Source organism: Ranitomeya imitator, chromosome 6 (genome assembly GCF_032444005.1).
Source record: "Ranitomeya imitator isolate aRanImi1 chromosome 6, aRanImi1.pri, whole genome shotgun sequence".
NCBI lineage: Eukaryota > Metazoa > Chordata > Amphibia > Anura > Dendrobatidae > Ranitomeya > Ranitomeya imitator.
In genome coordinates this window covers 476,288,549-476,432,727 of record NC_091287.1, presented here as the reverse complement: position 1 = coordinate 476,432,727, position 144,179 = coordinate 476,288,549, and the positions used below count along the sequence as shown (strand labels likewise).

The window sequence follows — 144,179 nt, the reverse complement described above, 5'->3', positions numbered from 1 at the left end:
TGTCTGTCCTGTGTTAGTTCGAGGAGCCACAAAGATACCGAGAAAGGGATTTACAGTTTCCAGGAGCACCTCCAGGACCCTGAAACAAGGAGAAGACCACGTTTCACGGAGCTGGAAGAAAGCCGTGCGCACCGCCATACTAGACTGTAGGGGGCCCCCGGGACTGGATCTGAGTCCCCAACATCACTGTGAGTTTGTTCCTGTTTTGTGCACATGTCAGGGCATAGTGTAGGCTTCAATAGTCAGAACACGGCAGCGTAAAGGCCAGGGAGGTTATACGTAGAGTAGCATCATTTTTTTTTTATTGTTTGCATTTACTTGTGTGACATATATTGAGTCTGTAACAGTTGGAGCACCGTGCTATTTTACGGACAAGCTAAAGAATATAACTCTTGTAAATTATCTTTTGCCATTGCGTACCCCTGTTTGCATCTTCCTCATCCACTTCATTCCTTGCCTTCCAATAAATCAACCCTTTGTTGGTTGCACCTCATCTTGTGTACAGTAGTCTTCCTGCACCGTGGTGGTCCCCTGGCCATCGCTTCAAGTGGCGCTGCGAGTAGGGTACTGTCACCAAGATGGAGGCAGCAGACATCAACGGCAGGAATGCTAATGTTAATGGAGATTCTGTGGGGATTGGTGGAACCCCTGCAAGGCCACTCCCTATGGGCACAATATTTAGTGTGCTACCAAAGTTTGACGGCAATGATATGCCACTTTCCGACTGGGTGTCCCGGCTGCAAAGCACCCTGAAGATTTATAATATCAGCCCAGACCTTGAAGCGGACATTGCTTTAACTGTCCTAGAGGGAGAAGCCCCTGGAAACGTCTGCCTACAACCAGAACTCACCCGCAGTACCCTGAAGGAGCTAGTGAAGTTCCTGGAAGAGATCTATGGTGAGACTGCTAGCGGCGGACACCTTCGCGCCAAATTTTTCTCTAGGCTGCAGCGGGAAGAAGAAGGAATTTCTCAGTATGCAACAGCACTGCAATTGTTAGCGGAGGTGCAGAGAAAGGAGGTGGATAGATTTGGCGGCATTGGTACTAAAGACCGGATACTCCGGGAGCAATTCATTCTGAGACTGCACAGCACATCCTTGAGGCGAGCACTGTCATAACGGGTCGGGGCAGATCCGGCTCTTATGTTTCGTCAAATCCTGGGGGAAACAGTGGCCCAAAGTAAAGAAGAGAGCTACGCGTCTGGGGTGATGCGTGTCCAGGGAGCCAATACCAGAGGGGACCCAAAGCATCAGGAGGTGCTGGTCCCGGTGGTGCAAGACTTGCAGCGGTCCCTTGTCAACGTGCAAGAGAAACTGACCCAGATGGAGCGAAGAGTGGGGGAACTACAACAGTCTGACCCACCGTACTCATGCAACCATTCTTCGGCCCGACCGATATGGGATCAGTGGGAGCAGGCCCCCTCCCATCAGGCATCGGAGGCACGAGGACATGCTCGAGGTGCCCCCTGGCGAGGTGGATGCATCCAATGCTGGGAATGTGAAGGACGGGGGCACCTTGCCAGAGACTGTCAGAACTGTACTCCAGGCCAGAGGAAGCCACCATTAAACTACCAACCCCCGCAGCACTGCGGCACTCTGTGGGGGAGGCGAGGAGAGTTGCCGTTCCATATCATAACGAACACTTGATTGCTTGGTGTCCCATCCTACGTGCTGAATTCGAGGGAGTTCTAGTGGATCTGGCATGTGATGGGACTAGTTGGGACATGGGTATGTCTCTGGGGTGTGTTACCCCTTTCTTGGGGTCACACTGGGTCTGATGGTGTTGTCTGGTACCCCATCCTGCAAGTTCCCAGATGCTCCTCATTACCCTTGATGTGGCCCCTTTTCTTATGTACCCACCCCTATACCCACAGTTTATGCGGGTTTCATACTTATTTTTCCGCAGGTGCTATTACATAGCATTTCTATATGTTTTTATAGTGTCCGCTTATATATGTCTGGTGCCGATCTTCAGGTTTGATTATCCATGGCGCTATCACATTTTGCCATTACCTGTTTGTGTCATAATAGACATTTAACCGGTTTGGCATCGCATTGGGGGGTATCGCATGCGGTTTATTTAGTGGCTAAGTGCTCTGGCAAGGATTGTCAGTTACGGTAAGGGGCGGGTGACTGTGGTCTTTGCCGAGTGTTTATGCCGGCATGAAGACACCGCCCCTGTGTGACGTGCCGGGAGTAGCTCCGCCCTGAGAAAACCTGATTGGTTGTTTTATCCTATAAGAACTTTACGATGCCTAACCTTAGACACGCCCCCAGGAGGAAGCATTCGCGAACGCGCGTCGGGGTAGCACAGGTATAGCGTGCCACGCGGCAGGACATTGGGGAACACCACTCTATCCAGGTAATATGTACCTATTAGGTTTACTAAGTCTCCCCTTAGATTTAACCCCTTCCTGACCTGTGACACAGCGTATGCGTCATGAAAGTCGGTGCCAATCCGACCTGTGACGCATATGCTGTGTCACAGAATGATCGCGTCCCTGCAGATCGGGTGAAAGGGCTACAATTTCACCCGATCTGCAGGGACAGGGGGAGTGGTACTTTAGCCCAGGGTGGGTGGCTTCCCCCCCCCCTGGCTACGATCGCTCTGATTGGCTGTTGAAAGTGAAACTGCCAATCAGAGCGATTTGTAATATTTCACCTATTAAAACTGGTGAAATATTACAATCCAGCCATGGCCAATGCTGCAATATCATCGGCCATGGCTGGAAACACTGGTCTGCCCCCCCACCCCACCGATCCCCCCCCAGTCCTCCGATCAGTCCGGTACACAGCTCTGCTCCCCTCCGTCCTCCTGTCCGCTCCCCCCGTGCTCTTGTCCACTCACCCCCGTGCTCCAATCCCACCCCTGTGCTCCAATCCACCCCCCCTGCACTCCGATACTCCGATCCACCCCCCCTGCACTCCGATCCACCCCCCGGTGCTCCGATCCACCCCCCCGTGCTCCAATCCACCCCCCCGTGCTCCGATCCACCCCGTGCTCCGATCCACCCCCCACGCTCCGATCCACCCCCCCCCCGCGCTCCGATCCACCCCCCATGCTCCACCCCACCCCATCATACTTACCGAGCCTCCCGGGGTCCGTCCGTCTTCTCCATGGGCGTCGCCATCTTCCAAAATGGCGGGCGCATGCGCAGTGCGCCCGCCGAATCTGCCAGCCGGCAGATTCGTTTCAAGTGCATTTTGATCACTGCGATAAAAACTATCACAGTGATCAAAATAACAAAATACTAAATGACCCCCCCCCCTTTGTCACCCCCATAGGTAGGGACAATAATAAAATAAAGAATTTTTTTTTCTTCCACTAAGGTTGGGGTAAGAACTAGGGTTAGGGTTAGGGTTAGGGTTTCGGTATGTGCACAGGTATTCTGGTCCTCTGCGGATTTTTCCGCAGCGGATTTGATAAATCCGCAGTGCTAAACCGCTGCGGATTTATCGCGGATTTACCGCGGTTTTTCTGCGCATTTCGCTGCGGTTTTACAACTGCAGTTTACTATTGGAGCAGTTGTAACACCGCTGCGGAATCCGCAGAAAGAAGTGACATGCTGCGGAATGTAAACCCCTGCGTTTCCGTGCAGTTTTTCCACAGCATGTGTACAGCAATTTTTGTTTCCCATAGGTTTACATTGAACTGTAAACTCATGGGAAACTGCTGCGGATCCGCAGCGTTTTCCGCAGTGTGTGCACATACTTTTAGAATTAGGCTATGTGCACACGGTGCGGATTTGGCTGCGGATCTGCAGCAGATTTGGCTGCGGATCCACAGCGGATTGGATAATAAACAAGAAAAGGAAAGCCACTATAATGTATGCACACCACCAAAAGTTATAATAAGTCAAACAAGCTTTATTGGTAACATATAAAAACAATTAAAACCATACATACAAAACTCCCTCCATATACGTGTGCCCAACACTGCCCAATACACAATACTTCCATATAGTAGTGGAAAACATGCTTCAAATATGGCAGATAGTCAGATAGTATACACATATAAATAATTACTGGCAAAAATCCGCCCTGTCCTGATCAGCAAAAGATATATCTGTCGATAGCAAAACCCTGTCAGGCTGCAGCTTACCCACAGCAAATAGTCCTTCTGGTATATTATGAGTAGGGCACAAGCAAATACGGCCAAATAATTACCCCAAATAGGAAGAAGGAGCACGGCTGTCACCCGTCCTGAGCATAAGAGGGGAACATGCTGCGGCAGCTAGAAGGTGATCCAGACAGAAGGCTCACAAAATAAAGCGAAAATATAGCAAGAACTGGGCAGCCAGCAAGTGAAGGGCAACGGAGGGAGAGCCCTACGCGTATCGCTGTTCAAGACAGCTTCGTCAGGGGATTCGCAGCAGTGTTCCATCAGGTTTACAGTACCAAGTAAACATATGGAAAACCAAATCCGCTGTGCCCATGGTGCGGAAAATACCGCGCGGAAATGCTGCGTTGTATTTTCCGCAGCATGTCAATTCTTTGTGCGGATTCTGCAGCGTTTTACACCTGTTCCTCAATAGGAATCCGCAGGTGAAATCCGCACAAAAAACACTGGAAATCCGCGGTAAATGCGCAGGTAAAACGCAGTGCCTTTTACCCACGGATTTTTCAAAAATGGTGCTGAAAAATCTCACACTAATCCGCAACGTGGGCACATAGCCTTAGGGTTAGGGTTGGAATTAGGGTTGTGGTTAGGGTTGTGATTAGGGTTATGGCTACAGTTGGGATTAGGGTTAGGGGTGTGTTGGGGTTAGTGTTGGAGGTAGAATTGAGCGGTTTCCACTGTTTAGGCACATCAGGGGTCTTCAAATGCAACATGGCGCCACCATTGATTCCAGCCAATCTTGTATTCAAAAAGTCAAATGGTGCTCCCTCACTTCCGAGCCCCGGCGTGTGCCCAAACAGTGGTTTACCCCCACATATGGGGTACCAGCATACTCAGGACAAACTGCACAACAATTAATGGGGTCCAATTTCTCCTGTTACCTTTGGGAAAATAAAAAATTCTGGGCTAAAAAATTATTTTTGAGGAAAGAAAACTTATTTTTTATTTTCACGGCTCTGCATTGTAAACGTCTGTGAAGCACTTGGGGGTTCAAAGTGCTCACCACACATCTAGATAAGTTCCTTTCAGGGTCTAGTTTCTAAAATGGGGTCACTTGTGGGGGGTTTCTACTGTTTAGCCACATCAGGGTCTCTGCAAACGCAACGTGTCGCCCACAGAGCATTCCATCAAAGTCTGCATTTCAAAACATCACTACTTCACTTCCGAGCCCCGACATGTGCCCAAACAGTGGTTTACCTCCACATATGGGGTATCACCGTACTCAGGAGAAACTGGACAACTATTGGGGTCAAATTTCTCCTGTTACCCTTGGGAAAATTAAAAAAATTCTGGGCTAAAAAATTATTTTTGAGGAAAGAAAACGTATTTATTATTTTCACAGCTCTGCGTTATAAACATCTGTGAAGCACTTTGGGGTTCAAAGTGCTCATCACACATCTATATAAGTTCCCTTGGGGGTCTAGTTTCCAAAATGGGGTCAATTGTGAGGAGTTTCTACTGTTTAGCGACATCAGGGGCTCTACAAACGAAACGTGACGCCCGCAGAGCATTTCATCAAAGTCTGCATTTCAAAACATCACTACTTTCCTTCCAAACCCCGACGTGTGCCCAAACAGTGGTTTACCCCCACATATGGGGTATCAGCGTACTCAGGAGAAACTGGAAAACAACTTTTGGGGTCAAATTTCTCCTGTTACCCTTGGGAAAATAAAAAATTGCGGGCTAAAAAATCATTTTTGAGAAAAGAAAATTTTTTTTTATTTTCATGGCTCTGCGTTATAAACTTCTGTGAAGCACTTGGGGGTTCAAAGTGCTCACCACACATCTAGATTAGTTCCTTTGGGGGTCTAGTTTCCAAAATGGGGTCATTTGTGGGGGATCTGCAATGTTTAGGCACACAGGGGCTCTCCAAACGCGGCATGGTGTCCGCTAATGATTGGAGCTAATTTTCCATTCAAAAAGTCAAATGGCGCTCCTTCCCTTCCAAGCCCTGCCGTGCGCCCAAACAGTGGTTTACCCCCACATATGAGGTATCAGCGTACTCAGAACAAATTGGACAACAACTTTCGTTGTTCAGTTTCTCCTTTTACCATTGGGAAAATAAAAACATTGTTACTAAAATATTATTTTTGTGACTAAAAAGTTAAAGGTTCATTTTTTCCTTCCATGTTGCTTCTGCTGCTGTGAAGCACCTGAAGGGTTAATAAACTTCTTGAATGTGGTTTTGTGCACCTTGAGGGGTGCAGTTTTTAGAATGGTGTCACATTTGGGTATTTTCAGCCATATAGACCCCTCAAACTGACTTCAAATGTGAGGTGGTCCCTAAAAAAAATGGTTTTGTAAATTTCGTTGTAAAAATGAGAAATCGCTGGTCAAATTTTAACCCTCATAACTTCCTAGCAAAAAAAAATTTTGTTTCCAAAACTGTGCTGTTGTAAAGTAGACATGTGGGAAATGTTATTTATTAACTATATTGTGTCACATAACTCTCTGGTTTAACAGAATAAAAATTCAAAATGTGAAAATTGCGAAATTTTCAAAATTTTCGCCAAATTTACGTTTTTATCACCAATAAACGCAGAATTTATTGACCTAAATTTACCACTAACATAAAGCCCAATATGTCACGAAAAAACAATCTTAGAACCGCTAGGATCCGTTGAAGCGTTCCCGAGTTATTACCTCATAAAGGGACACTGGTCAGAATTGCAAAAAAAGGCCAGGTTATTAAGGTCAAAATAGGCTGGGTCATGAAGGGGTTAAGTATGCGGTATCCATGGGGTGAATGAATATGCAATATCGCAGGATTTATACTGTCTAATGGGCATTAGGTTCTGGTTCCGTATTGTGTTTATTGGCGGTGGAATCAGCCTTGTGTTCAGGTGATCTCATCAATGTGCAGTTGCATTTTTTGTAATATTGTCTTTAATGAGTAATCTACACTGTCACTTTGAATTTCTTAAATGCTTACTGCTAATACGAGGCATATGAGAGGTGGATCATTATGCACAGCCCAGCGGTTTTCTAATCAGCAATAGATTGTGGTCCCATTTGATGCGGTTTGATGGTATAATGAATTTTTGATCAGGTGAACTTATTTATAATAATTTTTATGCAGTTCTACATAGCTTACCAATGAGTAATGTGCACTGTCACTTTAAAACATTAGGATGCTCTTACTCTAGAAGATGTTCCTATGATCAATGGGTCCTATGAATATTCATGGATTTTGCTGCATAATAGGGAATAGAGCTGAGTAACCTTACTTGGATACCTACATGTTCTTTCGCTTACCTTATTTGCATAATTTGCTCTGATTTTGAGGCACTAATTTTAATTGTGTGTATTTTTATGTGTCAATAAAGTTGTATTTGTTAATCAAGCAAAAAAACACTTCTTGACTAAGTGCAGTTTAATAACTAGCCGTGCAGTCAGTATGTTTAAGTTCTAGTGGATTGCCTGATAGATACCGGGTCACAAGTGACGACAATGCCAGAAACGTATTTCAGGAAGCATTTCCAGACCCAGGCCAAGCCAGAAAAAGAGACATTGATCCGATTGTTTGCTGCCAACCAACAACCAATCCCGGTCACAGTGGTTGTGTGGATGAATATTCGAATCTGTGGGCAAGAAGTGGGGAGAAAAGGGATCCTGCTAGTCCCTGGGCCTATCAAAGAAGATGTGCCTGTAGTACTGGGAATGAATATCCTACGTGAACTCGATCAGATTATGTTTACCAAGCGGGGACCTGGATACTGGAAGAAGGCTATTACACATAAGCCTATTCAAGAAGCCCTACAATGAATGATCCGCGTCTGGGGGACACAGAAGAGTGTGCCATCTTATCAGACGGTAGGGGTCATCAGAGCTCCTGGTAAAGAACCTGTAATTCTGCCTCCTGAGCGAGGAACTACAGTATACCATCCAGTGGTGACTCATCGCAACCTTGACGGGTTGGAAGTGATTGTTCAGCCTGTGGTAGGCGGAGGAGTGGACCAAGAAGTCATGATAGCTCGTACGATAGCTGTGGTCCAGCGAGGACACGTCCCCATAAGAGCTTTGAATGTGGGCCCTGGGGAGGTCACCTTGCCACGAGGGACAGATCTGGCCCTGGTTTACCTACATAAGGGTGAAGTGGTGAGTCAGAAGGAGATGTCTTTATATCCGAAAGAAGGTGCGGGGTGGACCCTAACAGTTGCTGCGGGGGCCGAAGAGAGGCCATCCCCGGAGTGGAGTGGACTTGTCATCCTTGATCAAATGGAAGTGGATATGAAGGCTTCATAGCAATAGAAACTATGCTGTGGGAAAATTAGGCCGCATTCGCCCGTCACGCCGAGGATTTCGGCTGTACTGAAGCCATCACGCATGAGATAGCCACCGGGGAAGCTCGTCCAATTCGAGAATGATACCGGCAGATCGCGCCCAAGATGAATCAAGAAGTGAAAACATTACTGAGGCAGATGCTGGATTCAGGAGTGGTGCAGAGTAGTCAGAGCCCTTGGGCAGCCCCGGTGGTGCTCGTCAAGAAAAAGGATGGGACCATCCGGTTCTGTGTAGATTACAGGAAACTCAGTGCCTGCACTGTTCGAGACTCGTATCCATTGCCCCGCATTGAGGAATCCTTGACAGCGATGGGGAAAGCTAAGTACTTCTCTACCCTGGACCTAGCAAGCGGATACTGGCAAGTAGCCGTGGCAGAGAAAGACAAAGAGAAAACCACCTTCATCCTCCCTATGGGGCTGTTCGAGTTTAACCGGATGCCCTTCAGGCTCTCCAATGCTCCGGGCACGTTTCAACGGCTGATGGAAAAGTGTTTCGGAGATTTAAATTTCAAGACTACCCTGATCTATCTGGATGACATCATTGTGTTTTCGGCCTCATTCAAAGAACATCTCGCCCAGCTTGGACAGGTACTCGGAAGACTGCGGGCTCATAACCTGAAGGTGAAGCCAAAGAAGTGCCACCTCTTCAAGAGAGAGATCGAGTACCTGGGCCACATAGTGTCACAAGATGGAGTTCTACCCTCGCCAGAAAAAGTGGCTGCTATCCAGAAGTGGCCAGTCCCTCGAACAGTGAGAGAACTCCAGACCTTTCTGGGGCTCGCAGGGTACTGCCCCCGGTTTGTTAAAGACTTCGCAAAGGTGACGGGTCCTCTCAATGAGCTACTGAGGGGAACCGCTGGAGTGCCGAAGACCCAGTACATCCCTTGGGCCCAGAGAAAAGACGAGGCCTTCCAGGCTATGAAGAATGCCCTTACCTCAGCCCCGATTTTGGCCTACGCAGATTTTGATCAACCGTTCCTGTTGTACACAGATGGTAGCCTTCATGGACTCAGTGCAGTACTTTCTCAGATACAGGATGGACATGAGAGAGCCATCAGGTATGTCAGCAGGTCCCTGCGAGACAGCGAAATTAGCCCTCACATTTACAGCTCCTTCCGGTTAGAGCTCCTGGCCCTGGTGTGGGCCATGACAGAGAAGTTTGCGGGCTTCCTGACAGGTACCAAGATTCCAGTTCAAACAGACAATAATCCCCTGGCCCACCTTGAGAATGCTAAATTGGGGGCCTTAGAACAACGGTGGGTGGCTCGCCTAGCGAAATTTGACTTTACCATCCGTTATCGCTCTGCTACCGAAAACGCAAATGCTGATGGGCTGTCAAGAGTGACTGTGGAGACTCCAGCGGGGGATCTAGATGAGCAATTCGAAGAGGAGGAAACCCCAGACTTTCGTAAGTTTAAGCCCCCAGTGGTTGCGGCCCAGTCAAGAACGGAAGCCTGCGCATTACCCTGGTCCCTGGGGAGAACCAGTGAGGAATGGGGAGATGTTCAGGATGAAGACGAAGGGCTGAGACAAATAAAATGGTGGGTAACTCAGAAGCGGAAACATGGCAAACAAGAGAGAGATGATCTGGACTCTGAAATGAAGAGTGTGTTACACCAGTGGGATAGACTGGAAGTTCGAGAGTAACAAGCAGATATACACATACGGCCACTGGAACACAACATAGTCAATACAGTGTTGAATTATATATATATATATCCATGAAGGTACATTCCATGGCCAAAATATCGGACTCATAAAGGACCCACAACGATCATGGCTAAAAAGTGACAGGCAATGCCGCATACTTGTAGGCGGCAGGGCTGGCTCCAGGTTTTTGTGGGCCCCGGGCGAAAGAGTCTCAGTGGGCCCCCCCTTTAACACATACCACGATTCATGATCGCATATAAACGCAGCCATGTAGTATATAACACAGCCCACATAGTATATAGCACAGCCACGTAGCATATAACACAGCCATGTAGTATATAACAGCTCACGTAGAATATAACACAGCCACGTAGTATGTAGCACAGCCCACGTATCATATAACAGCCCATATAGTATATAGCACAGCCACATAGTATATAACACGGCCCACGTAGTTTATAGAACAGCCATGTAGTATACAGCACAGCCCACATAGTAGTATACAGCACTACCCACACAGTAGTATATAGCACAGCCCACACAGTAGTATATAGCACAGCCCACACAGTAGTATATAGCACAGCCCACACAATAGTATATAGCACAGCCCACACAGTAGTATATAGCACAGCCTACACAGTAGTATACAGCACTGCCCACATAGTAGTATACAGCACTGCCCAAATAGTAGTGTATAGCACAGCCACACAGTAGTATACAGCACTGCCCACATAGTAGTATACAGCACTGCCCACGTAGTATATAGCAGCCCAAGTAGTATATAGCAGCCCAGCCCACGTAGTATATAGCAGCCCATGTAGTATATAGCAGCCAACGTAGTATATAGCAGCCCACGTAGCATATAGCAGCCCATGTAGTATATAGCACAGCCCACGTAGTATATAGCAGGCCACGTAGTATATAACAGCCCAGCCCACGTAGTATATAGCAGCCCATGTAGTATATAGCAGCCAACGTAGTATATAGCAGCCCACGTAGTATATAGCACAGCCCACGTAGTATATAGCACAGCCCACGTAGTATATAGCAGCCCACGTAGTATATAGCAGCCCAGCCCACGTAGTATATAGCAGCGCAGCCCATGTAGTATATAGCAGCCTACGTAGTATATAGCAGCCCACGTAGTATATCGCAGCCCAGCCCACGTAGTATATAGCAGCCCAGCCCACGTAGTATATAGCAGCCCAGCCCACGTAGTATATAGCAGCCCAGCCCACGTAGTATATAGCAGCCCAGCCCACGTAGTATATAGCAGCCCAGCCCACATAGTATGTAGCAGCCCAGCCCACGTAGTATATAGCAGCCCAGCCCATGTAGTATATAGCAGCCCACGTAGTATATAACACAGCCCAGCCAGTATATAAGAGTCCATACCTTGTCCTCCCAGCCAGGCTCTGCATCCCCCCGCAATCCTTTGTTCCAGCCAGGTAGCAGGTGCTGCACACTTCCTGCTTGGGGACGCTCGGCTCATTCTCTGGGCACTGGACGGTCGGAAGTCACTCTGCTCTGCTCTGCGTATCCATGGCGATGAATTGTGGGCGGCCCTCCAGCAGCTGCAAAAGTCCCAGAGCTCCGTGCTGCCTCCTCTCTTCAATCGTGCACCTCGGACCGCAGATGCCTTCCTCAGGGGCCGCATGCGGGCAGCCTGCCACTAATGCCAGCCTTGAATGGGCCCCCCTGTCTCGCCAGGGCCCCGGCAATTGCCCGGGTACGCCTGGTGCTGACGCCGGCCCTAGTAGGCGGTGATAGACAACATGATGTCCACAGCTGCTCAGAAATATAGGTTATGGATCCCCAGATAGTTCTACCAACAGTTCATATATCAATATCATAGTAGAAGTAACATACCTAGTAATATGCAGCAGGGACTCACACAATCTCCCGCCCTCCCCTGCGAGAGTAAGTGCTATATCGTAAGAGACAACAGCCAAAAAATATGGAAGTAAGGTGGCAGGTGGTCATCCCAGGAAGAATGACTCTAGAAGTAGCTAAAGAAGCCCACGATTTTGGAGCTCACTTTGGCCCCACAAAGACCTACCAATGGTTACAGCAGTATGTGTATTACCCCCGGTTGGAGTCTGTGGTGGAAGAGGTTTGCCAGCAATGTCGAGTATGTGACCTCATTAAGAGTACCGAACAGAGGGCACCCATCCAGACCATACAAACTAAGGAACCGCTAGAAGTATTGATGATCGACTATCTGCTCATGGGACACTCAGCCCGGGAGCTACAGTACTGTTTGGTGATGACTGATCATTTCTCTAAGTTCGGCGTAGTCCCCCCGACTAGCGATCAGACTGTGGAATCGGCAGCGTGAGCCATCTGTCAAGACTTCATCTGGGTGTATGGGTGCCCAAAGCGCATCCACTCCGACCAAGGCGCATGTTTCCAAGGCAAGGTGTATCGTATGTATGGCATCGAGCAGTCCTGGACCACCCCTTACCACCCTCAAGGTAACAGAGGATGTGAATGCTTCAACCGAACCTTACTTCAAATGCTGAGAACGTTGGAGGTGGATAAGAAAGCGTGTTGGCCAGACTACCTGCCAGAGTTGGTCTGGACCTACAACAATCGGGTCCACTCCACCACGGGTTATACCCCCTATCTACTGCTGTTTGGAAGAGCTGGACATGGAAGAGAATGAACATTTTTGAAGAAGCAAAGTGGATCCTTGTCTATATACAAAGAAACTGACTGACAGATGAATCTATGTGCTGATATATGTGGATGATATTTTATAGGCTCTGATATTTTAGTTTGTTTTGAAAAAGAAAGGGATGAAGCGGAGATAGTGAAAATTTTGGATCAACACTTTAAGATAAAAGATCTGGGAAATGTGAAACAGTACCGAGAAATACAGACAGAAAGAGAAGAAGACAGGAGTTTCTTTCTTAATCAAAATCACATGATTCAAGACATAATCAAAACATTTGGATTGAAAGATGCAAAACCAGTAAAGTCTCCAATGGAAACCAACTATCTGAAGGAAATAAATAGTGAACAGAATCTGTTACCGAATAATGAACAATACAGAAAGGCAATGGGAAAGTTATATATCTTGCGGCTGTTACAAGGCCAGACATTGCAGCAGCAGTGGGAATTTTGAGCAGGAAGGTGTCAAAGCCAAACAAAATGGACTGGAATGCAGTGAAGAGAGTCATCAGTTATTTGAAAGGGAATAGCAGTATTAAACTGAAACTACCTGCAAGTGAGAAATGCATTTTAACTGTATACATTGATGCAGTCTGGGCTGGAGATCCAATTGACAGGAAATCTACCAGTGGCTATCTTTTCTTGCTCTCAGGTGGACCAATTAGTTGGACTAGTAAGAAACAATCTATAGTAACACTGTCGTCGAGAGAAGCAGAGTAAGTCGCCGCAGCACATGCCAGTCAAGAAATTCTAGGGTTAAGACAACTGCTAACAGACTTAGGACAACAACAATTGGGACCAACAAAGATGTATGAGGACAATCAAGGATGTCTAGTTCTTGCTCAGATGGAAATAGTTAATCCAAGAACTAAACACATTGATATAAAGTTTCACTTCTTGAGAGATCACCAGGAAAAAGGAATCCTAAATTTAGAGTACCGCCCAACTGAAGATATATTAAAGCAGATATTTTCACAAAGGCATTGTCATGATCCATTTTTGGATTTGTGGCAGCTCTGGTTCCACTCAGTTTAAAACTTTTTTCCTTTTGGACCATCGGGGGTTAATGTTAGTTTTCCCTGCTGGTAATCTGGTGTTACTGCAGTGCTGCTGGGTCAGCTGATGCAGGTGGTGACCACTCCCACCACCCTTTAAAAGGTCAGTGGATGCATCAGCTAACTAATGGTGATACAATTCCTTTCTGGAGACCAGCCTAACAGGAGCAGTGCTCTGGTGTCAGCCACATCTGGCATTTGGAGTCCAGTTGCTGTTGTTTTCTGTGGTGTGGAGCTTAGCAGCGGTGTACACAAGCTAAGTGTGGTATCTTTGTTACCTTGTCCCTTTGGTGTTTGTCACTTCTCCCTGTGTGTATTATCTGCAGAGGTGAGGCTAGTACTCCTTGCCGGCCAGTGCACTAGTCAGGGCAGTAATAGGTGACTACTAGGGACAAGGTTTCCTGACGGCAGCGAGGGGAAAGACCCGCATAGGGCATTAGGAGAGTGCAGGGAAAGGCTCAGGTTTGAGCTCAGGTTGTGACCGTTCCCCATTACCTACAGGTAGGGCCTTCCTCTCACCTATACCATCCCTGTTGTATGTGTATTGTGCCGTTAGCTGACCGACCATTCGTTGGGTTGAGTCACACTGTGACAGGCATTGAATGCTGAAATACATCAGAGACTAATGAAGAAATTAGGCTTAACTGAATAAGTCCTTACTGTTGAGAAAGGGTGTTGGTAGATATGCAACAGATACAGACATATTTGTGTGAAGGAGGAGTTTACACTTTTATGACAGTAGATGATGGCGATGTTGTTAGTGTTATATGCTTAGTTGAATGTAATGCATATACTTCTTGTACTTTGGTTTCATTTTCCCTCTGGTAAAAGGTCCTTTTAGACTTCCTGTTATGCTGCATTAAGAAGCTGATGCATGTACCTCATGTTTTGTGAAGATAAAGTTGAATAATCCCATATAATCTACTCTCACAAGTTTGTTCTGCGACCAAACTATGCAACAGATATATGGACCTGAAAGTCAAAAGTTCACAACATTGTTACTCTTTTGCTTTTCAGTGTACTTCACCAGAACCACTCTCGTTTCAGGAGAAACTGCTTTTCTGCTCAGTAAAGAAATACATCGCTAGAACCATCAACATTACAGAAATACAACATCCTAACTATTATCAGTACAGGAGACTATCACCAGACACACCATCAGTACATGTGCAATACCCCAGAGTTGGGTATTACTATAACTCTGTGTACTGTTATTATTGAAGTTTAGTATTATTTCATGTAGGGATTTGTCTTATTATCACTATAGGTCAGCACTTTTTGCAGCAGCCCAGGGAAAAAACAATTAGGCTCCTCACTGAGGTAGTTGCTAGGCAAATGGCTTTGTGTGTGGAGTGTTGTGAATTCTGTGGCAGAGCTCCCTCCTGTGGTCACAAGTGGTACTTCGGCTGGTTCTCTCTGTGAGCTTCCGTTGGTGGAGGAAAGTGGTACTGCGGCTTCTGAGTTTCCTTCCTCAGGTGATGTGGTGAAGTCGTTAGGTTCTGCTCTATTTAACTCCACCTAGTGCTTTGATCCTGGCCTCCAGTCAATGTTCTAGTATTGGACCTGTTTCCTCCTGGATCGTTCCTGTGGCCTGCTGCTCTGCATAGCTAAGTTCCTCTTTGCTATTTGTTTGCTGTTTTTTTCTGTCCAGCTTGTCAGTTTGTTTTTTACTTCTTGCTGGAAGCTCTGGGACACAGAGGGTGTACCTCCGTGCCGTTAGTTCGGTACGGAGGGTCTTTTTGCCCCCTTTGCGTGGTTTTTGTAGGGTTTTGTGTTGACCGCAAAGTTACCTTTCCTATCTTCGCTCTGTTCAGAAAGTTGGGCCTCACTTTGCTAAATCTATTTCATCTCTACGTTTGTCTTTTCATCTTAACTCACAGTCATTATATGTGGGGGCTGCCTTTTCCTTTGGGGTATTTCTCTGAGGCAAGGTAGGCTTATTTTCTATCTTCAGGCTAGCTAGTTTCTCAGGCCGTGCCGAGTTGCATAGGGAGCGTTAGGCGCAATCCACGGCTGCCTTTAGTGTGGTTGGAGAGGATTAGGGATTGCGGTCAACAGAGTTCCCACGTCTCAGAGCTCGTTCTTGTTTTTTTTGTTATTGCCAGGTCACTGTATGTGCGCTGACCTCTATGTCCATTGTGGTACTGAATTACCTTTCATAACAGTACTGGAGGCCAAAAGTACTAATGATTCCCAATAGAGGGACAAAAGAAGTTCTGAGACCATTTTTTTTTCTTTGCACTGTGTTTTGCCTTTTTTTTCCCCTAGACATTTGGGTGGTTCAGGACACAGGTGTAGCAATGGACATTAAAGGTCTGTCTTCATGTGTGGATCAGCTCACGGCAAGAGTACAAAGTATTCAAGACTTTGTGGTTCAGAATTCTATGTTAGAACCGAGAATTCCTATTCCTGATTTGTTTTTTGGAGATAGAACTAAATTTCTGAGTTTCAAAAATAATTGTAAACTATTTCTGGCTTTGAAACCTCGCTCCTCTGGTGACCCAGTTCAACAAGTTAGGATCGTTATTTCTTTTTTGCGTGGCGACCCTCAGGACTGGGCATTTTCTCTTGCGTCAGGAGATCCTGCATTAAGTAATATCGATGCATTTTTCCTGGCGCTCGGATTACTGTACGATGAGCCTAATTCTGTGGATCAGGCAGAGAAGAATTTGCTGGCTCTGTGTCAGGGTCAGGATGAAATAGAGGTATATTGTCAGAAATTTAGAAAGTGGTCCGTACTCACTCAGTGGAATGAAGGTGCGCTCGCAGCTATTTTCAGAAAAGGTCTCTCTGAAGCCCTTAAGGATGTCATGGTGGGATTTCCTATTCCTGCTGGTTTGAATGAGTCTATGTCTTTGGCCATTCAGATCGGTCGACGCTTGCGCGAGCGTAAATCTGTGCACCATTTGGCGGTATTACATGAGCTTAAACCTGAGCCTATGCAGTGCGATAGGACTTTGACCAGAGTTGAACGGCAAGAACACAGACGTCTGAATGGGCTGTGTTTCTACTGTGGTGATTCCACTCATGCTATCTCTGATTGTCCTAAGCGCACTAAGCGGTTCGCTAGGTCTGCCACCATTGGTACGGTACAGTCAAAATTTCTTCTGTCTGTTACCTTGATCTGCTCTTTGTCATCGTATTCTGTCATGGCATTTGTGGACTCAGGCGCTGCTCTGAATTTGATGGACTTGGAGTATGCTAGGCATTGTGGGTTTTTCTTGGAGCCCTTGCAGTGTCCTATTCCATTGAGAGGAATTGATGATACGCCTTTGGCCAAGAATAAGCCTCAGTACTGGACCCAGCTGACCATGTGCATGGCTCCTGCACATCAGGAGGTTATTCGCTTTCTGGTGTTGCATAATCTGCATGATGTGGTCGTGTTGGGGTTGCCATGGCTACAAGTCCATAATCCAGTATTAGATTGGAAATCCATGTCTGTGTCCAGCTGGGGTTGTCAGGGGGTACATGGTGATGTCCCATTTCTGTCTATTTCATCATCCACCCCTTCTGAGGTTCCAGAGTTCTTGTCTGATTACCGGGATGTATTTGATGAGCCCAAGTCCAGTGCCCTACCTCCGCATAGGGATTGTGATTGTGCTATCGATTTGATTCCTGGTAGTAAATTCCCAAAAGGTCGACTGTTTAATTTATCTGTGCCTGAGCACGCCGCTATGCGGAGATATGTGAAGGAGTCTTTGGAGAAGGGGCATATTCGCCCGTCATCGTCGCCATTAGGAGCAGGGTTCTTTTTTGTAGCCAAGAAGGATGGTTCACTGAGACATTGTATAGATTACCGCCTTCTAAATAAGATCACGGTTAAATTTCAGTACCCCTTGCCATTGTTATCTGATTTGTTTGCTCGGATTAAGGGGGCTAGTTGGTTCACCAAGATAGATCTTCGTGGTGCGTATAATCTTGTGCGTATTAAGCGAGGCGATGAGTGGAAAACTGCATTTAATACGCCCGAGGGCCATTTTGAGTATCTAGTAATGCCATTCGGACTTGCCAATGCTCCATCAGTGTTTCAGTCCTTTATGCATGACATCTTCCGAGAGTACCTGGATAAATTCCTGATTGTGTACTTAGATGACATTTTGATCTTCTCGGATGATTGGGAGTCTCATGTGAAGCAGGTCAGAACGGTGTTTCAGGTCCTGCGTGCTAATTCTTTGTTTGTGAAGGGATCAAAGTGTCTCTTTCGTGTTCAGAAGGTTTCATTTTTGGGGTTCATCTTTTCCCCTTCTACTATCGAGATGGATCCTGTTAAGGTCCAAGCCATCCATAATTGGACTCAGCCGACATCTCTGAAAAGTCTGCAAAAGTTCCTGGGCTTTGCTAATTTTTATCGTCGCTTCATCTGCAATTTTTCTAGTATTGCTAAACCATTGACCGATTTGACCAAGAAAGGTGCTGATTTGGTCAATTGGTCTTCTGCTGCGGTGGAAGCTTTTCAAGAGTTGAAGCGTCGTTTTTCTTCTGCCCCTGTGTTGTGTCAACCAGATGTTTCGCTTCCGTTCCAGGTCGAGGTTGATGCTTCTGAGATTGGAGCAGGGGCTGTTTTGTCGCAGAGAAGTTCTGATTGCTCGGTGATGAAACCATGCGCCTTCTTTTCCAGGAAGTTTTCGCCTGCTGAGCGAAATTATGATGTGGGCAATCGAGAGTTGCTGGCCATGAAGTGGGCATTCGAGGAGTGGCGTCATTGGCTTGAAGTAGCTAAGCATCGCGTGGTGGTCTTGACTGATCATAAGAACTTGACTTATCTCGAGTCCGCCAAGCGGATGAATCCTAGACAAGCTCGTTGGTCGTTGGTTTTTGCCCATTTTGACTTTGTGATTTCATACCTTCCAGGCTCTAAAAATGTGAAGGCGGATGCTCTGTCTAGGAGTTTTGTGCCCGACTCTCCGGGTGTATCTGAGCCGGCGGGTATCCTCAAAGAGGGAGTAATTGTGTCTGCCATCTCCCCTGATTTGCGGCGGGTGCTGCAAAAATTTCAGGCTAATAAACCTGATCGTTGCCCAGCGGAGAAACTGTTTGTCCCTGATAGGTGGACGAATAAAGTTAAAGTTAAAGTTAAAGTTATGCCTCCAAATTGCTGGAGCAACACGTCCATCTTGAACTGTCCTCCCATTTCTCCTCCTGCTCCCTCTTTGATCGGTTACAATCAGGCTTCCGTTCCCATCACTCAACTGAAACTGCCCTAACTAAAGTCACCAATGACCTACTAACTGCCAGGAGCAAGCGACACTACTCTGTCCTCCTTCTCCTGGACTTGTCTTCTGCCTTTGACACTGTAGATCACTCCCTTTTGCTACAAATCCTCTCATCCCTTGGCATCACAGACTTGGCCCTTTCCTGGATCTCGTCATATCTGACAGACCGAACATTCAGTGTCTCCCTCCCCCACACCACCTCCTCACTTCGCCCCTTGTCAGTCGGTGTTCCTCAAGGCTCTGTTCTAGGACCCCTACTCTTCTCCATCTACACTTTCGGCCTGGGACAGCTCATAGAATCCCACGGTATGCAGTACCATCTCTACGCTGACGACACGCAGATCTACCTCTCCGGACCTGACCTCTCCTCCTTGCTTACCAAAATCCCGCACTGTCTGTCTGCCATTTCAGCCTTCTTTTCTGCTCGCTTTCTACAACTGAACATGGACAAAACAGAATTCATCATCTTTCCCCCGTCTCACTCTACCCCTCCACCAGACCTATCCATCAATGTCAATGGCTGCTCACTATCCCCAGTCCCACACGCCCGGTGCCTCGGGGTGATCCTCGACTCTGCCCTCTCTTTCAAGCCACATATCCAAGCCCTTGCCTCCTCCTGTCGTCTCAAACTCAAAAATATTTCCCGGATCCGTGCTTTCCTTGACCGCAACACTGCAAAAACGCTAGTGCATGCCCTTATCATCTCCCGCCTCGACTACTGCAACCTCCTACTCTCTGGACTCCCCTCTAGCACTCTGGCACCACTCCAATCCATCCTACACTCTGCTGCCCGACTAATCCACCTGTCCCCCCGCTATTCCCCAGCCTCTCCCCTGTGTCAAGCCCTTCACTGGCTTCCTATCGCCCAGAGACTCCAGTTCAAAACCCTCACACTGACATACAAAGCCATCCACAACCTGTCTCCTCCATACATCTGTGACATGGTCTCCCGGTACCTACCTACACGCGACCTCCGATCCTCCCAAGACCTCCTTCTCTACTCCCCTCTCATCTCTTCTTCCCATAACCGCATCCAAGACTTCTCCCGTGCTTCCCCCATACTCTGGAACTCTCTACCCCAACACATCAGACTTGCGCCTACCATAGAAACATTCAAAAAGAACCTGAAGACTCATCTCTTCCGACAAGCCTACAGCCTGCAGTGATCCTCAACCTACTGAACAGCCGTACAGCCAGCCCTTCCCTCTCCTAGTGTATCCTCACCCACCCCCTGCAGACTGTGAGCCCTCGCGGGCAGGGTCCTCCCTCCTTATGTACTCGTGTGCCTTGTTATCTGCTCATGTTTAATGTATTTGTCTATATTTGCCCCGTATTCACATGTAAAGCGCCATGGAATAAATGGCGCTATAAAAATGTATAATAATAATAAAATAATAATAATCTCTGAGGTTCATTGTTCGGTGTTGGCTGGTCATCCTGGAATCTTTGGTACCAGAGAGTTAGTGGCTAGATCCTTTTGGTGGCCATCTCTGTCGCAGGATGTGCGGACTTTTGTGCAGTCCTGTGGGATTTGTGCTCGGGCTAAGCCCTGCTGTTCTCGTGCCAGTGGGTTGCTTTTGCCCTTGCCGGTCCCGAAGAGGCCTTGGACACATATCTCTATGGATTTTATTTCAGATCTTCCCGTCTCTCAAAAGATGTCAGTCATTTGGGTGGTCTGTGATCGCTTCTCTAAGATGGTCCATTTGGTACCCTTGTCTAAATTACCTTCCTCCTCTGATTTGGTGCCATTGTTTTTCCAGCATGTGGTTCGTTTACATGGCATTCCAGAGAATATCGTTTCTGACAGAGGTTCCCAGTTTGTTTCGAGGTTTTGGCGAGCCTTTTGTGGTAGGATGGGCATTGACTTGTCTTTTTCCTCGGCTTTCCATCCTCAGACTAATGGCCAGACCGAACGAACCAATCAGACCTTGGAAACATATCTGAGATGCTTTGTTTCTGCTGATCAGGATGACTGGGTGTCCTTTTTGCCTTTGGCTGAGTTCGCCCTTAATAATCGGGCCAGCTTGGCTACCTTGGTTTCACCGTTTTTCTGCAACTCTGGGTTCCATCCTCGTTTCTCTTCAGGGCAGGTTGAGTCTTTGGACTGTCCTGGTGTGGATACTGTGGTGGACAGGTTGCAGCAGATTTGGACTCATGTAGTGGACAATTTGACTTTGTCCCATGAGAAGGCTCAACGTTTCGCTAATCGCAGACGCTGTGTGGGTCCCCGACTTCGGGTTGGGGACTTGGTTTGCTTGTCTTCTCGTCATATTCCTATGAAGGTTTCCTCTCCTAAGTTTAAACCTTGTTTTATTGGTCCGTATAGGATTTCTGAGGTTCTTAATCCTGTGTCTTTTCGTCTGACCCTTCCAGATTCTTTTTCCATACATAACGTATTCCATAGGTCATTGTTGCGGAGATACGTGGCACCTATGGTTCCATCTGTTGATCCTCCTGCCCCGGTTTTGGTGGAGGGGGAGTTGGAGTATATTGTGGAGAAGATTTTGGATTCTCGTGTTTCAAGGCGGAAACTCCAGTATCTGGTTAAGTGGAAGGGTTATGCTCAGGAAGATAATTCCTGGGTCTTTGCCTCTGATGTCCATGCTCCCGATCTTGTTCGTGCCTTTCATATGGCTCATCCTGGTCGTCCTGGGAGCTCTGGTGAGGGTTCGGTGACCCCTCCTCAAGGTAGGGGGTACTGTTGTGAATTCTGTGGCAGAGCTCCCTCCTGTGGTCACAAGTGGTACTTCGGCTGGTTCTCTCTGTGAGCTTCCGTTGGTGGAGGAAAGTGGTACTGCGGCTTCTGAGTTTCCTTCCTCAGGTGATGTGGTGAAGTCGTTAGGTGCTGCTCTATTTAACTCCACCTAGTGCTTTGATCCTGGCCTCCAGTCAATGTTCTAGTATTGGACCTGTTTCCTCCTGGATCGTTCCTGTGGCCTGCTGCTCTGCATAGCTAAGTTCCTCTTTGCTATTTGTTTGCTGTTTTTTTCTGTCCAGCTTGTCAATTTGTTTTTTACTTCTTGCTGGAAGCTCTGGGACGCAGAGGGTGTACCTCCGTGCCGTTAGTTCGGTACGGAGGGTCTTTTTGCCCCCTTTGTGGGGTTTTTGTAGGGTTTTGTGTTGACCGCAAAGTTACCTTTCCTATCTTAGCTCTGTTCAGAAAGTTGGGCCTCACTTTGCTAAATCTATTTCATCTCTACGTTTGTCTTTTCATCTTAACTCACAGTCATTATATGTGGGGGCTGCCTTTTCCTTTGGGGTATTTCTCTGAGGCAAGGTAGGCTTATTTTCTATCTTCAGGCTAGCTAGTTTCTCAGGCCGTGCCGAGTTGCATAGGGAGCGTTAGGCGCAATCCACGGCTGCCTTTAGTGTGGTTGGAGAGGATTAGGGATTGCGGTCAACAGAGTTCCCACGTCTCAGAGCTCGTTCTTGTTTTTTGGGTTATTGCCAGGTCACTGTATGTGCGCTGACCTCTATGTCCATTGTGGTACTGAATTACCTTTCATAACAGTGGAGCATCTGGGTGTACTAAAAATGCTGTAACCGTTATTCCAGTCAGAATTCCAGTGAGCACCTCAAAGTACAGTCACCAGCCAATGAACCAGACAGAAACCATGTGAGGAGATTATTATTCCCCATTCCAGTGTACCAAATAGAGATGGACTGACCAGAAGAAACCTGTAGGATAGCCTGAAGACTAGGACCCTTGAGGCAGATGTAATTCTCTGGTCTGCCCTGCACCCTTAGCCTACTTGAATACAACGCTGTGGAAGCAGGAGGAGTACAGGCCTGGAGGGTGGTCCCCCATAATGGAGATGGGAAAACAGGAATCCTAAAACATATTGAAGGCAAGTGGAAGCAGGGATATAGGGGTCTGTTGGGTAACATCACCCAGTGGGATAAAAGAAGACTCTATTGTGTCATATGTGCCATTTCCTGCATCTGTCGCTAAGTGCCTGTCTATTGAGCTTTGTCATCTGCACATGCTATGTTATACCATCTGTGGCTGTGATACTTTTTGGCTGTGTTACAAGTAAAAGTTTAATCTGTTTTTAAGTTCATCTGCCTTCTGACTCTCCTGTCTCCCTCCCCACCAACACCACGAGGAATGCCACCACGCAAAGAGAGGGAACAGTAAAAGCAGCATTAACCCCTGCACACCCATAGCCATGTGCCCATTTTTTCACTGTGCACTAGAGTGTCAGGCACTGGGCAGGGTCACCAAACCAGGTCACCAAACCAATTACAACAAGAAAGAATTTGACCCATGCCTGGTGTAATGGGTGCTCTGCGCTCAGGGGTGTCACAGATGAATACATCAGCAGAATTACCAACATTACAGAAATACATTACCGAACTACCATCAGTACTGGAACACATCACCAAGCTCATTTCTGTGATTGATTGCAATGTCAGGTCCCATACACAATTGTATCGCATGAACACTCAACTCCCAGTATGGCCTTAATAATGGTAAGGAGATCCTGGAAGTTGTTGTTAACAACCATCATCAGACTGCGGACCATATAGGAACCACATTACTGATGAAACATAGTCAGTATCACAAATAAATATTTACATCCAGGTATCTTATAGATGACATTTTTTATTGTGATTGGAGTCATTCTCTTTCTTTTCTTCTCCATCTTGTCCAGATTCCATGATACTTTCCACATCCACAGCTCGTTTTTGCAGACTTCCATCTTCTCTTGTCTTCTATAACACACATCATAACAAGGTGCTTTTAAAAATAATCATGCCCTTAAAAAAAATCTGACATACGCTGTGCCTCTAAACAAATGATTTCCCCTCACTGATCTCCCTGCACAAAATATGACCCCCATTTTCCCTCTTATGGTACACGGCCTCATTACTGTCCTATCCATACTACACCCACTCTTCACATCGTGTCCCCATATACAGTGCAGTCTCACTGTCCTTCCATGCTGTCCCCTCTCTATACTGGCCTCCACACTACACAGTCTCTATACTGTGCCCTCTCACACAGTCCTCCCTATACTGTCTCCTCACACATTTCTCCCCCTATACATTCCCCCCATACTGTCCCTTCACACATTTCTTCCTCTGAACTGTCCCTTCACACCATCCCCTCATACTGTCCTTTCACAAGAATCCTCCCCACAATAACACTCCTATTTCTTTGGTTAGATTGGAGCACTTACCTTGCATACTGTTGTATTCATTTTCTGCACATCAGTAGTGTGATCAGCTGACTTGATCATGCTGCTGATATCGCCCTGACCCGAACATGCTTGAAGTCAGAGCTTCAATTGTCAGTTTGACAATTGATTCAAAGAACAGCTAAATTTCACTGCCTAAAATGCTGCCTTATATGAGACATCTTATCCTGCTGCATTAGGCGGCCCTACAGTGCCCTTCTGTTGACTGCACTGAGGGCAAATGCCCTTGCTGCTCCCCCCTAGGTATGCATGAAGTTTTACTCATCAGCTGTCATAGTACTTGCCTATTTCATCTGTCTTTGCTTTCCTTCCTGATTTATATGAATTTCAGATATCCCTTAGGCCTCATTCAGACATCCGTTTTTCGTAGGTAGAGCATTTGCCTGTTACTGTGTATGTGGCTGTTCACATGTCTGTGTCTTTTTATCTACTGGAAAAAAAATCATCAAAACATGTTTTTGATCCAAGTCAAAGATCAAAATCACCCAAACAAATGCATAGTCCATGAAAACATGGACAGTACATGAATGCCATCCATGTGCAATCTGTGTGCTGTCCATTTTTAACATTGCAATGAGTAGGAGACACCTTGCAATCCTTATTTTTGTAATTTGTTTTTTAGAATAAGAGAAAATCACTGATGGTAAAAACTAACATACAGACCAAATACTGATGTAAATCTGATCCAAAACACAAATGAAAGTTTGATCCAGCACATTGATGAAAATCGGTCTGTTTTTTCACATGCAGTGCCTTGAAAAAGTATTCATAACGTGAACGTTTCCACATTTTTTTCACATTACATCAACAAACTTAAATGTATTTTACTGGGATTTTATGATATACCAACACAAAGTAGCAAGTATTTGTGAAGTGTAAAGGAAATTATGTATTGTTTTCTAAATTATTGAAAAACATAAATCTGAAAATTGTAATTTGTATTCATCTCCTTTAGTCTGATACCACTAAATAAAATCCTCAGTGACCAATTGCCTCCAGAAGTCACATAATTAGTAAATTGAGTCCACCTGTGTGTAAGTTACTCTCAGTATAACTACAGCTGTTCTGTGAAGGTATCCAAGGTTTGTTTGAAAATATTAGGGCTCAAACAGCATCATAAGCACCAAAGAACACACCAGACAAGACTGGGATAAAGTTGTGGACAAAGGTAAAACAGGATTAGGCTATCAAAAAAGTAGCCCAAGCTGTGAACATCTCACAGATCTCTGTTCAAACCAATATCCAAAAGTGCAAGTAGTATTGCACAACTGCAAACCTACCAAGACATGGACACCCACCTAAACTGACATCCAAAGCAAGGAAAGCACTGATTAGAGAAGCTGCCAAGAGGTCTATAGTTTCTCTGGAAGAGATCCACAACTCAGGTAGGAGAACCTTTCCACAAGACAAGCATTAGTCATATACCACACAAATATTGCCTTTATGGAAGAGTGGCAATAAAAAATCCATTATTGAAAACCAGCCATAAGAAATCACATATGCAGTTTGCAAAAAAAGCCATGTAGTGTATATGTGGCACCCCAGGAGGCCGGATGCCACAGTGGCAATGCCTTCCTCACAGGGGGTGATGTCATGCCTCGAAGCAAGAAGGGATCCCCTTAACAGGTAACACTGGCATACAACACCTTTACTGACTCCAGACCAGAAGGGGGAGCTCTAATCCCGGTTTCAGGGGAGCTTCCCTGATAAGTTCTGGAGGTGGGGTTAGTCATTCAGTCAGAGCTAGTGAAGGAAGAGGAAGCAAGTGAGGAGAATAGGGATAGGAGCTGCAACTGAGCTCACCCCAGGACTGAGCGCAACAGACCACACACCGGAGTCCGTGGTTGTGTGGGAACTGCATGCCCAGCAACTGAATCCTGAGAACAGGAGATTGCAGGTCTCCTGGCCATATCTGATGCCTGAAGGCACAGCAGAAAACTAGAGAGCCCAGAGTCACCACGAGGGAGTGATATCAGGAAAAGGCTCGAGCTGCATGCCATGCGGGTAGTGTTCCACTTAAAGGACGGACTGAGAGAGGGACTTGAAGAGAGCATAAGGCATTAAGAACCTAAAGAACAGTGCAGTAGGGAGGCTTCCAACCCCACCTGGCTAGGGGGATTCTGAACTGCTTCCAGGCTGCCCAGATCTCCAATACCACCTGTACCGGTGCTCTGGACTGCACCTACAATTAAAGGTAAAGAAACTACAGTCCCTGTGTCCTCCAATCATTCCTGCACCTCAATGTCCACAACCCCTCATAGATTGTTCCAGAAGCCCTGGGGCCCCGCTACACCTGTGGGGAGCAGAACCATCCCAGCTGCATCACAATCGGCCCCAGTGGTACCTTTAAGAAGCGTTGGCCATTTATAGCTTAATACCACAGGTGGCGTCACGTACAATCCCCTACAAACATTCCCTCATCCTTTTTAATTGCACACCCAGGGCCATGGACCGGGTCGCTGCTGCCGTGACCACCCCTTTAAGAACCTTTGGACATGTGTTATGGACCTGGTGGTTCGGAGCACCCGGAATGACCTGATGGTTAAACTAACACAGGACAAGCTCTGGGAAGTGGGAGCTCTGCTGACCGCAACCCCTAATCCTATCACACACACTAGAAATAGCCGTGGAGCGTACCTAACTCTGCCTAGACGCCTCTTCACAGCCTAAGAGCTAACTACCCCTAGAGATAGGAAATAAAGCCTACCTTGCCTCAGAGAAATTCCACAAAGAAAAAGGCAGCCCCCCACAAATATTGACTGTGAGTTAAGATGAAAGTCACAAACACATAAATGAAACAAGTTTCAGCAAAGGGAGGCCAGACTTACTAAACAGACTGAGGATAGAAAAGGTAACTTTGCGGTCAGCAGAAAAAACTACAAAAAGACCACGCAGAGTGTGCAAAAAGACCCCCGCACCGACTCACGGTGCAGAGGTGCCACTCTGCATCCCAGAGCTTCCAGCTAGCAAGGCAAAATCATGATAGCAAGCTGGACAAGAAAACAAAGAACAACAAATAAACTAGCAGGGACTTAGCTTCTGCTGGAGTAGACAGGTCACCAGAAAGATCCAAGAGCGAACTGAACCAGTACTAGAACATTGACAGCTGGCATGGAGTAACGATCTGAGTGGAGTTAAATAGAGCAGCCAGCCAAAGAATAAACTAGGTCACCTGTGGAAGGAACCTCAGAACCAGCAGCTCCACTCACAGCCACCAGAGGGAGTCCATGGACAGAACTCGCCGAAGTACCATTCATGACCACAGGAGGGAGTTCGATAACAGAACTCACACCAGTACCCCCCCCTTGAGGAGGGGTCACCGAACCCTCACCAGAGCCCCCAGGCCGATCAGGATGAGCCAAATGAAAGGCACGAACCAGATCGGCAGCATGAACATCAGAGGCAACAACCCAGGAATTATCTTCCTGACCATAACCCTTCCACTTGACCAGGTACTGGAGTTTCCGTCTCGAAACACGAGAATCTAAAATCTTCTCCACCACATACTCCAACTCCCCCTCAACCAACACCGGGGCAGGAGGGTCAACGGAGGGAACCCTAGGCGCCACGTATCTCCGCAATAACGACCTATGGAACACATTATGGATGGCAAAAGAAGCTGGAAGGGCCAAACGAAATGACACGGGATTGAGAACTTCAGAAATCTTATAAGGACCAATGAAACGAGGCTTAAACTTAGGAGAGGAAACCTTCATAGGAACATAACGAGACGACAACTGTTATGACCTGGTGGTCAGGACAATAATGGACCTGGTGGTTAAGAGCACACGGAATGACCTGATAGTTACTGATAATAAGGACGAGCTCTGGGACGTGGGAACTCTGCTGACCGCAATCCCTAAACCTATCAAACACACTAGAAATAGCCGTGGATTGCGCCTAACGCTCCCTATGCAACTCGGCACAGCCTAAGAAACTAGCTAGCCCTGAAGATAGAAAAATAAAGCCTACCTTGCCTCAGAGAAATTCCCCAAAGGAAAAGGCAGCCCCCCACATATAATGACTGTGAGTAAAGATGAAAATACAAACACAGAGATGAAATAGATTTAGCAAAGTGAGGCCCGACTTACTGAACAGACCGAGGATAGGAAAGGTTACTTTGCGGTCAGCACAAAAACCTACAAAAAGACCACGCAGAGGGCGCAAAAAGACCCTCCGCACTGACTCACGGTGCGGAGGCGCTCCCTCTGCGTCCCAGAGCTTCCATCAAGCAAGACAACAAATTAAATAGCAAGCTAGACAGAAAAATAGCAAACCAAAGAAATACAAGCTGGAACTTAGCTTCTGATGGGAAGACAGGTCACAAGAACGATCCAGGAGTGAACAGACCAATACTGGAACATTGACAGGTGGCATGGAGCAAAGATCTAAGTGGAGTTAAATAGAGCAGCAGCTAACGAATTAACCTCGTCACCTGTGAAACTCAGAAACACCCACCAGAGGAAGTCCATGGACAGAACCAGCCGAAGTACCATTCATGACCACAGGAGGGAGCCCGACAACAGAATTCACAACAGTACCCCCCCCTTGAGGAGGGGTCACCGAACCCTCACCAGAGCCCCCAGGCCGACCAGGATGAGCCAAATGAAAGGCACGAACCAGATCGGCAGCATGAACATCAGAGGCAAAAACCCAGGAATTATCTTCCTGACCATAACCCTTCCACTTGACCAGGTACTGGAGTTTCCGTCTCGAAACACGAGAATCCAAAATCTTCTCCACCACATACTCCAACTCCCCCTCAACTAACACCGGGGCAGGAGGATCAACGGATGGAACCACAGGCGCCACGTATCTCCGCAATAACGACCTGTGGAACACATTATGGATGGCAAAAGAAGCAGGAAGGGCCAAACGAAATGACACAGGATTGATAACCTCAGAAATCTTATACGGAACAATGAAACGAGGCTTAAACTTAGGAGAGGAAACCTTCATAGGAACATAACGAGACGACAACCAAACCAAATCCCCAACACGAAGTCGGGGACCCACACAGTGCCGGCGGTTAGCGAAACGTTGAACCTTCTCCTGGGACAATGTCAAATTGTCCACCACATGAGTCCAAATCTGCTGCAACCTATCCACCACAGTATCTACACCAGGACAGTCTGAAGACTCAACCTGCCCTGAAGAGAAACGAGGATGGAAACCAGAATTGCAGAAAAACGGCGAAACCAAAGTAGCCGAGCTGGCCCGATTATTAAGGGAGAACTCAGCCAACGGCAAAAAGGACACCCAATCATCCTGATCAGCAGAAAGAAAGCATCTCAGATATGTTTCCAAAGTTTGATTAGTTCGTTCGGTTTGGCCATTTGTCTGAGGATGGAAAGCCGAGGAAAAAGACAAATCATTGCCCATCCTAGCACAAAAGGATCGCCAAAACCTTGAAACAAACTGGGAACCTCTGTCAGAAACGATGTTCTCCGGGATACCATGTAAACGAACCACATGCTGGAAAAATAATAGCACCAAATCAGAGGAGGAAGGCAATTTAGACAAAGGTACCAAATGGACCATCTTAGAAAAGCGTTCACAAACCACCCAAATGACCGACATCTTTTGAGAGACGGGGAGATCCGAAATAAAATCCATAGAAATATGCGTCCAGGGCCTCTTCGGGACCGGCAAGGGCAAAAGCAACCCACTGGCACGAGAACAGCAGGGCTTAGCCCGAGCACAAGTCCCACAGGACTGCACAAAAGAACGCACATCCCGCGACAAAGACGGCCACCAGAAGGATCTAGCCACCAAATCTCTTGTACCAAAGATTCCAGGATGCCCAGCCAACACTGAACAATGAATCTCAGAGATAACTCTACTAGTCCATCTATCAGGGACAAACAGTTTCTCCGCTGGGCAACGGTCAGGTCTATCAGCCTGAAATTTTTGCAGCACCCGCCGCAAATCAGGGGAGATGGCAGACAAAATGACCCCCTCTTTGAGAATACCCGCCGGCTCAGGAACACCCGGAGAGTCAGGCACAAAACTCCTTGACAGGGCATCAGCCTTCACATTCTTAGAGCCCGGAAGGTACGAAACCACAAAATCAAAACGGGAGAAAAATAATGACCATCGAGCCTGTCTCGGATTCAACCGTTTGGCAGACTCAAGATAAGTCAAATTCTTGTGATCTGTCAAGACCACCACGCGATGCTTGGCTCCTTCCAGCCAATGACGCCACTCCTCGAATGCCCACTTCATGGCCAACAATTCACAATTACCAACATCATAATTACTCTCAGCAGGCGAAAACTTTCTAGAAAAGAAAGCACATGGCTTCATCACCGAGCCCTCAGAACTTCTTTGCGACAAAACAGCCCCTGCTCCAATCTCAGAAGCATCAACCTCATCCTGAAACGGAAGCGAAACATCTGGCTGGCACAACACAGGGGCAGAAGAAAAACGACGCTTCAACTCCTGAAAAGCCTCTACAGCCGCAGAAGACCAATTGACCACATCAGCACCCTTCTTGGTCAAATCAGTCAACGGTTTAGCAACAGTAGAAAAATTAGCGATGAAGCGCCGATAAAAATTAGCAAAGTTCAGGAACTTTTGCAGGCTCTTCACAGATGTCGGCTGAGTCCAATCGTAAATGGCCTGGACTTTAACAGGGTCCATCTCGATAGAAGAAGGGGAAAAAATGAACCCCAAAAATGAAACCTTCTGAACTCCAAAGAGACACTTTGACCCCTTCACAAACAAGGAATTCGCACGAAGGACCTGGAACACCATTCTGACCTGCTTCACATGAGACTCCCAATCATCCGAAAAGACCAAAATATCATCCAAATACACAATCAGGAATTTATCCAGGTACCCTCGGAAGATGTCATGCATAAAGGACTGAAATATTGATGGAGCATTGGAAAGCCCGAATGGCATAACCAGGTACTCAAAATGGCCCTCGGGCGTATTAAATGCTGTTTTCCATTCATCACCTTGTTTAATACGCACAAGATTATACGCCCCTCGAAGATCTATCTTGGTGAACCAACTAGCCCCTTTAATATGAGCAAACAAATCAGACAGCAACGGCAAAGGATACTGAAATTTGACTGTAATTTTATTAAGAAGGCGGTAATCAATACAAGATCTCAAAGAACCATCCTTCTTGGCCACAAAAAAGAACCCTGCTCCTAACGGTGATGACGACGGGCGAATATGGCCTTTCTCCAAGGATTCCTTTATATAACTCCGCATAGCGGCGTGTTCTGGCACAGATAAATTGAACAATCAGCCCTTAGGAAACTTACTACCAAGAATCAAATTAATTGCACAATCGCAATCCCTATGAGGAGGTAGGGCACTGGCTTTGGGCTCATCAAATACATCCCGACAATCCGACAAAAACTCTGGAACTTCAGAAGGAGTGGAAGACGAAATAGACAAAAATGGAACATCGCCATGTACCCCCTGGCAACCCCAGCTGGACACAGACATAGATTTCCGGTCCAATACTGGATTATGAACCTGTAGCCATGTGTTGTGAATTCTGTGGCTGAATTCACTCCTGTGGTCACAAGTGGTACTGCAGCTTCTGAGCTTCCTCCCTCAGGTGTTCTGGTGAGCTCGTTAACTGCTTCATTACTTAACTCCGCCTGATGCTGCTATCCTTGCTCCTTGTCAATGTTTTAGTGTTGGATCTGAGCTTCTCCTGATTGTTCCTGTGACCTGCTGCTCTGTATAGCTAAGTGCCTTTTGCTTTTTGTTGCTTTTTTTCTGTCCAGCTTGTCTTTTGTTTTGCTGGAAGCTCTGAGACGCAAAGGGTGTACCGCCGTGCCGTTAGTTCGGCACGGTGGTTTTTTTTTGCCCCCTTTGCGTGGTTTTGCTTTAGGGTTTTTTGTAGACTGCAAAGTTCGCTTTACTGTCCTCGCTCTGTCCTAGAATATCGGGCCCCACTTTGCTGAATCTATTTCATCCCTACGTTTTGTCTTTTCATCTTACTCACAGTCATTATATGTGGGGGGCTGCCTTTTCCTTTGGGGAATTTCTCTGGGCCAAGTCAGGCCTATTTTTCTATCTTCAGGCTAGCTAGTTTCTTAGGCTGTGCCGAGTTGCCTAGGTAGTTGTTAGGCGCAATCCACAGCCGCTTTTAGTTGTGTTTAGGATAGGATCAGGTGTGCAGTCTACAGAGTTTCCACGTCTCAGAGCTCGTTCTTGTATTTTTGGGTATTTGTCAGATCACTGTGTGCGCTCTGATCGCTAAGCACACTGTGTTTCTGGATTGCCTTCATACCACCTGTCATTAGCAAACATAACAGTACAAGGAGCCAAACTAATGATTCTCAATAGAGGGAAAGAAAAAGTTCTGACATCATTTTTTTTTTTTTCTGCTCTGTGTTCACTTTTTTTTTTCCCCTAGACATTTGGGTGATTCTGGACACAGGTGTGGACATGGATATTCAGGGTCTGTGCTCTTCAATGGATAATCTCGTTATAAATGTACAAAAAATTCAAGATACTATTGATCAGAAATCTATGTTAGAACCAAGAATTCCTATTCCTGATTTGTTTTTTGGAGATAGAACTAAGTTTCTAAGTTTCAAAAATAATTGTAAGCTATTTCTGGCCTTGAAACCTCATTCTTCTGGTAATCCTATTCAACAGGTTTTGATTATTATTTCTTTTTTGCGCGGCGACCCTCAAGACTGGGCATTTTCTCTTGCGCCAGGAGACCCTGCATTGAGTAGTGTCGATGCGTTTTTCCTGGCGGTCGGATTGCTGTACGATGAGCCTAATTCAGTGGATCAGGCTGAGAAAAATTTGCTGGCTTTGTGCCAGGGTCAGGATGATATAGAAGTATATTGTCAGAAATTTAGGAAATGGTCAGTACTCACTCAGTGGAATGAATCTGCGCTGGCAGCTTTGTTCAGAAAGGGTCTCTCTGAGGCTCTTAAGGATGTCATGGTGGGATTTCCTATGCCTGCTGGTTTGAATGAGTCTTTGTCTTTGGCCATTCAGATCGGTCGACGCTTGCGCGAGCGTAAATCTGTGCACCATTTGGCGGTACTGCCTTAGGTTAAACCTGAGCCTATGCAGTGCGATAGGACTATGACTAGAGTTGAACGGCAGGAATACAGACGTCTGAATGGTCTGTGTTTCTACTGTGGTGATTCCACTCATGCTATTTCTGATTGTCCTAAGCGCACTAAGCGGTCCGCTAGGTCTGCCGTCATTGGTACTGTACAGTCCAAATTCCTTCTGTCCATTACCTTGATATGCTCTTTGTCGTCGTTTTCTGTCATGGCGTTTGTGGATTCGGGCGCTGCCCTGAATCTGATGGATTTGGATTATGCTAAACGTTGTGGGTTTTTCTTGGAGCCTTTGCGGTGTCCTATTCCATTGAGAGGAATTGATGCTACACCTTTGGCCAAGAATAAACCTCAATACTGGGCCCAGCTGACCATGTGCATGGCTCCTGCACATCAGGAAGTTATTCGCTTTCTGGTGTTGCATAATCTGCATGATGTGGTCGTGTTGGGGTTGCCATGGTTACAAACCCATAATCCAGTATTGGATTGGAATTCCATGTCGGTATCCAGCTGGGGTTGTCAGGGGGTACATGGTGATGTTCCATTTTTGTCGATTTCGTCATCCACCCCTTCTGAGGTCCCAGAGTTCTTGTCTGATTATCAGGATGTATTTGAAGAGCCCAAGTCCGATGCTCTACCTCCGCATAGGGATTGTGATTGTGCTATCAATTTGATTCCTGGTAGTAAATTCCCTAAAGGTCGATTATTTAATTTATCCGTGCCTGAACACGCCGCTATGCGCAGTTATGTGAAGGAATCCCTGGAGAAGGGACATATTCGCCCATCGTCACCACCACTGGGAGCAGGGTTCTTCTTTGTAGCCAAGAAGGATGGTTCGCTGAGACCGTGTATTGATTACCGCCTTCTTAATAAGATCACTGTTAAATTTCAGTATCCCTTGCCATTGTTATCTGACTTGTTTGCTCGGATTAAGGGGGCTAGTTGGTTCACTAAAGGTACCTTCACACATAACGATATTGTTAACGATATCGTTGCTATTTGTGACGTAGCAACGATATCGTTAATGAAATCGTTATGTGTGACAGCGACCAACGATCAGGCCCCTGCTGGGAGATCGTTGGTCGCTGAATAAAGTCCAGAACTTTATTTCGTCGCTGGACTCCCTGGAGACATCGCTGGATCGGCGTGTGTGACACCGATCCAGCGATGTCTTCACTGGTAACCAGGGTAAACATCGGGTAACTAAGCGCAGGGCCGCGCTTAGTAACCCGATGTTTACCCTGGTTACCATGCTAAAAGTAAAAAAAAACAAACAGTACATACTTACCTACAGCTGTCTGTCCTCCAGCGCTGCGCTCTGCTCTCCTCCTGTACTGGCTGTGAGCCGGAAAGCAGAGCGGTGACGTCACCGCTCTGCTTTCCGGCTCCCAGACAGTACAGGAGGAGAGCAGAGAAGCAGAGCGCAGCGCTGGAGGACAGACGGCTGTAGGTAAGTATGTACTGTTTGTTTTTTTTTACTTTTAGCATGGTAACCAGGGTAAACATCGGGTTACTAAGCGCGGCCCTGCGCTTAGTTACCCGATGTTTACCCTGGTTACCGGCATCGTTGGTCGCTGGAGAGCGGTCTGTGTGACAGCTCTCCAGCGACCAAACAGCGACGCTGCAGCGATTCGGATCGTTGTCGGTATCGCTGCAGCGTCGCTAAATGTGAAGGGGCCTTAAGATAGATCTTCGTGGTGCGTATAATCTGGTGAGAATCAGGCAAGGAGATGAATGGAAAACTGCATTCAATACGCCCGAGGGTCATTTTGAGTATCTAGTGATGCCGTTCGGACTTGCCAATGCTCCATCTGTGTTTCAGTCTTTTATGCATGACATCTTCCGTGAGTATCTGGATAAATTCCTGATTGTTTACTTGGATGACATTTTGATCTTCTCAGATGATTGGGAGTCTCATGTGAAGCAGGTCAGAATGGTTTTTCAGGTCCTGCGTGCTAACTCTTTGTTTGTGAAGGGATCAAAGTGTCTCTTCGGTGTGCAGAAAGTTTCATTTTTAGGGTTCATCTTTACCCCTTCTACTATCGAGATGGATCCAGTTAAGGTTCAAGCCATCCAAGATTAGATTCAGCCGACATCTCTGAAAAGTCTGCAAAAGTTCCTGGGCTTTGCTAATTTTTATCGTCGCTTCATCTGTAATTTTTCTAGCATTGCCAAACCATTGACCGATTTGACCAAGAAGGGTGCTGATTTGGTTAATTGGTCTTCTGCTGCTGTGGAAGCTTTTCAGGAGTTGAAGCGTCGTTTTTGTTCTGCCCCTGTGTTGTGTCAGCCAGATGTTTCTCTTCCGTTCCAGGTCGAGGTTGATGCTTCTGAGATTGGAGCAGGGGCGGTTTTGTCACAGAGAGGTTCTGATTGCTCAGTGATGAAACCATGTGCTTTCTTTTCCAGGAAGTTTTCGTCCGCTGAGCGTAATTATGATGTGGGCAATCGAGAGTTGCTGGCCATGAAGTGGGCATTCGAGGAGTGGCGTCATTGGCTTGAAGGAGCTAAGCATCGCGTGGTGGTATTGACTGATCATAAGAACTTGACTTATCTCGAGTCTGCCAAGCGCTTGAATCCTAGACAGGCCCGTTGGTCATTATTTTTTGCTCGCTTCGACTTTGTGATTTCGTACCTTCCGGGCTCTAAAAATGTGAAGGCGGATGCTCTGTCTAGGAGTTTTGTGCCCGACTCTCCGGGTTTATCTGAGCCAGCGGGTATCCTCAAGGAAGGAGTCATTGTGTCTGCCATCTCCCCTGATTTGCGGCGGGTGCTGCAAAAATTTCAGGCGAATAAACCTGATCGTTGTCCAGCAGAGAAACTGTTCGTCCCTGATAGGTGGACTAATAAACTTATCTCTGAACTTCATTGTTCGGTGTTGGCTGGTCATCCTGGAATCTTTGGTACCAGAGAGTTAGTGGCTAGATCCTTCTGGTGGCCATCTCTGTCACGGGATGTACGTACTTTTGTGCAGTCCTGTGGGATTTGTGCTAGGGCTAAGCCCTGCTGTTCTCGTGCCAGTGGGTTGCTTTTGCCCTTGCCGGTCCCAAAGAGGCCTTGGACACATATTTCGATGGATTTCATTTCTGACCTTCCCGTTTCTCAAAAGATGTCAGTCATTTGGGTGGTCTGTGATCGCTTTTCTAAAATGGTCCATCTGGTGCCCTTGGCTAAATTGCCTTCCTCCTCTGATTTGGTACCTTTGTTCTTTCAGCATGTGGTTCGGTTGCATGGCATTCCTGAGAATATTGTTTCTGACAGAGGTTCCCAGTTTGTTTCAAGGTTTTGGCGAGCCTTTTGTGGTAGGATGGGCATTGACCTATCCTTTTCCTCGGCTTTCCATCCTCAGACTAATGGCCAGACCGAATGAACCAATCAGACCTTGGAAACATATCTGAGATGTTTTGTTTCTGCAGACCAGGATGATTGGGTGTCCTTTTTGCCGTTGGCTGAGTTCGCCCTTAATAATCGGGCCAGCTCGGCTACCTTGGTTTCTCCATTTTTTTGCAATTCTGGGTTCCATCCTCGTTTCTCTTCAGGACAGGTTGAGTCTTCGGACTGTCCTGGTGTGGATTCTGTGGTGGATAGGTTGCAGCAGATCTGGACTCAGGTAGTGGACAATTTGATCTTGTCCCAGGAGAAAGCTCAACTTTTCGCTAATCGCAGACGCCGTGTGGGTCCCCGACTTCGTGTTGGGGATCTGGTTTGGTTATCTTCTCGTCATATTCCTATGAAGGTTTCCTCTCCTAAATTTAAACCTCGTTTTATTGGTCCGTATAGGATTTCTGAGGTTCTCAATCCTGTGTCTTTTCGTTTGACCCTCCCAGACTCCTTTTCCATACATAATGTATTCCATAGGTCGTTGTTGCGGAGATACGTGGCACCTATGGTTCCATCTGTTGAGCCTCCTGCCCCAGTTTTGGTGGAGGGGGAATTGGAGTATATTGTGGAGAAGATTTTGGATTCTCGTGTTTCTAGACGGAAACTCCAGTATCTGGTTAAATGGAAGGGTTATGCTCAGGAAGATAATTCCTGGGTTTTTGCCTCTGATGTTCATGCTTCCGATCTTGTTCGTGCCTTTCATGCGGCTCATCCTGGTCGGCCTGGGGGCTCTGGTGAGGGTTCGGTGACCCCTCCTCAAGGGGGGGGGGGTACTGTTGTGAATTCTGTGGCTGAATTCACTCCTGTGGTCACAAGTGGTACTGCAGCTTCTGAGCTTCCTCCCTCAGGTGTTCTGGTGAGCTCGTTAACTGCTTCATTACTTAACTCCGCCTGATGCTGCTATCCTTGCTCCTTGTCAATGTTTCAGTGTTGGATCTGAGCTTCTCCTGATTGTTCCTGTGACTTGCTGCTCTGTATAGCTAAGTGCCTTTTGCTTTTTGTTGCTTTTTTTCTGTCCAGCTTGTCTTTTGTTTTGCTGGAAGCTCTGAGACGCAAAGGGTGTACCGCCGTGCCGTTAGTTCGGCACGGTGGGTTTTTTTTGCCCCCTTTGCGTGGTTTTGCTTTAGGGTTTTTTGTAGACTGCAAAGTTCGCTTTACTGTCCTCGCTCTGTCCTAGAATATCGGGCCCCACTTTGCTGAATCTATTTCATCCCTACGTTTTGTCTTTTCATCTTACTCACAGTCATTATATGTGGGGGGCTGCCTTTTCCTTTGGGGAATTTCTCTGGGGCAAGTCAGGCCTATTTTTCTATCTTCAGGCTAGCTAGTTTCTTAGGCTGTGCCGAGTTGCCTAGGTAGTTGTTAGGCGCAATCCACAGCCGCTTTTAGTTGTGTTTAGGATAGGATCAGGTGTGCAGTCTACAGAGTTTCCACGTCTCAGAGCTCGTTCTTGTATTTTTGGGTATTTGTCAGATCACTGTGTGCGCTCTGATCGCTAAGCACACTGTGTTTCTGGATTGCCTTCATACCACCTGTCAGTAGCAAACATAACAGCCATGGCAACACCAAAACGACCACATCATGCAGATTATGCAACACCAGAAAGCGGATATCCTCCTGATGTGCAGGAGCCATGAACGTGGTCAATTGGGTCCAATACTGAGGCTTATTCTTGGCCAAAGGCGTAGCATCAATTCCTCTCAATGGAATAGGATACTGCAAGGGCTCCAAGAAAAAACCACAGCGCCTAGCATACTCCAAGTCCATCAAATTCAGGGCAGCGCCTGAATCCACAAATGCCATAACAGAATAGGATGACAAAGAGCAAATCAGAGTAACAGACAATAGAAATTTAGACTGTACCGTACCAATGGTGGCAGACCTAGCGAACCGCTTAGTGCGCTTAGGACAATCGGAGATAGCATGAGTGGAATCACCACAGTAAAAACATAGCCCATTCCGACGTCTGTGTTCTTGCCGTTCAGCTCTGGTCAAAGTCCTATCACATTGCATAGGCTCAGGCCCATGCTCAGATATTACCGCCAAATGGTGCACAGCTTTACGCTCACGCAAGCGTCGATCGATCTGAATGGCCAAGGACATAGACTCATTCAGACCAGCAGGCATGGGAAACCCCACCATGACATCCTTAAGGGCTTCAGAGAGACCCTTTCTGAAGATTGCTGCCAGGGCACATTCATTCCACTGAGTGAGCACAGACCACTTTCTAAACTTCTGACAATATATCTCCGCTTCATCCTGACCCTGACACAGAGCCAGCAAGATTTTCTCTGCCTGAGCCACTGAATTAGGTTCGTCATAAAGCAATCCAAGCGCCAGGAAAAACGCATCAACATGACGCAATGCCGGATCTCCTGGCGCAAGGGAAAATGCCCAGTCTTGAGGGTCACCACGTAACAAAGAAATAATGATCTTTACTTGTTGAACAGGGTCACCTGAGGAGCGAGGTTTCAAGGCAAGAAACAATTTACAATTATTTTTGAAATTCAAGAACTTAGATCTATCACCAAAAAACAAATCAGGAATTGGAATCCTAGGCTCTGACATCGGATTCTGAACCACAAAATCTTGAATGTTTTGTATCCTTGTAGTGAGATTATCCATCCAAGAGGACAGACCTTGAATGTCCATGTTTACACCAGTGTCCTGAACCACCCAGAGGTAAAGGGGAAAATAGAGACAAAACACACTGCAAAGAAAAAAAAATGGTCTCAGAACTTCTCTTATCCCTCTATTGAGATGCATTAGTACTTTGGGCCACCTGTACTGTTATGACCTGGTGGTCAGGACAATAATGGACCTGGTGGTTAAGAGCACACGGAATGACCTGATAGTTACTGATAATAAGGACGAGCTCTGGGACGTGGGAACTCTGCTGACCGCAATCCCTAAACCTATCAAACACACTAGAAATAGCCGTGGATTGCGCCTAACGCTTCCTATGCAACTCGGCACAGCCTTAGAAACTAGCTAGCCCTGAAGATAGAAAAATAAAGCCTACCTTGCCTCAGAGAAATTCCCCAAAGGAAAAGGCAGCCCCCCACATATAATGACTGTGAGTAAAGATGAAAATACAAACACAGAGATGAAATAGATTTAGCAAAGTGAGGCCCGACTTACTGAACAGACCGAGGATAGGAAAGGTTACTTTGCGGTCAGCACAAAAACCTACAAAAAGATCACGCAGAGGGCGCAAAAAGACCCTCCGCACCGACTCACGGTGCGGAGGCGCTCCCTCTGCGTCCCAGAGCTTCCAGCAAGCAAGACAAGAAACTAAATAGCAAGCTGGACAGAAAAATAGCAAACCAAAGAAATACAAGCTGGAACTTAGCTTCTGATGGGAAGACAGGTCACAAGAACGATCCAGGAGTGAACAGACCAATACTGGAACATTGACAGGTGGCATGGAGCAAAGATTTAAGTGGAGTTAGATAGAGCAGCAGCTAACGAATTAACCTCGTCACCTGTGAAACTCAGAAACACCCACCAGAGGAAGTCCATGGACAGAACCAGCCGAAGTACCATTCATGACCACAGGAGGGAGCCCGACAACAGAATTCACAACAGACAACCAAACCAAATCCCCAACACGAAGTCGGGGACCAACACAGCGACGGCGGTTAGCGAAACATTGAGCCTTCTCCTGGGACAATGTCAAATTGTCCACTACGTGAGTCCAAATTTGCTGCAATCTGTCCACCACAGAATCCACACCAGGACAGTCCGAAGGCTCAACCTGCCCTGAAGAAAAACGAGGATGGAAACCAGAATTACAGAAAAAAGGCGAAACCAAAGTAGCCGAGCTGGCCGATTATTAAGGGCGAACTCAGCCAAAGGCAAGAAGGACACCCAATCATCCTGATCAGCAGAAACAAAGCATCTCAGATATATCTCCAAAGTCTGATTGGTTCGTTCGGTTTGGCCATTTGTCTGAGGATGGAAAGCCGAAGAAAAAGACAAATCAATGCCCATCTTAGCACAAAAGGACCGCCAAAACCTCGAAACAAACTGGGAACCTCTGTCCGAGACGATGTTCTCTGGAATGCCATGCAAACGAACCACATGCTGGAAAAACAATGGCACCAAATCAGAGGAGGAAGGCCATTTAGACAAGGGTACCAAATGGACCATCTTAGAAAAGCGATCACAAACCACCAAGATGACCGACATCCTTTGAGAGACAGGGAGATCTGAAATAAAATCCATGGAAATATGTGTCCAGGGCCTCTTCGGAACCGGCAAGGGCAAAAGCAACCCACTGGCACTAGAACAGCAGGGCTTAGCCCGAGCACAAGTCCCACAGGACTGCACAAAAGAACGCACATCCCGTGACAAGGAAGGCCACCAAAAGGATCTAGCCACCAAATCTCTGGTACCAAAGATTCCAGGATGACCAGCTAACACCGAACAATGAACCTCAGAGATAACTCTACTAGTCCATCTATCAGGGACAAACAGTTTCTTCGCTGGACAACGGTCAGGTCTATCAGCCTGAAATTTCTGCAGCACCCGCCGCAAATCAGGGGAGATGGCAGACAAAATTACCCCCTCTTTGAGAATACCAGCCGGCTCAGGAACACCCGGAGAGTCAGGCACAAAACTCCTTGAAAGGGCATCAGCCTTCACATTCTTAGAGCCCGGAAGGTATGAAACCACAAAATCGAAACGGGAGAAAAACAGCGACCATCGAGAAAAAACGCATCTACATCACGCAATGCAGGATCTCCTGGCGCAAGAGAAAATGCCCAGTCTTGAGGGTCGCCACGCAACAAAGAAATAATGATTTTTACTTGCCGAACGGGGTCATCAGAGGAGCGGGGTTTCAAAGCAAGAAACAGTTTACAATTATTTTTGAAATTCAGGAATTTAGATCTATCCCCAGAAAACAAATCAGGAATTGGAATACTAGGCTCTAACATCGGATTCTGAACTACAAAATCTTGAATGCTTTGTACCCTTGCAGTGAGATGATCCACAGAAGAGGACAGACCTTGAATGTCCATATCTACACCTGTGTCCTGAACCACCCAGAGGTTAAGGGGAAAAGAAAGACAAAACACACTGCAGAGAAAAAAAATGGTCTCAGAACTTCTCTTCTCCCTCTATTGAGATGCATTAACACTTTGGGCCAGCTGTACTGTTATGGACCTGGTGGTTAGGAGCACCCGGAATGACCTGATGGTTAAACTAACACAGGACAAGCTCTGGGAAGTGGGAGCTCTGCTGACCGCAACCCCTAATCCTATCACACACACTAGAAATAGCCGTGGAGCGTACCTAACTCTGCCTAGACGCCTCTTCACAGCCTAAGAGCTAACTACCCCTAGACATAGGAAATAAAGCCTACCTTGCTTCAGAGAAATTCCACAAAGAAAAAGGCAGCCCCCCACAAATATTGACTGTGAGTTAAGATGAAAGTCACAAACACAGGAATGAAACAAGTTTCAGCAAAGGGAGGCTAGACTTACCAAACAGACTGAGGATAGAAAAGGTAACTTTGCGGTCAGCAGAAAAAACTACAAAAAGACCACGCAGAGTGTGCAAAAAGACCCCCGCACCGACTCACGGTGCGGAGGTGCCACTCTGCATCCCAGAGCTTCCAGCTAGCAAGGCAAAATCATGATAGCAAGCTGGACAAGAAAATAAAGAACAACAAATAAACTAGCAGGGACTTAGCTTCTGCTGGAGTAGACAGGTCACCAGAAAGATCCAAGAGCGAACTGAACCAGTACTAGAACATTGACAGCTGGCATGGAGTAACGATCTGAGTGGAGTTAAATAGAGCAGCCAGCCAAAGAATAAACTAGGTCACCTGTGGAAGGAACCTCAGAACCAGCAGCTCCACTCACAGCCACCAGAGGGAGTCCATGGACAGAACTCGCCGAAGTACCATTCATGACCACAGGAGGGAGTTCGATAACAGAATTCACAACAGACATGGTTCTGAGTACCCCACAGCCCTAGCGGGTGATGCATATACAGCTACCATATGGAAGACGATTCATTGGTCAGGATGATTTTCTTCAGTAGGTACAGAAAAGTTAGTAGTCAGAGTAGATGGGAAGATGGATAAAGCTAAATGCAGTGCAATCCTTGAGGGAAACCTGTTAGAAGCTGCAAGTCTTGAGACTGGGGTGTAAGATACATTTAAATGTGTGGGTGTGATGTAAAAAAATGTGGAAAAGTTCACGGGGTGTGAATACCTTTTCAAGGCACGGTATGAGAAAAAAAAAGTGAATGTCTGAATGAAGGCATAAGCAACCATAATGGCTTTTGACTAGATATTGTTTCACTGAGGTTTTCATTAAAGGGGACCCGACAACTGATATATTTTTTAACCACAGACAGCATTTATCAGACTACATTTCAGAGAAAAACATACTTTAAAAGCCGCCATGGACCGAGCCACACTAGAAACTAGCCATACAGGTGGGTCACAAGGTGGCTAAACCCTTGAGTGACAGGTCTCTCCCTTCGTGCGTGTACAGAGTGAGACCCGTCAGGCATTGTAAGCGGGCAGCGAGTCATTGCAGCAATTCAGAATCAAACATGCCTGGCTGAAATTGTGCAGTCAATGTCTGATACAAGCTGCTAGTGGTTCGTGCAGCGTGTACCAGCTGTCAGGTTCCCTTTGATATCTTATTAAGCTATGTCCATGATCGGCACTGCGAATGTTTGAGCCATGAACTAACAATTAGATTTACTATGAAATATTTTTTTTTCATTAAACTGCACAAAAATGTTATTTGCCTTACCTTGCTCTAGTCAAGTTCGTATATAGGGAAGGGGCCTTTGTAAAATTGAAAGCTGTGGACCATGAATCAGCACCATTGAAGGTCATAGGCTAACAATACCTTTTTGTGCATTTATCTATGGCACCACTGCAGGTTGTTTTTTATGAGTGAATGTCATAAATTTGTGTAATCTTCAAATAGCCATGAAAATCTTTTATTGTCTTTGTGTCATATTTAGAAGAGACAGTGCACATAAACCCACACATAAAACTCTAGTGATGCGACTATATATTGGGAACTGGAATCGGTAAAGCCAATCACCAGAAGAAGAAGCAGCAGATCTGTGACACTTGTCACCATGAGTGCATCAGCCTGGGGATATGACGTGCATAATGGTAAATGCTAGTAGGCACATTCATAAGGATGAAGCTGTGTGACGTGACGTATGCTCTAAGTGCAGACTTAATGAGTTAATACACTTTTTGAACCAGTTTCAATTCAAAATATCCTACAGTTTTGGGTATAGAGCTCTAATGCCGAACTATGAGGGTGATCAATGAGTGGAACACGCTGCCAAGGGAGGTGGTGAGTTCTCCTTCAATGGAAGTCTTCAAACAGAGGCTGCATTCATCTGTTGGAGATGGTTTAGTAAATCCTGCATTGAGCAGGAGGTTGGACACGATGACCCTGGAGGTCTCTTCCAACTCTAACATTCTATGATTCTATTTGTCTCCATGGTTATAGACTTCAAACAAAACCCAGTGTAGTTTAAACCTTTTGTCTTGTGTTTTCTTTGCTTATTTGATTTGTTTTCCATTCATTGATTCTTTATTTCAGGACCTAACCATTGGCATAAAGTTTATCCTATCGCCCAAGGAAATTTCCAGTCTCCGATAGACATTAGGAGCAAGGAAGCAAAATTTGATGCGTCTTTGAAGTCTCTTAGTATCAACTACAGTCCAGCTTCTATCAAATCGATCATCAACATTGGGCATTCATTCCATGTAGTTTCTGAAGACGCTACAGACATCTCAGGTAAGACATTGGATCTAAAGCTCAGAATGAATGAGGTATAAAGTTTTGATAATCAGATGCAGGAAAGATAATCAGATGATAATTCTTAGTCAGTGTCAAATTTAGTAAGCATGTGATAAATGGGCAACAAAGCAACATGCTACAGAGAAGTTCCCAAGGGACGGACACTTCCATATTTACAAGATTTCCTTATAAATATCTCATATGTTCAGATATTTCAGTAGTTCTGCTGTGTATACGTGCATACATGGACTTCGACAGGTCTGAGAACTGTGTCTTATAAAAACTGTAGATTCATTGGTAAAATTGGTAAAATTTGCACAATTTTTAATCGATCTTAAAACTGTTAAAATACTGTAAATGCAGTGGTTAAAGGAGGCCCGCTCAATGCAAACTACAGGCTGAACCAGTTCCACTTCCACTGGGGTCCGACCAACGATTTTGGATCAGAGCACACTGTGGATGGAAAGGCATCTTCAGCAGAGGTAACCCATTTTACAATTACAACTTCTTCTAGATACTATGAAGAATATCTGATCTACTGTATATGAATTTTAAGCTTTTTATGCCTATGGATGTGATTAGTGTCCATACCACACACGGGTAGACAACACAAGCTGGAGTCTACAGCTGCCTAGAAATGATTCCTCTAGCTAGGTTATACTAAGGTATGCCCTAAGTACAGTCGCGTACTATTAGTACAGAGGATAATTTCTTGGCAAATGGGTAAAATTTTTACCAATACACTCTAATTTTAGAAAAAAAGAAGAAAGCTTTAAGAAGTCTTTTAAAATATTCTTTATTTCACTTTAATAATGTTTATTGGAAATATATGTTAAGATACAAAAAAGTCTAGATGTATTCTGTGTGTCATCAAATGTAATATCATGTATGACATTATTAAAAGGGTTGTCGGGTACATTAATATTGATAGCCTATCCTTAGGCTAGATCATCAATGCCCACAGTCACAGGACTGTAAGTTATGCAAATCACACTCTCCTCAAACTCTGATCAGAATTTGATCAGAGTTTGATCACAGTGGGGTGTAAATCCTGGGGTCACAGCTCTTCCACTATGGGAGATCATTGTTATATAACATTCTCTCTTAGGGGCCTACAGGGTCAGACAGGGTAAGTCGCAGTCTGAGCAGGGTCTCCACTGCACAGGTGAAGGGTGCCAACCTCCACAGGGTCATTTCGGGCTTCCAGCAGAGAAAATCTACACCCTTCATTATCTGTAGATGAGTGACGAGATTATGGCCACTAGATTTGATCATTTTTGTTAATTACTACTAATTTTAACATATTTTGTATAAAAATTATATTTTAATACTAGATGGCAGCCCGATTCTAAAGAATCGGGAGTCTAGAATCCATATATACTTTATTTATTCAAATGTAAGAATAATACAATTAATAAATAATAGTAAGAAAGAACAAAAAATGGCTGCACTCACCAGCTCTTGACAATTCTTGTTATTTAAGGTACAGTTACACAGGATCCATGAACATGCTTATGAGGGGAGGGATGAAAGACATCAGACGACAACTTTGCGCTTACGTGCAGCATCGGCGGCTTTTCGCTCTGCATCATTACCATACTTTATATCAGACCTGATCTTACGTGCGCCATCAGCAGCTTTGGACTCTGTGTCATTAGTATACTTAACAGTATCCAGGCGCTTGCATCTATCCTCTGTACTCTTGTTAACACGCTGTTTGCGCTTACGTGCGGCATCGACGGCTTTTCGCTCTGCATCATTACCATACTTTATATCAGACCTGATCTTACATGCGCCATCAGCAGCTTTGGGCTCTGTGTCATTAGTATACTTAACAGTATCCAGGCACTTGCATCTATCCTCTGTACTCTTGTTAACACGCTGTTTGCGCTTACGTCCGGCATCGGCGGCTTTTCGCTCTGCATCATTACCATACTTTATATCAGACCTGATCTTACGTGCGCCATCAGCAGCTTTGGACTCTGTGTCATTAGTATACTTAACAGTGTCCATGCGCTTGCATCTATCCTCTGTACTCTTGTTACCACGCTGTTTGCGCTTACGTGCGGCATCGGCGTCTTTTTGCTCTGCATTATTAGTATACTTTCTATCAGACCTAATCTTACGTGCGCCATCAGCAGCTTTGGGCTCTGTGTCATTAGTATCCTTACTATTAGAGCTCATGTTGGCTAAGCTAAACAGCTTTTAGCGTGGTGGTGGCAAACAACAGGTTAATAAGAGGCAGTGTCAGGTAGTAGGAAAATACCCAGTTAATAATAGGCAATAGTTCTTTGCAGGAATGCAGATATTAATAAATAGGCAGTTTATATTGCAGAGAAATTGCTGGGCAATAATGGACAATGTCCTTATGTGGCAAATAATAGAGCAATATACCCAATGTGGCAAAGAAGAGGTTAATAAACGGCAGTCTCTCAGTATAACAGTCAGTGAATAATAGGCAGTATATGGAGAAAACACCAAACAAAAGTTCAAAATTGGTGTGAAAATGTCACTGAACCACTTCACAACTAAATATATATAGTTTTGGTAAATGGTATTATCATTTTTTTGACGAAATTCGGCAGGAGCTTGAAGAGCAACGTCACTGGGCCCGCCTCCACGCAGTAGAAACTTGCTGTGAGGTAAAAATTCAAAAATCACACCAAAATGGTGGGCGGAGTGTGTCACAGTACGGCACGTTTCTGATTGGTCGCTCGCAGCAGGCGGCAACCAATCAGACACTGGACACTGTTGACGTCACTTATCTCCGGACATTAGCTCCGGACATTATCTCCGGACATTAGCTCCGGACAGGAAGTTGGCACAAATTGCAGGAAGTAGTATTCTAGGCAATTATATATTAGATAGTACTGCATTTGATATTTAGTGTTTAAGTCAGTGATGTACTACACTGCGTGCAGAATTATTAGGCAAGTTGTATTTTAGAAGATTATTTTTACTATCAGCAACTATGTTCTCAATCAACCCAACAGACTCATAAATATCAAAGCTTAATATTTTTGGAAGTTGGAGTGGTTTTTTTTTTATTTGGCTATCTTAGGAGGAAATCTGTTTGTGCAGGTAACTATTACTGTGCAGAATTATTAGGCAACTTAATAAAAACCAAATACATTCCCATCTCACTTGTTTATTTTCACCAGGTAAACCAATATAACTGCACAAAATTTAGAAATAAACATTTCTGACATGCAAAAACAAAACCAAAAAAAATGAGTGACAATATAGCCACCTTTCTTTATGATGACACTCGGCAGCCTCCATCCATAGATTCTGTCAGCTGCTTGATCTGTTTAAGACCAACATTGCATGCAGCGGCCACCACAGCCTCCCAGACACTGGTCCGAGAGGTGGGCTGTTTTCCCTCCCTGTAGATCTCACATTTTATGAGGGACCACAGGTTCTCTATGGGGTTCAGATCAGGTGAACAAGGGGGCCATGTCATTATTTTTTATTCTTTGAGACCTTTACTGGCCAGCCACGCTCTGGAGTAAGTTGGAGGCATGTGATGGAGCATTGTCCTGCATGAAAATCATGTTTTTCTTGAACGATACCGACTTCTTCCTGTACCACTGCTTGAAGAAGTTGTCTTCCAGAAACTGGCAGTAGGTCTGGGAGTTGAACTTCACTCCATCCTCAACCCGAAAAGGTCCCACAAGTTCATCTTGGATACCAGCCCATACCAGTACCCCACCTCCACCTTGCTGGCGTCTGAGTCGGAGTGGAGCTCTCTGCCCTTTACTGATCCAGCCTCTGGCCCATCAAGAGTCACTCTCATTTCCTCAGTCCAAAAAACCTTTGAAAAGTCAGTCTTAAGATACTTCTTGCCCAGTCTTGACATTTTATCTTATGTTTCTTGTTCAAAGGTGGTCGTTTTTCAGCCTTCCTTACCTTGGCCATGTCCCTGAGTATCGCACACCTTGTGCTTTTTGTTACTCCAGTAACGTTGCAGCTCTGAAATATGGCAACACTGGTTACAAAGGGCATCTTGGCAGCTTCACACTTGATTTTCCTCAATTCATGGGCAGTTATTTTGCGCCTTTTTAGCCCAACATGCTTCTTGCGACCCTGTTGGCTAATTGCCATGAATCGCTTGATTGTTCGGTGATCACGCTTCAAAAGTTTGGCAATTTCAACACTGCTGCATCCCTCTGCAAGACATCTCACAATTTTGGACTTTTCAGAGCCTGTCAAATCTCTCTTCTGACCCATTTTGCCAAAGGAAAGAAAGTTGCCTAATAATTAAGCACACCTTATATAGGGTGTTGATGTAATTAGACAACAGCCCTCCTCATTACAGAGATGCACATCACCTGATTTACTTAATTATTAGTTGGCTCTCAAGCCTGAACAGCTTGGAGTAGGACATTGAACAGCTTGGAGTAGGACAACATGTATAAAAAGTATCATGTGATCAAAATACAACTTGCCTAATAATTCTGCACGCAGCATAGTTTTTCTTACACTAATTACTAGTCGGTGAATTGAAAATCACACTCTCCTCAAACGCTATTCAGAATGTGATCATAGAGTGATCCGATTCTCTTGGATGAGTAAATAAATGTCTTCATCTTCTCCATTCTGTAAGTCCGTGGAAATCGTACTGCATTCAGATGTCATCCGAGTGCCATCCAATGTTTCCCACAGATTCATTGACTTGCATGGCCGAGTGCGATCAATTTGGGCATGCTGCGATGATTTTTTCCCAGTAAAAAAATCGGACATCTGCACGGCCCCATAGAATAATATTGGTCTGAGTGCGATCTGATGTTTGTTGGATCACTCTGGGATCAAAAATACGATCATGTGCATGAGCCCTTAGAATAAGCCATCTATAAAAAAAAGTAAGTAATAAAAACTGCAGCGACATATGCATTTCTCTAGAAACAAAAATGAATACAAATGTATAAATGAAATGCTAATATACATGTTCCACAGACTAGCATTGTAAAAAACTGCAACTCAAAAAACGTGGTTGCATAAAACAAGGACAGCTACATCACCCTAACAATAAAAAGCTATGACCAACAAAATGCAAAATGACAAAACTTAAAATTTCTTTGAATCCATTTTTTTTTAAGCCAAAGATTCAAGTTTGTTATTGTAAAATGTTTATTGAATTAAACGATGATCATTTGTTGGGTTTGGTGATGGGGCATTCCAAAGACATATTGATTGTGAGCCCTATCGGGGATAATGTGTGCAAACTCTAAAGCGCTGCGGAATATGTTAGCGCTGTGTAAAAATAAAGATTATTATTATTACTTTGAGATTATTTTCACTTTTATTATAGCTGCACCTTGTCCACTGGAACTCAGAAAAATATTCCAGTTTTGCTGAGGCCTGTAAGAATCGTGATGGATGTGCTGTACTGACGGTTTTCTTACAGGTATGTACTCAGCAATAGCACAAAAAGAGGACTTGAAAATCCTCCAAAAATACGAAAATACAACAAAAAGGCAGAGATCCGTACCTGCCTAGGCCTCTAAACAAATGCACTGAAGGTATGTGCACACGTTGCGGATTCTCTGCGGATCCGCAGCGTTTTTTGAGGTGCAGAAACGCTGCAGATCCGCAATTGATTTACAGTACAATGTAAATCAATGAGAAAAAAAAAATGCTGTGCACACTTTGCGGAAAATCCGCTGCGGAAACGCTGCGGTTTAAAAGAAGTAGCATGTCACCTCTTTTTTGTGAATCTGCAGCATTTTTGTACCCATTCCATTATAGAAATCCGCAGGGATAAAAAATGCAGCAAAAATGCACAAAAAATGCTGTGGAACCGCACAAAAAACGCTGGAGAACTGCAGGTGCGTTTTCTGCCAGGAGAGGCAGAATCCGCACCAGAAATTCCTAAGCCTAATCCGCAACGTGTGCACATAGCCTAACAGGATGCAGTGGACCCATATAGTTAAGATGGTAGTAACACAGGTGCAAGAACTTACAGGTATGTAGTAACTGGGCATTCATTATTAGGCCACGATCACACGTTCAGTATTTGGTCATTATTTTACATCAGTATTTGTAAGCCAAAATCAGGGGTGAGGGAAAAATACAGGAGTGGTGACATGTTTCTATTATACTTTTCCTCTGATTGTTCCTCTCCTGGTTTTGGATAACAAGTACTGATGTAAAATACTGACCAAATACTGAATGTGTGAATGTGGCCTTAAAGAGGCACTCCCATCAAAGATTTTATCCTCTTAATTTGTAAAAATGAAGTGGAGTCCAGCAGTGGTGGATGAGAGTTGAAACATAGTTGTATAGAAAATTGAGGCTACCAAACATGGAACACTAGACACTTAAGGTACCGTCACATTTAGCGACGCTGCAGCAATACAGACAACGATGCCGATCGCTGCAGCGTCGCTGTTTAGGTCGTTGTGTGGTCGCTGGAGAGCTGTCACACAGACAGCTCTCCAGCGACCAGCGATGCCGAAGTCCCCGGGTAACCAGGGTAAACATTGGGTTACTAAGCGCAGGGACGCGCTTAGTAACCCGATGTTTAACCTGGTTACCATTGTAAAAGTAAAAAAAAAAAAACAGTGACGTCACCGCTGTGCTCTGCTTTACGGCCGGCCGGCGCTGACACAGTGCAGGGAAGCTGATGCCGGGGGACCGACACCGGAATGTAAGTATGTAGTGTTTGTTTTTTTTAACTTTTACAATGGTAACCAGGGTAAACATCGGGTTACTAAGCGCGGCCCTGCGCTTAGTAACCCGATGTTTACCCTGGTTACCAGTGAAGACATCGCTGGATCGGCGTCACACACGCCGATTCAGCGATGTCAGCGGGTGATCCGCGACCAAAAAAAAGGTCCTGATCTCCCAGCAGGGGCCTGATCGTTGGTCGCTGTCACGCATAACGATTTCGTTAACGATATCGTTGCTACGTCACAAAAAGCAACGATATCGTTAATGATATCGTTCAGTGTGACGGTACCTTAAATCCAAAGACACAGGTGTATGTCAATGGCCCTTAAAGAAGCCCTCCTCCTTCTCTCCTCAAAGTTTTTATTCTCTTAGGATAAAAACTTTGATGGGAGGAGGAGGAGTGCTTCTTTAATCAGAATCCCTAAATTTGTAATTTGGAAAACATTTTGCCATCTTGTGTAACAGTGAAAACGGAGGTAATATTTTCTATTTTACATTTACCTTAATTTCTTTAGCTCTTTTTTTTTTATCCTGTAACGAACTGAGAATGGCAGCATAAAAAGTTCACATAGATTAAATTATGAAACAACGTACAGTATAATATTTTCAATTTTGTGGAAAATATACTTTATTCTTTTATTTTTTATTCTTTTTTTTTTTTCTTAGGTGGGTAGTGCTCATCCTGGTTTACAAAAAGTGGTGGATGCATTAAGCCAAATTAAAACAAAAGTAAGTCATGTTTGCAGGCCATATCTGTAGTAATCGGTATCATTTAGTAAAAACATGTTATAAGGATATGTTACAAAGATCGATGATTTCATTTGATGATTGTGTAGCCAACAAAAATGTACAAAGAAAGCAAGAGACTTGTCAGTCTAATAAATGATGGTTTATTAATAACACTAATGTTTTTGAATTAGACTTCATGGAGTATCTTGCTTTCTTTGTAGCTTTGGATATTCTTTGTTACATGGTCTACTTATTATAAATTATCTGTATGGATATTTACATCAGTAAATACAATGTAAACTCTATAAGGAATGTTTCTTGGGATGGACTAATGCAGTGTTCCCCAACTCCAGTCCTTGAGAGCCACCAACAGGTCATGTTTTCAGGATTTCCTTAGTATTGCACAGGTGATGGAATTATTGCCTGTGCAGATGATGCAATTATCACCTGTGCAATACTAAGGAAATCCTGAAAACATGACCTGTTGGTGGCTCTTGAGGATCAAAGTTGGGGAACACTGGACTAATGTATACTATATCACAATATTGTATCACTTTTTAGGGCAAACAAGCAGCTTTTACCAACTTTGATCCATCTGCCTTGCTTCCTACATCAAAGGACTACTGGAGTTACTTTGGATCCTTGACTCACCCACCACTGAATGAGTGTGTCACCTGGATTATATTCAAAGAGCCAATAAGTATTGGCCCTGACCAGGTAAGAACAACAAAAAGGGAACATTTACTTAATGTCTTATGGTCCGTTGAGACTGGCCGATAATCAAGAATTTAGCATTGGAAGGAAAACTCAATTCAAACTATCAAGAAAATAAATTGATTTTAACGGTTTTTAAAAAAATATATAAAATTTGCAGTTATAACAATAAAAATATGGTTTATATGTAAAAATAAAAAAATACAACACCCCCCGAAAAATGTTACATATTTGGCATTGCCGCATTCGGAACAACCTGTACTGCATCCATTTTCATTAGATATGGTGAATGCTGTTAAGAAAAATATTAACACTTTGCCCAAAGTGCCATTTTTGTTAATCTTGGCTAAAAAAAATTATAAGTGATCAAATGGTCATATGTATTCCACAATGGTATAAATAAAAACTACAGCTCGTTGCATAAAACACAAGCCCTTGTACAGTTCTATAAACAGAAAAATTAAAATGTTAGAACTCTTAGTATGTGACAAACCAAAAAGTGATTGTTTTTTACTTATTTTTTCTTGTGAAAAAGTAGTAAAACATACAAAAGTTATAAATTGGGTATCAACATACCGGTAATCAATGGTTTGGTTTGGGGAGCCATGTCGTATGGTATAGGTCCACTGTGTTTTATCAAGACCAAAGTCAGCGCAGCCGTCTACCAGGAAATTTTAGAGCATTTCATGCTTCCCTCTGCCGACAAGTTTCTTGTAGGTGGAAATTTAATTCTCCAGCAGAACTTGACACCTGTCCACACTGACAAAAGTACCAATACCTGGTTTAAAAACAATAGTATCACTGTGCTTGATTGGCCAGCGAACTCATCTGACCTTAACCCCATAGAGAATCTATGGGGTTTTGTCAAGAGGAAGATGAGAGACACCAGACCCAACAATGCAGATGAGCTTAAGGCTGCTATTAAAGCAACCTGGGCTTCCATAAACCCTCAGCAGTGCCACAGGCTGATCACCTCCATGCCATGCAGCATTGATGCAGTAATTGATGCAAAAGGAGCCGCTATACAGCATCATCAGCAAAAAAAAAAAAGTTATAGTCCTGAGAATAAAGCGATACAAAAATAATTATTTTTTTATAAAATAGTTTTTATCGTATAAAAGCGCCAAAACATAAAAAAATGATATAAATGAGGTGTCGCTGTAATCGTACTGACCCGAAGAATAAAACTGATTTATCAATTTTACCAAACGTGGAACGGTATAAACGCCTCCCCCAAAAGAAATTCATGAATAGCTGGTTTTTGGTCATTCTGCCTCACAACAATCGGAATAAAAAGCGATCAAAAAATGTAACGTGCCTGAAAATGTTACCAATAAAAACGCAACTCGTCCCGCAAAAAACAAGACCTCACATGACTCTGTGAACCAAAATATGGAAAAATTATAGCTCTCAAAATGTGGTAACGCAAAAAATATTTTTTTGCAATAAAAAGCGTCTTTCAGTGTGTGACAACTGCCAATCATAAAAATCTGCTAAAAAACCCGCTATAAAAGTAAATCAAACCCCCTTCATCACCCCCTTAGTTAGGGAAAAATTAAAAAAAATGTATTTATTTCCATTTTTTCATTAGGGCTAGGGTTAGGGCTAGGGCTAGGGTTAGGGCTAGGGCTAGGGTTAGGGTTTGGGCTAGGGCTAGGGTTAGGGTTAGGGCTAGGGTTAGGGTTAGGGTTAGGGTTAGGGCTAGGGTTAGGGCTAGGGTTGGGGCTAGGGTTAGGGTTAGGGCTAAGGTTAGGGCTAGGGCTAGGGTTAGGACTAGGGTTAGGGCTAGGGTTAGGGCTAGGGCTAGGGTTAGGGCTAGGGCTAGGGTTAGGGTTAGGGCTAGGGCTAGGGTTAGGGCTAGGGTTAGGGCTAGGGTTAGGGCTACAGTTAGGGTTGGGGCTAAAGTTACGGTTAGGGTTTAGATTACATTTACAGTTGGGAATAGGGTTGGGATTAGGGTTAGGGGTGTGTCAGGGTTAGAGGTGTGGTTAGGGTTACTGTTGGGATTAGGGTTAGGGGTGTGTTTGGATTAGGGTTTCAGTTATAATTGGGGGGTTTCCACTGTTTAGGCACATCAGGGGCTCTCCAAACGCGACATGGCGTCCGATCTCAATTCCAGCCAATTCTGCGTTGAAAAAGTAAAACAGTGCTTCTTCCCTTCCGAGCTCTCCCGTGTGCCCAAACAGGGGTTTACCCCAACATATGGGGTATCAGTGTACTCAGGAAAAATAGGACAACAACTTTTGGGGTCCAATTTCTCCTGTTACCCTTGGGAAAATATAAAACTGGGGGCTAAAAAATAATTTTTGTGGGAAAAATTTTTTTTTTCAATTTTCACAGCTCTGCGTTACAAACTGTAGTGAAACACTTGGGGGTTCAAAGCTCTCACAACACATCTAGATCAGTTCCTTAGGGGGTCTAGTTTCCAAAATGGTGTCACTTGTGGGGGGTTTCTACTGTTTCTGTACATTGGGGCTCTGCAAATGCAATGTGACACCTGCAGACCATTCCATCTAAGCCTGCATTCCAAATGGAGCTCCTTCCCTTCCGAGCCCTCCCATGCGCCCAAACAGTGGTTCCCCCCACATATGGTGTATCATCGCACTCAGGACAAATTGGGCAACAAATTTTGGTGTCCACTTTCTCCTGTTACCCTCGGGAAATACAAAACTGGGGGCTAAAAAAATAATTTTTGTGGGAAAATTTTTTTGTTTTATTTTTACGGCTCTGCATTATAAACTTCTGTGAAGCACTTGGTGGGTCAAAGTGCTCACCACACCTCTAGATAAGTTCCTTAGGGGGTCTACTTTCCAAAATGGTGTCACTTGTGGGGGGTTTCAATGTTTAGGCACATCAGGGGCTCTCCAAACGAAACATGGCGTCCCATCTCAATTCCAGTCAATTTTGCATTGAAAAGTCAAATGGCGCTCCTTCGCTTCTGAGCTCTGCCATGCGCCCAAACAGTGGTTTACCCCCACATGTGGGGTATTGTCGTACTCAGGACAAATTGTACAACAATGTTTGGGGTCCATTTTCACCTGTTACCCTTGGTAAAATTAAACAAATTGGAGCTGAATTAAATATTTTGTGAAAAAAAGTTAAATGTTCATTTTTATTTAAACATTCAAAAAATTCCTGTGAAGCACCAGAAGGGTTAATAAACTTCTTGAATATGGTTTTGAGCACCTTGCGGGGTGTAGTTTTTAGAATGGTGTCACACTTGGGTATTTTCTATCATATAGACCCCTCAAAATGACTTCAAATGAGATGTGGTCCCTAACAAAAAATGGTGTTGTAGAAATGAGAAATTGCTGGTCAAATTTTAACCCTTATAACTCCCTAACAAAAAAAAATTTGGGTTCCAAAATTGTGCTGATGTAAAGTAGAGATGTGGGAAATGTTACTTATTAAGTATTTTGTGTGACATATCTCTGTGATTTAATTGCATAAAAATTCAAAGTTGGAAAATTGCAAAATTTTCATAATTTTCGCCAAATTTCCGTTTTTTTCACAAATAAACGCAGGTACTATCAAAGAATTTTTACCATTGTCATGAAGTACAATATGTCACGAGAAAACAATGTCAGAATCACTGGGATCCGTTGAAGCGTTCCAGAGTTATAACCTCACAAAGGGACAGTGGTCAGAATTGAAAAAATTGGCCCGAACGTTAACGTGCAAACCACCCTTGGGGGTAAAGGGGTTAATGGACTGGATTAAACGTGCATAAGTTTATGTTTTTTCTAAAGTTGTGGGGCATGCCCATAATTCAACAGTTTATATATTGAGTTGATATATAAACATTTTTGAAGAACGCATATATATTTGATTACATGTGGTCACAGTTCTGTCGAGTTTGTCAATGGAAACAGATGATAAGCCGATCATCAGACAGATCCCCTTCAGCTAGGCTGGTTAATTTGTCATAGTCATCACATAAAACTAATTCTTCCATTTATTTTTATTTTATAGTTGAACCAATTTCGCAGTCTCCTCTCATCGGCCGATGGAGAAAAAGAGAGTTCAATCCTGGACAATCACCGTCCAACTCAACCTCTGAAGGGCAGAGAAATCAAAGCTTCTTTTTCATAATTGAGAAATCGGGGAACAATGTGGAGCAAAACTACAGTACAAGCTTAAGTGTTACCTAGCTAAAATGTAATAATATTGCGCAGATGTGGATAACACTTTTCTGTAGCAGTTAAGAGCATAAAAGCAAATATCTGTTTGGTTTCTAGAGAAAACACCAGGTTTATCTTTGTGTTAGGTGACAGCTGTTGTGTGTAATCATGTAGTTCCACAGTGTAAAATTAAAGCAATAAAATAAATAAATGATCATTATCGTTTCATAAATTATAAACGACAGGGCGTGGGGCGTGCTAGGGCGCAATGTAAGCAAGGGGGGCTCCTAACTCCATCTGTAGACGAGAAATAATTTGATTCCCACCGAAGTATCCTGTCATTCAGCATGTGGGTCAACTCAAAAACCCTACAAGATGCCTTGGCGTAATCTAGATATTATTTTTAGTGGGAGGCAGTGGAGGATGAAGACAGAAAAGTCCGACAAGTATGCAAAGAGAGACAAAAGAAGGCGCCATGCTAACTACTCCTGTTAGACAAAAGCCAGTAAAAAACAAAATGAGAATATAACCTGTTGTTAGGGCTAGCGGACCGCACCAAATAATAAGACAGATAGAGTATGGTGCGTTCGCAGCCCGGGGTCCACCGTGCAGAGATGGAACCTGCTGCCAAGTAATGACGGACTATATGGCGGTACTCATAAGTATACACACGTGGGTTAAACTTCACCCAGCGTGAAGGAAGCGATCCTGTTGCGTCACAGGACCGCGGTACCGCACATAGAGCGCGAGCAAGTAGTCAGCGAACTCAACCCCAACTAGGATTGAAGTCCGATTAGACCCTTGCTGGCACAACACCGCAACTGGGTGTGTAAGGAAACTAAATAATAATATTAAGGCACAAGAGTGCATGCGGTGCCGCACTGACGAACGCCACTAACCACCCAGGCTTGGGCAAGGAAAGCACAGAGGAAGTGCACGGCGCCGCACTGGCGGTCACAGCAACCGGACGCTGCAATGCGTGATTCGTGCTGTAGGACAAGTCGGGCGCTAGATAGCAACCATACACCTTCCACGAACAGACATTCAATAGGGTAGGGGTATCCAAGGACGACTTGCACTCACAACATACACACATTAACAATTGTACACTAGCGCATGGCCGTGCGGTCATGCGCAGTTTATATAGCTGCAGCACAGGAAGTGGCCACAGAAACTTTGCCCTTCCAAGACCTGCCAAGAGGACCAATGGAATGTGCTGCAGAGCCTGAGCACATGACCCTCGATCTCCAACGGGAGATCTTGCCCTGGGCATGCTCAGTGTGTGCAGACAAGGACTTAGTCCCAGAGAAGTCCGCTCGCTGCTGACCAGCACTGGCTTTAATGGCAGAAGCTGAAGAAGCAGCAGTAACTCTCTGTACAGAGTGAGACTGAGCAAGACGCTGGGACCGACGTCCCTGCTGAGCAGACTCCACTGCGGCTGGATAAGAATGGGAGACCGCAGCGGAGATGGCTCAAGATTCCCCCTGTGCAGAAGCGGGAACTCGAGACCTAACATTACCCCCCCTCCTAGGGCCCCCCCCCTCTTTGGGCCTCGCTACGCTCGAAGGCAGCAATGAGCTGTGGGGCCCGAATGTTTTCAGCAGGCTCCCATGACCTGTCCTCTGGGCCATAACCCTTCCAATCCACCAGATAGAACTTTTTGCCGCGTACCACCTTGCACCCCAAAATAGCGTTCACCTCGTAATCGTCCGTAGACGAACCCGATGTCCCGGCCGATGACTCGGAAAACCGGGACATGAATACGGGTTTCAAGAGGGACACATGAAAGGTGTCGGTGATACCCAAGCGTGGAGGAAGAGCCAAACGGTAGACCACAGGATTAACCCGTTCGAGAACCTTGAAGGGAGCCAAGTAGCGAGGAGCAAACTTAGTGGACTCAACTCGCAGCCTGATGTTACGGGCGGAGAGCCACACCAAGTCGCCAGGAGCAAAGGTCGGAGCGGGGCGCCGATGAACATCGGCGGAGGACCTCATTCTCTCCTTGGAGGCCCGAATGGCATCCTGCGTGCGGTCCCAAATGTCCCGTGCCTCCACAGCCCAGTCTGCCACCCTGGAGTCAGCAGAAGACACAAGCATGGGCACAGGAACACGCGGATGCTGGCCGTAATTTAGGAGGAATGGAGTCTGACCGGTGGAGTCGGCTTCGGCATTGTTAAGTGCAAACTCTGCCCACGGTAGCAAGGATGCCCAGTCATCCTGCCTGGCAGAAACAAAATGTCGTAAATATGTGACCAAGGTCTGGTTGGCCCTCTCTACCAACCCATTCGTCTCGGGATGATATGCCGAAGAGAGATTCAACTCAATACTGAGTAGACAACAAAGCTCTCTCCAGAATCGAGACGCAAACTGGGGACCCCGGTCACTAACAATTTTGTCTGGCATACCGTGTAGGCGAAAGATATGCTTGACGAACAAGACAGCCAACGCCCGTGCAGAAGGTAGCCGTGGAAGAGGCACCAAGTGCACCATTTTGGAAAAATGGTCGGTGATCACCCAGATAATGGTGCAGTTACGAGACTTGGGTAAGCCCACCACAAAGTCCATCCCGACCATCTCCCAGGGCCTGTCCGCCACCGGCAGAGGATAAAGCAAACCAGCTGGCCATTGCCGAGGAGTCTTGTTCTTGGCGCAAGAGACACACGCCCGAACATACTCTGTGACATCACGAGCCATATGCGGCCACCAGTATGTCCTCGCCAGTAACTCAGATGTCCTTTTGGTACCAAAATGTCCACCCACCCTGGACGAGTGTGCCCAAGAGAGAACCTCCGGTCGCAAACTGGATGGAACAAAAGTCTTGCCCGGGGGCACAGACTCTAGCGAAACCGGGGCCACAGTTCTCAAGCTCTCGGTGGGGACAATAAGCCGAGGCTCCTCCTCCTCCTCCGCAGATGACACAACGGAGCGAGAGAGAGCGTCGGCCCGAATGTTCCTCTCCCCAGAAAGAAAATGGAGGGTGAAATGAAACCGGGAGAAGAATAAGGACCATCTGGCCTGGCGAGAATTCAACCGCTGGGCTGTCTGCAGGTACACCAAATTTTTATGGTCTGTGAAGACTTGGAAGGGAAAACGTGCTCCCTCCAAGAGATGTCTCCACTCCGAGAAAGCCAACTTCATGGCTAGCAACTCCCTGTCCCCGATGGAATAATTCCTCTCTGCTGGTGAGAAGGTCTTGGAGAAAAAGAAGCAAGGATGCTTCCGACCTTGAGCATCCTTTTGGAAGAGGACTGCTCCAGCACCAACAGAAGAGGCATCCACCTCCATGATAAATGGCTTATCAACATCGGGGTGATGTAGGATGGGAGCGCTAGCGAAGTGTGACTTTATAGAGTTAAAGGCCTTGGAGACCTCCTCAGACCACAATTTGGGATTCGCCCCCTTCTTGGTGAGGGCAACCAAGGGAGCTACCAAAGTTGAGAAGTGCGGAATGAACTGGCGATAATAATTAATGAACCCCATAAAGCGCTGCACCGCTTTAAGAGAATGGGGTTCCTGCCAGTCCATCACAGCCTGAAGTTTGGCAGGATCCATAGCCAATCCCTGGGCAGAGATGATGTAGCCCAGGAATGGTAAGGACTCCTGCTCAAACATACACTTCTCCAACTTGGCATAGAGGGAGTTTGCCCGTAGGAGGTCGAAGACTTTGCAAACATCTCTCCGGTGGGAGTCAATATCTGGAGAGTAGATGAGAATATCATCCAGATAGACTACGACCGAGGTGGAAAGCATATCCCGGAAGATATCGTTCACAAAGTCTTGGAAAACGGCTGGGGCATTACAGAGCCCGAAGGGCATCACCAGATATTCATAGTGCCCATCCCTGGTGTTAAAAGTCGTCTTCCATTTGTCCCCCTCACGGATGCGAATCAGGTTGTAAGCACCCCGCAGATCTAGTTTAGTAAATACCCTTGCTCCCCGAAGCCTATCGAAGAGCTCAGATATCAAGGGCAAAGGATACTTATTTTTAACGGTGATGGCATTAAGACCCCTGTAGTCTATGCATGGACGCAATTCCCCATTCTTCTTCTGCACGAAGAAGAACCCTGCCCCAGCAGGTGACACTGACTTCCTAATGAATCCTCTTGCCAGATTTTCCTGGATGTACTGTGACATTGCCTCCGTCTCCGGGAGAGATAGCGGATAGACTTGACCCCGGGGAGGCTCAGCACCAGGAAAGAGATCAATAGGACAGTCATAGGGGCGATGGGGCGGAAGGATCTCCGCCGCCTTTTTGGAGAACACGTCTGCATAAGACCAATACTGCTTGGGGAGAGAGGAAAGATCTGCGGGTACCTCTGTAGTAGCAACCTGAACGCACTCCCTCTGACACCTACCCCCACAAGATTCGCCCCATCCCAGGATTCTGCCAGAGGACCACTCGATATGAAGAGAGTGGTACCGTAGCCAAGGTATTCCCAACAGGACCTCATCAATTCCCTCAGGAATGACGAGCAGAGATATAATCTCCTGATGAGATGGCGACATGGACAGAGTAAAAGGGATGGTCTGGTGTGTTATCTGTGAGGGCAGTGTCGACCCATTCACCACTCGTACCGTTACTGGTTGAGCTAGCATAACCAGGGGTATTGCGTGACGTTGGGCGAAGGCAGAAGACATAAAATTGCCCTCCGCCCCAGAATCCACGCAGAGCCCTACCGAGTGGGAGAATGAGCCTATAGTATTTGTCCCCTTAAAGGACAATTTAGAGGCAAACGTCGCCGTGTCTAGTGTACCTCCACCTACTACCACTAGACGCTAACGTTTCCTCGACCGCTGAGAACATCTGGTGGCTAGATGTCCCGACTGCTGGCAAACATGACAGACCTTGAGTGCACAAGCGGTCCGGGACTTAGATCCCGCTTGTGACACTTCCCTGGCCTCATGTGACTCAGGAACCAGGACCGGAGATTCCAGAGGTTTGGCGAAGGTAGGAGCCAGCCGAAACCTCTGCCTACACTGGGCTCGCTCTAACCTCCGCTCGTTAAAACGGAGGTCAATTCGAGTGGAGACAGTTATTAACTCCTCCAGTGTGGCAGGAACCTCCCTAGTGGCCAGAGCGTCCTTAACGTGGTCAGCCAGGCCCCTCCAAAATATGGGGATAAGAGCTTTATCCGACCAATCCAGCTCAGAAGCTAAAGTGCGGAATTGGACGGCAAAATGACTGACCAAGGACTCACCCTGAGTTAATGCCAGCAGTTGGAGCGCAGTATCATGGGTGACTTGAGGTCCTAAAAAGACCTGTTTCAGAGTGCTCAGAAACAGCGGAGCACTCTGCACCACATGATCGCCACGCTCCCACAGCGGCGTAGCCCATTCCAACGCCCTGTCCGACAAGAGAGACACTATAAATCCCACCTTAGCCCGCTCTGTGGGAAAACGTGCAGCCAGGAGCTCGAGGTGAATAGAGCACTGACTCACAAATCCCCTACAAAATTTGCTATCACCAGAAAATTTTTCTGGCAGCGGGAGGCGAGAAAATGTCGGAGCAGGGGTGGCAATGGACAGGGTTGCTGCAGCCACGCTAGCAGCCTGTACAGCAACTGCGGTAACATCCACAGCTGAGGTTGCGCTCTCAAGAGCCGCCAACCTACCCTCCAGCTGCTGGATATACCGCAAGGATTGCTGTTTGTCCGTCATTACTAGCCAGACCCTGGCGCTAGTGTAATGTTAGGGCTAGCGGAACGCACCAAATAATAAGACAGCAGAGATGGAACCTGCTGCCAAGTAATGAAGGACTATATGGCGGTACTCATAAGTATACACACGTGGGTTAAACTTCACCCAGCGTGAAGGAAGCGATCCTGTTGCGTCACAGGACCGCGGTACCGCACATAGAGCGCGAGCAAGTAGTCAGCGAACTCAACCCCAACTAGGATTGAAGTCCGATTAGACCCTTGCTGGCACAACACCGCAACTGGGTGTGTAAGGAAACTAAATATTAATATTAAGGCACAAGAGTGCATGCGGTGCCGCACTGACGAACGCCACTAACCACCCAGGCTTGGGCAAGGAAAGCACAGAGGAAGTGCACGGCGCCGCACTGGCGGTCACAGCAGCCGGACGCTGCAATGCGTGATTCGTGCTGTAGGACAAGTCGGGCGCTAGATAGCAACCATACACCTTCCGCGAACAGACATTCAATAGGGTAGGGGTATCCAAGGACGACTTGCACTCACAACATACACACATTAACAATTGTACACTAGCGCATGGCCGTGCGGTCATGCGCAGTTTATATAGCTGCAGCACAGGAAGTGGCCACAGAAACTTTGCCCTTCCAAGACCTGCCAAGAGGACCAATGGAATGTGCTGCAGAGCCTGAGCACATGACCCTCGATCTCCAACGGGAGATCTTGCCCTGGGCATGCTCAGTGTGTGCAGACAAGGACTTAGTCCCAGAGAAGTCCGCTCGCTGCTGACCAGCACTGGCTTTAATGGCAGAAGCTGAAGAAACAGCAGTAACTCTCTGTACAGAGTGAGACTGAGCAAGACGCTGGGACCGACGTCCCTGCTGAGCAGACTCCACTGCGGCTGGATAAGAATGGGAGACTGCAGCGGAGATGGCTCGAGATTCCCCCTGTGCAGAAGCGGGAACTCGAGACCTAACACCTGTGATAATAAATAGTAATAGTACATATAAATAACAGTGGGTACTTAGTTAACACAATTTTGATTTAAAAAATGTACAAACCATAACACCGCGACAAGATGTACCCAAAAGGTCTGATCCTATTCTGTATTAAAACTTCACCGTGTGTCAGCCGACCTCAATATAAGACAGAGCAGGACAAACAGCAACGATACCCTCCTTTTTGAGTAAGGCATTTCATCTTTATAGCTTCCCTTGGGCAGGGTCTGAACAGTCAGGTCTGCATTCTGCTTTAAACTGTCACTGTGGGTATGGAAAGTATTCAGACCCCTTTAAATTTTTCACTCTTTCTTTCATTGCAGCCATTTGTAAAGTCAAAAAAGTTCATTTTTTTCACATTAATGTACACTCTGCACCCTATCTTGACTGAAAAAAACAGAAATGTAGAAATTAAAAAAAAAATGTATTAAAAAAAAAACAACAAAATATCACATAGTCATAAGTATTGAGACCCTTTGCTCATATTTAAGTCACATGCTGTCCATTTCCTTGTGATCCTCCTTGAGATGGTTCTACTCCTTCATTGGAGTCCAGCTGTGTTTAATTAAACTGATAGGACTTGATTTGGAAAGGCACACCTGTCAATATAAGACCTCACAGCTCACAGTGCATGTTAGACCAAATGAGAATCATGAGGTCAAAGGAACTGGCCAAGGAGCTCAGAGACTGAATTGTGGCAAGGCACAGATCTGGCCAAGGTTACAAAAGAATTTCTGTAGTACTCAAGGTTCCTAAGAGCATAGTGGCCTCCACAATCCTTAAATGGAAGAAGTTTGGGACCACTAGAAGTCTTCCTAGACCTGGACATCCAGCCAAACTCAACACTCATGGGAGAAGAGCCTTGGTGAGAGAGGTAAAGATGAATCCCAAGATCACTGGGGCTGAGCTCCAGAGATGCAGTAGGGAGATGGAAGAAAGTTCCGCAAAGTAAACTATTACTGCAGCCCTCCACCAGTCGGGCCTTTATGACAGAGTGGTTCGACGGAAGCCTCTCCTCAGTGCAAGCTGAATAAAACTTGGTATACAAACGGATGAAATTAACCCTGCTGTTCTGTTGGTCAAAAATGACCGACTTTGAACTTCAATATTCTTTAAAATATTCAAGATGCGGCTCTGAAACCCGTAGCCGACCGACCCATCCTCATTTAAGTCAATCAACCACAAGTTTCAGAACCGCATCTTGAACACCCCAAAAAATACCAAAGTTCAAAATAGGTCTCCCCAGACCGAACAGAACAGCAGGGTTAAAGTCATTTTAATTTGGTCCAAAGAGTGGTACAACTCCATACAACTCAGTACAAATGATGTAGACGTTTTGGTCGTACAACAACGACCTTCATCAGTGTCTCGACTACTTTAGTATTTGTGTACGTCTGATATAAGAAAATATAGGCCCGTCGGCGTCCTGGGGCTAGTAAATCTAGGATTCAGAGTGATGCTTATTAAGTAAGCTGTTATGATAAGTCAGCATGTAGTAAAAAATCTCTTACAGGACCACCATTTGTCACGTGACGTCTCCTCAGTGCAAGACATATGAAATCCCACATAGAGTTTGCTTAAAAACACATGAAGGACTCCCAGACTATGAGAAATAAGATTCTCTGGTCTGATGAGATGAAGATAGACCTTTTTGGTGATAATTCTTAGCGGTATGTGTGGAGAAAACCAGGCACTGCTCATCACCTGCCCAATATAATCCCAACAGTGAATCATGGTGGTGGCAGCATCATGCTATGGGGGTGTTTCTCAGCTGCAGGGACAGGATGACTGGTTGCCATTAAAGGAAACATGAATGCGGCCAAGTACAGAGATATCCTGGATTGAAAACCTATTCCAGAGTGCTCTGGACCTCAGACTTGGCTGAAGGTTCACCACAAATGAGTGGCTTCAGAACAACAATGTGACCATTCTTGACTGGTCCAGCCAGAGCCCTGACCTAAACCCAATTGAGCATCTCTGGAGAGACCTGAAAATGGCTGTCCACCAGCGTTCACCATCCAATCTGACAGAACTGGAGAGGATCTGCAAGGAAGATTGGCAGAGGATCCCCAAATCCAGGTGTGGAAAACTTGTTGCATCATTCCCAAGAAGACTCAGGGTATGTGCACACGTCAGGATTTCTTGCAGAAATTTTCCTGACAAAGACCGGACATTTCTGACAAAAATCCGCATGCGTTTTTACCGCGTTTTTCACGCGTTTTTGGTGCGTTTTTTCCCAAATGCATAGAATTGAGGGAAAAACGCAGAAAATCCGCAAAAATAATGAACATGCTCATTTTTTTACCGCGATGCGTTTTTTTCACGGAAAAAACGCATCCATGTGCACAAAACATGCAGAATGTATTCTAAATGATAGAATGCATAATGTATGCGTTTTAATGAGTTTTTATAGCAAAAAAATCGCGAAAAAACCTGAAAGTGTGCACATAGCCACTCATAGCTGTACTAGCTCAAATGGGGGCTTCTACTCAATACTGAGCAAAGGGTCTGAATACGTATGTCCATGTGATATTTCAGCTTTTCTTTTTTTTAATAAATTTGCAAAAATTTCTACATTTCTGTTTTTTTTCAGTCAAGGTGGGGTGCACAGTGTACCTTTGATGAGAAAAAAATGAACTTTTTTGAATTTCATTATTTACTGACAAAAATGAGGAGAGCAGAGAGGTCTTCTTTAATTTCAGAATAATGGACGCCTACATATGATACACACTGTAATATATAGAAGGATCTGTATTAATTTCTCCTGGAAAATCATCCACCCACCACTATCAGGCACCCACAATGGTTTCCTAATTTAATCATGGATTTATCATCCCATAGGTCGGTTTCTTTCCAATTGTTCAAATTTGAAACAGTTGTGATTTGATTCAGGTGAATTGTCCAAAATTATTTCTGCCATTTTACACATTGTAGAAGATTACATAATCCAGTGGAGGCTTACATGATCTTGGGTGCGACTGGACGCTTCCCCATAATGTATTGCAGCTTTCAATTCAAATGGTATAGCACTGTCAAACAGAGGGGATTATCAAGGCCAAATCAGTGTGACAGCAGTCATTTTATGGTGAATCTGGACAGTGGATGGACGTCACATCTCACTGCTTAGCAATAGAGATATGGAAAGAAAACTATAAAACAACAATCAAATTCTACCAATACAATGTTGATTGAATATTTGTGAACTGATCAGAGTTTTCATATTTCTGAACAAAGTTGACCTAAAATTACATCAGATTTTCACATTATCATTAGAAGTAGTTAAAGAGGATAATATAGAAAAAAATAGGCAAAAAATATTAGACTGTTGTTTTTTTTCAGTGAGGAAATAAAACATGTCTGTGAGGGGAAAAATTATGTGAATATTATCGGGCTGGAAAAGGTTACAAAACTATCTTACCAATCTAAGGGTGGTCCTACAAAGTAATGACTCAAGGGTGTTGAATACAAATGCACATCACAATTTTCAGATTTATATTTTTTTAATATTTAGAAAACCATATATCATTTCTTTTACTCTTCGTAAATATGTGTTACTTAGTGTTGGTTTATCACATAAAATCCCAGTAAAATATATTGACTATTTATAATGATATCAATGTAAAATCTACATTTATTAGTTTTAAACTTTTTTTGAAGCCTTTGAACATGTGTACACTGTGCACAATTATATACATATAGTACTGTCCTGACAGTGCATAATGCCATTCAGATGCAGCCCTGTAATGGAAGTTTTTTTATAAGAATGATGCTCTGACTTTCCTCCCTTTTAGTGGCTGGATTGGACGGTGATTGGTTTCTATACAGCAAGGCTCTATTCCGTCTGCTTCAGTGGTTGAGAAAAGGCTGCGGAACCGCGATAACTGAAAAAAGAATTTGGTAAGTATCATTCTATAACGTAAACTCATTTTATCAAAAGCTACCTGACACTAGGAACTAATAACTGACTTGAATATGGGGCAGATGTTCAGTACATGGCCGCGGCCACTATTCCGCTCGTTGAGCCGTGCTGTGCAGCTCATCAACCCAACACATCCGGCCACCGCCGACACCAGGAACAACTAGGGGTCCTGGGTGTCAGATGTCCTAAGGATAGGCCATCCATATAAAATCCCGGACAACCAATTTAAATTCCCACTATTTGACTTTTAGGTACAAAATTCTTTGTTGATTAATTTCATAAAAAACCTTCGGATGAATTGGTGTTCCATTTCTTACAAAGAGATGCAAATTCCCTACATAGGCATAATCATAGTTAAAAAACAAAAATTTGGATTCTGGAAGCCCCGATTTACAGATTTTTTTTACTGAGCATAATGGAGGCACATGTAATAAGCTCTTAAATCCCATCTAGATCTTGCAACAAGCAGCCAGACTTTTATCACTTTAAGTGCTCGCTTACACAAGCATATAACACGACCGCGTGCTATCCAGACTAATGTTATGCTATGGGGCAGTGCCGACTAGCGATATTTTTTCTTAGGCCGCTGCGGCATGAAAAAAAATTGCAGCATGCTGCAAGTGCATCCCATAATTGAAAATACAAAATATTCCATTAGGGGAACTAACACGTGTGAGAAGGAATACTTCCTCGGATATCAAATTTAAAAATGAATTGATTCAAGTCAATAAAGACGAAAAAAAGTGGCTATTCACAATGGATGGTGGACTGAGTGAACAATTCGATCGCTAATAAAAACAGACAGGACATGTTGAAAGAAAAATCAACAGGAAAATCACACCAAGATCATATTGCGTTTGTAACACAATATAGTCCACAATTTATGGAAATCAAGAATATTATACAAAATATATTCCCATATTACATCAAAACGATATGTTTAAAAATGTATTGTCTCAGCCTACTAGATTTTCAGCCAAGAGAGCACCATCTCTAGGAGATATTTTGTCCCCAAGTTTATGTAATAACAATAATGTGGGGAATGAGAAAACTTGTATATGTTACAATCATGCCAAGAATACTACGGAATTCAACTCCACAATTACCAATAAATCATAAAATGTTAAGAAATTTATAAATTGCAACAGCACTTATGTAGTATATTTATTAACTTAACTAACTCCTATATGTGGGATGTACCACTAATCAATTGAAAGTCAGGATTAGACGCCATCTATCTGACGCAGCTAATGTTAAGATGGTAAAATGCTCAGCAGCTTCAAGACATTTTTCATTACACCATAATGGGGACACCACTATGTGCAGGGTTATGGGAATAGAAAAGGTTTCTAAACCCTGTAGAGGAGTTGACCACCATAGAAAACTTTTAAATAGGGAATCGTGGTGGATCTATGTGTTGAAAACAAGAGCACCTTTGGGGATGAATATTAAACAGGATTTGACATATGATTATACAAAAATTTCTACATTTTTTTGCAGCCTTCAAAAAGAAAAGAAGAGAAAAAAAGGAAAAAAAAGAAAGAATGGTAGGATTTTTCTTTCATATGTCTATCATGTATATGTGCGTTTTATTGTGTTATTTTAATTAGTTTATATTGTGAGTTAATTAAATGATGGATGTTTATCAACAAGTGAAGAATACTATTAGTGATTACGTGGCAACAATCACATGACAAGGATAGGATGTGGTATATAAGGTTGTTTTTTTGTTCAAGATGCTGTGCAAGGATTAAGAACCACTAGGTTCGAAACGCGTCTGCCCATAGAACTCTTCCCACATTGGGGGCTTGTGACTTTTATGCTGAATGGATATTTTAAAGAATGTTCCTAATAAAATTTGAAAGTTTTTAACAGACTACCTGAGCTGGTTTACCTATTGGATTGATTGATTTTCCTGCTGCACTGCATTTTTTCAAACACATTCAATTATGGAAATTATTATTTTGCCAAGATCTATTGTTTAAAATGAACTTCGTTCATGGGAGCACCCCTTAAAATGTACAGTGGGCATGACCTGTCATTAAAATGCAGCAAAAAACCCCGTACATGCTGCGTGGGAACATGGGCTTATATACATTTCATGTCTCCCACCCTTTCCAAACTTTCTGATAGAGAATTTATTCATACCTGTCTGGAGCTGACAGTTATTGGTTCTTTTAATACAATCCATGTTACACTTTCTAAAAGTGGGGGAACAGTAATTGATCCTTGGTAAGTCCAGAATTCCTTGCAGCCAGGGAGTAGACAAGATGGATCAAAGTTTGTAAAGGATGACTGTTCATCCTAAAATGAAAATTAGACATTTTAGCACATCTATCCATTCAGATATTAGGACAACTGGCAAATAAAATCCATATGAGCATAACATAAAATTGTAACCAATTATTCTTGTAAATTTGTCAAACCCAAATTAGATGAAACAATTCTTGTACTTCCACTCATTTGCTAATTATGATGGCAATATTTTTACAAGATCCTAATGGCCATTTGTATTCTACAAAACTGGACACCAAACCTAAAGGAAACAAGCAAAAATGATCTTCACAGATTGGTCTGATATTTCCATTGAAGGGATCTGTTAACACCATTGATTTCCAGAACAAATAACTTGTGGTGCTCAACAAAAAGAAATAACTCCTCAGGAGAAAATAGGACCTACCCGAGACCTAATATACCGGAAGTCTGGAAAAAGATGTTCTAGACAAAGCACTATGGACTTGAATGGTCTTTTACTTACAGTGCTGTTATATAGATTTCATGACTCTATAATTTAGTAAATTAGTAAAGATCTTACACTGAGGAACAAAATGGTAAGTAACAATGTTTTGCACTTTTGACTTTCAGGCTCCTTTTCTCACCATACACTACTGCTTCAAACGTGAGACTACCATCATTTTAAAAACAATCATCTTGGCTATCTCATACATAAATTTGACTTGAAAATATCTTGCATATGATTAGTTATGATTCTTGTCATGTCACTCCATTGTTACTGTTTTGCTTCTAAAAACCTACATTTATTTTTTTATTATTCTGTTAGTATTTTGTAAATCCATATTTGGCTTTCCACACTGCCTGAATCCTTCTGGGCATGCTTTCGATCAGATTCAAGCATGTCTCTACCAAAATCTGATCCCAAAGTTGGTGCATACTGGTCAACTCACTTCAGTATGTATACAGCTTTTTATTCAACTCTACCCACAAGTGTTCGATTGGATTGAGGTCTTGGTACTGTGTTGTCCAATCCAGGACCTACACTTCATTGTCATTGAACCATTTCTTAACCAATCTCGACGTATGCTTCGGGTCATTGTCCTGCTGGACCACTATGTCGTCCTTTTCATACCTATAGTACTCAAGTGTATTAAGTAACTCATCTTGTAGGATACTCACATATAGCTCAGCATTGAGATTACCATCGATCTTGACAGTTCCTTCAATTTCTCAATCTGTTAGCCCCTTTTTCCCCTTGTTTTTCCAGACCCATTTGCACTTATCAAAGCCTAGTCTATTGACTTTCATTACATGACTCCAAATCACCCGTTTCCAATCATCTACTATCCACTTTTCACACTTTTTTGAAAACTCAAGCCGACGCATCTTATTATAAAATTGAAGTCGGGGCTTCTTCACCATTTTTCAGGCCATCATTCCTGACTTGTGTAATCTGCGTCGCACAGTGCTTGGACATCTGAGATCTCACTATATGAGCCACCTCCACTGCCGTGTTTGTCGCATTAGAACTGATAGACCTTGTGGTGAACAGACTTGTTGACTCCAATATTTTAACCGAATGTCCATCTCTAGACTTTTGAATGGAAGAACGGAGTTCGTTTTGTATTCTTTCAACTGTCATAGCACTTACATGATGCAGTTTGGCAATTTTCTGGGCCGAGAGACCTCTATCAATGAGCTGGGTGTCTGCTGTTTATTTTTTCTTGGGAAATCTTCTTCATGGCTGCTCCTCAATTGGAACCAGTAACCTTTCATTTGGGAATCAACATAATAGCACAATGAACTGCTAGTTAATATGAGAACAGGTTGTAATTTGTAGTATACAGGAAGAAAAATATTTTTCCACCACCAGGAGCGAAAGAGTAACAATGCAGTGACATGGCAAGAAACTACATGACTAATCATATGCTAAATAGCTGCAAATCAAATTTATGTCTGAAATAGCCAAGATGATTGTCTATAAAATGATGATAGTCTCACGTTGAATCAGTAGTGAATGGTGAGATATGGAGCCTGAAAGTCAAAAGTTCAAAACATTGTTAATCCTTTGCTCGTCAGTGTAATCAATGGTAACTACTACTGTAATTTTCATTGAAATGTTTGTTGACTACTTTAAAATGGATTTATCATTTTAAACTTACTACCTACATTTACTAGTACTTATTTTTTCTCTGAAATCATATTTTTTATACTATAGCGTCTTACATTTATTTTTGTCAGAGCAACCATGAACTGTAACTGCACTAAGCTCATTACATAAAGCATCAGAACAATGTGCAGTATATAAACATGATACAACTACTAAGCACAGTAAATATAAAGTACAGTACCAGAACCAAGCCCATAACATACACTACCACAACCAGGCTCATTATATAGTTAATGAATGAGAACCAGGCTTGGTACATAAATACAGTATGAGAATTAAACTTAATACACTAATAATACTATAGTTGTAGAAAAAGATATGGACCACACATCCAATACTTATACTTTGATCTATTGCAGCTAAGCAAAAAGTTACAAAACTAAACACAGGGGTTAATATTCTGATCAAACTGTATGAAGCCCAATGCCACGTCTTAACCTTATAGGTGTTACACCATGCGGTTAACACTTCCAAAAAACAGCCATATCAGATTAATGTATATGTAAAGGCTCACCAGGTAAGTTGGAGCCGCTAACCCGGTAAACCCCAGGTGCTGGTGGGCACATGGACCCCATGCGTCCTACCAAACAAGGAACACTAGAGTTTTAATCCCAAGATATAGATGTGTGTGTCAATGGGCCTTAAAGAAGCACTCCTCCTTCTCCCATCAAAGTTTTTATCCTCTTAATTTATTGCAATCATTATACTATATAGTATTGTGCACTGTCTTCTCTGCTCTATTTAGTCAGGAGAAAAAACTGGGGAGAAAACATTGTAAATAAGGTTTCATCTGATGATAGATTGTATAGAGGTGCTTGCTCACCTGATGGTGTTGCAATTGCAAAAATTTCTAAGCATATGCCAGCTGCTGCAGAAGATAAGCTTTATGGAGATAATTGGTTTTTCTTGCACTGCGGGTGAAATTCCACGAACAGACTTGGGAGATAAAGATGAATAAAGCTTGATTTTACTTTTGCAGTTTATTAAATCTATGTGTTTACAAATTATATAACTACAATGTCACGCTGTTCTGTCTGTATCTAGTTTTCAGCACGACAATGCATGTCTTTGCTTTAACCCTTTGCTCCTTTCCCCCTAATTTGAGCTGGGATACTGTTGGCTGTTACCTGTATGGAGCCTTCTCAGTTCCCTGCTCTGCTGCGCAGTCGTACATGGGTGGTTAGGTCTTTGCCCTGCTGCATGACCATCCACATGTGCGGTCCCTGGATGCCACTGTAGAAGTTGTCCGCGGGTTGTGAGGTCATTTGCAGCTGGTGCATGACTTTCCACGTGTGTCAGTGCGTGCAGTCACAGCCTGGTGCCCTGATCTTCAGTTCCTGCACTGCTTGTGCTATAATGGTTTCTGTTTGTGCTTAGGGCTTGCGCGGCCACACCTCCTCTGCTTTTATCAGGGTTAGGGTGTGTACTTGAAATGCTGTCCCCAGCCAATTGCTGAGGGGCGATATAAAGTTCCCCTGCCCTATGGGCGGGGCCTGAGCTACTCACAAAGCTCCTGAACTTTGCTATGTGTGTTTGTGTTCCTGCACCTCTCATGTCTATGTTTTGGTACCAAAGTCCTTGCCTTGATTCCTGTTTTGTCCTGTTCTGGTGCCTGTCCTGGAGGCGGTATATCGAGGCCCGAATCCTGTACCTGTCCTGTACCTGAACCTGTCTGAACTGTGCCTGCTGTGATTATGTTCCTGGAATCCCTTTGCATCTGGAGTCTCACACCCAGTGACTTTGAGTCTCATGTAACTGGTGTTTCTGCTGAGCATCTACTACACTGTGCTCTGACTACCGTGCGGTGCGAACCCCGTCTGGCCCAGGTCCAGTACAGCAGTGCTCGCACCATCACGCTTGAGTTCCTTCCTAGGTCCAATGCCCGGAGCCTGACGACTGCAGTCTGAAACCTGATGACCGCTGCCTGGAGCTTGGAGCCTGATGACTGGTGGTGCCTCTAGGTCGTGTCGGATGTCCAGAACTGAACGACTCCTGTCTGATGTCTATCCGGTATTCCTGATGCCCTGCCTGTATCCTGATGTCCTTCCTGTATACTGATGTCCTGATGTCCTGTCTGTACCCTGATGTCTTGCCTGAGTCCTGATGACCTTGTTTACCCTGATGTCCTGCCTGTGTCCTGATGTCCCGCCTATATGTGCCTCAGTGATCCGTTGGTGCCTTGGGGTCCACTGGGTGATACCCTTCTGGAGGTCTGGAATCGGGAGCCTGACATCATTATGTTTTGTTTATATACTGTGTGACTTTACTTTAGTAAACTTTACTTTCTCTATACCTGAAGTTGTGTGGTGTAATCAAGTCCTACGTGTCTCTGTCCTTGTCCACATGCTCAGCTGCCACAGAGCCCCGGTCTCTGCCCTCCCCTAGTCCCCTTGATGTAATAAACTGCAAAAATAAAAACAGCCTTTATTCTTCTTTATCTCCTGAGTCCATTCATGGGATTTCACCAGCAGCGCAAGGAAAACAGCTTATCTCCAAACTGCTTCTCTGCTCTATGTAAAAATAGGAAGTCTCTTGTCCTTACAAAAATGATTCCCCTCTTCAATTCCTGGCCCATCTGCTCCCACCACCCCATACCAGGGACTTTGCAATGACTCATGACTTGTGCAGAGAAAATTGACCTCCTGTTTCTGCATAGAGCTTAGAAGAATTCAGCTAGTCAGTTTTTAATCACATGATGTTGAAGACCTAATGGAAAACAGAAAGATTAGCTGGGTCGAAGGTACAAATCAGCAATTGTAAGTACACAGTGCTATATAATATGATTATTACAATATATTAAGAGGACACAAATTTTGATAGGAACGCTTCTTTGAATAGGTCAGTCAAAACAAGGGACTGGCTTTAATTTGCAAAAAGGGAGGGTGTAACTGTCATCAATCTTCTGCAGCATGTCAAATAGCACAGGACATTTAGGCAAATCGAATCGTATATGGTCCATATTTGCCGGGTCCTAAAATTCGACACAAATTTGATTTGCAGAGAGTCAATTTGCTCATTTCTACTGTTTAGGCTTCATGCTAAAATGAATAGTTATCCATAGGCTGATCATTAGTAATCAAGTAGTCAATATATACTGTAATTTACGTTTATAAATTTCATCAAGATTTATGACTGGTACCTTAAAGTTGATGTCATCTAAGGCATTTGTAATTATTTCTAGGTTTTTATTATGTTCTTCAATCTGAAAGGAAAATTAGCTATTATAGTATGTGTTCTATAAATGTTAATGAGATGTTTGGATATTAAAGCTGACCTGTTTTACTGCGACATTTGTATCACACAGAAAAGACGTGATGCTTGGAGATACAACATATATATATTTTCTGGGATTTGGTCACTACTTTGATGCATGAAGATGTATAAAATCTTCCTGGCCGACTGGAGAAAGGTTGAGAGTCCTGTTTTACTCACTTGTATCAATACACCAGCCCCAATTCTTCATTGTTGTTTCTCCTGGAGTAAGCTTTAGTATTTGCACCTCATTCTCTACATATTTAACACTAGTTTTCTTCCTTTTCTGAGTCTTTTTTTTTTTAGTTTTCCTCAACAACTTTGCTTATCGAGATGTCTTACACAGATTCATGAAATGAGAGTTTTACGAAATGTCCCATTTTTTGCGCATATAACTCCAGTCTCTGGCTGGAGTAAAGTTTCAAGAAAAGTTTTGAATTTGGTGCATTTTTACGACTTTTCAAAGCATTTTGCATCTTTTGGTATTGAAAAGTTGCAAACAAAGGTTCATGACAAAAATGAAAAGTTTTTTTAGCAATAAATTCATGAACCACATGCACCAGTTTGTAGAATTTATGGCAAAAATCATCAGCGAAAACCACAAGACAGAAAAAGAAAAGTGATGTCAATAAATCACAAATGATGAATCGGGGCCACCGCGTGGGTCAGTCACTATGGGCTCTATTAATCAAAGCTTTGATGTAGTGGCGTGAAAAGCTTTGAAAAGCTGCATTATTTTTGTGCAACTTGAGGCTGCGCTAAAATAATGCGACTTTTGTCTCACTCATGCCATTTTCTCCCAACTCTGACAAAGTGGTTGGAGCCGGGTAAAGACTGGGGGATGGCAAAATTTATGACAAAGAACGGCATTCGTTATGCCACAAATATTAATCCAGCAGAGATTGGAATAGAAATTGTGGAGAGGAGCACGCCACTTGCCAGATGCTGATGATGAGCCATGTGCCTTATCAAGACTCGGGAGCTTTGGACTCCAGCACATTTCCTCATCAAACTTGACATGAATAATGCCGGTCTTGATGAACTGGGCCCTGTAGGTGGTAGAAGCATGGGTTATGACTATTGAAATCAGGCAGTGAAGTAAAAAACTCAGTTCCAGAGATTTATAAGGTAACTTACAGATTTGATACTTGACAACAGTGATGAAGAAATGGTTCCAAGAACTAGACATAAAAAAGGGGCTTAACAAAGCTTTGCTGACAGGTGGTAGTTTTTTAGGGGTGTTTCAGGCTGTTTTGATGCCATTTCTTGTCGGTCCTGTGGCAGAAACAAAGTGTCCTGCTGTCTAAGGCCGGTTTCACATGTCCGTATATTTCCGGTACCAGAAAAAAACGGTACCGGAGATATCCGTGTCCGTGTGTCCATATGTGTACTGCGTGTGGCACACGTGTGGCAACCGTTTGCCACCCATGTGCTGCATCAGTACCAACCGGACATCCGCCGAGGAAGAAGCGCTACAATAAGCACTGATCCCCGGCGGCTGGTGCTTAAGCCGGCTGTCATCATTCTCCACTGCTTTGCCGGCGAGCAGAGGAGAATGATGAGCGTTATATTAAAGTCTGAACGACAGCAGGTGGGGGCTTTTGAGACTCTTACCCCAATCATCCCACACGTGCTGCCACTAATAGCAGTGACAGTAGTTGCGGGTGATCGGGGTATTCCACAGCCGCCAGCTGCGATTGTTCAGAAATACGGACGTGTGAAAGGGGCCTAAATGGCATCAAAAAGAGGCTTAACAAGGCCACTCCCAGAGATGGGAGTTTTTAGGTGCATTTTGAGTTAAGTACCATTACTGGGCGGTCCTGGAGCTAAGCCTATATTTCCTAAATTTTGCATGGTAATTATTGGTAATTCTGAGCTTTACCTGCCAAATCTATAAATATTAACACAGGATCTACTTGAAAACTAAATTAATAAGATTCATTTAAGGGTCAAAATTTTGAAGAGAGGACTAGTACTTATTAGTATGATAGAAAAAGTTTTCAAAAGTGACAATAAGTTTTTTATTAAACTTCTACCTTTAAAAATATTCCCAAAACAGCTAAACCATCGGGCTTATGAGCAGCTTCCAAAAAGCTTGAATATTTTTCTGCGTTCCAGTGGACGATGTGAAGCTGAAACAAATTGATCAAAGAAGGTAGAATTAATGCTTAATACTTTTGGAAAGAAATAAATAAAAGTATTTCTTATTGGGAAAAAAAGACAGATGATGTTTTCCTAACTTGAGACTATAGCTTCACAATTGCACCATAGTAAGTGGGAAAAGTCTCGTTTCTTTTTATTCTCAGAACAAAAAAGTGCAGATAACATGAGATGTTGCAATAAATAAAAAACACAATCATCATAAATAAAAAGATAGTTCATAAAGCTTTCTCCTAAATAAGCAAAACAATATTATTTAAAACAAAAGAAGTTTAGAGAGCCCAAAATCCTCATGAAATTTTTATCCTGTATAAGATTATTGCTTTTAACTAGAGATGAGCAAATTTTTAAGTATTCGGTTCGGATTCCGATCGCCTGCGAATATTGTATTTGCTCGCTGAACATAGCCGAACGCCATTGGAGTCAATGGGAGTAGAGATGAGCGAAAATGTTTGGAAACGAGCGTCAAACGTAAATTCGGCACAAATTGGGTACCAATATGGCACATTCGGATTCGGCAACCGGTTTCCGAACATATTCGCTCATCTCTACTTTTAACCAACATGTCTTGAGGCTTCAGGTACTTATACCATGTGCTGTTGTCACAAGCGCACAATACGCTTAATAAGAATCATGGTTTTCTTATCTCTCTTTTGTCTACAGAAATTACTTGATTTTAGTGTATGCAAATTGCCTCTCCTGAGAAAAAGAGGACTTAAACTCTATAGCGCCACCTGTTGGAAGTAGCGATCCTACAAGTCACAATCAACTCTTTTACGAGTCGTGCAATATGACTTAGTATAAAAGCCAAATCAGTATCTCAATTCGCAGACACGGTGTTCCGGGCTGTTGGCCCTCGTCCGTGCGAAGCATGAGAACTAATTTGGCTAGGTGAGAGGCTCTGGACTGGGGTCTAAGGGGCATCGTTTCTCCTTATGGAGAGTGACATACCATCTCTGGCTTGTCAAGGTAAGGAGGCTTATTCGCCGTGCAATGCTGATTTTAGTGATCATTCAGTATTTGTGCTGATACAATACTTCTTGGTTTCAGCAGCACAGAGAGACACCTGCTGTGCACTTTCTGTACAATGCTAGTTAAAGGGTTTTTTAAAACCCCATTCACATGCTGACACAATGAGTGCATTCTGTGGATTTTCTAATGTGCAGCAGGCTAATTCTTCTGTGCATTTTCACCTTGGATTTTAGAGAAGCCCTCCCATGAACTTAATTTTTCACAAAATCTATGAATATGTGCATGTAGCGTAGTGTCAGTGTGTTAAAATTCTCACCGACTGCCACCTTCTCCGGGATCTAGAGCCATTTATATCCAATCTTCTCAATGATATCACCTTTCTTCAGACTCTGCGTGATCTGGAAGAGGCTTTCATAATGTTTGGGCAAGTGCAGACGGTCATAGATTCTGTCAACCGAGAGAATCGGACCGATTATGCAAATGGCACTCTGATCAGACTCTGGGGGTCTCACATGAGAGAATCGCAGCAGAGGTGCATAGCAGATGAAGACATTAATTTCTCCTTTGTCTCTGTACGAGTACATTGGACTGCACTCGTATAACATCTGTTCGCATTTTGATGTCTTATATGCACCTATTATAACGCCGGCATCCCTGCATACTACTCTTCTCCCCCGACAGGGACGATGGTTTACTTGATGCTGCGACACCCATCCCACACGTCTTCCTCCTTCTTCTCCGGCTGCTGCCCAGGGTCTGCGCATAACGTGCAGATCCCTAGACACTGTGCTTAGAGCCCGAATGCGCACGCTCACTCCTTCTTAAAGGGGCAGCGCACTGTTCTAAAGTTTCCCCAGCCTATGGCTGGGAGACACTTAGTATTTAAAGCACCTCCACCTGAATGGAGGTGCCTGAGCAATGTGTATTGTAGTCCCTAACACACTTGCTTGTTGTCAGGTACACAGTACCTTCCAGTCAGTCTACATGTCCTGTACCTGTCTGCCTGTACTTGCCTTGTCTCTCTGTATTTCAGCCGTGACCAGCCTGCACCTACAGTGCCTATCTGTATACCAGCCGGACCAGCCTGCACCTGCCAGTGCTTTTCTGTACACCAGCTGAACCAGTCTGCACCTGCCAGTGCTTATCTGTATACCAGCCATACCAGGTCGCACCTGCCTATGCTTATTTGTATACCAGCCATACCGGGTCGCACCTGCCTGTGCCTATCTGTATACCAGCCGTACCCGCCAGCATCTGTGGTTCCTGTGTTCCTGCCTGTATCAGCTGTACTCTCCTACCGAGCCTTCCAGCTACTTGTTCCTTGGGGTCAGCTTCCGTGTGTCTGAGGTCTTTCTGGGAGTTTCACCTTGTGTCCATCGGGAGCCAAGCCTAACCCCACCATCAGGTGCTCTATGGAAGAATCAGGTGCCCACCTAGTCACACCCTCCAGACTCTCCTTGGACCATTGCACAGTGGTTCCACCATTCCCGTTATACCTATAGACTTGTATAGGTGTGCATGATCTGATTATCGGATGCACTCGCAGCATGCTGTGATTGTTTTCTCATGTGAAAAAAAACCCACAGCTCTGCACTGCGATGTCTGTTGTGAATTCTGTGGTCAAGCTCCCTCCTGTGGTCATGAGTGGTACTTCGGCTGGTTCTGTCCATGAGCTTCCTTTGGTGGATGTGAGTGGGGCTGCGGCTTCTGAGTTTCCTTCCTCAGGTGACGAGGTTAAGTCGTTAGGTGCTGCTCTATTTAACTCCACCTAGTTCTTTGTTCCTGGCCTCCAGTCAATGTTCCAGTATTGGTCCTGCTCTCTCCTGGATCGTTCTTGTGGCCTGTCTGCCCTGCATAAGCTAAGTTCTGCTTGTGTTACTTTTGTTTGCTATTTTTTCTGTCCAGCTTGCTATATTGGTTTTTCTTGCTTACTGGAAGCTCTGGGACGCAGAGGAAGCACCTCCGTACCGTTAGTCGGTGCGGAGGGTCTTTTTGCGCCCTCTGTGTGGTTGTTTGTAGGTTTTTGTGCTGACCGCAAAGCTATCTTTCCTATCCTCGGTCTATTTAGTAAGTCGGGCCTCACTTTGCTAAAATCTATTTCATCTCTGTGTTTGTGTTTTCATCTTTGCTCACAGTCATTATATGGGGGGGCTGCCTTTTCCTTTGGGGAATTTCTCTGAGGCAAGGTAGGCTTATTTTTCTATCTTCAGGGCTAGCTAGTTTCTCAGGCTGTGCCCGAGGCGCCTAGGTCTGGTCAGGAGCGCTCCACGGCTACCTCTAGTGTGGTGTGATAGGATTAGGGATTGCGGTCAGCAGAGTTCCCACGTCTCAGAGCTCGTCCTATGTGATTAGCAACTATCAGGTCATTTTCTGTGCTCGTAACCACCAGGTCCATTGTGGTTCTGAATCACCAGTTCATAACAGTACTGGAGGCCCAAAGTACTAATGCTTCTCAATAGAGGGAAAAGAGAAGTTCTGAGACCATTTTTTTTTCTTTGCACTGTGTTTTGTCTTTCTTTTCCCCTTTACATCAGGGTGGTTCAGAACACAGGTGTAGACATGGACATTCAAGGTCTGTCCTCTTTGATGGATAATCTCGCTATAAGTGTACAGAACATTCAAGATTTAGTGGTTCAGAATCCTATGTTAGAACCTAAAATTCCTATTCCTGAGTTATTTTCTGGAGATAGAGCTAAGTTTCTGAATTTCAAAAATAATTGTAAACTATTTCTGGCTTTGAAACCCCGCTCCTCTGGTGACCCAGTTCAACAAGTAAAGATCATTATTTCTTTATTACGTGGCGACCCTCAAGACTGGGCATTTTCCCTTGCGCCAGGAGATCCTGCATTATGTGATATTGATGCGTTTTTTCTGGCGCTCGGGTTGCTTTATGATGAACCTAATTCAGTGGATAAGGCAGAGAAAATCTTGCTGGCTCTGTGTCAGGGTCAGGGTGAGGTAGAGATATATTGTCAGAAATTTAGGAAGTGGTCTGTGCTCACTCAATGGAATGAATGTGCTCTGGCAGCAATTTTCAGAAAGGGTCTCTCTGAAGCCCTTAAGGATGTCATGGTTGGATTTCCTATGCCTGCTGGTCTGAATGAGTCTATGTCTTTGGCCATTCAGATCGACCGACGCTTACGTGAGCGTAAAACTGTGCACCATTTGGCGGTATTATCTGAGCATAAACCTGAGCCTATGCAATGTAATAGGACTTTGACCAGAGCTGAACGGCAAGAACACAGACGACGGAATGGGCTGTGTTTTTACTGTGGTGATTCCACTCATGCTATCTCCGATTGTCCTAAGCGCATTAAGCGTTTCGCTAGGTCTGCCACCATTGGTACGGTACAGTCGAAATTTCTTTTGTCCGTTACTTTGATCTGCTCTTTGTCATCCTTTTCTGTCATGACATTTGTGGATTCAGGCGCTGCCCTGAATTTGATGGACTTGGAGTTTGCTAGGCGCTGTGGGTTTTTCTTGGAGCCCTTGCAGCATCCTATTCCATTGAGAGGAATTGATGCTACACCTTTGGCCAAGAATAAGCCTCAGTATTGGACCCAACTGACCATGTGCATGGCTCCTGCGCATCAGGAGGATATTCGCTTTTTGGTGTTGCAGAATCTGCATGATGTGGTCGTGTTGGGGTTGCCATGGCTACAAGTCCATAACCCAGTGTTGGATTGGAAGTCAATGTCTGTGTCCAGCTGGGGTTGTCAGGGGGTACATGGTAATGTTCCATTTCTGTCTATTTCATCATCCACCCCTTCTGAGGTCCCAGAGTTCTTGTCAGATTACCGGGATGTATTTGATGAGCCCAAGTCCAGTGCCCTACCTCCGCATAGGGATTGCGATTGTGCTATCGATTTGATTCCTGGTAGTAAGTTTCCTAAAGGTCGACTGTTTAATTTGTCTGTACCTGAGCACGCCGCTATGCGGAGTTACGTAAAGGAATCCTTGGAGAAGGGTCATATTCGCCCCTCGTCGTCGCCATTGGGGGCAGGGTTTTTTTTTGTGGCCAAGAAGGATGGTTTGTTGAGACCTTGTATTGATTACCGCCTTCTAAATAAAATCACAGTCAAATTTCAGTACCCCTTGCCGCTGCTGTCTGATTTGTTTGCTCGGATTAAGAGGGCTAGTTGGTTCACCAAGATAGATCTTCGTGGTGTGTATAATCTTGTGCGTATTAAACAGGGCGATGAATGGAAAACAGCATTTAATACGCCCGAGGGCCATTTTGAGTACCTGGTTATGCCATTCGGGCTTTCCAATGCTCAATCTGTATTTCAGTCCTTTATGCATGACATCTTCCGAGAGTACCTGGATAAATTCCTGATTGTATACTTGGATGATATTTTGGTCTTCTCGGATGATTGGGAGTCGCACGTGAAGCAGGTTAGAATGGTGTTCCAGGTCCTGCGTGCGAATTCTTTGTTTGTGAAGGGGTCAAAGTGTCTCTTTGGTGTTCAGAAGGTTTCATTTGGGGGTTTCATTTTTTCCCCTTCTACTATCGAGATGGACCCTGTCAAAGTTCAGGCCATTTATGATTGGACTCAGCCGACATCTCTGAAGAGTCTGCAAAAGTTCCTGGGCTTTGCTAATTTTTATCGTCGCTTCATCAATAATTTTTCTAGTATTGCTAAACCGTTGACTGATTTGACCAAGAAGGGTGCTGATGTGGTCAATTGGTCTTCTGCTGCTGTGGAAGCTTTTCAGGAGTTGAAGCGTCGTTTTTCTTCTGCCCCTGTGTTGTGCCAGCCAGATGTTTCGCTCCCGTTCCAGGTCGAGGTTGATGCTTCTGAGATTGGAACAGGGGCTGTTTTGTCGCAAAGAAGTTCTGATGGCTCGGTGATGAAACCATGTGCCTTCTTTTCCAGGAAGTTTTCGCCTGCTGAGCGTAATTATGATGTTGGCAATCGAGAGTTGCTGGCCATGAAGTGGGCATTCGAGGAGTGGCGTCATTGGCTTGAAGGAGCTAAGCATCGCGTGGTGGTCTTGACTGATCACAAGAACTTGACTTATCTCGAGTCTGCCAAACGGTTGAATCCTAGACAGGCTCGTTGGTCGCTGTTTTTCTCCCGTTTTGACTTCGTGGTTTCATACCTTCCGGGCTCTAAAAATGTGAAGGCGGATGCCCTGTCTAGGAGTTTTGTGCCCGACTCTCCGGGTTTGCCTGAGCCGGCGGGTATTCTCAAAGAGGGGGTAATTTTGTCTGCCATCTCCCCTGATTTGCGGCGGGTGCTGCAAAAATTTCAGGCTAATAGACCTGACCGTTGCCCGACGGAGAAACTGTTTGTCCCGGATAGATGGATGAGTAGAGTTATCTCTGAGGTTCATTGTTCGGTGTTGGCTGGTCATACTGGAATCTTTGGTACCAGAGATTTGGTGGCTAGATCCTTTTGGTGGCCATCTCTGTCGCGGGATGTGCGTTCGTTTGTGCAGTCCTGTGGGATTTGTGCTCTGGCTAAGCCCTGCTGTTCTCGTGCCAGTGGGTTGCTTTTGCCCTTGCCGGTCCCGAAGAGGCCCTGGACACATATCTCTATGGATTTTATTTCGGATCTCCCCATCTCTCAAAAGATGTCGGTCATTTGGGTGGTTTGTGATCGCTTCTCTAAGATGGTCCATTTGGTACCCTTGTCTAAATTGCCCTCCTCCTCTGATTTGGTGCCATTGTTTTTCCAGCATGTGGTTCGTTTACATGGCATTCCGGAGAACATCGTTTCTGACAGAGGTTCCCAGTTTGTTTCGAGGTTTTGGCGAGCATTTTGTGCTAGGATGGGCATTGATTTGTCTTTTTCCTCGGCTTTCCATCCTCAGACAAATGGCCAAACTGAACGAACCAATCAGACCTTGGAAACATATCTGAGATGTTTTGTTTCTGCTGATCAGGATGATTTTGGTGTCCTTTTTGCCTTTGGCTGAGTTCGCCCTTAATAATCGGGCCAGCTCGGCTACTTTGGTTTCGCCGTTTTTCTGCAATTCTGGTTTCCATCCTCGTTTCTCTTCAGGGCAGGTTGAGTCTTCGGACTGTCCTGGTGTGGATACTGTGGTGGATAGGTTGCAGCAGATTTGGACTCATGTAGTGGACAATTTGACATTGTCCCAGGAGAAGGCTCAACGTTTCGCTAACTGCAGGCGCTGTGTGGGTCCCCGACTTCGTGTTGGGGATTTGGTTTGGTTGTCGTCTCGTTATATTCCTATGAAAGTTTCCTCTCCTAAGTTTAAGCCTCGTTTCATTGGTCCGTATAGGATTTCTGAGGTTCTTAATCCTGTGTCTTTTCGTTTGACCCTTCCAGCTTCTTTTTCCATCCATAATGTATTCCATAGGTCATTGTTGCGGAGATACGTGGCACCTGTGGTTCCATCCGTTGATCCTCCTGCCCCGGTTTTGGTTGAGGGGGAGTTGGAGTATATAGTGGAGAAGATTTTGGATTCTCGTATTTCGAGATGGAAACTCCAGTACCTGGTTAAGTGGAAGGGTTATGGTCAGGAAGATAATTCCTGGGTCTTTGCCTCTGATGCCGATCTGGTTCGTGCCTTTCATTTGGCTCATCCTGGTCGGCCTGGGGGCTCTGGTGAGGGTTCGGTGAGCCCTCCTCAAGGGGGGGGTACTGTTGTGAATTCTGTGGTCAAGCTCCCTCCTGTGGTCATGAGTGGTACTTCGGCTGGTTCTGTCCATGAGCTTCCTTTGGTGGATGTGAGTGGGACTGCGGCTTCTGAGTTTCCTTCCTCAGGTGACGAGGTTAAGTCGTTAGGTGCTGCTCTATTTAACTCCACCTAGTTCTTTGTTCCTGGCCTCCAGTCAATGTTCCAGTATTGGTCTTGCTCTCTCCTGGATCGTTCTTGTGGCCTGTCTGCCCTGCATAAGCTAAGTTCTGCTTGTGTTACTTTTGTTTGCTATTTTTTCTGTCCAGCTTGCTATATTGGTTTTTCTTGCTTGCTGGAAGCTCTGGGACGCAGAGGAAGCACCTCCGTACCGTTAGTTGGTGTGGAGGGTCTTTTTGCGCCCTCTGCGTGGTTGTTTGTAGGTTTTTGTGCTGACCGCAAAGCTATCTTTCCTATCCTCGGTCTATTTAGTAAGTCGGGCCTCACTTTGCTAAAATCTATTTCATCTCTGTGTTTGTGTTTTCATCTTTGCTCACAGTCATTATATGTGGGGGGCTGCCTTTTCCTTTGGGGAATTTCTCTGAGGCAAGGTAGGCTTATTTTTCTATCTTCAGGGCTAGCTAGTTTCTCAGGCTGTGCCCGAGGCGCCTAGGTCTGGTCAGGAGCGCTCCACGGCTACCTCTAGTGTGGTGTGATAGGATTAGGGATTGCGGTCAGCAGAGTTCCCACGTCTCAGAGCTCGTCCTATGTGATTAGCAACTATCAGGTCATTTTCTGTGCTCGTAACCACCAGGTCCATTGTGGTTCTGAATCACCAGTTCATAACAGATGTCATCCATGTGCAGTTCGATGATTTCCATGCACTTATTGATCTGCATGACCGAGTACGTTCTGAATATTGGGTCAGACTCGGACATGCAGCGGCCCAATAGGCTAACATTGGTCCTGGTTGGATCCGATAGCACTCAGACTGATTATATGGTCATCTGCAAAAGCCCTTTGGGAATGTCAGAACGAGGATCCATAGACTTACATTGTAAAAGACGTATGCATTAAAGGGACACTGTCACCTGAATTTGGAGGGAACAATCTTAGTACATGCCTGCACAAGGTAATCTTGCACAGCGCAGGTGTGTACTATGGAGGACAGAGAATGAACTTCAATCCAATATTGCAGCCAGCATGCAGCCAGCGGGTAAGGAAAGGGTGAATCAAAAACCCCAAAACCCCGCCTCCATGGCTGAAGATTGTTCCCTCCAAATTCAGGTGACAGTGTCCCTTTAAAGCATATAGTGACTTTGAGAGTCTGAAGAGCGGTGACATCACTCAGAAGTGGAGCCGATCTGAGGCTACCAGAGATAGCAGTGGTAGGTGAGTACTTAACTCACTAACAATATACTGCATGCATGTATACACAGATTTAGTGAAAAAAGTAATGGGCGTCTTCTTTAATTTTATTTTTTTAAGAGTAATAATGATAAAACATGTTCCATTATCATTTACAAACATCTTCCTACCTCCGCCGGATAATCCTTCCCATCCACCTTATGCTCTGAACCATATTCATCCGAACGTCCCCAGTGGAAATGTATTTGGCGCAACCTGTAGCTGGTATGCAGCGGTCCACCTCTTATCACTATCAACAAAAATCAGAAACAAAAGGATAAAACTTGCTCTGTGTACTATAATGTCAAACAAAAATGTCTGTATGTCACACAACACATACCCAAATGGTTTATTGCTAAATACAAAAATCTGGTTTTAATGCCAAGTCACAAACAAGCTTAATAATTTTCAGTCTTCAAAATAAAATTCAATATTTTTTTTTAATGCTTGCCTTCCTTGCCATAAAGTGCCAATTCTGGAGTATCTTTAATTAGAACTAGGAATTGTTAATCTATTATAAATATACTGGAAATGTACAAGAACCTTCGAGCTCCTCCTGGGCTCCAGTATTACAGCAGAGAACAAAATCACGAAGAGTCTTTATCACAACAATTCCCATTAGCATTAGAGAAATTCTATACTTCACCACAGACTACTGATATTACAGGCGGATTTAGACTATATTCACATGTTGCATTTTTGCTGCTTTTTTATGCACATTTTAAGCTGGATTTTACAGTACCAGGGTTGAGTGACTTTTACTTTTATAGGATCGGGTCGGGTTTCATGAAACTCGACTTTTTCAAAAGCCAGGTCGAGTGAAATCGGCCGATCCTATAAAAAAGTCGGGGTCGGGGTCGGCCGAAACACGATACCCAATGCAGTGCATTGGGTTTCCAATGGTTCCCAGGGTCTGAAGGAGAGGAAACTCTCCTTCAGGCCCTGGGATCCATATTTAAGTGTAAAATAAAGAATTAAAATAAAAAATATTGCTATACTCACCCTCTGACGCACCCTGGTACTAACCGGCAGCCTTCCTTCCTTAGAATCAGCGCGTGAAGGGCCTTAGATGACGTCGCGGCTTGTGATTGGTCGCGCGACCGCCCATGTGACCGCTCGCGTGACCAATCACAGGCCGCGACGTCACCGAAGGTCCTTCAAGCGCTGATTCTTTGGAAGGAAGGCTGCTGGAAAGAAGCAGGGCGCGTCCGAGGGTGAGTATATTCCTCAGTATATTCCTATTAGGTATATACTCACCCTCGGATGCGCCCTGCTTCTTTCCGGCAGCCTTCCTTCCTAAGAATCAGCGCTTGAAGGACCTTCGGTGACGTCGCGGCTTGTGATTGGTCGCGCGAGCGGTCACATGGGCGGTCGCGCGACCAATCACAAGCCGCGACGTCATCTAAGGCCCTTCACGCGCTGATTCTAAGGAAGGAAGGCTGCCGGTTAGTACCAGGGCGCGTCAGAGGGTGAGTATAGCAATATTTTTTATTTTAATTCTTTACTTTACACTTAATTATGGATTCCGATACCGATTTCCGATACCAGATTCAGAAGATCGCCGACCTCATGGCCGACCCCACACAGGGGTCGGGTCGGGTTTCATGAAACCCGACTTTGCCAAAAGTCGGCGACTTCTGAAAATGGCTGACCCGTTTCGCTCAACCCTAAGTACCACCAATCCTATGAGATTTCAGAAATTGGTTTTATTTTCCTGACTGATTTGGAAAACCACAGCATGTCATTTCTATGCTCTGTTTCCTTTAGTTTGGCGTACTCCACCTTCTCTGCACAACCATGCTTTATCTTGCCTCATTCCCAGTTGGCTTCCACTTGATGTTCCTGCTGCTCCCAAGATTCCTGAGTGTGCCAAATCCTCGCTCCCCACATGCCATCCTGCAAGCTGCACCAACATCTGGGATCCATGTATGCATGCAAACCTGGACCTTAGTGGGTCCAATAGAAAGAAGAACAGTTCCATCTCCTGTGTTTAAAAATTCAAAAAACTTTATTTGAGAAAGCTAAAATAGCATGGCACTAGGGCTGATACAAGTAGGCAAAATTAAGAGAAGGAGCAACACATTTCAACTGCAATTGCGGTCCTTATCCAAGATACAAGTGTATTGTATCAGCCCTAGTGCCATGCAATTTTAGCTTTCTCCAATAAAAATTTTTTAATTTTTAAAAATGGGAGCTGGAACTATTCTTCTTTCTATTATACTGCATACGTGAGAATCAGGATGGAATACTGTGCACCCTTAGAATTGGAGAACTGAGCTGACCTAATTCATTTTTCATGTATGACTGCCTTCGTAGGTCCACCTCACAACCCCATTCATAAATTTCCAGAAAAAAAGAAATCACGGGTGGCACAGCTTGTCAACGGTAAAAAGTGTCCACTAATATCGACTGTTAGTTAATCCGACTCCATGGAACACAGCTATCGACATCCTGACTCGGGTGCTCCTCTCAATCAGAAAACAAAATAGTCTATATGGCAGAAAAAGGAAATGAGGGCACTCACCAGTCTTCACAGGATTCGAAACTTTTATTTAAACGTCTTCACATAAAAAACATGGTCAAAGCCTGCAGCGCCGCAGGTCGTGTGAGCAGGGGAGAACTCGGACGACGGCCGTTTCGCGCTGTGCTAGCGCTTCTACGGGTCCATTCATAAATTTCCATCCCTATGGTACCACGCGCCACTTATGGTATCTCCATGTCACGGAAAACATATGTCGCCAGGCACAATGATGTCTGCGAGCAGATGGTTTACGGCTGCACAAAAGGGCCAATTAGTTAAAACTCTGTGTTTTGTTTGCGTCATTTTTTACTTGACCTTACAATACTTAACATGTGCAGATAAGGATCAAAGTTATTGATTGATGGTGAAAGATAAAAGAAAGCGATATGGTCAAAAAGTCAGGGGCTTTTAGCGACAGACAGAATTTCCGCTGGCATGCTGGAGCCAGATTTATGACATTTTTATGATGTTTGTATTCGATTATAAAAAATGCTAAACATTAAAACTGCTCAGAATGAAAGGCTGGTTTAATAGTGATGGTGCATAAACATATTGGAGAGCTGGTTGATTATTAATTTTCAATGCCAAGAACGTTCTAATAAAAACTTGTACCAATAATTTTCTTGAGGTAATCAGCAGTCGGTGACTTCAATCAGATTTTTTTATTGTCCTGTGTTTCTGGACTTCATAAGAACATATTTAATAAGAATGGATTACACATATCTAACATGAACAAAGTCCAACTTTCAGTGCACCAGCATTGTTTTTTTATATAGAGCTCTAAAATCTCTTGCAGATGTAAAATCGTAAATAGTGTAACGGACGTGGCGGCACACTATGCTATAGAAAAATGTGGATCTTAGCTAGGTGCGTGTGCTGTTATCATGGCTATAGAGCCATAGAGCAGACTGCTGCCTCTTGACATGGCAGGCCAGGACCAGATAGAATAGTGATGAATGAGGGAAATAAGAGTCTAAAAATAAACTTTTTGTGACACTGAGTCACTTTTCCCAGACAAGCCATGAGTCATGGCAGTCAAGGATTCTGAGGTTAAGGCTATGTGCACACGTTGCAGATTATTTGCGATTTTTTAGCGTTTTTGTGCTATAAAAACGCTATAAAACCACAAATAATCTGCATACATTAAGTATCCCATCATTTATAATGGAATCCGCAATTTCTGTGCACATAATGTACGTTTTTCCGCATGAAAAATGCATTGCGGAAAAATAATGAACCTGTTCATTAATTTTGCGTTTTTTTTGCGGATTTCCCATTGTCTAATGCATTGGGAAATGTCCGGGAAAAAACGCGTAAAAACCGCGTCAAAACCGCGCAAAAAACGCACAAAAAAACGCATGCGGATTTCATGCGGAAATCTGGCAGAAATGTCCGGATTTCCACAGGAATTTTCTGCATGAATTCCTGAACGTGTGCACATAGCCTAAGAGTTAGGAGGGTACATCATAAATAGAGGGAAGGGATAAAGGCTTAATCAGGCAATGGTCCGAGGTAAGAATATCTGAAGAAAGCAGATCAGAGCAAAAGGGTTATTACAAGCAGGTAGATAATAGGAAAATCCAGGGTCTGTATCAGAATGTCAGAATGCTGAGAACAAGGCACAGAGGACAAACCACACAAAGCTGAAAGCTACGATTGACAGCTAACTAGGCCAGATAGCTCAGTTAGGTAGCTAAGTAATCACTGGAACATAGAACACCTGAAGGAGGTGTATCGGAATGTCAGAATGCTGAGAACAAGGCACAGAGGACAAGGCTCATCACCTTTCAGACTCGGATTGGACAACAGACCTGTTACTCAAATACTTACAACTCACCACGTCTCTGCACCAGATTGGATGACTGAGCTGTCAGTAATTGTAGCCCATACACACTGAGCGGTGGAACTGAGACACTTTTCTTTACTGAACAACTTAATGAAAAGTACATACAACAGATAGCAGGCCCAACCCTTTACAAATACTTCTTCTACACATTCCAGAGACAGGAACTTCATGGTTACACGTGGCGGTAAATTACTTGCACTACAAGTGTGAGGCAGTGAGGTGGATCATATACGAGGAGCGTTTTGTGTCCCCCAGGATTAGTGTAGAGACATACTGTATTAAACCAGCTGGAGTGCATTGTGATTACAGCAAAACATCTGTGATTACACAGCAGCGTAAAAGTGAGTGTGGATTTCGTCGAAGTAGTTCACCAAGTCAGATTTTAGGAAAACCCAACATGGGCTATTATTTTTGGTGGGATTTGCCCATTTGTTAGTGGGGCGGATCCCTCTCTCTACTCTGGGTTTTGGTAGTGTTTCTATGTCCCATTCAAACTCTCAGTTTTGTTTTGGGTGTGTCAGTTTTTGTTTTGCAATCTGCAGAGCAGGAGGCTCTATGCAACCCAGGCCTGTGTGAATTGAACACAGAGCCAGGGACTTAAAAGCTGCTGATGCACTCAAGAGATACAGCAGTTGATTTGGACACGGACTGTTTTGAGGACCCCACTGCGAAACAGAGGATATCGCTTACCTGTTTTTGTAAGTTTTTCGGCAATAAAGACATTTTATGTTGAACTTTCTGGGGTCCCTGCCTACCTGTCATACTGTGTGAACACCACTGCACTACACATGTTACATAAGCTCCATCTTTCCCTGTGAGGACCATACAGGACTAGGTCTATCGCTACAGCCCCTCAGAGTTAGTCAGAACTCCCAATTGCTTTGTGATTACCTCAATGGCTGAGATGTGTCATTACGACTCCTCACTACTATTCTCAAAGTCTATTTGATGAGGGCCAGACACTCTTTGCTGCGCCGCTGTATCTGCATTTCTCTGTAGAACTCGTGTCAAAGCCTGGACAACATTTCCTCTATGACCCTCAGGTCTGGCTACACGCTTGCTTTTTAACTAGTACAGATATTTCTTTAGATCCCGTGCCTGAGATAAGAAATAATTCTGCTACTTAGTCATTGTTTCCTTCAGAACATGCTATCTTATTATTGGTCTCCTCTCTTTGAATATAAACACTTGTTTCACTGCAAGTCTGTGAGCAGTTGGACCATGGGTCCCTTCCTTCAGAATACAGGGTGGGCCATTTATATCGATACACATAAATAAAATGGAAATCGTTGGTGATATCCACTTCCTGTTTGTGGCACTTTAGTACATGGGAGGGGGAAAACTTTTCAAGATGGGTGAAGTCGGCCATTTTGCATCCAACTTTATTTTTTCCAATGGGAAGAGGGTCATGTGACACATCAAACTTATTGAGAATTTCACAAGAAAAACAATGTTATGCTTGGTTTTTAACATAACGTTATTCTTTGATGAGTTATTTACAAGTTAATGACCACTTATAAAATGTGTTCAAAGTTCTGCCCATTGTGTTGAATTGTCAATGCAACCTTCTTCTCCCACTCTTGACACACTGATAGCAACACCACAGAAGAAATGTTAGCACAGGCTTCCAGTATCCGTTGTTTCAGGTGCTGCACATCTCGTATTGTAAGGCAATTATCTATGCTGTGAAGAGTCGAGATGTGCAGCATGTGAAACAACTTCTCCACTTCTTTAAAGTTGATCACACCAAGATTACAAGGTATTACTTAGCCACATGAAAGGTAATAATGTGCTGATCACTGGGGTTTTGAGGGCTGAAACCAATCATGAGACGACTCAGGGACAAGAGTCCCCTGTTTGAAGGGAGCTGCAGTTGATCTAGAGATAGAGCTTTGTTCATGGCAATCTCCAGCAGTCCTATAGATTTTTAGCAAAGTGGCAGTATTCAGACTCCACTAGTGATGACGAGAGAACACAAACAGTAAAGTTCAGGGTCCATGCCGTACACCTACTATTCAGGCACGGTCCCCGAACATGGACTTCTCCAGGAAGTCCGTGTTACTGTTTGGGTTCGGCATCCCGAACATCAAGTGTTTCCCACGCTGTCATCTGCATGAAATGCGAGAAAAACCAACGGCTCTGAACGGTGGTAAGATTATTACCACCGGTCAGAGCACCAGCAGCTGTGACCGGTGTTCTAAAGTTTACCTCCGGTCACAGAGGCATTGGCTGATGTGAGTACTACTCCCATGAGCTTACTCCTGCTGCCACTAATAGCAACGAGAGCAGGTGCAGCTGATCGGATTATTGATCAGCCAGCTCCTGCGCTATAAATAAATAATAATAAAAAATGACGTGGGGGTGTTTCTATTTTTGTTAACCAGCATGCCGAAACTGAAAGTTGCAGGCTGCAACCCTCAGCTCTCAGCTTTATCATGGATGCTTATGAAAAATAGAGGGGGTCCCCAAATATTTTTTTTTTAATATTTAAATAAATAATTTAAAAAAATGGTGAGGAGTCCCCACCATCTTTGACAACCAGCCAAGCTAAACCAGACAGCTGGGGGCTGGTATTCTCAGGTTGGTAAGGGGCCATGGATATTGCCCCCCCTTCCACAGCGTAAAAACAAAAGCCCACAGCTGACCCAGAAAAGGCGCATCTATTAGATGCACCAATTGTAGTGTTTTGCCTGGCTCTTCCCATTTACCCTTAGGGGGTCACAAGTGGGGTTCATATGTGTGGAGTTGATGTCACCTTAGTATTTTCAGATTACATCAAGCCCAGCAGTTAGTAATGGAGAGGCATCTATAAGACGTTTGTCCATTACTAACCCCTGTGAGGAAGTGAGGAAGTGACCGGACTCATAAGTGAGAGACGCTATGTGTCCCCCAGGATGCGCTCAGAAGCGTATTAGATCCGCTGGAGTGCCTTGTGTTCACAGCAGGGTGCCTGTGAGTCACAAGGCAGAATAAAAGTAAGTTTGGACCTGGTCATGTTATTTTTGACCAAGCTTGTTCAGGAAAAACCCGGTATAGGCTTTTATTTTTGAAACAGACTGCAGGAAGGTAGTGGGGTCCAGTCCGTTTCCTCCAGCCCAGATCTTATAAGTGGCTCATGGCCACAGAGTGGAGGATAGGAAAAAAAACCTGCAGGAAGTGTTTGGGTGCGTCAGTGTTGGTCTTGGAAGCAGACCGAGCAGGAGACTTGTGAAGAGCTCTTTCTGTGTGAAGCAACACGGGACCAAGCAGAATCTAAAGCCTGACACCCAAGCGTACACGGTAGTGTAGTTCATTCACGGCAACTGGTCACGGACTGTCTATTGTTTTCCCGGCTGCAATCCGGAGGATACAGTGTTCTGTGCACTGTGTAAGTTTCTGGACATTAAACACATTTTGTTTTGAACTTTTCCTGGATCACTGCCTTCTCACTGCACAGCAAGGACACTGATGCACTACACCCCATGGTCATATTGTCATTAAACACACATCCAGAATAAAGTCCTTTATCTGAAATAAAAATACACATGTTTTACAAATACATTTAAAAATAACAAACACAGTTATATTTAACTTACGTCCATGCCACTGAAGCCCTGGTCCCCTGTAAACCCTCCCCCCCCCCCCCCAGAAAATAATGAACAATAAAAATGCTTACCGTATATACTCGAGTATAAGCCGAGATTTTCAGCCCAAATTTTTGGGCTGAAAGTGCCCCTCTCGGCTTATATTCGAGTCAAGGTGGGTGGCAGGGTCGGCGGGTGAGGGGGTGAGGGCGCAGAGGCATACTTACCTGCTTCCAGCGATCCTGACGCTCCCCCTGCCGTCCCATGGTCTTCTGTGCTGCAGCTCTTCCTCTATCAGCGGTCCCCGCACCGCTCATTAGAGAAATGAATAGGCGGCTCCACCTCCCATAGGGGTGGAGCCGCCTATTCCTTTCTCTAATCAGCGGTAACGGTGACCGCTGATAGAGAAAGATGCTGCGGCACCGAAGACAGCTGTGCGGGAGAAGGAGCCGGACGCCAGGACCAGGTAAGTATCGCATAGTCACCTGTCCACGTTCCAGCCGCCGGGCGTTGCTCCATCTTCCCGGCGTCTCTGCGCTTTGACTGTTCAGGTCAGAGGGCGCGATGACGCATATAGTGTGCGCGGCGCCCTCTGCCTGATCAGTCAGTGCGGAGAGACGCCAGGACCGGACGCCGGAACGAGACGCCGGGAGCTGCAAGCAAGAGAGGTGAGTATGTGGTTTTTTGTTTTTTTTTACTGCAGCAGCCGCAGCGACAATGGCAGAGCTTTCTATGGGGAAATATGAACAGTGCAAGAGCACTATATGGGGCAGAGCTATGGGGAAATAATGAACGGTGCAGAGCACTATATGGGGCACAGCTATAGGGCAATAATGAACGGTGCAGAGCACTATATGGGGCAGAGCTATGGGGCAATAATGAACGGTACAGAGCACTATATGGGGCACAGCTATAGGGCAATAATGAACGGTACAGAGCACTATATGGGGCGCAGCTATAGGGCAATAATGAACGGTACAGAGCACTATATGGCACAGCTATGGGGCAATAATGAACGGTGCAGAGCACTATATGGTACAGCTATGGGGCAATAATGAACGGTGCAGAGCACTATATGGGGCGCAGCTATAGGGCAATAATGAACGGTGCAGAGCACTATATGGGGCACAGCTATAGGGCAATAATGAACGGTGCAGAGCACTATATGGGGCACAGCTATAGGGCAATAATGAACGGTGCAGAGCACTATATGGAGCAGAACTGTAGGGCAATAATGAAAGGTGCAGAGCACTATATGGGGCACAGCTATAGGGAAATATGAACGGTGCAGAGCACTATATGGGGCACAGCTATAGGGCAATAATGAAGGGCGCAGAGCACTAAATGGCACTGCTATGGGGAAATAATGAATGGTGCAGAGCACTATATGGCACAGCTATGGGGAAATAATGATCTATTTTTATTATTGAAATTCACCGGTAAATGCTGCATTTCCACCCTAGGCTTATACTCGAGTCAATAAGTTTTCCCAGTTTTTTGTGGCAAAATTAGGGGGGTCGGCTTATACTCGGGTCGGCTTATACTCGAGTATATACGGTACCTTTTACCCATTCCATTGAAGCCTTGAACTCATGTAAAAAAAATTTAAAAAATAAAAAACAACACTATTTTAAGAAATGTCTCAGGATGCACTGTGGAGAACTCAGTGAACTAAGATGGGAACGTAGCTTCAGTGACTGGCGGTAACCTCGATGATGTCACCGCTAGTCACTGACGCTGTGCTTGCAGCAGCTTATTCTCCCATGGATTCCAGCCTGTATGGTTGCATCTTGACACCGTCCAGTTTGAAAACCAATTAATTACAGACATGGATTATAGCATGGGACAGTATGTCGGACAAGTGAGGGAAATTGTTGTTTTTTATTTTTGCTTTTTTACAGAAGACCAGGGCTTCAATGGAATGGGCGTTAGGTGAGTATTTTTGTTGTTTATTATTTTCTGATTTTTTTTTTACAGGGAACCAGGGTTTCAATGGAATGGGCATAAGGTAAGTATAACCGTGTTTGTTATTTTTAAATAAATTTGTAAAATGGTGTGTATTTTTATTTCAAATAAAGGACTTTATTCTGGGCATTTTTTACTGACAATATTGCTATCGTTTAATGGACAGGCATCTTATAGATGCCTCTCCATTACTAATCTGTGGGCTTGATGTCACCTGAAAATACAAAGGTGACATCAACCCCACAAATATGAACAACACTAGCCACAGCCACAGGGCAAGTGAGAAGAGCTGAGCAAAGCACCAGAACTGGCGCATCTAATAGATGCGCCTTTTCTGGGGTGGCTGTGGGCTGGTATTTTTAAGCTGCGGGGCAATTTCTATGGTCCCTTACCAGCCTGAGAATAGCAGCCACCAGCTGTCTGCTTTAGCTTGGCTGGAAGTAAAAAATGTGGAGGATCCTACACATTTTTTAAAATTATTTATTTAAATACTTTAAAAAAATGGCATGGGGACACCTCTATCCTTGATAACAAGCCATGATGAAGCTGACAGCTGAGGGTTGCAGGCCGCATCTGTCAGTTTTGCTTGGCTGGTTATCAAAAATAGAAATACCTCAAATAATTTTTAAAATTTATTTATTTATAGCACAGGCACCGGCTGATGAATACTCCCATCAGCCATGCCTGTTTTTGCTGTTATAAGCGGCAGCAGGCATAGGCTGATGAGAGTAATACTCTCTTATGAGCCAAACCCTATGTGACTGGAGGTAAAAATGTTAGCGCCATTCACAGCTGCTGGCTCATGCTTTAATCTGACACTGTGATAACCGCAGCTCTCTGACCTGTGGTAATGATCTCAAAGCCCATCAGAGGCAGTGTTTGTGACAAACAACAGATGTTCAGGCCACTCACTTATTTGAATGGGGTCCAGGTTCGGGTTTGAGTATTGTTCTGGTACAGAAACCTAACTTTTTTTAACTGTTCGGTCGAACCCACCAGACCCAAACATCCAGGGTTTCATCCATCATCACTATACTCCACCACTATATCCACCAGTACAACTTCTTGAGTCCTGTTCTTGTAAATTATAAAAATACAACTACCTTCATTAACCATTAGAAGTGCATTGCACAAAGCCAGAGACAGTCTAGTCGGGTTCTGGCCAGGAGTTTGCATATCACATATCATAACATATCAGACTCTCACCTACCATCGAAACCTTCAAAAAGAGCCTGAAGACCCACCTCTTCCGACAAGCCTATAACCTTCAGTAACCACCGATTGACCAAACCGCTGCATGACCAGCTCTACCCTCGCCTACTGTATTCTCACCCATCCCTTGTAGATTGTGAGCCTTCGCGGGCAGGGTCCTCTCTCCTCCTGTACCAGTTATGACTTGTATTGTTTAAGATTATTGTACTTGTTTTTATTATGTATACCCCTCCTTACATGTAAAGCGCCATGGAATAAATGGCGCTATAACAAAAAATAATAATAATAATAATATCACATACTTGGGGTCACATGAACATCGTTCCCGACACTGTAACCACAAAATCCTCACATGCAGTGCACACTATGTGAGAATTCACAAGTTTGCAGTCACATAGTGTCTGCAGACTTGTCATTTTAGACCAGAAAACCCTTTAATGCCTTGTTAAACTGCAGATTTCATACTTACATTGGTCGAGGAAGCAAAGTTGTAGGATTTAAAGAGAACCTGTCATGAGAATTTTATACTGGATACATATACATTTTAGATCGGACAACCTCTTTAAGCTCAAGGAGCTGATGAGTGCTTACTTTGCCATTATTTAACCCCATAACACCCCATTATAGATATATCCATCATATCAGAGCAGAAAGAGGAGAACTTCATAATTAAATCCCTCTCTAACAAGCCATAAAACATAGCATTTATTAGCATACTTAAAATGCACGCGGGGTAAAATTATTTCCTTACTCTGCCTATTGTGAATTATTTGTAAGGATAACTACCTACAGTACAGACCAAAAGTTTGGACACACCTTCTCATTCAAAGATTTTTCTGTATTTTCATGACTATGAAAATTGTACATTCACACTGAAGGCATCAAAACTATGAATTAACACATGTGGAATTATATACTTAACAAAAAACTGTGAACCAACTGAAATTATGTCTTATATTCTAGGTTCTTCAAAGTAGCCACCTTTTGCTTTGATGACTGCTATGCACACTCTTGGCATGTGCAGTGCCCCGGGGTCCTGGTCATTGTAGTAATATCATTCTTCCACCAGGGGGAGTGATGTTACGTCTGAAGGCAATAAAGGAGGTCACTTTACCAGTTATCACAAACCACACAACACACTTCATACTCCAGCCCACCAGGGGGAGCTACGCTCCTATTTAGTAGGGCACTCCCCACAATTAGGTAAAACTGGTGGTCTGGATAGGAAGTTAGGCAGAAGCTGACTGGGTATTGACCCAGGCAGAAGCAAGCTGGGCCCAGTGAGCTGATATCTGAGCTCCGCTCACGTAGTGGGTCCCTGACGGGGGTGGGATCTTGTCAGAGGCCTAAACAGAAGGCCACGGAGCTGCGCCTGCCCCACGTGCGGCAGCATCCTAAGAAAGAGACATTGAAGGAGAATTGTGTTGCAGAGAGTGAGAAACAAAGTCATAGCAAAAGGAGAGGAGACCAGAAGAAGTTCCGCCCTGTAAAAGGCTGCTTCCTTTCTGAGACGCAGAAGCCTGTAGCCGGAACACCGAGGGAGTCATCGTCTCCAAGCCTGGCTCCAGAGACCGGCAGGACAGCTATTTCCATATTAGTTGCCCGACCTTTTACCCAGGAGGCACGGTGGCAACTGTGGGGGCCGGGGCGTGCTAGAGTCCCTGTAAAAAGCCTCAGGCCATCAGTCATACGGGTTGTTCCTATCCATCTGGGGGACAGAGAGAAAGAATAACATCTAGAACACCAACAACAGTTGTGAGGACCTTATGAGAAGCTCAACAGTAAGGTACAACAACATCCAGGCGCTAGAGGAAGGCCCTATGGCCACGGACTGGGTCAGCCACCGTGACATCCCCCTTGAGAACCGAAGGGCCCGGCTCCGAGTACCCCACTGGCCTACGGGGGCACTCCACATTCTCTTGATGAGCTTCAAGAGGTAGTCACCGGGAATGGTTTTCACTTCACAGGTGTGCCCTGTCAGGTTTAATAAGTGGGATTTCTTGCCTTATAAATTGGGTTGGGACCATCAGTTGTGTTGAGCAGAAGTCTAGTGCATACACAGCTGATAGTTCTACTGAATAGACTGTTAGAATTTGTATTATGGCAAGAAAAAAGCAGCTAAGTAAAGAAAAACGAGTGATCATCATTACTTTAAGAAATGACGGTCAGTCAGTCTGAAAAATTGGGAAAACTTTGAAAGTGTCCCCAAGTGCAGTGGCAAAAACCATCAAGGGGTACAAGGAAACTAGCTCACTGCGTGCTCCTCATCGTCAACGTCATAGTGTTTAAAAAATGTTCCTGTGCTGAGATAATCTTATAAATGTGTCCCTGCTGTTTACTGTGTAATGGCTGAGTCTGACCATACAGGGACACGGTCTCATCATACTACAGCCTGTTTTTAACCTCTTTCTGACCTCGGACAGGACAGTATGTCCGAGGTCAGATCCCCGACTTTGATGTGGGCTCCGGCTGTGAGCCCACATCAAAGTCGCGACATGTCAGCTGTTTTGTACAGCTGACATGTGCATGCAATAGCGGTGAGTGGAATCACATTTAACTACCGCTTCCGGCCATCCGGACAGAAATGCGCACATTGCCGACCCCCGTCACATGATCTGGGGTCAGCGATGCGTCAGCATAGTAACCAGAGGTCTCCTTGAGACCTCTATGGTTGCTGATGCCGGCTTGCTGTGAGCGCCACCCTGTGGTCGGCGTTCATAGCAAGCCTGTAATTCAGCTACATAGGAGCAATCTGATGATCGCTGCTATGTAGCAGAGCCAATCAGGCTATGCCAGCTTCTAGCCTCCCATGGAGGCTATTGAAGCATGGCAAAAGTAAAAAAAAAACGTTTAAAAAGTATGAAATAAATAAAACAATATAAAAGTTTAAATCACCCCCCTTTCATGCCATTCAAAATAAAACAATAAAAATAAAATCAAATATACACATATTGGCTATCGCTGCGTTCAGAATCACCCGATCTATCAATAAAAAAAGGATTAACCTGATCGCTAAACGGCGTAGCGAGAAAAAAATTCAAAACGCCCGAATTAGGTTTTTTTGGGTCGCTGCGACATTGCATTAAAATGCAATAACAGGCGATCAAAAGAACGTATCTGCACCAACATGGTATCACTAAAAACATCAGCTCAGCACGCAAATAATAAGCCCTCACCCGACCCTAGATCACGAAAAATGGAGACGCTACGGGTATCGGGAAATGGCGCAATTTTTTTTTAGCAAAGTTTGGAATTTTTTTTCACCACTTAGATAAAAAATAACCTAGACATGTTTGGTGTCTATGGACTTATAATGACCTGGAGAATCATAATGGCAGGTCAGTTTTAGCATTTAGTGAACTTGACAAAAAAGCTAAACAAAAAACATGCATGAAATTGCACTTATTTTGCAATTTCACGGCAATTGGAATTTTTTTCCCATTTTCTAGTACATGAAATGGTAAAACCAATGATGTCGTTCAAAAGTACAACTCGTCTTGCAAAAAATAAGCCCTCACATGGCCATATTGATGGAAAAATAAAAAAGTTATGGCTCTGGGAAGGAGGGGAGCGAAAAACGAACATGGAAAAACGGAAAATCTCAAGGTCATGAAGGGGTTAAACAATGTTTTATCTCAGAGAAAGAATCAGCTGAAATCCCATGCTGTAATGTGTGTATACTCCTTCCCTTCCTCCCCTCCCAAAGGAGATGTTGAGTATGCAATGTTCCTTTATAAGATTATCTTAGCACAGACTTTTTTTAAAACACATCCAAATGTTGAATTTATTTTTATTCAACAGCTATTGATTAAAATGTTGATTAAAATTAACTTTAGTCGTGGTAAAACCCCTTTAAGGGATTAACATGAGTTAGCCTTATTCTGACTCCATAAATAGGCTGTGAGTGAAGGGGACCTGAAGACACCATTTCTATGTTGCCTGTTTATGTACCAGTACTCACACATAGAGACATCATCACATAGCTTGAACTCGACTCCAGGAGGCTCATATGAAGTGTTCAGAAGAAGGTTTATGTTCAAGCTGAATTCTTGTAAGATGCACAATTACAGTATTAGTAGCTGTAATGGTACAGAAGGTCAAAAAGACTATTCTGAACTAGAGCTGAAGACATGTGCTTCTTAAGATGGCTGACACAGGATGAGGAACAAAAAGAAAGGGGGATTGCTGACATCAGAGCTAGGGAGGAAGACAGAGAGAGAGAGAGGACAAACTTCGAATGGGCAAATCTTACTGCAAAGCAACACAATAGTAGCAATACAATACTATATGATTCCCAAGTCGTGAGACATGACAAGTCTTTCTTGGGTTAAATTTATGTAGGCATAGTATACGTTTCAGGCATGTATAGATAATGTATTAATGTACAGTACAACTATACAGAAAGGATAAAAGGAAAACCAACCTGATTTGTCCTGGTCATCATCAAATTCAACACTGAATGTATGGCCGCTATTCACAATAACTTTGGCAGAGGACGGGTCATAGTCAACATTAAAAGGTGGCAAATTCGGATCATAGGTAGCAGCGTCAGTGATGATATCAATCGGTGACTGACGATCTCCATTAGCAATAGGGAATAATTCATGCCAGACTTCAGGACCTGCATTTAAGTAGGAAAAATTATTTCTTTACAAGATAAACCTATCCAATCATGCATAGAAATGATGCACTGATATACAGAATCTCCAAGATTCCAACTGGTTTTAAGGACCATGTTACCCCTGTTCATATTATAAAAAGTAAGCCTTCCATTCTCTAATTCATGTAAAATGTGAATCAGTAAAGGATCATACAAGTATCCATCGAGTGATCCATGCTACTCCTACAAACCATTGCTCTAGGATATCTACAGGGTGCGCCATTTATATGGATACACGTAAATAAAATGGGAGTGGTTGGTGATATCAACTTCCTGTTTGTGGCACATTAGTATATCGGAGGGAGAAAACTTTTAAAGATGGGTGGTGACCATGGTGGCCATTTTAAAGTTGACCATTTTGGATCCAACTTTATTTTTTCCAATGGGAAGAGGATCATGTGACACATCAAACTTATTGAGAGTTTCACAAGAAAAACAATTGTGTGCTTGCTTTTAACGTAACTTTATTCTATCATGAGTTATTTTCAAGTTTATGACCACTTATAAAATGTGTTCAAAGTGCTGCACATTGTGTTGGATTGTCAATGCAACCGTCTTCTCCCACTCTTGACACACTGATAGCATCACCGCAGAAGAAATGCTAGCACAGGCTTCCAGTATCCATTGTTTCAGATGCTGCACATCTCGTATCTTCAAAGCATAGTCCACCACATTATGGGTGTCAGGTCCGAGCATTCCTACATGAACAGTTACATGCAAAGTGGATTGGTCATCGTGGGCCAGTTGAATGGCCACCAAGGCCTCATGATCTGACCCCCTTAGACTTTTATCTTTGGGGTCATCTGAAGGCAGTTAGGCAGCCGGGAGCCGGCTGTCAATCAGCATGTTAATGTTTCTGATCAATGTTTCATATACGGTCTAAAAGATCGTTGTTGCCATAGATACATCTGATGTGAAGAGAGACTGTACTGCCCAAAATATGCAAACTGTTTGGGTACCAAGCAAATGAGTTAACCCCTTCCCATAAATGCAATTTTTTTTTGTCCATTAGTTTTTTTATCACCTTTCTTCCAAGAACTATAACTTTTTACTATTTTTCAGCAACATACCCATAAGGCATGGTAGAATGTGTAACTTCTAATTATACCATTCATTTAACCATACACTGAAAAACGGAAAAAAATTCTAAGAGTGGTGAATCGTGAAAAATTTACAAAAATTTTTTTTGGGGGGGATATTGTTGTTACAGTGTTCAATGTGTGGTAAAAATTACCTGAAAACATGATTCTTCAGGGCATTACAATTATAGAAATTTATAGCACGCCAATTCACGTTTATATGCAAAGAGCACTATTTAACTTATCTTGGTATCAACTTAACAGTTAATAAGACAACTTTGTGCAAGTGGAATTACACAGAAGTAAGACAGGCAATTAACAGTAAAAAGAAAGCATTTGCACTACTAAAGCAGGATGGCACCATTGAAGCTCTAAAAAACTATAGGGAGAAAAATACTTTATCTAAAAAACTAATTAAAGCTGCCAAAAAGGAAACAGAGAAGCACATTGCTAAGGAGAGTAAAACTAATCCCAAACTGTTCTTCAACTATATCAATAGTAAAAGAATAAAAACTGAAAATGTAGGCCCCTTAAAAAATAGTGAGGAAAGAATGGTTGTAGATGACGAGGAAAAAGCTAACATATTAAACACCTTCTTCTCCACGGTATTCACAGTGGAAAATGAAATGCTAGGTGAAATCCCAAGAAACAATGAAAACCCTATATTAAGGGTCACCAATCTAACCCAAGAAGAGGTGCGAAACCTGCTAAATAAGATTAAAATAGATAAATCTCCGGGTCCGGATGGCATACACCCACGAGTACTAAGAGAACTAAGTAATGTAATAGATAAACCATTATTTCTTATTTTTAGGGACTCTATAGCGACAGGGTCTGTTCCGCAGGATTGGCGCATAGCAAATGTGGTGCCAATATTCAAAAAGGGCTCTAAAAGTGAACCTGGAAATTATAGGCCAGTAAGTCTAACCTCTATTGTTGGTAAAATATTTGAAGGGTTTCTGAGGGATGTTATTCTGGATTATCTCAATGAGAATAACTGTTTAACTCCATATCAGCATGGGTTTATGAGAAATCGCTCCTGTCAAACCAATCTAATCAGTTTTTATGAAGAGGTAAGCTATAGGCTGGACCACGGTGAGTCATTGGACGTGGTATATCTCGATTTTTCCAAAGCGTTTGATACCGTGCCGCACAAGAGGTTGGTACACAAAATGAGAATGCTTGGTCTGGGGGAAAATGTGTGTAAATGGGTTAGTAACTGGCTTAGTGATAGAAAGCAGAGGGTGGTTATAAATGGTATAGTCTCTAACTGGGTCGCTGTGACCAGTGGGGTACCGCAGGGGTCAGTATTGGGACCTGTTCTCTTCAACATATTCATTAATGATCTGGTAGAAGGTTTACACAGTAAAATATCGATATTTGCAGATGATACAAAACTATGTAAAGCAGTTAATACAAGAGAAGATAGTATTCTGCTACAGATGGATCTGGATAAGTTGGAAACTTGGGCTGAAAGGTGGCAGATGAGGTTTAACAATGATAAATGTAAGGTTATACACATGGGAAGAGGGAATCAATATCACCATTACACACTGAACGGGAAACCACTGGGTAAATCTGACAGGGAGAAGGACTTGGGGATCCTAGTTAATGATAAACTTACCTGGAGCAGCCAGTGCCAGGCAGCAGCTGCCAAGGCAAACGGGATCATGGGGTGCATTAAAAGAGGTCTGGATACACATGATGAGAGCATTATACTGCCTCTGTACAAATCCCTAGTTAGACCGCACATGGAGTACTGTGTCCAGTTTTGGGCACCGGTGCTCAGGAAGGATATAATGGAACTAGAGAGAGTACAAAGGAGGGCAACAAAATTAATAAAGGGGATGGGAGAACTACAATACCCAGATAGATTAGCGAAATTAGGATTATTTAGTCTAGAAAAAAGACGACTGAGGGGCGATCTAATAACCATGTATAAGTATATAAGGGGACAATACAAATATCTAGCTGAGGATCTGTTTATACCAAGGAAGGTGACGGGCACAAGGGGGCATTCTTTGCGTCTGGAGGAGAGAAGGTTTTTCCACCAACATAGAAGAGGATTCTTTACTGTTAGGGCAGTGAGAATCTGGAATTGCTTGCCTGAGGAGGTGGTGATGGCGAACTCAGTCGAGGGGTTCAAGAGAGGCCTGGATGTCTTCCTGGAGCAGAACAATATTGTATCATACAATTATTAGGTTCTGTAGAAGGACGTAGATCTGGGTATTTATTATGATGGAATATAGGCTGAACTGGATGGACAAATGTCTTTTTTCGGCCTTACTAACTATGTTACTATGTTACTATGTTACTCCATTGATTCAGGGTTTTCAAGCTGATTTAAATAGAAGGTCATCATCGAAGTTGTCTTGGCTCGGCAGAATACATGCAATAAAAATGGTGTCATTACCTCATTTTCTATATCTCGTCAGATCCCTCCCGGTTATGATACCAGCCAGAAAGTTTTCTCATTTACACACTATGATGTCTAAGTTCCTATGGTTTGGAAAAAAAAGCAGAATTGCACAAAAATCCATGTTCCTCTACAGGAAAGCGGGGAGGATATCCCTACCTAATTTAGCGCTTTATTATAAGTCAGCACAGATTGCCCAACTAGTCAATACTTGTTGATATAATAATAAACTCAGATGGGTTCTTTTAGAATATTTTCTCTCTAATCCATCATCGCTACCGGCTTCCACAAGGTCTAATAACTATGGCGCCTTTTACAGTTCACTCATTACTTCTTTGGAGGAAAGTACGGTTTAAATATAAACTGCAATCTAATCCCCCCCACTGACCGCTATATTGCACAATCCTATTGTCACGATCCATGTTTGGATCTGTGGCAGATCTGTTTTCCCTCTGATTTAAACCTTTTTTCCTTTCTGGTCATTGGGGGTTAATGCAGTTCTCCCCCCCCCCCCGGTGGCCACTGGTATTATTGCATTGCATTGCTGCTGGGTCAGCTGATGTTTGTGACCACTTCCACCATCCTTTATAAGGTCGTCACCTGGTGCATCAGCTGACTGTTATACAGTTCCTTTCAGGAGACCAGCCTCGCAGTAGCAGCTCCCTGGTGTCAGCCAAGCCTGGTGGTGTTTGGAGCTCAGTTGCTGTACTATCTGTGTTGTGGAGTCTGCAGCGGCGTGCACAAGTTAAGTTCTGAGTTTTGTTACTTTGTAGTTTGTGCATTCAACTTTTGGTATCGTGTTCCCCTCACTCTCATATTGTTATCCCTGTTTATTTGCTTTGTGGTGCTGTTTACACTGTCCTCCCCCTGGGGTGGGGGTTGGGGGTTTAGTTCAGGGTTTAACAGGAGACAGGGACAGGTCGGAGACTTGGGCCTCCCTACCTTCAAGGGTACCCCCAAGTTAAGGAAAGACAGGGCTTCCCCTAGCCTGAGGGGCAGTTCAGGGGCCCAGATTCCTCATCTCCTGTTTTCCTATTTCTGCCTCGTGACACCTATGTTTCAACCAGGCCTTGAATCACAATTTTTTTCATGGTGGACGTTGAAGGGAATATATATACTTCTGCTTCCCATTCAACATTTTGCTTGATAGACAGGAATTTGTTCAAAAGTATGAACCCCCAGTCAGAGAAATCAGGTATTCCATTTCGCCAAGCAAATTCTTCCAGGTAAGACTCCTCTCCAGGCAACGAGCTTTGAAAATAAGTGTTTAAATGATCCATTAGGAAGAGGAAAAATCTCACTGATTTATTCTACCATTAGTCCGCCACATGATGATAGAAAATTAAAATACATGTTAAAATGGGAAGAGGATTTAGAATTTGATATGTCAATTGACGAATGGTACCGCAGTTGTGATACATTGTCAAAAGGCAGTTACCAAACTTCCCCTGTAGAGATTTCCTTGAAAGTTTTACACAGCGCCTACTATGTACCAGAAAAAATCTATAGCATTTTTCCACGTGCCTCTGGTGAATACTTTAGAGCAGTGTTCCCCAAGTTCGGTCCTCAAGAGCCACCAACAGGTCATGTCTTCAGGATTTCCTTATTATTGCCCAGGTGAGAATTCCATTATCTAGACAGGCAACAATTCCATCACCTGGGCCATACTAAGGAAATCCAGAAAACACAACCTGTTAGTGGCTCTTGAGGACTAAAGTTGGGGAACACTGCTTTAGAGGATGTAAGATATCGAGCCACATGAAACACATCTGGTGGACTTGTACAGTAGTATCTGACCTATGGAAAAAGGTGAAATGTCTAATAGAGCAAATGTTTGGTAAATCGATTGATTTAGAACCTTCTGCCTTTCTGTTGGGAACTAGACCTCCACGATTTCCAAAAATTTTTCATAAACTTGTAAATTATTTGTGTATGGCCACCAAGATCCATATTGCAGCGAAGTGGAACACTCCCTCACTATCGATATCTCTGGTAAAAGAAAGAATGAATACTAGTATGCTATATGAAAGAATAGAAGCAACTAGAACTGATACGTGGGACTCCTTCTTCAAAGTATGGAACCCTTGGATTGGACTAAACTCAAATGCGCAATTAGACCTGGCCTTATGGCTATCTCCTTAGTGATTCAAGATCTGGAGTTGGGTTGAATCTGAATTAGGAGGACTACATTGAAAAAATGTTAAAAGGACAAAAAAGGAACCCAACCCAGGGCCTACAAAATTTAAAGATTAAATGCTCTTTGGAGAACCATACACCCCTGACTGGCCCTAATGGACCCTTGTGAACCCTTCCTAACAGTGGAGGTTGGCACCCTAGCTTGAACGCAATGTGGCGCCCCCGCTCACCGACGGCTAGCCCTATATGCACCCTAAAATTCCCTACATATATAGAGTGCAACCGGTACTAACATATAACCTAAAATGAAGGAAATTAGTGCCGTGGTGTTTAGGAAGAGGAAAAGGGGTTTAATGTGATCCCAATTGGGGTATGTCAATATGCAATGTCAATAGCACCTAATCGGGAGCCCCAAACAGCACAAACAATAAACCAGAACTCTAAAAACATAAACATAAGAAAAAAAATGGATACATAACATATCAAAGGGTTTGCAGGGTAGATGTAAAAAAGCCTAGGTTAAATTACCCTCCACTGACCCTAAATGTACTGTCCCTACCTGGTTGCGGAGGTTGGCACCCTAGATGTAAATACGCAAATTGGCGCCCCCCGCTCTCGTCGACTCCCCCTCACTTTCCCTTTAACACTCACCCTCCTTGCTCTAATATAATGGAACAGGAGGGAGGATGAAGGAACCAAAAAGTGCAAGATAAACTTTAACAGGGTGACAGGGACAGAATATTACTAAAGATTCCACAGTTAGGTGCGCTCAGGGATTATATTTATATTGGTGTCACAACAAAACAAAACAAAAAACAAATAATAGTAGATCAATTACCATGAAGACAAATTTCAGACCATTAAATTTACTGTAATTTAGGATCTGTTAAATTTAATACCTGTGTATCTACTCTATGTTTTACTTGAATATATGATTTTGAGGTCATTAGTTCCATATTTGCGAGGTATACTTTGAGCCAGTTTATGGTAATATTTTTGTAAATGTATAACCCTTGTGTAACAAGATTCCTTGTGTTCTACCCTACCCCTACCTCTGTCTTGTCTTCCTTTTTGTTAATTTGAGATTAATAATTGATTGTTGAAATAATAATATGTGCTCCTTTGCATGGGAGAGTGATTTTTGAATTTTGATTTTATATTTCAAAATAAAACTTATTGAAACAAAAAAAAAATAGAAATTTAAAAAAAGAAAAATGGTTTGTGTCTCCATTTTGTAAGATTGTAGCTCTTTTTTTGTCAAAGGAGAAATATGGGGAGGGATTGTGTTCTGTGTATATATGACATTTTGATTGATTTTTTTTTTGCATTTTTCAAAAGGGCGTTATGGCAAAAAAAATCTCTACAATTCTGGATGTTCAATTTTTCTGTTTTACAGTGGATACCATATGGATTAATACATTTTAGATTTTGATAGGTCGCACAATTGCAGATGCGGCGATACCAGATATGTACATTTTTTGCAGATGTGGCAATACTAAATAAAGGTTTGCGCACACGTTTAGTTTTTGAGGCTGATATTTCTGTTGCAAATACAAGAATGCTGACAGGAAAAACACTGCGTAAAATATATACATTTTTGCTGCGGTTTTAATCTTTATTTTCATAAGAATGAGAGAAAAACACTGCATAAAGAATTGACTTTCTGTAGATTTGAAATAAATGCTTTGGAGGATCAAATCTACAAGGAAAAAATAAGCAGCACGTGCATGAGATTTCACAAATCTCCTTCAATTTGCTGATACTGTCAAACGCTGTGATTTTTCCACAGCAAATATGCACGATAAAAAACATAATGCATGGACAAGCCCTAAGTTTATTTTTTGTATTTATTTACTGTTAACTGGGGAAAAGTGGAGTGATTCAAACTTTTCAGTTTTTTATTCATTGATTGATAGTGATTGACAGCAGCATTTAAGAGGTTAAACAACAGTTATAATAACCTCTGGCCAATACTGTAAGGCTGGGTTCCCATTGCGTTATGGGACCGCGTTTAACGGACAGCGTTGCACGGCGAAATTAAAGCCGTGCAACGCCTCCGTTAACGCGCCCATTGAAGGCAATGGGAACGCGCTTCACTAGCGCGTGCCATGTTCGGCACGCGCTAGCGACGCGCCGGTGATTCCTGGCGCGCCGCGGACGCTGCTTGCAGCGTCCGAGGCGCGCCCGCGGTCCGTTCCCCGCTCTCGCAGATCGGGGATCTGCGAGAGCGGGGACGTTACCGTGACCCCGACCGCAGCCCCATAGAAAACATTGCGTTAGCGCAATCCGCTAGCGCTAGCGCTAAACGGATTGCACTAACGCAATGTGACCCTAGCCTTACAGGGATGCGCAAGCTGTGTTACACAGCCGAAACCTGCCAAGTATAGAGCGGGTTCAGCTGCTTGAAGCATCTGCATACATCCGACATGCGCTATACATGTACATCAGAAGGATTTAATGATTGTTCATGTAAAATGGTCTTAAATGGGCACCGATCAACTGAAATGTCCTAAGTGTACAACAACAAAAATGATGAAATGAACAGTGAGATGCATCTTATGTGCAGCTGCAGGTTGGGTCCTCAGAATCAGCTCATTTGATCGTTTGGACCAAAGAAAACCTCCACAATTCAACCATCACCTTGCCAGCATTCTGTCTTTCTATATATTTTCTTGCGCTCTATGTAGATCTGTCTACTTCTACATGTAGAATGGTATCTCTGTCCTATATTCTGACCTGCTGGTTTTACTTCATTGTGGTAAAGGTACCTTCACACTGAGCGACTTTAGAACAATAACGATAGCGATCCGTGACGTTGCAGCGTCCTGGATAGTGATATTGTTGTGTTTGACACGCAGCAGCGATCAGGATCCTGCTGTGACATCGCTGGTCGGAGCTAAAAGGCCAGCACCTTATTTCGTCGCTGGATCACCCGCTGACATCGCTGAATCAGCGTGTGTGACTCCGATCCAGCGATGTCTTCACTGGTAACCAGGGTAAACATCGGGTTACTAAGCGCAGGGCCGCGCTTAGTAACCTGATGTTTACCCTGGTTACCAGTGTAAATGTGAAAAAAAAAAAACACTACATACTTACATTCTGGTGTCTGTGTAAGAGGGTGAACTGTAGTCCCACTGAGAGGGCACTAGGACCCTGTGGTTTTTGCCTGTTGCAGCAGAGGACAGACCTCCCAGAGACAATGTGTGCTGCGGGGTGGGGTCTAGTGTCTCGAGTGTAAAGTGAAAGTGAGAAGTGAGAGCTGAGAGAGAAAAGGCGGGAAGAAAAGGAGAAGCTGCTGTGAGATCTTAAAAAGAGACTGTGTGGATTTACTGCAAGTGTTTTTGGAGGAAAAGAAGCTTTTGAGAGACTTTTTGTTGCTAACGTTCCCCTGGAGTAGAGCTAACCTTTTGTTTAACTCTGTGAGAGACTTGTGTTGCTAACGTTTCCTGGAGAGGAGCTAACCCTTTATCTAAGTAAAGACGGAGACTTTGCTAAGAACCCAGTACGAATTTGGAAGTCTGTGGATTCCCTGTGCATTGAGTGGAGGAACAAGTCTGGACAGACTGCTGATACAGAGACGGACGGATTGTCGTGGAAGCATTCCTAGGAGCTACAGAAGCAGAGACTACATCGTGAGACCACTAACTAAGTCCCCGGCGTTTGGGCTCGGCATCGGCCGACAAGACAAGAGGAGCTTGCTGTAACTTATTGGCGCTGAAGATAAGGATTGGCTGCAGCCTGTGCGGATTCCTGCCTGAGAGGAAATCCATTTCAGGATACGGTACCATAGTTATAGATACCCGGGTATCTCTGCTCAGAGTGTAAAATTGTTACTTTAGAGGTGTATCTTATATTAGAGTTGTGTAAGTTATACTCAATGTGCCATTCCAGGGGCTCCCTTAATAACACTACATTCAATTTACACTTGTTCCTGTTTTTAGTTGCCTGTTAGGTAAATTTCTTACTAGTCTGTTGTAGTACACAGTTCTCAGGAGACCTTGGAGTGGCACAGTGATTTCAGCTGCTGCTGAATTAGTGTATCTTTGGGGTGCATCTGCCTTAATATTCTCCATATTACCTTGATTAATTTGCCTTTGAGTAAATACCGTTGGAGATTTCTGCCTTGGTCTTGGTTTGTGACTCACTGGATCTTATTCGGACCTCTGGTCATTACATTTTTGGCGTAGTCGGCAGGATCCAGTGTTTGTCATGGACGGAGGCGAGGGTGGAAATGACCCCGCTGTATCCGCATCCTCCTCGGGGGTTGGGGTTCCCCTGGCAGCCGCTGCGACTCCGGGAGGGTATGTGCCTGTAGGAGCTTTACTTCAGCACATGCCGAAATACGATGGGCGCAATATGGCGTTGCAAGATTGGGCTGAGAGAATCCGGAGTATTCTGCGCATGTGTAATTTGACCCCCGCGTTACGCGCTGAGCTGGCATTAAATGCACTGGAGGGTGATATTAGGCGTATGGTGATGGTGCGCCCAGAATCAGAGAGGGATACATTAGAAAAGATTTTGGAACTGTTAGAGGGGAGTTTGGGGGGCCGAGCGCGTGTGGCCCAGCTTCGGTCCCTATTCTTTAATCGTCCCCAGAGAGAGTGTGAGTCCCTGATGCAGTACTCTAATATTTTACAAGAGATGTTGAATGAGATGCAGCGACTAGACCCGGGGGCCATGGGGGCGTTCCGGGAGGTAGACCGCTTGCTCCGGGACCAATTCATCACCGGTTTAGCCCATAGACTTCTCCGGGACAAGCTGTTGGAAATGGCCCGGGTTGCACCAGAGTTATCTTTCTGGCAGATTTACCGAGCTGCAGTGGAAAGGGAAGAGAAATCAGCCTATGTTCCCGAGGGGTCAGTGAACAGTGCCCAGCTGGAGGAAGGTGTGTCATCAGGGTCGGGGGGAGAGGGGCTGGTAAGCGTGGTACAAGCTTTGCGTGCTGAGGTGAAGGAGTTGAAGCTGAAATTGTCTCAACTGACAGTTGATCCCGCCTCTACCCCCTCACGGGAACCTCCTGCCCCACCCCCTGGAACGGTGACCCCGCAAATGGCCAGGTTGTCCTATCAGAATGAGTCAAGCCCTCGCCCACGAGGAACAATCACCTGCTGGAAGTGTGGCCGCCAGGGACACATCTCGCGTTACTGCCGGGTGCTTACAGCCCCAGAAACCCCGTCGCCGGCTTTAAACTTCCGGCCGCTGCCATGAGAGGGCAAGCAGCAGCGGCCCCACCCACACAAAGCCCTCGACGGAATGAACAAGATTTGTTTGCATGTAGTCCAGTGATAGAAGCAGAGTTTGAAGGGCGGAAGATGAGGTGCTTAGTTGACACGGGATCCGAATGTACTATAATGCCTCTAGAAGTATATGAGAGATACTTCAGTCGACTAGTGATTCCAGAGGATGGCCGAGTGATACGACTGACCGCTGCAAATAATGGTCAATTGTCAGTCAAAGGGATCGTGTGGATGCAACTAAAAATGTTTGGTCAAGAGCTGGGGCAGAAAGGGGTAGTACTGGTGGATCACCCCCCTAGAAGAGGGATGGAAGTGACGCTCGGAATGAACGTGCTGCGAGATTTGAATCACCAGATGTATGCCAGTGAAGGACCCCGATACTGGGCCCGTGCGACAAGACACCGACCCACACAGAGAATTCTACACCGTCTAGTGCTGAGTTGCGACTTGCTGAAAAGTGCGGTCCCAGGTGGCCGGGTGGGCCGGGTCCGAGTGACTTCGAGGGCCCCGATCCTGCTGGGACCCAGACAAGAGGAACTCTTAATGCTGCCTGTGGGAGCTGCACAGAGATTGAATGGGCTTGAAGTGCTACTTGAGCCCGCCCGAGAGGGTTCCTCATTTGCCAAGGTACATGTGGCCCGGTCTTTGGCGATTGTGAAGAATGGACGAGTGCCGGTCCGATGCATCAATGTTTTAGATGAAGCTGTTGCAATTCCCGCTGGGACCATACTGGCTGAACTGTTCGTGCCGGCAGAGAAGGTGCCGGAAAATGCAGGGTTCGAATTGCGACCAGACCAACAGTCATCCTGGACATTCGCGGTCGAGGTAGGCCGGACTGAACCTCCTACGGAGGAATGGAATGTTCATGTGATCATGGAGCAGATGGGAGTGGATCGGGAGAAGCTGACCCTCGTGCAGTTGGAGCGGTTGGAGAGAGTTTTGTGGGAACATCAAGAGACATTTTCCCGACATGGAGAGGACTTTGGGTGTACCCAGACGATTGAGCATGAGATTCCAACGGGGGATACTCCACCCATTAGAGAAAGATATCGTCAAATTCCTCCGGCGCTCTATCAAGAGGCGAAGAGCATGGTGGCCAGTATGCTGGACAACCAAGTGATCCGAGAGAGCCGGAGTCCCTGGGCGGCCCCTGTAGTCTTGGTCCGCAAGAAGGATGGGACACTCCGATTTTGTGTGGACTATCGGAAATTGAATGCCCACACCGTACGGGACGCATATCCTTTACCCCGTATTGAAGAATCCCTGTCGGCCCTGGGTCGGGCCAAGTATTTCTCAACGTTGGATTTGGCAAGCGGGTACTGGCAGGTCCCAATGGCTGAAAAAGATCGGGCCAAGACGGCGTTTGTCTTGCCAATGGGGCTCTTTGAGTTCAACCGGATGCCCTTTGGCCTCGCTACCGCCCCAGGAACCTTCCAACGCCTGATGGAACATTGCTTGGGCGATCTAAATTTTGAATCAGTCCTGATATATCTAGACGACATTGTGGTGTTCGGAACCTCATTTGAAGATCATCTGGAGAAGCTGCGTCAAGTTCTCCGGCGGCTCAAGAGCTACGGCCTGAAAATAAAGCCAAAAAAATGTCAACTGTTACGAAACCAGATTGAATATTTGGGGCATCTGGTGACCCCGGACGGGGTACTACCTTTAGCCAGTAAGATTAAGGCAGTACAAGAGTGGCCACCTCCTTGTGACCTGCGAGAAGTGCGGGCCTTCCTGGGCCTAGCAGGATACTATCGGCGGTTTGTGCCTAAATTCTCACAAGTGGTGAGTCCCTTGAATGAACTTTTGAGAGGGACAGCGCTGGGTCCTCGAAATCGCCCCATTCCATGGGGGCCCCTACAGAAAAAGGCATTTGATGGAGTGAAAACCGCCCTAACGAGTGCCCCATTGCTGGCCTACGCCCGGTTTGACACCCCTTTTTTGTTGTATACTGATGGTAGTCTTCATGGGTTGGGGGCAGTACTAGCACAGGTGCAGGACGGCCGAGAACGAGTGATTTCTTATGGCAGCAGATCTTTAAGAGACTCCGAGCGAAATCCGGCTAACTACAGCTCATTCCGGCTGGAATTGCTGGCCCTGGTGTGGGCAATGACAGAACGCTTCGCCGAGTATCTAACAGGAGCTGAGGTGCTAGTCATGACAGATAACAACCCGCTAGCTCACTTAGAGAATGCAAAACTGGGGGCGTTGGAGCAGCGGTGGGTCGCCAGACTGGCCAAGTTCAATTACCGCATTAAATTTCGCTCTGGTCGAGAGAACGGCAATGCAGATGCATTGTCAAGGGTGCCCCTTGGGTCATCCGGGGAAGATGTTGACGAACAACTTGAGGACACTGAAACTCCAGCTTTGGGGCAGATACCTATCTTCCAAAGTGTGGTACACTCAAGTGGGGTGGCCACCGGGATGCCCTGTGTACTGGGTTAAACAACCTCAGATTGGACAAGAGTCCAGGATGAGTGTCCGGACATTGCACTTGTGCGCCGTTGGGTACAAAACAAGGCCTGGCCCAGTGCAGAGGACAAGGCTCAGTTGTCCATGGAAGGAATGAAACTCCTTCGACAATGGGATAAATTGTGTGTGGAGCAAGGTCTTTTGTATCGTAAGGTGTACCTGCCATCGGAGCTGCAGCATCGGTACCAACTGATAATTCCTGTGGGGATGGGGCCGGTGGTCGCTCGTGAGGCGCATGAGAAGGGGGCCCATTTTGGAAGTGAAAAGACACTTCAGTCGTTGCAGCGAGTCCTCTACTGCCCTGAGTTGGGAGGGATGGTGGCCGACGCATGTCGGCAGTGCCGAATTTGTGGGCTCAACAAAAGCCCTGAGCAGCGGGCTCCCACACAGTCTATTAAGACTTCAGCTCCACTGGAGCTACTCATGATTGACTACGTGTTGATAGGGTACTCTACGTCAGGGTACTCCTATTGCCTGGTGATGACAGATCACTTTACCAAGTATGCTGTAGCGGTGCCGACAAGAGATCAGACGGCCAAGTCGGCGGCTGAGGCAGTGTGCCGACATTTCTTCCAAGTGTTCGGGTGTCCGCAGAGAATACATTCAGATCAAGGGGCCTGCTTTCAGGGGACGCTGATGAAAGAGTTGCACCAGCTCTATGGTATCGAGCAGTCGAGAACAACGCCTTACCACCCTCAGGGTAACGGGGCGTGTGAGCGTTTTAATCGGACCCTGTTGCAAATGTTGAGGTCCTTAGAGAGTCAGCAACAGACATGCTGGCCTGAGTATCTCCCCGAATTGATGTGGGCTTACAATAACAGGGTGCACAGTACTACTGGTTACTCACCACACATGTTGATGTTTGGTAGACCTGGCCGAGACATTGAGGATTTGAACATGCCAGATCCCTCCTCCGCCCCCCTTCGGACTGCATCCGAGTGGGTACGAGAGCATCGGCGGCGGTTGAGTGTGGTGCATCAGGTGGTGGGCGACCGCCTTCGACAGGTGGTCCATAAGGACACGCGACCTGTACAAACAGAGCTGTTCTCTCCGGGGGACAGAGTGTTGGTGAGGACAAAACGACGGTCAGGAAAGCTGAGTGACCGATGGGAGGCGATACCGTATCTGATAAAAAAACAGGTGAACCCTGAGATTCCAGTGTACGAGGTCAAACCGGTGGGGACAGGGGGGCCAACCCGTAATTTGCATCGTAACATGTTACAACGGTGCTGGTTTGAAGATTCGGCGCCTACTCCCCTAGAGCCAGAGGCCATGTTCCAAGGGGCGGAAGCTCTGAATGATCTTGAGTTTGATGGTGTGTTTACTCCTGCGCCTGCTTATTTGCCCCCTGTGACCGATCTGGCCTCGGGTGATGAGAATGTTGGGGATATGGAGGATGTTGTTGAGGAGAGTGCATCAGGTCAACTGCTTGGTCCTGACGCTGTATCACAGGACATCGAGCCGCAGGAGGAGACAACTCCACTTACGGCCACTAACACGACCACGGAAGAGACTCTAGCTCCCTCTAAGGTCGCACCTGTTGATGTAGGACTCAGGAGAACTACACGATCTACGGCAGGAATACCGCCTCAGCGATATGCTCAAGATGAATTTGAGTGGGAAGGTATGTCGAGGACGCCAACCTCTAGTGGGGTGGCATGTAAGAGGGTGAACTGTAGTCCCACTGAGAGGGCACTAGGACCCTGTGGTTTTTGCCTGTTGCAGCAGAGGACAGACCTCCCAGAGACAATGAAGCCAAAGTCACTCGGCGAAACACTAGTTGAGATTCAGCCCAATGATAGGGTTAATACATTTAAGGGACAGTGTTTTGGAAGGTCATAAGACGATATAGTAATTGTTAGTGATAACATGTGCACATCAGCAATAGAGTGCTGAGTGTGGCGATAACAACTGCCAAGAGACGGCAGGGATGGAGCGCTCATGTGATGTGCTCGGCATGCTCTGCTGCCACTTGGGCCACTGACAGCTGACATTTCCCAGCAGGGGAACTATTCACAATAGCTGTATATCACTCTGACCACAACAGCACTTTTATTTTTATATAGAGGAGAAGGAATATTTAGCAACACAGTACCTAAGTAGAGAAGGTATAAGTGGGACACATCATACATAAGAGAAATTCATATCTAAATTTAACTGTGTTTAATTAATTTAACACATCCTAAATATATTTGTAAAGTATTTATAATAAACCTTGCAGCCCAGTTGTATCCATTCTCCTATCTCTATGTAGACTATGTAGCATACCCTCAGCATCAGCAGCAGCATGCGGGATGCATTAGATCCCACACTGCTGTATAGGAAGGTTGATCTTGTCCAATTTGCCTATGTCCGTTTTATAATGTCTATTCATTCAAATAACCCATCAATCAATCTATATGGACACTATAGCACTGCTCCTGTAGCAAGCTCTAAAATATGACATTAACTTTCTATTGTTAAGAACCCATAAAAAGTCTTTTTTATCCTTGATTAATGAATGGATTTGGTAAAGGATATGTCCAGACTAGGGTCTTGATTAGAGTTGAGCGAATATGTTCGGAAAACGATCGTCGAATGCTAATATGCCATATTCGTGCCATATTTGTACCATATTCGTGCCAAATTCATCATAATCTGAACCGAATATTGAAAAATTCACTTATCATTAGTCTTGATATGCAGTACATGCTACACATGCATCCCTGTGCAAATGTTTTAGGCAGTTAGGGCAAAAATGCTGCAAAGTAAGAATGCTTTCCAAAAATAAAAGTGTTAATAGTTTATTTTTATCAATGAACAAAATGCAAAGTGAATGAAGAGAAATCTAAATCCAATCAATATTTGCTGTGATCACTTGTTGCCTTCAGAATACAATCAATTCTTCTAGTAAGGGCAAGATCATACATACGCGAGAAACGGCCGCGTCTCGCAGGTGAAAACCCAGCTCTGGCGCCGGCACTCCGGAGAGGAGTGGGCAGCTGCACAGCAATACATGGAGCTGCACGCTCCGCTCCAGAGAGCTGGCGCCAGAGCCGGGTTTTCACCTGCGAGACTCGGCCGTATCTCGCGTATGTGTGATCCCGGCCTTACACTTACAAAAAGTCAGGGACGATCAGTTTCTGCCTGATGTCTGTGACTATATTTTAAGCTTAGCTTTAGGCTAAGTTCACACTAGGCACTTTTGCTACTTTTTTATGCTAATTTTCAGCTGTTTTTTACAGTACCAGCAAAGCCTATGAGATTTCAGAAACCTCATGTGTTTTTTCATCTTTTTTTTTTTTTTTTGAAGGGGGGGGTGAAAAGTGAAGGTATTATGTCTTGCTGCGTTTTTTGCACCAAAACCTGATTTTATGGAACAGGACATTTTTTCTCAACAGTACACTTTATCTGAATGCACAAGAGACAAACGTAGCATGCAAAAAAAAATAAAAAAATCAAAAATTCTGCAAAAGATGCAAGAAAAACATGCTTTTTCTGTAATATCTTTCCTGCCAACAGATCAGGTTTTGCTGCAGAAAAAAACCGCTGGAAAAAACATCTAGTGTGAACTTACCTTTACACTCTCACATTACTTAGGAATAGACACATTTCAGCTAGTTAATATAACCATATAGGACAGAGAATTATAAAAGAAGAACTCCCAGATGAGGCAAATAAAATCTCTTTTTGTACGTACGCGGGAACACAAGGCAGACAGTCTAGAACGTCAGACTTGGATACTTGGAAATTAATAATCTCAGGTAGCAAAGTCTATTGTACACAATAAATGAATTAAAAGTAGAGATTTCGTGCAGATCCATAGATACTGCAGGGTCCAATTATAGATGCTTCTTCTCTTATATAAAGACCATCCACTGATTATGAATGGATACATAGGTCTACACATATATGTACACACATACGTATAAATACAAGCATGGATGCACATCATGTATGCAGTGTGGTGAGAACATATTATTTCGATCATGGTGAAATGGGGGCACAGTTAATGTGTATTATTAGGGCTTATGACCACAATCGTGCTACTGTTTTTAGCCACTTTCCAACAGGACCACTTGCATGAAGCTCATAATAATCAATGAATCCAATGAATACAATGTTAGAACTAGAACCTAATCATTTACATTTTTCATTTAGATGCATTACTTAAAGCTTACCATTGTGATTGGCATACCCCCAGTTCATACTTCTGCTCATTCGGTACAGACTTCTTCTCCGAAAGCAGGGACAACAGTGAACTTCTTATTTGCTTTACCAAATTCCTCACCGGAGAGGTCAGAGATGTCAGCAAGTAACACTTGCACCTCGTGAAGGCAGGACCTCTTTCCAGCAGGCTAATTACAAAGTAGTGGCTTTCATAACTAGCAGCAATAATTTAGATATTTCAGGATTCTGGATGCCGATCACTGCTTTTAGTGTATGTCAATCCAGTGATCATGGACAGATAAGAGTAGTCAAGGGCTGATTGCATAAAAATGAAGATATCACAGTGACTTGACCAATAACTAACTGGGTTCATTCAAACCCCTGCACAGCTTTACTTACAGGAACCAAAAATATTCTCACAAAGATGCATATGATTCAAAAAGTACGTATGCAGAGGTATGCATAGAATGTAAGTCCGCAAGGACAGGGTCCTCTCCCCTCTGTACCGGTCTGTCACTGTAAACCTTTTTACTGTAAACGATATCTATAACCCTGTATGTAACCCCTTTCTCATGTACAGCACCATGGAATTAATGGTGCTATATAAATAAATAATAATAATAATAATGATCCCACGGTGTAGATTTGGAAAATCAGTTCTGAATGAGGTTGTTTTGGCAGAAAGAAAATTTAATTCTACAATCTGAATTCAAGGGAATGAGACAGCTACAAACATAGGACTCCAAGCGATCAATAAGTGTTGGTATAGCTGTAGTATGTTAGCAGGTGCGTAGGATGCAGTGACACACAAGAGGCAGAGCAAGGGTTAACAGGTTCTTTATATCAGTGATAGTACAAGCAGGGGGGTAAGGGGTGTGAACTTGTGGATGAGGAAAGTCAAATGCAGCAGATAGTAACAGGTTAACTTATCAGTCTCTGTGCGATGGAGGAAGGTGGTTGGAAGATCCCTTGGAGGTGCCGCAGGCGGCACGAGATGTCTCCAATCCGGTCCCGCAGAAGAGCGATGCACTGTGTCCTTGCGATGATGAATCCTCTGGGTCCTTTGGCACGTGGTCTCCTGATCCGGGCACATGGTGGGGTAGATATGATGGTCGGCGGCACAGTGAAAGAAGCAGAAAGTTCAGTAGGCCAGGCCGCAGTAGAAGCACACAGTCCAGCGGACACAGCCACAGGCACGGGCCGGTCCTTAGCAGGCACCGCAAGGATGGGACTAAGCAGTGCCTCCACAGTGGTGAGCGGAGCAAAGGTATGCACTCTATCTTGGTCATTACCCGCTGTGGAAGTCTCTTGGCTGAGGGTAGAATGTGTCGGCAGTCTTGCTAGCCAAGAATACAGGCGCAGCTAGCTGGCGTGGGTCCATCGGGAGGGAGTCAACCATCTTACTGCTCACAAGCTCGTTCCCCGCCAAGAGTCCCGTCTTCCCTCTCAGACTGCTATTTATGTCGGAACCATCCCATCAGTCAGGTGCCCTGAACTGCTCCGGTCAGAAATTTCTTCCCCCTGACACAATGGTGACAGCCCCGAAAGTTCTGGCCCAGACACGCAAGAGAGACTGTTAGCTTGGCTCTCCTCCCTACATAGCCTCGTAATATGCTAAGATGGGAATAACCTTTTAACCTCTTCCCGCCATCTACTATACATTTATGATGCATGTCCATATACAGCAGGTGCCAATTGTGTTTTACAGCTAGCCCTAGGCTTTAACCACAGTAATTGGTGCTAACTCCAATTGCTGCTAGTTAACCACTTAACGGGAATATTTTAGCAGGTTTTTGCTACCTCATCTGTGAGCAGCCTGATGTAGGCAAAGAGAAGCTGAATCCAAAGATGTATCTCTTAATTTGTTGGTTGCAGCCATTCTTACGTAATCAGAGTTTTTAGATTTAGCAATGAAGCTGCGCTGAAAAGCTGCCCCAGTCCACACTAGGCTCTGTATGTACACTGTCCATAGACAGTGAGCTGCCTGTCACAGGAGGGGGGGTGTCAGACCAGGGCTCCCGCTACTAGCTAGACACAGCAATGATCAGCTCCTTTTGCTAATACAAATATTGTAAGCAAACAAAACCTCAGAGCTTGATAAGAGGCATCACTAAAATCTTTATTTTCAGTTTACATAGGAAAAACATGCTGACAGATTACCTTTAAAGAGTAACTAACAGTATTTTCTTCCTGATTTTTCATATTCAGCAGGCACTTAAATTTCCTGCTATTGGTGGGGTTCAGTTCTTTTCGGTTCATTTACTTTGCATTTTGTTAATTGATAAAAAAAAACTATTAATACTTCTTTTTTTTAAAGTATTGTTACATCTCATCCCACAAAAAACTCTCTCTCATTCGGCTATATCAACAGCAAAATAAATAGTTTATGACTTTTAGATGAAGAAGGTATAAATAACGTGGCACAACCGTTGTTGGTACTCAAGTAGGGTCCCAGATCTGAATACGTAGTAAAATGAGACTTGGCACTCAATGGATGAAATAGGAAAAGATTTTAATGCAGTCCAAGATATAGTACATACAGTGCAGACGTTTTGGTCATCCAACGACCTTCATCAGTGTACCAACTGCAAACAGAAGAGGTATGCTGTAATGCTCATGTGATAGAAATATATATATATACCATATATACTCGAGTATAAGCCGAGATTTTCAGCCCAAATTTTTGGGCTGAAAGTGCCCCTCTCGGCTTATACTCGAGTCACGGTGGGTGGCAGGGTCGGCGGGTGAGGGGGAGAGGGCGCTGAGGCATACTTACCTAGTCCCGGCGATCCTGGCGCTCCCCCTGCCATCCCACGGTCTTCGGGTGCTGCAGCTCTTCCCCTCTTCAGCGGTCACTTGGGACCGCTCATTAGAGAAATGAATATGGACTGCTCTCCCATAGGGGTGGAGCCGCATATTCATTTCTCTAATCAGCGGTAACGGTGACCGCTGATAGAGGAAGAGGCTGCGGCACCGAAGACCAGCTGTGCGGGATAAGGAGCCGGATGCCGGGACCAGGTAAGTATGTCATGTTTACCTATCCCCGTTCCACACGCCGGGCGTTGCTCCATCTTCCCGGCGTCTCTCCGCTCTGACTGTTCAGGTTAGAGGGCGCGATCACGCATATAGTGTGCGCGCCGCCCTCTGCCTGATCAGTCAGTGCGGAGAGACGCCGGGACCGGACGCTGGGAGCTGCAAGCAAGAGAGGTGAGTATGTGTTTTTTTTTTATTGCAGCAGCAGCAGCAGCAATGGCACAGCTTTCTATGGTACATCAATGGGGCAATAATGAACGGTGCAGAGCACTATATGGCACAGCTATAGGGCAATAATGAATGGTGCAGAGCACTATATGGCACAGCTATGGGCCAATAATGAACGGTGCAGAGCACTATATGGCACAGCTATGGGACAAAAATGAATGGTGCAGAGCACTATATGGCACAGCTATGGGGCAATAATGAACGGTGCAGAGCACTATATGGCACAGCTATGGGACAAAAATAAACGGTGCAGAGCACTATATGGCACAGCTATGGGGCAATAATGAACAGTGCAGAGCACTATATGGCACAGCTATGGGACAAAAATGAACGGTGCAGAGCACTATATGGCACAGCTATGGGGCAATAATGAACGGTGCAGAGCACTATATGGCACAGCTATGGGGCAATAATGAACGGTGCAGAGCACTATATGGCACAGCTATGGGGCAATAATGAACGGTGCAGAGCACTATATGGCACAGCTATAGGGCAATAATGAACGGTGCAGAGCACTATATGGCACAGCTATGGGGCAATAATGAACGGTGCAGAGCACTATATGGCACCGCTATGGGGCAATAATGAACGGTGCAGAGCATTGTATATGGGGCACAGCTTTATATGGAGCATCTATGGGGCAATAATGAACTGTATGGAGCATTATATGTGGAACATTTTTATACAGAGCATCTTATGAGCCCATCATGAACTGTATGGAGCATTATATGGGGCTCCTGATTCAATATGGATATTCAAAAACACTTAACCTACTGATGTCTCAATTAATTTTACTTTTATTGGTATCTATTTTTATTTTTGACAGTAACCGGTAGCTGCTGCATTTTCCACCCTAGGCTTATACTCGAGTCAATAAGTTTTCACAGTTTTTTGTGGCAAAATTAGGGGGGTCGGCTTATACTCGGGTCGGCTTATACTCGAGTATATACGGTATATATCATGTAGATCTCACTTGCATGTATACTCCCCTATAATCATATAAACTCATATATCCACAGCTAATATATACTCAGCTAGTTTATAATCAGTTGCTCGATTTGACCACATGAGCTAGGCCAGATGGTTCCTCGGTACTTTCCAGACATCCAAAAAGCGGAAGAGCACCAGTTGTATTAAGTGCTGATCAAATGTCTCAACTTTGTCCTAGATGCAGAGAGTTACATTTTAGTTGCTTAATCAGTATCCATATGTGCATTAATCACAATATTCCATATATATTTAGATAACCAATAACAGAGGAGCTAGACAATATGGTAATTAACTAACCACCCCTAACCACTCCTTTCTATATGCAATTATAAAACTATGTATGTACAATAAATAATCAGTATTGATGGAATGCTTTTCTGTCACAATGGTGTACAGTCCATTCTTGATGAGCGCTCAAAATACTCAGTTTTATTGGGAACCGCCGCAGCACACACAGGGATTTATTTATCCAACCAAATTTCCATAACACCTGGCGTCTGCTCGCGGGGCGTGGACGAAACACACGGGAACCCTGCTGACTGGAGAGACAGAGGTGTTGGCGACGGCCTTGGTTCACGGGACGGAGACTGCGCAGTTCCATAAGTAAGGTAAGAAAATGTTATCATCTTACCTGAAAGTCCCCTGTGCCCAGTCCGGGTCTATACCTCTTGCCGGTCAGGTGTGGTCACCACTAGGGTTGAGCGACTTTTAGTTTTTCAGGGTCGAGTCGGGTCGAGGGGGATATGACATGGTTTACTGTATGTAAACCATGTCTCATATCATGTCAGGTTTCAATAGGATCGGCCGAAACTCGAAACCCAATGTAAGTCTATGGGTTTTTTTTTTTTACATTTCCTTCAGGGCGATATAACAGAAAAGCCGGTAATTCAATTATCGGCTTTTCATTTCTCCTGCCAAAACCTGACATGATATGAGACATGGTTTACATACAGTAAACCATGTCATATCCCCCTTTTTTTTGCATATTCCACACTACTGTTAGTAGTGTGTATATGCAAAATTTCGGCGCTCTAGCTCTTAAATTTAAGGGTTAAATCATGGAAAAGATTGGCGTGGGCTCCCGTGCAATTTTCTCCGCCAGAGTAGTAAAGCCAGTGACTGAGGGCAGATATTAATAGCCTGGAGAGGGTCCACGGTTATTGGCCCCCCCCTGGCTAAAAACACCTGTCCCCAGCCACCCCAGAAAAGGCACATCTGGAAGATGCGCCTATTCTGGCACTTGGCCACTCTCTTCCCATTCCCGTGTAGCGGTGGGATATGGGGTAATGAAGGGTTAATGCCACCTTGCTATTGTAAGGTGACATTAAGCGAGATTAATAATGGAGAGGCGTCAATTATGACACCTATCCATTATTAATCCAATTGTATGAAAGAGTTAAAAAAAACACACACACAATATTAAAAAGTATTTTAATGAAATAAACACACCGTTTGTTGTAATATTTTATTGTACGCTCAATCCACTCGCTGAAGACCCTCGCTCTGTAACAAATAAAAAATAATAAACCAACAATATACATACCTTCCGTAGATCTGTAACGTCCCACGTTGTAAATCCATCTGAAGGGGTTAAAATATTTTACAGCCAGGAGCTCTGCTAATGCAGCGCTGCTCGTGGCTGTAAACCCCAGCGAATGAAGGTAATGTAGGTCAATGACCTGTAGTTACCTTCATTCGCGGTGATGCGCCCCCTGCTGGATGTCCCTGGAGCGTGGGAAAAGTTCCCAGGCTCGAGGTCATATGAGGACATCCAGCAGGGGGCGCATCACCGCGAATGAAGGTAATTATAGGTCATTGACCTACATTGCCTTCATTCGCTGGGGTTTACAGCCAGAAGCACAGCTGCATTAGCAGAGCTTGTGGCTGTAAAATATTTTAACCCCTTCAGATGGATTTACAACGTGGGACGTTACAGATCTACGGAAGGTATGTATATTGTTGGTTTATTATTTTTTATTTGTTACAGAGCGAGGGTCTTCAGCAAGTGGATTGAGCGTACAATAAAATATTACAACAAACGGTGTGTTTATTTCATTAAAATACTTTTTAATATTGTGTGTGTGTTTTTTTTAACTCTTTCATACAATTGGATTAATAATGGATAAGTGTCATAATTGACGCCTCTCCATTATTAATCTGGCTTAACCCCTCTGTGACCTTAGACGTACTATCCCGTCGAGGTGCCCTGGGCTTATCTGACCCTGGACGGGATAGTACGTCATAGCCGATCGGCCGCGCTCACGGGGGGAGCGCGGCCGATCGCGGCCGGGTGTCAGCTGCTTATCGCAGCTGACATCCGGCACTATGTGCCAGGAGCGGTCACGGACCGCCCCCGGCACATTAACCCCTGGCACACCGCGATCAAAGATGATCGCGATGTGCCGGCGGTGCAGGGAAGCACCGCGCAGGGAGGGGGCTCCCTGCGGGCTTCCCTGAGACCCCCGGAGCAACGCGATGTGATCGCGTTGCTGCGAGGGTCTCACCTCCCTCCCTGCTCAGTCCAGCCCCGGATCCAAGATGGCCGCGGATCCGGGTCCTGCAGGGAGGGAGGTGGCTTCACAGAGCCTGCTCAGAGCAGGCACTGTGAAGCCTGCAGCGCTGCATGTCAGATCAGTGATCTGACAGAGTGCTGTGCAAACTGTCAGATCACTGATCTGTGATGTCCCCCCCTGGGACAAAGTAAAAAAGTAAAAAAAAATTTTTCCAAATGTGTAAAAAAAATAAAAAAAAATATTCCAAAATAATGAAAAAAAAAAAAAATTATTATTCCCATAAATACATTTCTTCATCTAAATAAAAAAAAAAAACCAATAAAAGTACACATATTTAGTATCGCCGCGTCCGTAACGACCCGACCTATAAAACTGTCCCACTAGTTAACCCCTTCAGTAAACACCGTAAGAAAAAAAAAAAAAACGAGGCAAAAAACAACGCTTTATTATCATACCGCCGAACAAAAAGTGGAATAACACGCGATCAAAAGGACAGATATAAATAACCATGGTACCGCTGAAAGCGTCGTATTGTCCCGCAAAAAACGAGCCACCATACAGCATCATCAGCAAAAAAATAAAAAAGTTATAGTCCTGAGAATAAAGCGATGCAAAAATAATTATTTTTTCTGTAAAATAGTTTTTATCGTATAAAAGCGCCAAACCATAAAAAAATGATATAAATGAGGTGTCGCTGTAATCGTACTGACCCGAAGAATAAAACTGATTTATCAATTTTACCAAACGCGGAACGGTATAAACGCCTCCCCCAATAGAAATTCATGAATAGCTGGTTTTTGGTCATTCTTCCTCACAAAAATCGGAATAAAAAGCGATCAAAAAATGTCACGTGCCGAAAATGTTTTCAATAAAAACATCAACTCGTCCCGCAAAAAACAAGACCTCACATGACTCTGTGGACCAAAATATGGAAAAATTATAGCTCTCAAAATGTGGTATTGCAAAAAATATTTTTTGCAATAAAAAGCGTCTTTCAGTGTGTGACGGCTGTCAATCATAAAAATCCGCTAAAAAACTCGCTATAAAAGTAAATCAAACCCCCCTTCATCACCCCCTTAGTTAGGGAAAAATAAGAAAAATGTATTTATTTCCATTTTCCCATTAGGGCTAGGGTTAGGGCTAGGGCTAGGGTTAGGGCTAGGGTTAGGGCTAGGGCTAGGGTTAGGGCTAGGGTTAGGGTTAGGGCTAGGGTTAGGGCTAGGGTTAGGGCTAGGGTTAGGGTTAGGGCTAGGGTTAGAGTTAGGGCTAGGGCTAGGGCTAGGGTTAGGGCTAGGGCTAGGGTTAGGGCTAGGGTTAGGGCTAGGGTTAGGGCTAGGGTTAGGGTTAGGGCTAGGGTTAGGGTTGGGGCTACAGTTAGGGTTGGGGCTAAAGTTAGGGTTAGGGTTTAGATTACATTTACAGTTGGGAATAGGGTTGGGATTAGGGTTAGGGGTGTGTCAGGGTTAGAGGTGTGGTTAGGGTTACCGTTGGAATTAGGGTTAGGGGTGTGTTTAGATTAGGGTTTCAGTTATAATTGGGGGGTTTCCACTGTTTCGGCACATCAGGGGCTCTCCAAACACGACATGGCGTCCGATCTCAATTCCAGCCAATTCTGCGTTGAAAAAGTAAAACAGTGCTCTTTCCCTTCCGAGCTCTCCTGTGTGCCCAAACAGGGGTTTACCCCAACATATGGGGTATCAGCGTACTCAGGACAAATTGGACAACAACTTTTGTGGACCAATTTCTCCTGTTACCCTTGGGAAAATACAAAACTTGGGGCTAAAAAATAATTTTTGTGGGAAAACAAAAAGATTTTTTATTTTCACGGCTCTGCGTTATAAACTGTAGTGAAACACTTGGGGGTTCAAAGTTCTCACAACACATCTAGATAAGTTCATTGAGGGGTCTAGTTTCCAATATGGGGTCACTTGTGGGGGGTTTCTACTGTTTAGGTACATTAGGGGCTCTGCAAACGCAATGTGACGCCTGCAGACCAATCCATCTAAGTCTGCATTCCAAATGATGCTCCTTCCCTTCCGAGCCCTCCCATGCGCCCAAACGGTGGCTCCCCCCCACATATCGGGTATCAGCGTACTCAGGACAAATTGGACAACAACATTTAGGGTCCAATTTCTCCTGCTAACCTTGGAAAAATACAAAACTGGGGGCTAAAATATAATTTTTGTGGAAAAAAAAATATTTTTTATTTGCACGGCTCTGCGTTATAAACTGTAGTGAAATACTTGGGGGTTCAAAGCTCTCACAACACATCAAGATGAGTTCCTTAGGGGGTCTACTTTCCAAAATGGTGTCACTTGTGGGAGGTTTCTACTGTTTAGGTACATTAGGGGCTCTGCAAACGCAATGTGACGCCTGCAGACCATTCCATCTAAGTCTGCATTCCAGATGGCGCTCCTTCCCTTCCGAGCCCTCCCATGCGCCCAAACGGTGGTTCCCCCCCACATATGGGGTATCAGCGTACTCAGGACAAATTGGACAACAACTTTTGGGGTCCAATTTCTCCTGTTACCCTAGGGAAAATACAAAACTGGGGGCTAAAAAATAATTTTTGTGGAAAAAAAATTTGTTTTATTTTTATGGCTCTGCATTATAAACTTCTGTGAAGCCCTTGGTGGGTCAAAGTGCTCACCACACATCCAGATAAGTTCCTTAGGGGGTCTACTTTCCAAAATGGTGTCACTTGTGGGGGGTTTCAATGTTTAGGCACATCAGGGGCTCTCCAAACGCAACATGGCGTCCCATCTCAATTCCGGTCAATTTTGCATTGAAAAGTAAAACGGCGCTCCTTCCCTTCCGAGCTCTCCCATGCGCCCAAACAGTGGTTTACTGCCACATATGGGGTATCAGCGTACTCAGGACAAATGGGACAACAACTTTTGAGGTCCAATTTCTTCTCTTACCCTTGGAAAAATAAAAAATTGGGGGCAAAAATATAATTTTTGTGAAAAAATATGATTTTTTATTTTTACGGTTCTGCATTATAAACTTCTGTGAAGCACTTGGTGGGTCAAAGTGCTCACCACACCTCTAGATAAGTTCCTTAGGGGGTCTACTTTCCAAAATGGTGTCACTTGTGGGGGGTTTCAATGTTTAGGCACATCAGTGGCTCTCCAAACGCAACAAGGCGTCCCATCTCAATTTCTGTCAATTTTGCATTGAAAAGTCAAAAGGCGCTCCTTCCCTTCCGAGCTCTCCCATGCGCCCAAACAGTGGTTTACTGCCACATATGGGGTATCAGCGTACTCAGGACAAATTGGACAACAACTTTTGAGGTCCAATTTCTTCTCTTACCCTTGGAAAAATAAAAAATTGGTGGCAAAAATATAATTTTTGTGAAAAAATATGATTTTTTATTTTTACGGTTCTGCATTATAAACTTCTGTGAAGCACTTGGTGGGTCAAAGTGCTCACCACACATCCAGATAAGTTCCTTAGGGGGTCTACTTTCCAAAATGGTGTCACTTGTGGGGGGTTTCAATGTTTAGGCACATCAGGGGCTCTCCAAACGCAACATGGCGTCCCATCTCAATTCCTGTCAATTTTGCATTGAAAAGTCAAACGGCGCTCCTTCCCTTCCGAGCTCTCCCATGCACCCAAACAGTGGTTTACTGCCACATATGGGGTATCAGCGTACTCAGGACAAATTGGACAACAACTTTTGGGGTCCAATTTCTCCTGTTACCCTTGGTAAAATAAAACAAATTGGAGCTGAAGTAAATTTTTTGTGTAAAAAAGTTAAATGTTCATTTTTATTTAAACATTCCAGAGGGGTGCAGTTTTTAGAATGGTGTCACACTTGGGCATTTTCTATCATATAGACCCCTCAAAATGACTTCAAATGAGACGTGGTCCCTAAAAAAAATGGTGTTGTAAAAATGAGAAATTGCTGGTCAACTTTTAACCCTTATAACTCCCTAACAAAAAAAAAAATTGGTTCCAAAATTATGCTGATGTAAAGGAGACATGTGGGAAATGTTACTTATTAAGTATTTTGTGTGACATATCTCTGTGATTTAATTGCATAAAAATTCAAAGTTTGAAAATTGCGAAATTTTCAAAATTTTCGCCAAATTTCCGTTTTTTTCACAAATAAACGCAGGTACTATCAAAGAAATTTTACCACTATCATGAAGTACAATATGTCACGAGAAAACAATGTCAGAATCACCAGGATCCGTTGAAGCGTTTCGGAGTTATAACCTCATAAAAGGACAGTGGTCAGAATTGTAAAAATTGGCCTGGTCATTGACGTGCAAACCACCCTTGGGGGTAAAGGGGTTAATGTCACCTTACAATAGCAAGGTGGCATTAACCCTTCATTACCCCATATCCCACCGCTACACGGGAATGGGAAGAGAGTGGCCAAGTGCCAAAATAGGCGCATCTTCCAGATGTGCCTTTTCTGGGGTGGCTGGGGGCAGGTGTTTTTAGCTAGCGGGGGGCCAATAACCGTGGACCCTTTCCAGGCTATTAATATCTGCCCTCAGTCACTGGCTTTACTACTCTGGCGGAGAAAATTGCGCGGGAGCCCACGCCAATTTTTTCCGCGATTTAACCCTTAAATTTAAGAGCTAGAGCGCTGAAATTTTGCACATACACACTACTAACATTAGTAGTGTGGAATATGCAAAATAAAGGGGGATATGATATGGTTTACTGTATGTAAACCATGTCTCAAATTATGTCGGGTTTTGGCAGGAGAAATGAAAAGCCGGTAATTGAATTACCGGCTTTTCTGCTATATCGCGCTGAAGTTAATATAAATATATATATGTGTCTGAATGACATATATATATATATATATATATATATAACAAAACCCGACTTTTAAGTAGAGATCGCCGACCGCCAACCCGATCCCAGAGTGGGATCGGGTGGGGTTTCACGAAACCCGACTTTGCTAAAAGTCAGTGACTTTTGAAAAGTGCCAATCTGTTTCGCTCAACCCTAGTCACCACCGCTTTCCCAGGTAGTGTAAAAAGTCCAAGCCCGTATCCAAAACCCTGGGATATAAGTGAAGGTGTCTGCTGTGTGCCGTGTATATGTTCCATGTTTGTGTAAGATCCGGGAGACAATTGGAACGGTGACTGTTTTATTTGTGGTTGCTGGGTAACAGACCGCAGGAGGTCAAATCGCTCGATAAGCTATCACAGACTCCCGTGCAGCAGGAGGGACAGGTGGTTCTAGGACAGGTAGTCCCATGTTCCAGGCTCAGATGTTGATAGCTTAGAGGGCTGCCACAGATTCCCGTAGCCGGCGAGCCAGTCAGGATGACCAGAGCGGGGGGTGGTAGAATTCCAGGGCATATGTGTGCCCAGTGCGATTGATAGTTGTCTGTTCCCAGAACGGCCTGCACGTGTCACAGAATAATAAATAAGGGCATCGGGTCTCTCGGACGTCTGTATCTGTTTGTTCAAGTCACGTATTGCTGCTTTAAATGCATACAATTGTATAGAGAAGTTTTTTTTTCTTTTTCCTTCCCCTTCTGCTGTTGCAAAGATATATGCATTGTAAATCACACTGTCACATCTGTTTTTTTTCTTTTTTTGCTAAGTTTCCTGTTTCTGCAGTGCTTCCTATGGTGTAGCCATTTTTGAAGAAGTGAAACTAAATAGTATCTATAATTTTTGCTGTGACATACTTGTTTTCTGATATGTGATTTTAGTGACATTGGAGATAGCAGCATAAGAAAATGGGAAGTGTGTGTCTGACTGCGTTTGAGCGCAGAGAGTTTTGAAAAAACAAAAAGAGAAGCCGTTTTAACTTTTTACTCTTTTGAAGGTTTTCCTTCTGTCTTTTTACATTTTAAAGTTTTTTTTTCCAAAGTTTTCCTTTCTGTCTTTTTACTTTTTAAAGTTTTTTCTTTCTGTATCAAAGTTTTAAGTTTTTGGTTGTGTACCAATTTTTTGATGGTTTTCTTTTCTTTTGGTTTCAACTTCTTGTACCAACTTTTTGAAGGTTTTCTTTCCTTTTTGTTTTTTGTGTTTTTATATACCAATTTTTTTGAAGTTTGTTGTTGTTTTCTTTTTCCTTTTTGTTTGTTTTTTATTTTTATTTTTGCAATGGGAAATAAGGTGGCCAGGCAACAGGAGGGTCTTTTACTTCCTGAAGAGAAAACGGCCCCACAGATAGTGGCAAAACACGATGGTGTTAAGTATGTGAAGAATTTTAGAAGGTATAAAGTATGTGAAATCCAAGCTGCGGAATGGCATGACGTAGAAAGGAAAATAAGGGAAGTTAGCTGATGTTAAATTGCTGAATACTTATACATGTTATACAGTAGCAGCAGAGCTTACATCGTTTAGGTGGTACAGAAACATATGTGAGCAAACCAGGAAGTGAATTTTATGTGTATAAAATGGGGAAAGGTATTAAGCCATCAGTGCCTCCCTATACATTAGGCATGTGCAGTCTGCTCTCAACAGATTCCAAGGTATAGGGAGTTTTTGCACAGTATGTGGTGTGCCCCGCCCAAAATTGTACAGGGAGATGGCACTGTGGCTCTGATCATGCCGTCTCAGTCTGCATCAAAGAAGAAGGAATTCTCTTCTTGTCTTTCTCCTCTCTATCCTCCTTTTTCTCTGTCACTCTTTCTCTCCTCCTTCTCCTCTCTCACTCTCCTGTCCTCTCCTCTTTCTCCACACTTTTCTCTTCTCTCTCTCTCTCCCTCTCTTCTCTCTCCCTCTCCCTCTCTCTATCTCTCTCCTCCACACATCTCTATCTCTCTCCTCTACTCCTCCTTCTCCTTCTTCTCCATACCTCTTTCCTCCTTCACTCACCCTTTTTCTCTCCTCCTTCTTCACTCCCCCACCACACCTATCTCCTCTTGCTCTTCCTTCTACACACCCATTTCCACACCTCTCTTCTCCTCCTCTTCTCTCTCTCCTCCACACCTCTCATCTTCTCCTCCCTCTGTTCCTTTTTTTCTCACTCCTCACCTCCTCCTATACACCTTTCATAAACCCCTCCTTCTTCTTCTTCTTCTTCATCTCCTCCTTTTTCTCTGCTGGATCTCTTCTTCTCTACCCCAAATATCTCCTCCTGTTTCAGATTCTTCTTCTTCTGTGTTGCCGGCTGGGCCAACGCCCAATTCAAACAATGTGGTGCTTACAACACAAGGCACCCCTTCTATGTCCCTGGCACAGTCCAGCCATTGCCAGTTATGATATTGGGGGAAGAAGATAAAAATCCCCCTACGCACAATGCAGTGGGCAACCCCCAGACACATGAGGCAGCAGAGAGCTCAGCCCTGGGTGCAGAGGGGGGAGGACAGACATCATCATCATCTGCTGATAATGTACAACTTCAGCACCGGTCAGAGCTGCCTACATTCACACCATCATAGAACTATAAGCCTAATCCACCATAGCTTGAGCAAGGGGGGAGACATCGTTACATATAAAGGCAACTTCTAAGTCCAAAAATCAGCCAGTGTATGACCCCAGCACACGCTATCACAACTATTCCTCTGAGAAAGATGGGGAGGGAACATCATACATGCTGCCCAGTACTAGGAAAAGAAACCCACAGGCACCAAGAATGCAGGGGCAGATAGAGGCACCACCATTACACTATGTGCACTTCACCCCAAGTCAGGTGACCAGCATTCCCAACAATCTTCCAGACCCAGCGATGCATCCCATGCCATTCTACAGAAGAATGCAGCAGAACCAGCGCACATATGCAGCCACCTGGAATGATCTCTGGGCCATAAATGGAAATAAAAGCAGGTGATGCACTCTGGCTAATCATGAAGGAACAATTCAAACTTCTAGCAGAATTAGATGTACATGCTTGGGAGTCAGGGCCACAGCTAATTGAACAGCTCAGACAGTAGGCCAAAGGCAGATTGGCAGGACAAGCCCTCCGCTTATATGACATGAGCCATGACAAGACAGAGTTTGTAAAGAAGTTCCATGACAGAGTAATGCAAGTTTTCCAGGACCTGGGCTTCACCATTCATGACCAGATACACAGGCAAATGTTGGCACAGGCCTTTGTGCATGGACTGAGACAGCCAATCAGGAAACCACTAGGCCTGAGAACAGGTCAATGGCAGTGGACTGACCCAGCAAAAAGGGTTATGTGCGCCTAGGAGACTGTTTATTGCAAATTCCCACCAAAACTGCCGCCATCATAGTGCCACAAAGAGCACGAAGAAGGAAACAGGTGCCGCACTGCTGAGAACGCCGGAAGGGGAGCCAGAAGTGAAGACGCTACAAAGTGCCGAGCAACCCACTGGATGAACCGCTGCAGACTCCGGAGAGGAGACACCGACCTCAATAAGGTTAGCAAAGGGGAGAAGCTATGTCAAACCAGGGGGAAGAAGTGATGGCATATGCAGCTGCAGCCCCTGTAATGCCCCAAGACCTCGGGTTGGATGCAGCCACCAGTCTCATGGCACCCCCAGGCCTCAAAACAGATGCACCTGCAGGCCCCATCTTACCACCAGGCCCCGCAGCTTTAATCAGCAGGCCGGACCCCACTGCCGCTGCAGTGCCCATCATGGCATAGTCCACAGTAGCCAAAGGGATTGAGTCCCAACCAGGAGGGCAGAAGATGGCTCCTCTCATGGTGACCATTGACCTGGAAGTACAACCAACCTACAAAGACAGAAGAAGTGTCAAGTGTTACAACTGTGGCAAGTTTGGCCATTTCCGGAACCAGTGCAGAGCACCCATGCAACCCAAGTGTTGGTCCAGAGAAACAGGTCAAGGAAAAAGTACAGAAAGCAGTGAAGTACCCCGTCCATAGGTCAGGGGCAAGGAAGCAAGGTCCGCAAGACACTACGCTCCTGACATTTAAAACCCCATCTGCAGGACCAATACCTCAAATTACTCTGAAAGTGGATGGCGTTGTCAGATCTTTTCTTCTGCACACCAGTGCAGCCAGAAGTGTGATGAGACCTGTGGAACTCCCCGATCCCACCTGCCTATTAGAATCCTCTGTGTCTTGCATGGGCATTGATGGTCAAGTCAGACATTCACAGCCTACAATGCCTCTGAGCGTGTGCACTCAGCCAGGACACTCTATCCTGTCCCAGTTTGTGGTGTCAGGGACCTGCCACTCAACCTGCTGGGAGCGGACCTACTGCAGAAGCTGAAGGCAACCACAGTGTTCCAGAAAGATGGGACCGTGACACTTTCTTCATCCCTGACCCAAGAAGAATCATGCTGGTGGCCCTACAAGAACCTCAAACAACCGACGGAGGCCTACCCAAGGAGGTACTGGACGTAGTACCAGAAAGTCTATGGTCTAAGGGACCCCAGGATGTGGGAAGACCTCAAGTTGCCCCAGTGCGGATGTCACTCAAGCCAGGTAGCCCGTACCCTCGTAAGGCCCAGTATCCCCTGTCCACCGCCTGGAGTCAAGCTGCCTCTGACCAACTGAAGGTCTACCTGTAAATAAGGGTCGTTATCCCCTGCACGTCTCCTTGCAATACCCCGCTTTTCCCTGTCAAGAAAAAGACTGTAAAAGGAGAGCCAGCCAAGTTCAGAATGGTACATGACCAGAAAGATGTGAAAGACGTCACGGTGTTTGAAACTCCAATTGTGCCAAATCCGCACACTCTGCTCTCAAATGTGCCTTCCACAGCAAAAGTGTTCACAGTGACCGATCTGGCTAATGCTTTTTCCAGTGTTCCCCTTCATCCAGAAGACCAGTACCTGTTTGCCTTAACGCACCAGGGGGGACAGCACACATGGACAGTGATTCCACGGCGGGCCCAGAACAGCCTTTCAAAGTTCAGCAAAGCAATGTCCACGGTCCTCACCAACTGGGTCACAGAACATGACAATATGTGGACGATAAGTGGAAAGCGGCACTGAGAGTGAAGCTGCAGGATCAGCATCCTATCCGGCGGCCCCTGATTCCAGCGGAAGAGATCGGCACCAGAGACAGCACAGCAGCAGGTAAGAAGACTGACCCTGCCCGATAGCCGTGGAACTCTTAGTGGGCCCGTTAGTTGCACCGCCACGCTGTGAGCCTAGCCGGGCTCAGATCCTTGGGGAATGGGACCAGGCCACGGGTATGGAAGGCCACCTGGGAGCCCCGATTCAGCCTGCCTGTATGCCACGAGTGGTATAGCCTGAGAGGACAGTGTACCGCTGGGTGAATCCTGGAACAGATCTAATTGGGTTCCCAGGGGTTGAAAGAAAGGAAGGAGAAGAGAAGTGATGGAAATCCTCAGCTGGGAGGAATATGTTTGGAAGGCCCCTGTGTAGGGGGCTGTCTTGGGGTCATAGTTGGGACATCATACTGAGTTACCATACTTTGCAGTGGGATGGGTACAGTAGGGTCATCATACTGCATGTATGAGCATATCAATGTGTTTGGGGGGGACTTTTGTTGGCCCCATACTGTATGGGGGCAATGAAAGGAGAATTTAAGAGTTTCAAAAGGAGGAAAATTACTTTGTAAGGGCTGTAAAATTGTGAAATATGACCATGCCTATATATGTATATATATATATATATATATATATATATATATACATATACATATATACAGTGGGGCAAAAAAGTATTTAGTCAGTCAGCAATAGTGCAAGTTCCACCACTTAAAAAGATGAGAGGCGTCTGTAATTTACATCATAGGTAGACCTCAACTATGGGAGACAAACTGAGAAAAAAAAATCCAGAAAATCACATTGTCTGTTTTTTTAACATTTTATTTGCATATTATGGTGGAAAATAAGTATTTGGTCAGAAACAAACAATCAAGAGTTCTGGCTCTCACAGACCTGTAACTTCTTCTTTAAGAGTCTCCTCTTTCCTCCACTCATTACCTGTAGTAATGGCACCTGTTTAAACTTGTTATCAGTATAAGACACCTGTGCACACCCTCAAACAGTCTGACTCCAAACTCCACTATGGTGAAGACCAAAGAGCTGTCAAAGGACACCAGAAACAAAATTGTAGCCCTGCACCAGGCTGGGAAGACTGAATCTGCAATAGCCAACCAGCTTGGAGTGAAGAAATCAACAGTGGGAGCAATAATTAGAAAATGGAAGACATACAAGACCACTGATAATCTCCCTCGATCTGGGGCTCCACGCAAAATCCCACCCCGTGGGGTCAGAATGATCACAAGAACGGTGAGCAAAAATCCCAGAACCACGCGGGGGGACCTAGTGAATGAACTGCAGAGAGCTGGGACCAATGTAACAAGGCCTACCGTAAGTAACACACTACGCCACCATGGACTCAGATCCTGCAGTGCCAGACGTGTCCCACTGCTTAAGCCAGTACATGTCCGGGCCCGTCTGAAGTTTGCTAGAGAGCATTTGGATGATCCAGAGGAGTTTTGGGAGAATGTCCTATGGTCTGATGAAACCAAACTGGAACTGTTTGGTAGAAACACAACTTGTCGTGTTTGGATGAAAAAGAATACTGAGTTGCATCCATCAAACACCATACCTACTGTAAAGCATGGTGGTGGAAACATCATGCTTTGGGGCTGTTTCTCTGCAAAGGGGCCAGGACGACTGATCCGGGTACATGAAAGAATGAATGGGGCCATGTATCGTGAGATTTTGAGTGCAAACCTCCTTCCATCAGCAAGGGCATTGAAGATGAAACGTGGCTGGGTCTTTCAACATGACAATGATCCAAAGCACACCGCCAGGGCAACGAAGGAGTGGCTTCGTAAGAAGCATTTCAAGGTCCTGGAGTGGCCTAGCCAGTCTCCAGATCTCAACCCTATAGAAAACCTTTGGAGGGAGTTGAAAATCCGTGTTGCCAAGCGAAAAGCCAAAAACATCACTGCTCTAGAGGAGATCTGCATGGAGGAATGGACCAACATACCAACAACAGTGTGTGGCAACCTTGTGAAGACTTACAGAAAACGTTTGACCTCTGTCATTGCCAACAAAGGATATATTACAAAGTATTGAGATGATATTTTGTTTCTGACCAAATACTTATTTTCCACCATAATATGCAAATAAAATGTTAAAAAAACAGACAATGTGATTTTCTGGATTTTTTTTTCTCAGTTTGTCTCCCATAGTTGAGGTCTACCTATGATGTAAATTACAGACGCCTCTCATCTTGTTAAGTGGTGGAACTTGCACTATTGCTGACTGACTAAATACTTTTTTGCCCCACTGTATATATATATATATGTATATATATATGTATATATATATATATATATATATATATATATACACACACACACATGGACGCTTTTTCTCATAGATTAAAATGAAGATAAATGTGGTTGGCTGTACCAGTGGTATTACATATTCTTCCCAGAAGCATTGACTGTAAAGGTGAATAGAGGAAGACTTATGCAACATCAAATATTGATGAATATTGATGAATATTGTACAGGCTACATTCTTGTTTTGTTAATGCAATTGCTACTATAATCTAGTGGTAACTACATTTATAAATCCCCTTAGTGTGGTTTCCTATGTAGCCCCCACTGTGATGTGCTGAATTATACACAGTATTTTATCTTCATACTTAGTTGAGTCATGTGAATATTGTTGAATATCCTGAAACTATGAAGGGGTAAGGGATTTAACTAAAATAAGTCACACAAGGAGAGATTTAAAATCCTGCCATGTGACTTTTTGTGTGCAAATGAGTAGTCCAAATTAAGCACATTCATCAGGTTTACTGCCTTTGTTTTTTAAGCAGTTTTTTTTTTACTGAAAAGTAAATCATACATGAAAAATAATTGTAATAAATAAAATGTGGTTGCTGAAGTCCGATATAAATAAGTACGGTAGTTCAAATTAAGCAAATTTGTCAGGTTTACTGACTGCCTCTTTGCTTCTGAAGCAATATTCGTTCATAAAATATAAATCATACATACCATAAAAATAAAAAAAATGTGGTTGCTAAAATCCCACCATCCAGAACAATCCAGTGACTACATGTATTTAGTCTACTGAATTAAAATGGATTTTATGAAGAGCTATGATTTAATTTTAGATTGAATGGTGTCTCTATGCGTATGAGATAGTGGTATAATTAACCCATTAGTTCTATGACTTTGAAAATGAAGACCTATTAGACATTAATTTCTTCATAATTTATTTGGAAATGTTCTGTTCTGTTGTGTTAATAGCAGGACTAGCCCAGAATGTGCTACTATTCTTGCCATCAAAATTATAGGACCCTCAACTCCATTAAAATAAATTAATTGGTTCCATCAAAATTTTTTGCATCCTTATGGCATCATGATGCATTGAGACTCAATGTTAACCAAGGGTTGACCTTCAATATGAAGGAAATATGTCATCAGTAAATTAAGTATTATTTTAAGATGACTTGTGAACTTTCCTGACTCTTTTGCTTTAATAAATATTTTATACCCCATAATATAGCAATTCTGGATATGTTTTCTATAGTTGTAAAGTTCTTATTACATTATTCCTATTAGAAGTTTATGAATAAATTGACAACTGGGTGTTGGAGTTGTAGGTGTATTCCTACGAACGCTCATTGTGTCCTATGCAGGAGAAATAATTCTTAAAGCATTCATCTCGTGAGGTGGGTACTCTAGGGGTATGTTTCCATGTTCAGGATTGCATCAGGATTTGGTCAGGATATTATGCAGGTAAAATCCTGACCAAATCTGCACCTGAGGTCACTGGCAGGTCACCTGCGTTGTCCTTGCGTTGTTTCAGCATTGTAAGGACATGCTGCGTTCTTAAAAGACGCGCCGCATGTGCGTTTTCGCGGGTATGCTGCATGCGTCTTTTAATGCATAGTGGAGATGGGATTTCATGAAATCCCCTCCACTATGCTGTAACATCTGGACGCAGCGTCAAAAACGCAGCGTTTCCTGAACGTGGAAACATACCCTAAGGCAGAGGTGGGGAACCTTTTTTCTGCCAACGGCCATTTGGATATTTATACCATCCATTCGTGGTCATACAAATTGCGCTTTAATTCCGTTCACAAAGTACATCCTGATGCTGGCACTGGTGTCAGTGTGACATCCTTGGGCGCTGGGCAGCCTGTACATCGGGCATGGGTCGGCAGCCAGTACATCGGGCAAGGGTCGGCAGCCAGTACATCGGGCATGGGTCGGCAGCCAGTACATCAGGCATGGGTCGGCAGCCGTACATCAGGCATGGGTTGGCACCCAGTACATCGGGAATGAGTCGGATCCTTTCTTGCTGTCATGGAGTTTGGTGGCCGTGCCCAGTGCCTGGTGCTCTGGTGCATAGTGAAAATGAGCACACGGTTTGGGTGTACGGGGATTGATACTGCTTTTACTGTTCCCTCTCTTTGTGTGGTTGTAATGGTGGCATTCCTCGTGGTGTTGGTGAGAAAGGAGACAGGAGAGTCAGGAGGCAGATAAACTTTATAACAGATGAAGCTTTTACTTGTAACACAGCCAAAAAGGATCACACCCACAAATGGTATAACATAACATGTGCAGATAACAAAGCTCCTCAGACGGGCGAAATCTCAGATGGGCATTTAGTGACAGATACAGAAACCGGCACATATGAGGTGTGATAAACAGCAAGTGTAAACAGAGCCTATACTGCTATCCAAGCTGAGACATTTGAGTCTTCTCCTATCCCACTGGGGTGGTGTTCCCCAGCAGACCCCTATATCCCTGCTTCCTCTGATCTTCAATATAGGTGACCACCCTCCAGGCCCGTACTCCGTCTGCTTCCACAGCGTTGTATTTTGGTAGGCTAAAGGTGCTGGGCAGACCAGGGAATTCCATCTGCCTTAAGGGTCCTAGTCCTCAGGCTATCCTACAGGTTTCCTCTGGTCAATCCATCTCTATTCGGCACACTGGACAGGGAAAAATAATCCTCTCACATCTTTTCTGGCTGGTTCAGTGGCTGGTGACTGTAGTCTAAGGCGCTCGCTGGAATCCACCCACAAAGCTATCACACAGAGGTTCCACCCACGAAGCTATCAGCTATAGGCTCCACCCACAAAGCTATCACCCAGAGGTTCCACCCACAAAGCTATCACCCATAGGCTCCACCCACAAACCTATCACCCAGAGGTTCCACCCATGAAGTTATCACCCATAGGCTCCACCCACAAAGCTATCACCCAGAGGTTCCACCCATGAAGCTATCACTCATAGGCTCCACCCACAAAGCTATCACATAGAGGTTCCACCCACAAAGCTATTACCCATAGGCTCCACCCACAAAGCTATCACCCAGAGGTTCCACCCATGAAGTTTTCACCCATAGGCTCCACCCACAAAGCCATCACCCAGAGGTTCCACCCACAAAGTTATCACTCATAGGCTCCACCCACAAAGCTATCACCCAGAGGTTCCACCCACAAAGCTATCACCCATAGGCTCCACCCACAAAGCTATCACCCAGAGGCTCCACCCACCAAGCTATCGGCCAGAGGATCCACCCACTGCGCTATCACCCAGAGGCTCCACCCACCAAGCTATCGGCCAGAGGCTCCACCCACCAAGCTATCACCCAGAGGCTCCACCCACCAAGCTATCTGCCTAGCAACTGCCTCATTGAGGAGCCTAACTGCTTTTTCCCTGGGCTGCTGCAATAAGTGCTGCATATAGTGATAATAAGACAAATCCCTACATGAAATAGTACTGAGCTTCAATAATACGAATAACAGTACACAGAGTTATAGGAGTACCCAACTCTGGGATATTACATCTGTACGTAATGTTTCATTGCACGTGCCTCAATGTCCAGTAGTGAACACTGCGTATACATGTTTACAGAGAAAGAAGAAATTAAAGGACTGGTAGCCATCAAAATACAGCAGCCTGACGGAAGCACTGCGGTCCTTGGGAATTTGCCCGGTGATGGATAAAAGGTCATCGAGGGCCGTCAATTGCTTGTGGGCCTGAGGTTCCTCATCGATGCTCTAAGCCCAAGTTAGGTTGATGCACGGATCCTGGATGTTGATGCAGCAGCAGAAAGGCACATATGGAGCGAGGACTTGAAAAACAGGAGACCAAAGCCAGACACGGGAGCAGGTAGTGGTGCACAGTAAAATATACAGAACCAAGATTATTAATACCATGACGCAGGTGTGTGACTTGGTCGGCCTTATATACAGTTGTGTGAAATAGTGTTTGCTCCGTTCCTGATTTCCTATTGTTTTGCCTGTTTGTCACACGTAAATGGTTTAGATCATCAAACAAATGTAAACATTAGACAAAGACAACACAAGTAACACAAAATGCAGTTTCTAAGCTGTGGCGTTACCTTGAAAAGGAGGTTCATGCTCGGAAAAGATGAGTGGGCCAAAAATTCCTCCAGAGCGTTGTAAAAGACTCATTGCCAATTATCGCAAATGCTTAAATGCAGTTGTTAGGTTTAGGGGGTAATACATTTTTCACACAGGACCCTGTAGGTCTTGGTTTCTGTTTCCCTTAATAATAAAGACCTTCATTTAAAAACTGCATTGTGTGATTACTTGTGTTATCTGTTTCTAATATTTAAATGTGTTTGGTGATCTGAGACACAAGTATGACGAACATGCAAAAGAATAGGAAATCAACTGTAGGCCTAGGCAGATGATCACATGAAAGCATGTCAGGCCACTTGTAAAACCTGGTGGAGCACAGCAAAGGGGAAAGTGATGTAGCCCCATCAAGCCGAGGCAGATGCGCAACAATAACAGAGGAAAGGCAAAACTCAAGGTTATTAGAAAAGATGTTCCAGAATGCCTTTTTTATGGCAAATACAAGTATTTACAAAAATAGACATGTCAAAAGTGGAACATGATTCAAGTCTACCAAAAAAGTTTTTGCTTTATCTTTTTATGTTACTTTCTATATTTAATACAAAATATATACGTTAAAACATGTAATTTTCACTGTTGACAGTTGTGGAGAGATAATTTTTGAGTAGCTATTTAATTATCACCTAAGAAAGGGTAGACTGTGAGCCCTCGCGGGCAGGGTCCTCTTTACTTGTGTACTTGTGTGTGCCTTGTAATGTTCATGTTTATTGTACTTGTCTATGTATGCCCCTTTTTCACATGTAAAGCACCATGGAATAAATGGCACTATAAAAATGAATAATAATAATAATAATAATAACAACAGTGAACTCCTATGTTCAAATACTATGTTCTACACCTGTCCCAGCTCCATCGCTGGGCTTTGATTCCTCTTCCTCAGTTGCTTAGTCTCTTCCGACAGTCCAATGACATACTGATAAGCAATTTAGATTGTAATCCCTAAGGGTATGTGTCCATGTTCCGGAATCTCAGCGCTTTGGATGCAACGGATACCCTGCTCCACCAAAAGCGCTGCCCCCTTTTGTACGCACGGTGATTCCATTTCAATGAACACAGGCGGAATCACCGCTTCCTATACATAGACTGTGTTATTTACAGTAACTTGCGGAGACAGAGCATCTCCACAAGATAAATAGACATTCTGCAGTCTAGAAAGACGCGCCGCATGTCCAGTAAGGCCGGGATCACACATGCGAGAAATACGGCCGAGTCTCGCATGTTAATACCCGGCACTGCACTCAGTACTCAGGAGCGGCTCGTGCGGCCGCATAGCAATACATGGAGCCGCACGCGCCGCTCCTGAGTGCCGGGTGCAGTGCCGGGTGTTAACATGCGAGACTCGGCCGTATTTCTCGCATGTGTGATCCCGGCATTACGCGGGTCTGCCACTTGTGGGTTTGTACGCACAGTGGAGATGGGATTTCATAAAATCCCCTCCACTATGCTGTAACATCTGGATGCTGCGGATTGGACGCTGCGGCTGTACACAGCGTCCAATCCGCAGCAAATACTGAAGGAATACACCCCGTGAAAGCATACCCTAATGGAGACAATGATGATTATGTCTGTAATGCACTGTGGCATATAATGTCACTGTACAACCAAGCATGATATATAATAAATGACCTGGCACACATTTCTGATGTCATCATCCAAGGTCATTTAAGGTCAGTTAAGGTAGCAAGTGCATGCTGCTACCACATACGGTACTTTCCAGAAGTCTAGCCCCTCTTCTCATTTAGAGTGGTATAGCTAGGTGCATTGTATACTCTGCTGCTCCTGAGTGGTATTTGCACATCCAGATCTGCTACACCAAAGTGCCTGATTGTCTTCTCAACTCTGCAGCACCAAGGTAACATAGTAACATAGTAACATAGTTAGTAAGGCCGAAAAAAGACAT

The 144,179-nt window shown here is 44.6% G+C and overlaps 2 protein-coding genes across 2 annotated transcripts; one reads left to right on the top strand and one right to left on the bottom strand.

Annotated features, from left to right (window-relative positions):
- The first annotated feature begins 43,649 nt into the window (after positions 1 to 43,649).
- On the top strand, positions 43,650 to 56,875 carry LOC138642932 (carbonic anhydrase 1-like). The gene is made up of 7 exons (XM_069731558.1): positions 43,650 to 43,781; positions 44,224 to 44,421; positions 44,788 to 44,906; positions 49,736 to 49,831; positions 51,763 to 51,825; positions 52,387 to 52,542; positions 56,512 to 56,875. Exons 1-7 carry the CDS (start codon positions 43,745 to 43,747, stop codon positions 56,629 to 56,631), a joined length of 789 nt encoding a protein of 262 aa, XP_069587659.1. The 5' UTR covers positions 43,650 to 43,744; the 3' UTR covers positions 56,632 to 56,875.
- Positions 56,876 to 66,794: 9,919 nt separating this feature from the next.
- On the bottom strand, positions 66,795 to 120,079 carry LOC138641478 (carbonic anhydrase 13-like). The gene is made up of 7 exons (XM_069728976.1): positions 119,277 to 120,079; positions 101,540 to 101,737; positions 86,141 to 86,259; positions 76,922 to 77,017; positions 74,773 to 74,835; positions 69,377 to 69,532; positions 66,795 to 67,190 (listed from the first exon to the last, which is right to left on the bottom strand). Exons 1-7 carry the CDS (start codon positions 119,314 to 119,316, stop codon positions 67,065 to 67,067), a joined length of 798 nt encoding a protein of 265 aa, XP_069585077.1. The 5' UTR covers positions 119,317 to 120,079; the 3' UTR covers positions 66,795 to 67,064.
- Positions 120,080 to 144,179: the final 24,100 nt, after the last annotated feature.

What these genes read in the sequence shown, in the direction of transcription:
- LOC138642932 (XM_069731558.1), top strand. Translation starts at nt 43,745, where the DNA reads ATGAGTGCATCAGCCTGGGGATATGACGTGCATAATG. An exon ending in TACTGACGGTTTTCTTACAG is followed by an intron (nt 49,832 to 51,762) that starts GTATGTACTCAG and finishes TTTTTTTCTTAG; the next exon opens with GTGGGTAGTGCTCATCCTGG. An exon ending in TAAGCCAAATTAAAACAAAA is followed by an intron (nt 51,826 to 52,386) that starts GTAAGTCATGTT and finishes ATCACTTTTTAG; the next exon opens with GGCAAACAAGCAGCTTTTAC.
- LOC138641478 (XM_069728976.1), bottom strand. Translation starts at nt 119,316, where the DNA reads ATGAGCAGAAGTATGAACTGGGGGTATGCCAATCACAATG. An exon ending in GGAAGGATTATCCGGCGGAG is followed by an intron (nt 77,018 to 86,140) that starts GTAGGAAGATGT and finishes AATTTGTTTCAG; the next exon opens with CTTCACATCGTCCACTGGAA. An exon ending in TTTTGGGAATATTTTTAAAG is followed by an intron (nt 74,836 to 76,921) that starts GTAGAAGTTTAA and finishes TTTTCCTTTCAG; the next exon opens with ATTGAAGAACATAATAAAAA.